At 43.0% G+C, this 144,179-nt stretch overlaps 4 long non-coding RNA genes, 1 other non-coding gene and 1 pseudogene across 7 annotated transcripts; 3 read left to right on the forward strand and 3 right to left on the reverse strand.

The window, feature by feature from the left end:
• The first annotated feature begins 763 nt into the window (after positions 1 to 763).
• LOC128314326 (uncharacterized) lies at positions 764 to 75,085 on the forward strand. Its single transcript, XR_008295839.1, has 5 exons — positions 764 to 1,237; positions 2,222 to 2,391; positions 38,304 to 38,346; positions 39,000 to 42,529; positions 70,418 to 75,085. It is a non-coding gene; the product is annotated as an uncharacterized LOC128314326 (long non-coding RNA).
• Positions 4,742 to 8,269, reverse strand: LOC128314327 (uncharacterized). Its single transcript, XR_008295840.1, has 3 exons — positions 7,793 to 8,269; positions 7,575 to 7,683; positions 4,742 to 6,138 (listed from the first exon to the last, which is right to left on the reverse strand). It is a non-coding gene; the product is annotated as an uncharacterized LOC128314327 (long non-coding RNA).
• Positions 17,228 to 18,400, reverse strand: LOC106979316 (voltage-dependent anion-selective channel protein 3-like; annotated as a pseudogene).
• On the forward strand, positions 48,112 to 70,349 carry LOC128314325 (uncharacterized). 2 transcript variants are annotated; one of them, XR_008295837.1, is made up of 3 exons: positions 48,112 to 49,761; positions 50,218 to 50,484; positions 66,167 to 70,349. It is a non-coding gene; the product is annotated as an uncharacterized LOC128314325 (long non-coding RNA). The 2 variants fall into 2 exon arrangements; XR_008295838.1 differs by lacking the exon at positions 66,167 to 70,349 and having other exon boundaries at positions 48,112 to 49,000; positions 49,589 to 49,761; positions 50,218 to 53,044.
• Positions 75,086 to 76,006: 921 nt separating the features above from the next.
• LOC128314328 (uncharacterized) lies at positions 76,007 to 80,264 on the forward strand. Of its 2 annotated transcripts, XR_008295842.1 has the most exons (3): positions 76,007 to 76,899; positions 77,488 to 77,660; positions 78,117 to 80,264. It is a non-coding gene; the product is annotated as an uncharacterized LOC128314328 (long non-coding RNA). The 2 variants fall into 2 exon arrangements; XR_008295841.1 differs by having other exon boundaries at positions 76,007 to 77,660.
• A 10,427-nt stretch (positions 80,265 to 90,691) lies between these two features.
• LOC113604726 (U6 spliceosomal RNA) lies at positions 90,692 to 90,798 on the reverse strand. Its single transcript, XR_003426748.1, has one exon. It is a non-coding gene; the product is annotated as a U6 spliceosomal RNA (small nuclear RNA).
• Between the last annotated feature and the right edge of the window lie 53,381 nt (positions 90,799 to 144,179).

Below are 144,179 nucleotides of genomic sequence, written 5' to 3' on the forward strand. Positions count from 1 at the left end.
GATCATGACCCGAGCCAAAATCAAAAGTCAGAGGCTCAACTGATTTAGCCACCCAGGCACCCAACTTCAGAGACTGCAGCTCGTAAAGGTAGGAGTGTCAGAGTCTTTGTAAGAAGAGTGCAGGAAGGGAGATATTGATGTAGCCAATATTAGAAAATACCTGTGAAATAACTCTAATAATAGTAATACAAAGTGCTTTTTAAAAACATAGATGATTTCATTATATGTAGCACAACAACCTCCCAAATAGGTAAATAGTATTCTTTTTTTTTTAAATTTTTTTTAACGTTTATTTATTTTTGAGACCGAGAGAGACAGAGCATGAACGGGGGAGGGTCAGAGAGAGGGAGACACAGAATCTGAAACAGGCTCCAGGCTCTGAGCTGTCAGCACAGAGCCCGACGCGGGGCTCGAACTCACGGACCGCGAGATCATGACCTGAGCCGAAGTCGGCCGCTTAACCGACTGAGCCACCCAGGCGCCCCAATAGTATTCTTATTTTGCAGATGAAAAAAGAAACTGAGAGAGGTGGAGTGGAGAGGTGGATGTGCCATGAATTTGATGAAACTTCACTAGCACTCACACCTTCTTCCAAAGCCCTAAGAGGGGCCCAGAATGGTGGTTACATAGCTATAACTTTCATAAATATTCAGAGGTAAGATGTATTAAGTGCAACTGGTTAAATCTACTGTACTTTTTCACCTTAACCTCTCCTCCATCCCATTGCTCCTTGTGTGAGGTGTCATTGGAGGGGAGATAGGCATTTTGGAGATCCAGTTGAGGGGAAATTAAATTACGGATATATTTCTTTTTGGTGGAGTGAGACATATTGATGTGTTTTTCAGTGACTTCAAGGTATCTAGTTAAGGTATTACTGGGAATCCCAAAGTACAACGACTTCCAGGAATACTCCTAGAGCTTATCGGCTGACTCATCTAGTATTGTGATTCTGAAGTCCAGGACCAAAGCTTATAGTGTATATGGCTTTGCTCTATAGCACCTGGAATTAGAATTAAAATATATGGGTAGTGGAGGAGAAATAAAGTTGAAAGGCACATAACCAGAAGCTTGTCCATGGAGAATGCTTTTGATCAGGACGGATTTGCTATATCTTCCCAAAGGCAGAAAAAAGTTCAAGTTCAAGGAGAGAAGAAAAACACTATGATACCAGTATTAAGAAAGAGGGTCTGTCCTGAAAGTCTCTGAAAGGAAGGCTGGATCTCAGAGCCGCTGACAGGTAAGGAGAGATGCCTGTACTGGGTTTACAGGAGGTGGGAGAGAGATGAGGCTCCCTAGTTCTCACCATAAAGAGGAATTTGCAGAGCATAGGAGTATGGTCACCCTCATGATCAACCAGCAACAAAAAGCTGGTTTTTTTGTTTATAATTTATAATTGTATTTTATATAATTTATATAAAATTATAAATGTTTATAATTTATAAATTACCATTCTTTACATGACGCTGGGTGGGGATCCTGGAGTGTGGAAGGTGACACACAGGATTAGACGGTTTCTGACCTTGTGATACAAAGTCATGTCCAATGAAGCTAACTCAGACTGGCTTGGGGAGTGAAACCAATAACAGAAGGAAAAGCAAAAATTACTTATACAATGCAGCAACTGTGTCTACGCTATTTGTTGGCACATACTATTTGTCGCTTGAGATGGAACATAGATATCGTGTTTGGGAAAGGATAGATGGGAAAAAATCACCAAAGTCCCGTGCTTACCCAGGGCAGGAATTAGAGAAATCCAACTGGAGAGGCTTTGTGGAGGAAATTGATTCTAAGAATCACTTACAAAGTGGGCTGGGGAAGGGAGGTTATTCCTGGGGCATGCTCCAAATAACACTTGGGGGGTTCAGCTCCTGATGGAATTACTGTGTAAGAAGTGAAGGAATTTCGAGTGTGTTTGAGAGGAGTGATCTAAAACCCACAATGACTGGGGCACCTGGGTGGTTCAGTATGTTAAGCATCTGACTTCGGCTCAGGCTCAGGTCATGATCTTGTGGTTCGTGGGTTCGAGCCCTGCGCCAGGACCTCTGCTGTCAGTGCAGAGCCTGCTATGTACGGATCCTCTGTCTCCCTTTCTCTCTGCCCCTCCCCCACTCACTCTCGCTCTCTCTCTCTCTCTCTCTCTCTCCCCCCCGTCTCTCAAAAATAAATAAACATTAAAAAAAAATAAAACCCACAATGAAAATAACTGCTATCATTTTTTTAGACACCTGTGTGAAACCAGATAAAAAACCAAAGTCGGTAAAATAATCTTCAATCCCGACGATGCCTTTGAAAGAGACCAGACAATCTTGGATGTGTTTGCTAAAGGTCTTAGGACTCAGGATGTCATCAGAAATGGTGCGGTTGGGGTCAAACGGGCCAGGCTGATGAGTGGTAAGTGAGACCTGAAGAAGACAAGAGTTGTAAGACCATGACCATGGCCCCGGCGATGGGAGAGGGGAGCGTGTCCGTGAAGCGATGAGCCGTGGTAAGGGGTGGACAGGAACTGAAGCTCACTCTGAGGTTTATGGGTGGTGCTGGCCTCCCTGAAAACAAAAAATAACCTCCTGTGTTTCTTTTGCGACTATCTCCAGACACAGCCTGGTCCTCTGTACACATACCCCTCTAATAAATGGATGAACAGGCAGCGCCCGCTGACTTTTATTGCCACCTGGTTCCTGCCAGTCTGGCTTCCAGCTGTCACCACACCAACTGCAGAGTCTTTTCTGGTCCCCCCGGTCTTTCCTCCCCTCAGCAGCCCTGGGCACAGAAGACCTTTGTCTTCTTTGGAAAATCCCTTCCCTGTTATGGCTTCCGTCATCTGCATTAACTGTCACTTTTTTTTTTTTTTTTGGCCTTACTGTCACCTCTCCCTCTGCTCCTTCATTTTGTCTTTCAATGGCTCCTCTCTAATCTCCTGTTCCCCAAATGCAGGCACTCCCAGGTGTCAGTCTGAGTCTTCTGGTCTTCTCTCTATCAGGCTCTAGTTCATTTTTGTTTTGCAAATACAGACAATTGTTACAGTAATCCCCCAATCTACATCTCCAGAGTCAACCTTTTGGTCCAAGATTCTAGTACATAGTCCTCGAGGTATTACCCTCATTTCACGCTCCACATATCCAACCCGTACGTAACTCCTCATCTGATTCCTAAAACTAACTCTGTCCCTTGCTTCCCGATTTCTGGTCATGTTATCACACTTCTCTGATTCTCCTACATTTGTGTCTTTGGGTCTGTCTTTTCCTTTGTCCCCCAAATCAGCCGCCAAAGTCCTATGGACTCATCTTTGCCGTTTTTGTAAACTCGTTCCCACCTGTCTCTCCTTATCCCAGGAACTCCAGAGTGTAGTCTGGTAGCTGTCTTTCTCTGAACTATCATCTGGAAGTGCTGCTTTCACGGCAGTGGTAGTAGCGGGAGTATCACGTGTTAAGCGCTTACTGTATGTGAGGTGCTTTAGCAGAAGCTTGAAATACATTACCTCACTTAAGCCTCTCCCCCTATGAATGGGGCGTATCGTAAAACATATTTACAAACAAGAAGACAACCTCGGCAAGCTCAGCTGTTTCCCAGAGTCATTCAGCTGACGTGGAGTGTGGCCTTGAACTCATACCTTGTCTCATTCCAAACTTTGCCATGCTATGGATGTGCTAAGATATCCACAGCAGTCTCCTGTCACTTACCGGGTCAAGCCCAGCACCCTCGTTCAACATCCAGTGTCTCCAGAATTGAGCTTGACCAACCCGTCTAGTTTACTGCTTTCTGCTCTCCAGAGGGGACCCTTCTTCCTAACTCCCCCCACCTTCCTGTGTGGTGGGTGGAGCACAGACATTGAATCATGATTCTGGCATTTAGTACTTCTCTAAATTCGAGTTCTCTCATTTGTAAAATACCCAACCCCAAATCCCAGATTGTGGCGAGGATTAGATATAATGAAGGTACAAGAGCCTGGCATGGTGCAAGGCACATACTAGGGGCAAAATAAATAGGACCACTCTGATGGTTACTATTATTTCTGCTTCGGTGCCTTTGTTCATGATATTCCCCACATATGGAAATGCTTGTCCTTCCTATTAGTCTTGCCTAACAGTTCTTGTTTTGTTTGTTGGTTTAAATTCTAGTTAACATAGAGTGTGTTATTGGTTTCAGGAGTAGAACCCAGTGATTCATCACTTACATACAACACCCAGTGCTCATCCTGACACATGCCCGCCTTCATGCCCATGACCCATTTAGCCCATCCCCCCCACCAACCTCCGCTCCAGGAACCCTCAGTCTATAATCTGTATTTAAGAGGTTTGCCTCCCTCTCTGTTTTTATCTTATTTTTCCTTCCCTTCCCCTATGTTCATGTGTTTTGTTTCTTAAATTCCACATATGAGTAAAATCATATATTTGTCTTTCTCTGACCGACCTATTTCGCTTAGCATAATACACTCTAGTTCCATCCACATTGTTCCAAGTGGCACAATTTCATTCTTGTTGATCATCGAGTAGTATTCCATTATATATATATATATATATATATATATATATATATATATATGTGTGTGTGTGTGTGTATATATATGTATATGTGTATATATATGTGTGTATATATATATATATATATATATATATACACACATATATGTACACACCACATCCTCTTAATGACTCATCAGTCGATGGACATTGGGCTCTTTCCATAATTTGCTATTGTTGATAGCACTGCTATAAACATTGGGGTGCCCCTTCAAAACAGCATACTTGTATCCCTTGGATAAATAACTAGTAGTACAATTGCTGGGTCTTAGGGTAGTTATATTTTTAATTTTTTGAGGAACCTCCATACTCTTTTCCAGAGTGGCTGCACCAGTTTGCATTTCCACCAACATTGCAAAAGGGTTCCCCTTTCTCTACATCCTCGCCAACATCTATTGTTTCCTGAGTTGTTCATCTTAGCTATTCTGACAGGTGTGAGGTGGTATCTCATTGTGGTTTTGATTTGTATTTCCTTGATAATGAGTGATGTTGAGCATCTTTTCACGTGTCTGTTAGCCATCTGGATGTCTTCTTTGGAAATGTGTCTATTCATGTCTTTTGCCCATATTTTCACTGGATTATTTGCTTTTTTGGTGTTGAGTTTGATAAGTTCTTTATAGATTTTGCATATGAACCCTTTATCCAACAAGTTGTTTGCATATATCTTCTCTCATCCTGTCAGTTGCCTTTTAGTTTGTTGATTGTTTCCTTTGCAGTGCAGAAGCTTGTATCTTGATGAGGTCCCAATAGTTCATTTTTGCTTTTGTTTCCCTTGCCTCTGGAGACATGTCTAGTAAGAAGTGCTGGGCTGAGGTCAAAGAGGTTGCTGCCTGTTTTCTCCTCTAGGATTTTGATGGTTTTCTGTCTTACATTTAGGTCTTTCATCCATTTTGAACTTATTTTTGTGTATGGTGTAAAAAGTGGTACAGTTTCATTCTTCTGCACATCGCTGTTGAGTTTTCCCAACACCATTTGCTGGAGGGACTGTCTTTTTTTTCCATTGGATATTTCCTGATTTGTTAAAGATTAGTTGGCCATATGTTCGTGAGTCCATTTCTGGGTTCTCTATTCTGTTCCACGGATCTATGCGTCTGTTTTTGTGCCAGTAGCATACTGTCTTGATGATTACAGCTTTGTAATCTCGCTTGAAGTCTGGAATTGTGATGCCTCCAGCTTTGGTTTTCTTTTTCGACATTGCTTTCGGCTATTTGGGGTTTTTCTGGTTCCATAAAAATTTTAGAATAATTTTTTCTAGTCCTGTGAAGAATCCTGGTGTTATTTTGATAGGGATTGCATTGAATGTGTAGATTGCTTTGGGTAGTATCAATATTTTAACAGTATTTTTTCTTCCAATCCACGAGCATGGAATGTTTTTTCCATTTCTTCGTGTCCTCTTCCATTTCTTTGGTAAGTGTTCTATAGTTTTCAGCATACAGATCTTTTACCTCTTGGGTTAGGTTTATTTCTAGGTATCTTATGGTTTGGGTGCAATTGTAAATGGGATCAATTCCTTGATTCTTGATTTCTCCTTCTGCTGCTTCATTATGGGTGTATAGAAATGCAACCGATTTCTGTTTGTTGATTTTATATCCTGTGATTTTGCTGAATTCATGGATCAGTTCTAGCAGTTTTTTTTTGGTGGAGTAATCAGACAACAAAAAGAAATAAAGGCATACAAATTGGAAAAGAAGGAGTCAAACTTTCACTCTTCACAGGCAACATGATACTCTACGTGGAAAACCCAAAAGACTGTAGCCAAACAGTTCTTACAGGCCAAATCCCACCTTTATTAAACTCCCCTATACTCCAGAAAACACTGATCTCTCCCCTCTGCAATTGTAGACACACTTTTTATACACATGAGATGATTAGTATTATATACTATCTTATTTTCCAATGGTTTCATGTAAATGAGTCTCACACATTACTTGTGAACTTGGTTGTATTTCTTCTGTTCTCATCCTTTTTTTTTAATGTTTATTTATTTTTGAGAGAGTGAGAGAAACACAGAGTGCAAGTGGGGGAGGGGCAGAGAGAGAGGGAGACACAGGGTCTGAAGCAGGCTCTAGGCTCTGAGCCGTCAGTACAGATCCCGACACAGGACTCAAACCCATGAACGGTGAGATCATGACCTGAGCCGAAGTTGGAAGCTTAACCAACTGAGCCATCTAGACGCTCCTGTTCTCATTTTTCTGTTTTCATCTCAAAAGTCCCGGCAAAGGGTACCAGAGTGATTTGTTAATTGATTGATGGAGAAATTTAAACATTAGGAGAAGGAAATTTAAAAATTATGAGAGAAAAAAGAGCAAATTGGGTATTATCTTGTTTGATTTGATTTAGTAATCAATGGTTTGTGTTTAGGTAGCCCTGTAAGAGGCCCGGACCAGGGGAGGAGATTCAGAAAAACAGGTAATAACAGCTGTATTCTAGGGAGAGAGAAGGAGTAGATCTCGATATTATCGAAGTCTTACTTTGAAGAAATGATTTGAGATACATTTTCAGGGAGTAGTAGTGCAAGAGACACAGCTAAGTGTGAAGATTCAGTGGGCTGGAAATAGTGAAGGGACGGTCCAAGACATTCATTTTTTAAAAATAACATAAAAACCAGAAAGTATATTTCAACAGAAAACCCAGAGGTTACATTAAAGAAGTAAGGTTGTGACTGACCTCAAGAGGAAGAGGAAAAGCCTTGACTGAGCTCAGGGACCCAGCTAATTGGGTCTTGGAAAGCCAGAAGCTTTGCTTAACTAGCTACTAACAAAGGAAATTAGATAACCATATTACTGTGAAAGACACCAGATCACATTTATTGAGTGATCTGAAAGAAGTGAAGGAGCTAGATACGAATGCTTTGTGTTGGTTTCTGAGACTGAGCCACACCAAAGCCATTTGACTGTATTCACTCAGTTGCCCAAATAGGCAGACATCTTGATAAGCTCATGAAGCTTGACGTGTGAGACTGGCCACCATGGATGAGAAGCAAGGATAAGTTGAAAGGAGAGGATGTGTTCACAGCTTTAAACCCCCTTCTAATTCTGCTGAGAAGATGTAACTTACATGACTTAAAGTGGAGGCAGAGTAAATAGTAGGAGTGTCATAAGTCAGTTGTGACATGCCATCTTTGTGCCATGTAGCGAGGCTGTTTACTCCAAAGACTCCTTTGCTTCTGCAACATAAAGGAGAAGAGGAATGTTTCAGCCAAGTCTGTGTCAAACAGTCCCAGAAGTCCCGCGATTCACCTCATATCCAGTCAGGTAATAAGCATGTGGCCTTACCCATAATCGTTCAGGGACATGGCTTCTTTCATGTAGTTCCACTGTCTTCAACACAGGATTTCAAGCTCATCCTGGTGTCCTCCAGTCAGCAGATGGGGGAAGAAGGACAGAACCTCCTTAGTCCCTCAGGGCCAGTTCACTTTCACTACATGCCATTGATGAGTGCTGGTTGTCGGGCCTCATGCCCATGCAATGATGATTGGGAAATTAATTTCACTATGTTCTTAAAAGGATGAGATAAGCTTGGTGAGTCAATCTCTTTAGAGAAAAACAGTATTGTGCCGGGTAAAAAAAAAAAAATTCAGGTAATGATTCATATTTCTCTACCAATCAACATACCTATACACATGGAATGATTTAACCTTCCGTTTCAAACAGATGTTTTGGGTTGTGTAAACCCAAAAAGCATATGGGTCTTATGTGCTTTCTGGTAAAAACATTTGTGTAAATGCATATTGCAAGAGTTTGTTTGTTGAATGAATGTGTTATTAAATCAATGAATTGTTTACAGTGATAAGGTGGAAGCTAACTTTGTCCCACCAATAATCAAGGAAATTTTAAAACTCTAAGAAGCAGAAATGGGAAAGGAACTATGAAAAACTAATCAGTCAGCCAACAATTAGAGCATACATCAAGAGACTAAAAGTATAGAACATTGAAATAGTTGAAATCCAGAGACTATTTTTTTTAATGTTTATTTTTTTAAGAGAGGGAGCATGAGCTGAGAGGGGCAGAGAGCAAGGGGGACAGAGGATCTAAAGTAGACTCTGTGCTGACAGCTGTGACCTTGATGTGGGGCTTGAACTCAGGAGCCGTGAGATCATGACCTGAGGTGAAGTCAGATGCTCAACCAACGGAACCACCCAGGTACCCTGCAATCCAGTGACGTTAATGTTCCATAATATCAGGGTGACATTTCGTTTCAAAGGTTAATTGCTTGTTTTAGGTCTCCAAAACACTTTCGGGTTGAAGGAAGTTGTTATGGTTTTCACACAAGTAACTTAATGTACAGAGTGGAGGGTATTTTACGGAAAGTGGCAAAGGTAGATTTGAAGGTAAAATCACCTGACCAGTATGATATAGCTGATATAGATAGAAAAGGTCATTCTGAGGCCATAGCAGGAGGGATAGGAGTCAAAAATAGACTAGAGCTCTTTGTCTATGATGGAGAAAATTTTCAGACTCTCCTCCTGGATGACAGATAGATCTAAAAGAGTTAGCCCAGGAACCATGCTTTCTTCCCCAGAGTCCTCAGATAACAGAAAAGATGCCTCAGCTCTAAATTCAGAGTTTTCTAGCAGGAAGATGTCATCGAATTTAATGCCCATTTTAACTAGGAGGAAATAAAGCCTCAGAGCAGGAAAATGATTTGCCTGATGTCACAGATGGAGTGGACCATCCAATTCTACTCCATAAAGGCATAGTAGCAAGACCATCATTGTGTTGAAATTGAGGCTATTTGGGTGTAGTATATCATAGGTCCTTTGAAAAAAATGGGTGGTGGGGAGTAAAGAAAGGAGGTCTGCCCTAGTTTCTGAAGCAGTGGGTGAAGGAAGAGTCCACAATCAGGTGGGCAAGGCCTGGAGCTAGGGGTGCGAGCAGCCTTCAGGTGCTCAGGAGCCAAGAGGACCAAGCACTGCTCCCTGAAATCTGTCTGTTTATGGCAGGAAATGACAATATGGGTCAGTTCATGCCCCAGAGACAAGGCCAGGATGGATGCCAAGGCCACCAACAACTGAACTGGAATTCAGAATAAAGCTGGCCTCCCCTAACCTAGAGACTAGGCAGGGCAATGGACCCGACTCCAGCTGGAGTGCCCAGCTAGAGAGGAGTGCAGCAAGAGAGAGAGAGCTGGGACTATTGGAAGCACTTCTGGAAGCTGCCGGGTCTGACGCACAGCAAGGTCCCTCAGGAGTCACCTGAGCCCAGATATTATTATAACCAGGCCATGGAACTGGGGCTGGGCTGTTGGCTTATTCTCAAGCCCCACCAGGCATGAGAGGAAGGTGGAACCCCTCATGTTTTTGTATCTGTGGCATTCAGGGCTGGCTCTGGGGCTGGGACTATGAGAGGGAGTAGCTGGAAGTGGATGAGGAAGCAGGGCCCCAGACGCAGGCTAGATTAAGTAGAAATGAAGAACAGACTCAGAACCTCTGTGCCCACCCAAGGTCCAAGATAGGTCTTCTAAAGACCTAGAATCTCAACTCAGCATTGTCACTTACTGGTTGCTTGAACCTGGGCAAATTTTTTGTACCCTCTAGGTTGCAGCTGCTTCTTTTAAAAGGTGAAAATAATATAGTTGAAAAGTAGGGACACGAGTCTCAGCGAATTGGTGATTGACTGAAGTTCTGTGCAGGTGGTGGGTCGTTGGAGTGTTAAAGGGGCTGAGGCACCGAGAAGTTCTCTCTGAGCTGGAAGGTGCTGGGTGGATGCAGATGCTACCCTTCACAGTCACCTTTTCTCTGGGGCAAAAACCCATTGGGGTGCCTGGGTGGCTCAGTCAGTTAAGCATCCCACTCTTGCTTTCGGTTCAGGTCATGATCTCATGGTTTAGTGAGTTTGATCCCCACATTAGGCTCTGTGCTGATAGCTCAGAACCTGGAGCCTGCTTCGGATTCTGTCTCCCTCTGTCTCTGCCCCTCCCCCACTCATGCTCGCTCACTCTCTCTCTCTGCAAAAATAAATAAACATTAAAATAAAATAAATAAATAATAGCTTTTCTAGGGGGCGCCTGGTGGCTCAGTCAGTTAAGCTTCCAACTCTTGGTTTTGGCTCAGGTTGATCTCACGGTTCTTGGGTTCCAGTCCCGCATCGGGTTCTGCATTGACAGTGCAGAGCTTGCTTGGGATTCTCTCTCTCCCTTTCTCTCTGCCATTCCCCCACTCATGCTATCTCTGTCTCTTTCAGAATATATAAATAAACTTAAAAAAAAAAACAAAAAAACCAGAACCATTTTCCGAAATATTCCCTCACAGGTCAATTACCCATTTTCTCCTCACGTGACCACGACCAGGGTTGGACAAAGGCCATGAAGAAAGAACTGCCTACCTAAATAATGTTGCAGCCTAGACCCACTGGGGTGTAGCTTCACTAACAGTGGACATGTATTAAATCCTTCAATCGCCAGGTTCTACCTGAGATACTTTACATTTATTACCACCCCTGACAACCCTGTCACGTAGTTTCTATTATGAGCCCCTATTTGCAGATGAAGTCACCAAGGTACACACAGAAGTTACCAAAAGTGGTGGAATCAGAATCCGAACTCAGGCAGCCTGAGTTCACTCACCCAACCACACAGTCTTTCTTTCCTAGATTAAGCTACTAGGTCATGAACAGGTAGCGATAGAGAGTAAAGAAGGAATTTTCCATGGGAGCAACTGATAGCTGGAGATTTGGGGGAAAAGGGAGATGAAAAGAATTGAATGGAGAAGAAAAATGTCAAGTTTTTGTGGGGGAAACAGAGAGTAAAATTTTTCTTGGGAATAAGATCAAAACAAAGCCATCGAGGCTGGTTGTATTCATGTGTCATATACTGATAAATTGAACCTTCATCGGATAGCTGGAATTAAACATTGCATCAGCCTTCAGGGGACTCACAGTCTAAAACCAGACGTTCGCACACCTCTAAAGTCTAGTTTGATGACGAGAGGTTTCTGACAGAGGATGGAAATCACTGCCTAAAATAGATCCTTAGGCCAGAGGTCACAGAAGAATTACAGGAGGACTTCAGCAAAGACATGGGTGGGGGTCCCCTCTGACGGTCTCCCATCTCTCACAGAGGGAAGCATATGATTTCTCCTGTGTCTCCTCAGAGCAGAGATGGTTGGGGGGGGGTGTCTCTGCATCATGAGCAGTATACTCAAAATCTACTCATCCAGGTCAGGCCCTTCCCTAATTCTGGCTAAGATCAGACAAGGATGAAAAAAACTTGGGGTCAATTATTTGAGGGTGGAGAGGGCATGTGGAAATGAGGCCACTGGGGACTTTCTACATTGCAAAACCCTGAAATCATTCTTGGTTTTGCGCTGTTGTAAGACGAGCCAAAAATTAGCAACCATTTCTTGGTGGAGAGGTGAGGAGCCAGTAAATCTACTAACCTCTGCCCGATATTTTCATACTAGCTTTGTGAGTCCCTACAAGACGTACAATGGTCTAACAGAAGTAGACAGAGCGGTGAAAATAATTATTTAAAAGTTATTGCAGGTAAAATTTTATTTATTTATTTTTGAGAGAGAGATCGTGAGCAGGGGAGGGGCAGAGAAAGAGGGAGAGAGAGAATCCCAAGCAGGCTCCATACTGTCAGCGTAGAACCCCACGCGGGGCTCAAACCCACGAGCTGTGAGATCATGACCTGTGCCAAAATCAAGAGTCAGACACTTAATCGACCAAGCTGTCCAAGTGCCCCAGGACTGTTTTTAAGGGGATAAAAATCTTGGTACCAGAAAAGAGCTCTTAATCTTTTGAACACTGACCTAAACTATTTTTGTGGTGGAATAGAGTGAGTAGGATTAACGGAGCAAGTGGATTCCGGGTGCTTCTGGAAGCCAGGAAGCCCAACACATAACGAGGAGAAGAGCAGGATGGTTGAGTGAGCAGGAGCTACAGGTCTCATTCCTGATATTTTGCACCCCACTCCACCTCCTCACCCACCATCACCAGACCCTTTCCTCTCTACGATGAGAGCATATGAGTTGACACCAAGGGAGAACGCCCATCTCAAGCCAGTATCGCTTTTCATAATTACTTCCCTTCTTCCACTTACACTTTTTCCCCAAGTATAAAAATAGCACACTCGTTGACAAGGATTCAGGACATACAGAAAGGGTCAAAGAAGAAAATTTCTTAGAGTCTCAGTATCTGTTATCCTTTGCACTAAGAGTAGGGGTCATTTGTCTTGTTTACCAAGCTCTATCCCCCACATCCTGGAGGACTAAGTGGCACACAGTAGGTGTTCAATACAACACCTTCTTTGTAGGCATCAACCATATTTTTCAAATGAATCAATCAGCATACAGAGATGACATCTTTGTATCTAATTACACATTATCTAATATTTCAAAGCATACATTTTTGGGTAAACTTGGGCATATAATTTTTTTCTGTGCATTTTTATTGTGGTAAAATACACATAACATAAAATTTATCATTGTAACTATTTTTTTTATTTATTTTTTTTAACGTTTATTTATTTTTGAGACAGAGAGAGACAGAGCATGAACGGGGGAGGGTCAGAGAGAGGGAGACACAGAATCTGAAACAGGCTCCAGGCTCTGAGCTGTCAGCACAGAGCCCGACGCGGGGCTCGAACTCACGGACCGCGAGATCATGACCTGAGCCGAAGTCGGCCGCTTAACCGACTGAGCCACCCAGGTGCCCCCATTGTAACCATTTTTAAGGACACAATTCAGTGGCATTAAGTACTTTTACAATTTGTACAACCATCACCACTATCCATTTTCAGAACGTTTTCATTTTCCCAAACTGAAACTCTAGCCCCATTAAATACTAACTCCCCTTTCCTTCTTCACCCCAGTCCCTGATAGCTTCTTTCTGCTTTATGTCTCTCTGCATTTACACATTCTAGGTACCTCATATAAATGGAATCATATAGTAATTGTCCTTTTGCATCTGGTTTATTTATTATTTTTTAAATGTTTATTTATTTTCGAGAGAGAGAGACAGAGTGCGAGTGGGGGAGGGGCAGAGAGAGAGAGGGAGACACAGAATCCGAAGCAGGCTCCAGGCTCTGAGCTGTCAGCCCAGAGCCCGACATGGGACTCGAACCCACGAGTCGTGAGATCATGACCTGAGCCAAACTCAGATGCTTAATCGACTGAGCCACCCGGGCACCCCATAGCATAATATTTTCAATGTTTACCCACTCTGGAGCATATTAAGGCTGAATACTCTTCCATTGCATGTATATTATAACTGCATAATAAATATAGTTATGATAATCATTATATATTCATCCATTTTATTATTTTATTTGGGGGACACATTCTATCCGATTGAGTGACAATTTCCCTATGAGTTCATAAGAGATGACCTAATCATTCTCCTATGCTTGAACATTTAGGTTATCTCAGACTTAAGCCATGGTACGTAAGCCTGGAACCCCCTTGGACATAAACCTCGGTCCAGGTGTGTGACTGATATCACCGTTTCCCAGTAATAGCTTCCTGGAAGGTGAATTACTGTGACAGTTATGTTATCTAAACTTCTCTTGAGGGTTTCTTTCCAATTTGCTTGTCAAATGGTTTTCCAGAAAGGTGCATGGTTCTTCCAGTGGTGCGTGAGAAAGTCTACCATACCCTTTCAACACTGAGTGTATTTATATGAAATGTCTTGCTAATTTGGTTGATGAAAATGGTATCTTGTTGACCGGAGTTGCATTTGATGGGTTATTTTTTAAAAAAATTTTTAATGTTTCTTTATTTTGAGAGAGAGAAAGACAGAGACAGAGCGTGAGCAGGGGAAGGGCAGAGAGAGAGGGAGACACAGAATCCGAAGCAGGCTCCAGGCTCTGAGCAGTCAGCACAGAGCCCGATGCGGAGCTCGAACTCATGAACTGTGAGATCATGACCTGAGCGGAAGTCGGACACTTAACCAACCGAGCCACCCAGGCGCCCTTTTGATGGGTTATTTGACCTCACTTGGACAGTCTCTAATATGTCCATGTCCTTCCCAGCAGCTCTCAATGCACCAAGAGTGGAGGAGTCTGTAGTTGTGGGGGTGAGGGCAGGGAGGGTGAAAGGTGAGGAACAGGGGAGTGCGGACCAGCTGGCTCTGTGTATGATTATGTGGGGCTCCGATAAGTTAGCCTCTACCTGCATTTATAATGTCCTGAGTACTTAGCTAAGCTCAGCCCTCTGCTACAATTTCAGTCATTACAACCTGAATTCTCTCAGTTTCTCAGGCTTGCAGGCTGACTTCTGTTCATCCGCAGTCCTAAATAATTCCTACACAATTCCTTTGGCTTACCACCAACAGGTGTTATTATTTGCTTTTTGCAGATGAGAAAAATCAAGCATCGAGGAACTTTTCAAGGAAACACAAGTGATAAGTAGCCAATCTGGGATTTGAGTTACCTGACTAGAAACCTATGCTTTTCCCACTACATCCACTCTTAAAAAGCTTCACAAACTTGAAAGTGCTCTTCGTTTATACAAGGTATATAGAAAAGAATATTTATTCCTTGCATTTTACTTAGGTGTACCTTTTTAATAGCATTTTTATATAGATTGATGATATTCCCAGGTGAATTGGTAAGTGTTAGGATTTTCTATGTTTAATCTTTTGATTTTAAAAGCCCAGGGGAATGCAACAAACACACCAGAACCTAATCCTGGCTCTGCTGCTTGCTGTCTGCTAGCTGTTTGACTTCCACAGATCACTTGATCTCTCCAAGCCTCAGCTAAAATGACATCCAACTCACAGAGTCATTGGGAAGATTAAATGTGACGATATATGCCACTGAATCTAGCAGCGTATATGGCATGCATCAGGTGGCCAACACAAAATTTTAAAGGTGATGGTGAGAGGGCAATTGGCAAAAGGAAACAAATTGGGGACAGTTCAGGAGAAAAGGAACCGATGCATTTACTGCTAGTCTATATCTGTAAGGGAAAGGAAGATACATTTTCTTTAACTTTTTGTGGACGTGTAACACAAATACAGAAAAGTGAGCAAATCGTCATAAAGCCCAATGAATTACCCCCAAGTAATTGCTCTCGTGGAACCACCTCCCAGGACAAGAAACGGAACATCAGTAACAGAGCCCTCTTGGCTTCCTCTCTTGATCCTTTTCCCCTCGGTTCTCTCCAAAGGTAACCACGTGCTTGACCTTTAAACCAATGGACAGAGTTTTCCCCATTTTACCTAAATGAAACTTGGCCCCTATCTCATACCATATATAAAACATAAAGCATCTAAAAAAATATGGATGACTCTCAAAAGCATAATTTTCAATGGGGGAAAAAAAAAGAGCCATTCAGGGAAGAATAGCGTTTACATAAAGTTGAGTCTTTTGAGTAACAAATTCTTAATGTAGCCATATTTGTCCATCTTTTCCCTTACAGCAATATTTTTGTCTTGCTTAAGACTTCCTGTCCATTAATCTATGATAAAGAAGAAAAGAATATATAATAGGAAAAAGAGTCTCTTCAATAAATGGTGTTGGGAAAACTGGACAGCTACATGCAAAAGAATGAAATTGGACCCATATCTTACACTATCTACAAAAACAAATTCAAAATGGATTAAAGACTTGAATGTAAGACCCCAAACCATAATACTCCTTAAAGAAAACATAGGCACTAAGCTCTTTCAAATCTTTATGTTGTACACTTGAAACTAGCATGTTGATTATATCTCAATAAAACAATCAAAAATAGATAAATAATTTAAAATATTATTTTTTGCTTGTTGTTGGGATAGAAGGATAGATTTGATTTTTGTCTTTTGGTATCCAACAACCTTGCTAACTAAAGTCACTAATTAAATTTAAATAATTCATTGGAAGGGGAACACCTGGGTGGCTCAGTCGGTTGAGCATCTGACTTCACCTCAGGTCATGACCTCACACTTTGTGAGTTTGAGCCCCGCATCGGGCTCTATGCTGATAGCTCGGAGCCTGGAGCCTGCTTCAAATTCTGTGTCTCCCCCTCTCTCTGCCCCTCCCCTGCTCATGCTCTGTCTCTCTCTCTCAAAAATAAATAAACATTAAAAAAAATAATTAAAAAAATAAATAATTTAGGGGCGCCTGGGTGGCTTAGTCGGTTAAGCATCCAACTTCGACTCAGGTCATGATCTCACGGTTTGTGAGTTTGAGCCCCGCGTCGGGCTCTGTGTTGACAGCTCAGAGCCTGGAGCCTGCTTCGCATTCTGTGGCTCCCTTGCTCTCTGCCCCTCCCCCACTTGTGCTCTGTCTCTCTATCAAAAATGAATGAATGAATAAATAAATAAATAAATAAATAATAATTGATTGGTAGATTCTTTTGGGTAGTCCATGTACATCACCAAATTGCGAGTAGGAGCAGTTTTTATTCTTGTGTTCATATTCTTATACTTGTTTGCTTTTATCTTGCTTATCAGATTGGTAGGACATTCTTATCTCATTCTCATATCCAGAGGTAAAGCTTTTAACATTCAATCGTGTTGTGTAAGATTATTTATAGGTACATTTTATTAGATTCAAGCAATTTTATTTATATTTGGTAAAAGTTCTGTTCATGAATATATATTGGCTTTGGACAAGTTCTTGTTCAGAAATTATCTGGAAGGTAACATGTTGTTTTCCCCTTTATTCCGTTAGAGTGACAAATTTCATTTTTTTTTTCAAACGTTAAACGATTCTGTTGTTGTTGTTGTTGTTCCAAACGTGATGGATTTATTTCATTTTACTCTGCTACAAAACAAAAGTTCCAGTACAGCACAGAGACCATTATCTTTTAAAAGGTCTTGAAACATGTGGGACATACAAGACATGATGTATAAAGTGGAAGCTTGGATCACACTTCCTTTATAACCCAACACTACATTGTCGCTGAGGCACGCATGTGAAAATAACACTGGGGCACTGAACTGAAATGTGGCACAGATGTGACAATTCTTGGCCTGCCTTCAAGCACCAACCTTAGGATGGACTTAGGATCTCTAGACTTCAGTGTGGGGAAGATTATTACCATTCTTGGGAAGAATAAAAAGTTCACGCTTCTGAAATTTCACAGAAGAGTTTTAAGGCCCGAACACAGTGTGTCCATTTCTCTTCGTGTCCAGAGACAAAACGGATGCTTCACTCAAAACCACGTGAAGCTTCATAGCTCAGACCCCACCCCAAACTTGTGACCTCCTGCATTCATGTTCTTTCCATCAGTGAAAGCCGATAGGGTAGGTTTGACTACTGGCTGAAAGGTTTGAGTATAACCCAGTCCAATCAGACTGGGATTACTCACTTTGGCCTATAGAGAAGTTCTACAAGCCAGTGTGTATTTAGCAGCAACGTCAAAACAGGTGCTGGTGACAGCTACGCAAGCCAGGTTCACTGGCAATTCAGTCTTCTCATTTTAAGCCCCTGGTAGATAGAACCTCCAAATTCAGTGCCATCGTTTACATGCGTGTGCAGCTGGAGGTGTGCATCCCTGTAGCCCAGGGCAAAATGATCCTGTGACAGTTTGGATTTGGCTGTGTCAAAACTCATCTGAGAGCCAGCAAGCAACCTCCAGTGGCTAACACAGCCCAGTCATAGATGGTTGGTCCAGAAAAATCTGTATCCGCATCACCGTCAAGACAGAAACAATCTTATTTATAGGGGATTTCAATTTTCTGCTCTCCCTCAGTATAAATATGGTACCGAGAGTCAGTTTCAACCCTTCAGCCAACTTACTCTACAAAGAAGTTTCCGTCCCAAGAGTGTTGTCCATGTTCCATTTGTTGATTGAAAGTAAGTCCCCAGTTACAGATCTTCTATTTGGTCTCTAGGTGGTCTGATGTTTTCCCTGTATCCGTGGAAGCATGACCAGAAGTAGAAAATTCCACTCCGCTACAAGATTTGGTTCTCAGATGTGCTGACTATACCAAAACCAAATCCTCTGTTGAAGACATCCTTGGCAGCCATTCCCAGGTCATGCTAAGTCAGTGTGTTACATGTATCTCCAGCCAGAGGGCTTGTCCCCATTCTGCCAGGGCAACCAGAATATTAAACCATTCTCACATTCTTGGAATAGCCCCGTTTGGTCACAGTGTATTCACCAGACATTGCTGGATTTATTTTGCTAGTAGTTAATTTATTTTTTACATTTATGTAAAACATCATGTTATTAGCCTGTAATTTTCCTTTTTTAATAATGTGCTTGTCAGGTTTTGGTATTGAAGTAACACTGGCCTCAGAAGACAAAATGGAAAGTGTCTCACTTTTCTATTCTCTGGAGAAGTTTATACACAATTGGCATAATTTTTTCTCAAATATTTGGTAAAATTCACCAGTGAAGTAATCTGGATTTATTTTTTTTATGGAAAATTTAAAATTATGCATTCCATTTCTTTTATCGTTATAGGGCTATAGAGATTTTCTTGTGTCAGTTTAGGTAAACATTGCTTTTCTAGAAAATTGTCCACTGGTAAAAAAAAATTTAGTTATTTACATAACATTGTTATAATATCCTCTAATAATATTTTAAATATTTGTAGGATCTATAACAGAGTCCCCTCTTTCATTCTTGACGTGGGTTATTTTTACCTTTTTTTCTTTGATCTCACCAGGGAATTAGGACTTTATTAGTCTTTTCAAAGAGTCAACTTCTTGTTGGGTTGGCCCTCTCTCTGTTGTATTTACTTTATATTCCATTTAGTTCTCTTCTTATTATGTTTTCCTCTCTTCCACTTTGAGTTAGGTAACTTTCCAACTTTTTGAGATAGATACTTAGATCAGTGATTTTTCAGCTTTTCTTCTTTTCTATTATATGTGTTGTAAGGGTATAAATTTTCCTCTAAGTATGGCATTAACTGCAACCAATATGCTTGCAATATTTTCATTATCATTCCAGTAAAATATTTTCTAATTCCCCTTGTTCTTTCTTTCTTTTTTTCATGTTTATTTACTTTTGAGAGAGAGAGAGAGACAGAGCACAAATGGGGAAAGGGCAGAGAGTGGGGAAAGGGGAAAGGGAACAGAATCTGAAGCAGACTCCACGCTCTGAGATATTAGCACAGAGCCTGACGCAGGGCTCAAACTCACAAACCTTGAGATCATGACCTCAGCCGAGGTCAGATGCTTAACCAACTGAGCCACCCAGGCACCCCTCCATTGTTATTTCTTCATTGACTTATGGGTTATTCAGAGGATAATTCTTAATTTTCATACCTGGAGGGATCTTCAAATGGTCTATTTATAATTTATTTCTAATGTAATTCCACTACTGCCAGACAATAAGCTATATCATTTCAATCCTTTGGTGTTTGTTAAGGTTTGATTTAAACCTAGCATGTGGTAATTTTTTATAAATAATCCAAAAGTAATTTTAAAAATGAAATCTACAGTGTTGAGTGAAATATTGTTTATCTATCAATTAGGCCAGATTTGTTAATTGTGAAGTCCAAATCTATATTTTTTATCTCCTTAATGAGAAAGGCATGTGAAAATTTCACACTATGCTTGGAGATTTATCCATTTCTTCCTGTAGTTACGCTGAGTTTTGCCTTACACGTTTTAAGGCTATTTTATGAAGCGCATACAGTTTAGAATCACTATATATTTCTGGTAAATTAAACTACTTATTTTTATAAAATAGTCTATCTCTACCAATTATTTCTTCCTTAAAGTCCACTTTGTCTGATAATAATATAATAACCCTGGCTTTTTTGGTTAGTATTTGCATGATACATCTTTTTTTTTATTACCTTACTTTCAATATTTCTGTGTCCTGATCTTTGTGATGTGTTTCTTATAAGCAGCATATAGTTGTTTTCTCACTCCATCTTACCATTTGCTTTCTAGTTGTCCCACATATTCTATGTTTCTTTTATTACTTTCAAGTTGATTGTTTCTGTTATCCCATTTTCCCACTTATTTTGGCATTTATACATTACTTTACTATTCTTTTAGTGGTGACCCTAGATATTATTACACACATCCTTAAAAAAAATCAACATCAAATAGAAATACTTTTATCTCTTCCTGGACAGTACTAGAACTTTATAGCACTTTAACTATATTTACCTTATTATCCAACTTAGATGCTATTTTGCCATATGTTTGTAAATTTAATTAACTTTATTAAGGAGGAGTTGGCACGGCATAAAATGTTCCTGTTTTAAGTGTACAGTTTGAGGAGTTCTGACAAATGCATACACCCATGTGACCATCGTGATATAGAACATTTACTTCACCCTGAAAAGTCATCTCATGCTTAGGTAGCTATTGATCTCTTTAAGATTGGTTGGTTGTGATTGATTTTTAAAAATTTTTTAATGTTTATTTATTTTTGAGAGAGAGAGAGACAGGGCATGAGTGGGGGAGGGGCAGAGAGAGAGGGAGACACAGAATCCAAAGCAGGCTCCAGGCTCCAAGCTGTCAGCACAGAGCCCGATGCCAGGCTCACCAATGAAGATATCATGACCTGAGCCAAAGTTGGACACTTAACTAAGTCACCCAGGCGCCCCTGATTGATTTCTTTAAGATCGTCATGATCCTAAAGACTATCTCATGTTTTGAGATTCATTCATGTTCTTACAGATATCACTGGTTCACTACTATGTATAGCTGAATGATATTCTATTGTGTTAATAGTTCACAATTTATTTATACATTCACCACTTGATGGATATTGGAATTGCTAGGTCTCATATGTTTGTTTAATTTTTTTAAAGAAACTACCAAATTGTTTTCAAAGTGGTTTTGCCATGCATTTTGATTTTTATATATTTAAACCCCATAAAATTTTATTACTATGATCTCAGTCATCAATAATTATTTTTATTTCCCCTTTCTGTGTATCTTATATTTTTCTCTTCATTCTTTTTGTATCTCTGAGCTGCTGTCTGGAATAATTTTCTTTCTGCCTGAAAAACATCTTTATTTTCATTAGTGTAGGTCTGCTGATGATGAATTCTATTTTTATCTGTCCCAAAATGTATTTATTTCGCTTACATTTTTGAAGGATATTTTGGATGGTATTGAAATATAGATTGTGATTATTTTCTCTTAATATTTTGAAGACACCATTCCATTGTCTCCTGGCTTTTATTGTGTCTATTGGAAAGTAAACTGTCAGTCTTATTGCTATTACTTTGAAGGTAATGTTTCTTCTTTTATTAGCTACTTTTAAGACCTTTTTTACCCTTCATTTTCAGCAGTTGTATCATACTATGCTTAGATGTGTTTTTATAGTTATCTGCTTGGTTCTATAGTGCTTCTTAAATCTGTAGTTTGATATCATCAATCCATTTTGGAAAATTCTCAGGTGTTATCTTGGCAGATAACAATACTGTCCAATTCTCTTCTTTCGTCTCCTTCTGGACACCAATTATGCATATCACAAAACTTTTCACTGTATCTTTTATGTTTCTTAGTCCCTTTTCTTCATTTATTGTACTTTTGTTTCTCTGTGCTTTTATTTTGGATATTTATTACTGATCGTTCAATTTCCTATTTCTCTCTCTAGCTGTTAAACTCATTGCCAAATTTTTCTGTTCCCGAAGTTTCATTTTAAAAATAATTTCCAGTTTTCTGTAAAAATTCTCAATTATGTCTTTTATTTCTGTAAACATATTAGTACAGTTATTTTAACATCTGTGTCTGATTATCCGGATACCTATAAGTCATTTTTTGTGTGTGTTTTCCCCTTTGGTTATCTATTACATTAACTTGTCTCGTCATAGTCTTGATTATTTAAAAGTGAATATTAGATATAGTACATGAAAAATTGTAGAGAAACACTGAAGTTTAAGATGATAGTCTCTTTCAGTAGAGAGGATTTATGTTTTTCTTCTTGGTAATAGCTAAAGGTTCTAGCAATCCTAAATAACCTGAGTCTAACAAGGGATTGGGATTATTTGAAGCTGCTTTAGTCCCTTTGAGATTAGATTATTTATAGTTCACTTATTGAGATTAGATTATTTATAGTTCACACTTAGTCCTAGGGTGCAGCCATGTAGTTTATCCAAAGTTTAGAGGGGTACTTGGATCCTTGTCACCCTCTATTGAACTCCTCAGCCTCTCATCTGCCTCTTCTAGAAGCTCCAGAGTCCTGAATGCAATGCCCATCTTCCTGTTTTCCTTCTTTTCTAAGATCTTGGCTCCATGATTCTTCACTGGCTTCTTAATTCCCTGATGCCTTCAAACATTTTTAAAAAATAATTGTTCAGCTCTTCTAGCTGTTAGCAATAGGATTAATCTGAATTACTTAGATTACCACAATCAGAAGGGGGCCTCCCAGAACACAAATGTTTAGGTATAAATGAATCAAAGTGAAGAAAAAGTCTACAAAATAAAGTATTAGAAATCAGATGCACATGAACATGAGTACAAAGAACATAAACAGTACAAGTGAAATACAGCTATAGCCTCTTAGGTAGTCTTCAATATCTCTGTTATCGTCTATATGCTATCTTTTATATGTTTTATCTCCTGTATATATTCTACCTTATGACTAATCACCTCCCTACTTTGGTACATTTGCCTGGGAAATGTAATGGAATTTGTTGTATAAACCTCAATTGTCAAGTTATTAGTGAGAACATACAAGAAATTGAGAGAGGGAAAGTAAATGATATATACTACAGTTACTTGGGTAATAAAATAAGAATATAAGATGCAATTGGTTGATCAATTCTCAGGGACAAAACAATTGCCACTCAAAAAATTAACTGATAAAGAGATGTGAGGAATAGTAAAGATATAAAATATAAAAATTAGGATAACTCCATGGTGTTTGTGAGGGTGGAGGGAAAAAAAGCCAAACTAAGAGCAAAGTAGTATTACTAAAGCAAAAGGGCAGTAGCATTTGAAAATAAATAAACAAACCTTCAAAGAAGCTTTATCATCAAGAAAAATAATAGAAAATGAAGTGGTGGTAAAATAGAAATCAAGGAAATAAAAGTTCTCAAACCCCAAACTCCTTTAAATATAAATTCCTATTGAAAAATAACTTTTCCATAAGTTAATCTATTATTTTCTGCTTCAGTAATTACAAGGCATATCATGTATTTCAATAATTTTTGTTACGTTAGGACTTTATCATCAGTTTTTTAGGATTACCACTTTGATCATAGCCTTTATTGAAGAGATGGAAGATGTCAAATGTGTATGGGACTAGGATGAGTCTACACAGACCCAACTTATCCTGAACAATATTTTTTGGAATCAATTCCTGGCATAATTTTTTTCCTTGCCTTGGCTTCTTTTTCTTAAAAATCTGCTCACAAAGGGGTCCAGTGAACTCTTTCCAGTTCAGTAAACTGTCGTCCAGTCCAGCTCCAGTGAACTGGTTGATCCATGACTTGAAAGAAAAGTACAATTTCCAGAGTTGTAGCAATTTAGTGTCACTGTACCAAGTCAAAAGATGCATTTATAAACGAGGGAGAGGAAAGGAGACAGAATTATTGAGAATGAAGTATGAGAAGCAGTTAAATATTTTAGCTTGAGGTCTTTCTTCGTTGTCATGACAAGAGAGTGTACTGAATGATGTTGAAAGCCAAACAAGCCATCCCAGGCTAGGTAGGACCTCAGAGCTTCAAGATTCGTTTACTTGAGAACAAAAGAGGGCACCAAGCACAGTACTGCAGGTGCTCTAACGTGGTACATTTTGGAAGTCAACATGGGGAGCACATGATGCTAGATAGACCCAAGAACTTTGAGCTCTTTTAGTCTTGCTTTTATAATTGAAGAGCAGGTTGGTAATATGGGGAGTATATTAGACAACATATCTAGTAATGTTGAACACAAATCTGGCATTTGAAAATGGGAAACTACATTTGGAAAGACTGTTCACACAAGCCATCAAAATAGATCAGAATATGAGTAAAAATGCAGAGATTGCACTCTCAAAATAGGATATATGTTTCTTACTCTGAACTTCTGACTCAGGATGTCTCCTCTATGGATTTCTTTGCACTTGCTGTTATGAAATGGTTTGATGAAACCATTTACTGTACTGACCCAGAAATTCTCCTCTTGTTTTGAGTTATCCTACATTATCTTTAGTTGTTTCAAAGAAAGGTATGAAATTTTCAGACAAATGAACTAATAGCTTTAATTAGAAACTAAACATATATGAGAAGGGATTGAAGGAGATTGCCTGGAGTGTTAGAAAACAAAATAATCCAAGGGTACATCCTTTCTAAAAGTTTGATAATCATTGCATTATCTAGATTATATCTAAAAACACTATATAATTTCCATACATGTGTCTCTTTTTTAATGTTTTATTTTTTGAGAGAAAGACAGAGCACAAGCAGGGGAGGGGCAGAGAAAGAGGAAGACACAGAATCCTAAGCAGGCTCCAGGCCCCGAGCTGTCAGCACAGAGCCTGACATGGGGCTCAAACCCACAAACCGGGAGATCATGACCTGAGCTGAAGTCAGATGCTTAGCCAACTGAGCCACCCAGGCGCCCCTCCATACATGTGTCTTAAAGTGAGCTGAAGCTACAACATATAAACAAAACAAAACAAAACAATGAACTGGGAGAAAAAGTCTTGTCTCAAGGATACATAATCAAAGCAATTGGTGGATTTAGCTTTTTGCTTTTTGTCACATTGAGTCATGTACCACTTATAAAACTATTGTCTCTCGAGTTCTGATTTACCTTCTGTGCTCTGCTTCGTAATGGTGGGGCTGGGACTCTACCCACAATTTTCTCGTGCCAGCTGGCTCTCTCTTGGAGTGCCAACAAGGAGTATTAGAGGAAGCCTAGTAGGCAGGAGGAAGGAAAGAAACCTACTCCTTTTTGTAGCTTCCTGTTTGCTTCCTGTTCGGGTCAGCAGCAGAAGCCCTGCTTCCTGCCCCCTGAAGCCTTACTCTGTGCCACAGGCAGCAGTTTCCAGTTCTCTTAACCTTTAGAGAACCTGCCTCAGTGTCCCACCCCCACCCCCTCAGAGACGCCACCACTAGCTGCCGGCCTCTTGTCCTCAGAGGTCTGAGCTTCTGCTCTGTGGGACTTTTCTCTAAGCTTCAAAATTGTCAGCATTCCAACATCTTCCCTTCATTGGAACCCTAGATGGGTTGCTGCTTCCTGCAGTTGCTAAGTCAGTCTATAAAATGCAACATCTTAGTGTTCCATTTTTGCCTTGTCAGTTACTTTGATGGGTAGAATAATGGTCCCCCTAAAGACATTCACATCCTAATCCCCAAAACCTGCGAACCTGTTACCTTACATGGCAAAAAGAATTTATCAGTTAAGGATCTTGAGATGGGAAGATTCTCCTGAATTATCTGCATGGGCCCCGCGTAATCACAAGGGTCCTTATGAGAGGGAGGCAGAGGGTCAGAGTCAGAAAAGGGGGTGTGCCAGTGGAAGCAGAGGATGGAGTGAAGCCAGGGCCAACGAGACGAAAAAATGCAGATGGCCTCTGGTAGTTGGAATAGGCAAGGAAACATAAATGCCCTGGAGCCTCCAAAAGGAACACAATTCTACTGACACTTTGATTTTAGCCCACTAGAAATGATTTTGGACTTTTGACCTTCTAGAAATTTAAAGTAACAAATCTGTTACTGTGTGGTCTCAGGCCAATAAATCTGAGGTAGTTTGTTATAGCAGTAATAGAAGCCAACTCTCATTACCTAGACTAATATTAAACCTACCTACCTAGTTTAGAATATATTAAATTCTGTCTGTTAAACTAACTGTGGGGGTTTGAATCTCCTGACTTGACCTTGACTGATTCAAGTAGAGCTGGATGTCTAGGTTAAGTACTGCTCAGTTATATTTTATTTTATTTTATTTTATTTTATTTTATTTTATTTTACTTTATTTTGTTTGAATAATCAGGTCTCAGTTGTGTTCTCCAAGGTTACCATTAGTTTGTGATGACATACTTAGCATGGAATGTTTTAAAAATAGTCTTTCTATTTAGGCCAACTTTACACTGCAGAATATAACATTAAAACATATGAACTACATTAGAAATTAAGACAAAAGACACTTGCCAATTTGTCAGGTTGTTGTGAAAATTAGGAAAACCCAGCGTAAGGTCTGTGGCACTCATTATGGTCAGTGTGTGGGAAACAGAGAAGAAGACCTGGTCTGGCTGAGACCAGGCGTCTGGTGAGTGAGGAAATGAGTGAATGTTACTTACCTGGACATGAAGGTACAATTCAGTAACTGGGAAGGCCAGGAAGACTGGGAGACAAGGTCAAGTACAAACTCTAGGGATTTAGCAGAGGTATGAAATCATAGCTATACAGAGTGATTCAGGTTGTTGAATTAAATCCAACATTCAAGAAATGCCTAGTGGATTAGAAGCAAGACTGCCATCATGTTTTTAGTAGAAAAATAGAGTTCATCGTCCAGGGGTGTCTACAAAGGTAGTAATGAGCAAGTCGATCCACAAAACTATCTCTTGAGAAGGGATTTGATCTCTATTCTCAAAGCAGTTACATGAATATGTGTAGGGTTTACTCTGATTTCTGTAACTTCTATCCCTCAGTGTGAAAATGTACAAGGACTCCAAGTCCATTTAGGGTTAAATACATCTACAAAATATATGTAATATATGACATGCTTAATATTATATTTATATATTTTGACACATTAATGCTTTATATATTCGTACTTAATATATTTATATTTATATACATAAAGAGACTTGTTTTAAGGAGTCAGATCATATAATTACGGATGCTGGCAAATCCAAAATCTGCAGGATGGGCCAGGAACCTTGAGAGTCCGGTATAGCTGATGCTGCAGTTCGAGTCCAAAGACCATCTGTGGGCAGAATTCCCTCTTGCTCTGGTGAGGTCAGTCTTAATTCTATTAAGACCTTCAACTGATTGGATGCGGCCCATGAACCTTATGGAGGTCAATCTGCTTGACTCAAAATCCACTGATTCAGATGTAAATCTCATCCAAAACACCCTCATAGAAATATTCGGATTAATGTTTGACCAAATATCTGGATATCATGGTCCGGCCAAGGTGACACAAAATTAACCGTTACAACCTCTTACCTAGCTGATGAGATAGAGGAAGATATTATATTTTAAGAGCAAAGGATATTCACATAGCCTTGCTATAAGCTTTTATTTCCTCCAGTATCCTGAAGACAATAGAACAAATTATTTTGTCTCCAGAGAACTCCTATTCCCTTTGATAATAGAACAATTTGAGAACTAAATTATGTAGTTCTCTCTTCAAATGCAGGGTCCAGCTTAAACAAACCAATTTTATTTTGTTTCAAGGTTGTTTTTTAAAAAAAAGTATAATTATAGTAAAATATCACCTATTTAAAAAGAAGTAATCTGAGAAATTTTTCTTATTAAATGTAATTGCAAAAACAGAAATAATCATCTCCCCTTAAGGGAGGGTTAAGAAGCAAAAGCTTCTAGGGGCACCTGGGTGGCTCAGTTGGTTAAGCATTTGACTTCAGCTCAGGTCATGATCTCGTGGTCTGTGAGTTCAAGCCCCCATGCCAGGCTCTGTGCTGGCAGCTCGGAGCCTGAAACCTGCTTCGGATTCTGTGTGTCCCTCTCTCTCTGCCCCTCCCCCACTGGTGCTCTGTCTCTCTCTCTCTCTCAAAAATAAATAAGCATTACATTTTTTTTTTAAAAAGAAGCAAAAGCTTCTATAAAGCACATATATTTTTTTCTAAAGGAAAAGCAACTATATTAAACATTAGACTACCAATTATAATAGCAAGACACATTGAAAGAAGTGAGAAGTGACAATTCATAGCTAAAAGAAACAATAACCCTTAGACCTCTGATTGCTTTCTACTTCTTCAGTAATCGACTGGGGGTCACATAGTGTTTGGGTACAGGAGTGCTATCCATCCCCTGAAGGTAGTATAGTCCCAGAGCACACAATGGTAATTAACAAAATGATTGAGTCATTCAATTGGCTTACATTCAGAACAACACTGAATCTGTAAGAAAGGTTAGATATTAAATCAAGATGAAAAACAGGGTGCATCTTTCTCTACCCAAAATGTCCAAAAAAAAAAATCTTAAAACATTCAAAGAACACATTAAAAAGAGAGAGAGAGAAAAAAATAAGAAGCACAGCCAGAAAGCTTCAAACTTTGAGGAAATTCGTGAATGATTAAAAGCAGATGGGATCCTGTTAATTGAGGAAACCCTAATCCAAAACACATGCAGGAGAAGGCAGCTATGGAGTCCGGGAGAACTTCTGACAGAATTTCCAGCGCAGAGTCAAGGGAAAAGGAGAGAAATAACTGAGTCGATAAGCAATTTGGCAACTGAACAACGGAGGAAGGTGGACCTCTCCTCCTTCCCCTTCTCGTGCCGAGTGACAGCAGCCACAGAGTGTAGCCCCGGTGACGGCAGGGCTGGCCAGGCAGAGTGGAGGACCTGGGCCACCGCCCCTGGTGAGATCTGAGAAGCGCCTCCGATGTCCAAGCTGTCAAATAGGCAGGCGCATACTTGGTTGTGGAACTCAGGGGAAAGGTAGGGACTGGAGAGACCAGCCTGGACTCATGGGACCTGGATGGTATTTGAAGCCACGAGACTACATGAAATTACCTGGAGAAAGAATGCAGAAAAGGAAGAGCTCCAGGACATCTCGACAGATGGAGGACAGGTTTTATCTACGTGACACTGAAACAATCAGTTAGTGGAATCAGTTCATGGTTGTGAAAAAAAGGGCATTGGAGGTTATGTAGAAGGGGGCTTTGCCTACCTAGAGCAGAACTGAGACACATTCTAGTCCCCCTACCGAATCCAGGGCCGTCAGGGTTCCTGGGAGATCTTTGAGGGGAGGCTGCCTTGCTTCTCTTTACATATCTGAGCTGCCACACAACAGGTGCTTGATCAGTGTCTATTTAATGAACACATTTTTACATTTATAAATAAACTTCCATAGCTTGGGGAGAATTTGGACCAAATTTCTCATTGTTGTTGAGCATTTTCTCCACCCACCTCAAATGCTTGCTCTCCATTCTTCTCCCTTTGCAGGTCTACAAATGTCTACAAATATATCTTTTGGATTTAAAGACTTTTAAGTAAAAAGGGACATCCTTCCTTTTTACCTGTCTCAATATTAAATTGGCCTTTTGTCATTTTATTTCTAGTTTTCCAGCTGGGACTAATTTCACTTTTCCATCAAGACCTTTATGCAGAAAATATTGAATGAGGAAATATTCCCTCCGCAGGGAATACCTCCAAGGACAGTAATGGAAGATGATTATCTGACAACAAGAGCAGTGACCACACGGTTCAGCTACTGTTTCCCAAATGGAGATTTGACCTTCATGATGATCTCTGAGTGTGATTTCATTAAAGGAACCAGCGGGTTCCTTGTACTGTTTAACTGGAACGGTAACAATACTCATATCCTCTTGGAATTCTAATGTCTATCTAGATCCCAGTGGAGCAGAGTACCTGTTTACTGATATTCTCTAGAGTTGATAGGAGCACCCATCATTGCAAAGAGGAGGAGGGAAACAGACAAGAGATAGATGCACAAGGAAAAAAATGTGTTGTGCGATATTTCCATGACCATAAATATAGCTCTACCTTATAATTTTTTATGACTTCAGAGATTCCATTTTACAAATGTATAACAACTTCCTTCACCCAATCTACATTCTTGGACGTCGATTTTTTTCCGCTCGTAAACATCTGTTGTGGACAGTTTTGAACCCCTGTCTGATTATTTCTTGAGATAAATTCTTAGAAGAGAGATTAGTAGATTACAGGATATTCACTGTAGAGGATTTTTGACATGTACTGCCAAAGTGCTCTTCCGAAATGTTGTACCAACAGGTCCTCTCGTTATCAGTGACCCCTTTTCCCACTCCATTGCTAACTTAGAGCATTAACGTTCTTTGAAATCTTTGTCAATTATTTGGGTGAAAAAGGTAGCTGATTGTGGTTAAAATTTACTTTTCTTTGCTTACATTTTTTACATTTTTATTCAGGTCCAATTTTTCAAGCTGTTAAAGATGCAACAAGAAAAATGCAACCTAGTGCTGCTTCTTTTCTCCAGGGTATCTTGTACGGTGGTAGATTTTGTTCAACAGGCTCCCACCAAGGGTCTTAGGACCCACGCATCTGGGCAGTCACGCAGCAAGACACAGAAGAGACTGAGAAATCTGAGCCTGTGTGTCCCAACCCTTTGCTTCTTACCCTGAAACCATGATCTTTCACAAGACAGCAGAATAGTGTCTTAAGGCTGAGGAAATATACCTCTTTTAAACAGAGTTCACCTAATGATGACAGACCTTTGCTATTGGAATGTATTGGAGAAAAACCAACTTTTTTCTTTGAGAAAACAACTTTTCTGCAGGGTAGCAGAAAGCAGAGTAACGAGAATGGGATATTGCCAACTTCACCACTTTATGAAAAGCAATGTCGACGGCAAGAAGCCCTCTCCTTTCTGGGCCAAAGATCAATCAAGAGCCTACTCTTCACATATCCCCTCTAACAATTTAGTAGGAAACTTTACAACGCTGACCTAATTAAAAGGTTTCTTTTGTAGTGCCTGCAGTTTGGGTTAGTGGTTTGTTCTCGCTCTCTCTGTTATTGATGCAAAGCCGTGCGAGCTTCGGTTTTCCCACTGTTATGCACCAGGCTTGCCTAGGTCAGTAACACACTGGGTTGCAGGCTTTTAGGGTTTTAGAGGATTACAAATGGTAGCCTATCATGGCCACAAGATCATAAAGTGGCATTTTATCCCACAATGAAGGGCTTGGGTTTTCTCTGTAAAAACAAATTGTTATATTGCAGATGGGCCATCTTTTCTTTAAAAAGGAGAAAAGACCTACTTCCAATTCAAGCAGGATATCGCATGTTGCAGAGGAGCGAATGCTTTTTGGAACAAATTGCTTGTACAGGGCAAAGGAATGCGGGCAAAATGCTGATGAAGTTCAGAAACAAACCTAGTGAAGGGTGGAAAACGTCTGGCGTGGTATTCGAGCCATAACGAAGCACTTAGCTTATGACAAGAATGCACTTCAGCCACCCGTGTTCAATGGAGATGTGGACACCCCAGCCCAGAACTGGCCTCAGTGAATGCCCTCATGTCTGGGCCTCCAACAACCCAGCAGGGGCAGCCCCTCAGGGGAAAGGACAGAACCTGTGTCTTAGAGCCAAAGGGACCTCAAAATGTGCCTAGTACAAACGCCTCGTAGGTTAATAGCCAGCCCAGAGGAGATCCACAGGACACCCAGCTGGACCTGAGATGCTCGCCCTCCACCCATGCCAGGTGCCGCTCAAGTCCCTCTCCTATCAGCTGCCCCTCTGTAGGAGAGGGAAGAATTCTCCATACATGCTAACATATATTTACAGATGGAACAGAGGATGTCTGGGATTCCCAAGGATGCAAAAACCTTGGTGGGGACACAGATGAAACCAAGTTGGCTATGGGTTGGTCATCATTCAAGCTGATAATGGCTACGTGGAGATTATTATACTGTTCTCCTTTCACCTGTGTTTTAAAATTTTCATAAGAGGGGCATCTGGGTGGCTCTGTCTGTTAAGCATCCGACTTCAGCTCAGGTCATGATCTCGTGGTTCGTGAGTTCAAGCCCCGCATCAGGCTCTATGCTGACAGCTCAGAGCCGGGAGCCGGCCTCAGAATCTGTGTCTCCCTCTCTCTCTGCCCCTGTCCTGCTCATGCTCTGTCTCTGTCTCTCAAAAAATAAATGAATGTTAATAAATAAATAAAATTTTCATAAGAAAATGCTTTAAAAAATTTTTTTAATGTTTATTTATTTTTGAGGGGGAGAGAGAGAGAGAGAGACAGAGCATGGGTGGGGGAGGGGCAGAGAGAGGGACACACAGAATCTGAAGCAGGCTCCAGGCTCTGAGCGGTCAGCACAGAGCCTGATGCGGGGCTTGAACCCATGAACTGTGAGATCATGACCTGAGCTGAAGTTGGACGCTTAATCAACCGAGCCACCCAGGCACCCCAAGAAAATACTTTTTAAAAATCATGAGACAAGAAAGAAAGAAAGAAAGAAAGAAAGAAAGAAAGAAAGAAAGAAAGAAAGAAAGAAAAAGAAATCATCTCTAAAACTCAGGGTGTGAGGAGCTAGGAGGTTCCTGCAGAGCATTGGTCCGGTGTCCTGCACATGGCTTTTGTTCAATAACTACGGACAACATTGATAATGATCAGAAAAATGACATGTGGAAAAAAAGTGGTACAGAGAAACTCAGTAGATGTGAAGGCAGTCCAAGACTTTATCCTCTAATAAAGTACTTCAGCTGATTCACACATAGGTGGCCCAAGGACCACAGTTTGAGAAATTCTTCACCCATGACTTATATGACATAGCCTGATTTCTAGCTTCCAATTGGGCTAATTTCCTTTATTCAAGCAAGGCCACTCTAACAGTAGGATGTGGGCAATTAACTCAATTTACCTCAATAGCCCAAAGGATCTGAAAAGTGTGATGAGAGGTAAGTGCTTCCTAAATGCTACACACACAATTATTCTACTCCCCGAAAATTTATTGGCAGAACAGCCTTCTGTAGTTCTTAAAAATCCTTACATATCAGACTAAAGAAGAACCACTGGCTAGCAACCATTTCATTAGGAGATTTAGTGGGAAAACTGTTAATTATTAAGGAAAAAAATAGGAATATATTGAAAGTTCTTAGCATTCATGAAGGTATTTGATTTAAAGAATGTTTTATACCTTATCATTTGGGGTGCCTGGGTGGCTCAGTTGGTGAAGTGTCTGACGCTTGACTCTGGCTCCGGTCATGATGTCACGGTTCGTGGGATCAAGCCCTGCATCAGGCTCCGTGCTGACAGTACAGAGCCTCCTTGGGATTCTCTCTCTCCCTCTCTCTCTGCCCCTCCCCTGCTTTCTCTCTTTCTCTCTCAAAATAAGTAAACATTAAATAATAAAATAAAACTTATCATTTATTAGAACAAAATATTAATATGCTAGCATTTCTTTGGCAGGTCTAGGGAGCCAGGTCAGGTTCTGGGGAAAAGAGAAACCAACCGTATTCCTCTCTTATTTGCTTGATTCTGCATAAAGAAAAGCTTGAAGGAAGTAGTGAAAATAGTTAACTACAGATAGGGTAACCATATTATTTTTTGTCTAAATGGGATATTTTTGAGAGGGAAAGGAATCACCATTAATATTTATATCGACACAGTTCTTACAGTTTGGGACTGTCCTAGACAAACCAGTCTGCATGGTCACCCCACCTAGAATGGGTGGGGACGGGGCATGGGGAACAGAGTAAAAACTTCACAAAGTACTCCTTGTTATATTGCTTTGACTTTAGAATCATGCATATATATTACCTATTGGAAACAATGAGAAATAAAATTTAGAAAATATCTGTGAATACCACAGTCATGGTAAAATGGACTACTGGATTTTAATGGTCTGTATGGTGGAGAAGCATTTAATGATATATCAACTCCCTATTGGCAGTGTTTGAAGACAAGATTGGAGCATGCATGAATACATCCTCACGGGTGAATTCTCCAATGAAGAGTGGAAGATAGTCAGCCTTCATTTATTCAGCCATCCATTCGTCATTCATTCAGCTTTCCACAAATATTAATCAAGCACCTTTTACGTGCTAAGTGCTGAGGTAGGATAGATACTGACCTCCTTCCTCATGGAACTTTGCATCCAGAGGAGGCTACAGATAGTACACAGGCCATAAGAAAAGCATAACAAAGTTTGGTGCCCAGGAAAACAGCAATGCTGTGGGCACATGAGCTTCCCTGAGGACATCCCTGAACAGCTGAATGAGTGAAAGAACGAAGGAATGAAGACAGTAGCATAAAATGACCTCTTTTATCTTCCAAATCTGCAATTTGCTTGTTGTATGACACATGGAGCTACTAATATTTTGGAAGAACAAAAATGAATAAACTCAAATTATTCTGACTAGTTGACAAGAGGGTTTGATGACATAGAATATTCCAGAGTTCTGGGTACCAGTTCTTGCACTGGCTTGCTGTGAGACTCTAGGGAAGGTAATAAGACTGTCTAACCTTTAGGAAGTATGCAGTAATGGTGTTTGGCAAATTGCTATCTGTGAGACTTCTAGATCCATAATTCTCTGTCCAATATTTCTCTATTATTTCACTCTACTTCAATAGAAGGCATTTAATTTTCCCCTCTCAGGATCTTTGCACATGCTATTCCCTCTGCTTGGAATGGGCTTGTTCTTCACACGGCCAGCTCCTCTTCATCGTTAGGTCTCAATTTCCCCTTTTCAAAGAGGCCTTCCCTGCTCTCTCTGGCGCAGTTAAGTGCCCTTGTTATTTCCTGTTTCCTTCACAGTTCATATCATGCTGTGATAAGAAATTGTAAGTCTTATAAATTGTAAGTTTTGTAAAGCAGGAATGGTGTCTGTCTTGCATCCCTAGGGCCTAGCACCTGGGAAGTAGTAGGTTCTCAGGGGATATGTCGAATGAATTGGTAAAAACAAAAACAAAACCAAGAAGAAAGTCCTTTCATTTGGTCATATTCTGAGAGGTGGCTTACACTGCCTCATCAGCTTGCCATTTCCAGCTTCAACGCAGCTGTGTCTTATCCAGACTCACTTGACACAGCAACCCTGTGTCACCGCACACATTTGGGGGTCATGGGTTTGCCTCCATTAGTGTTGCTGCAACACTTAAGTGACTGCAGGCTGTGGTGCAGGTCTTGGAGGCAGTTAATCCTGGTTCCAAATCTGGATATTTCTGAGACGTAGCTCCCACAGGACACTGGCTTTTCTGTCTGCATATAATTTTTGCAAAACCGATAATTATTTATAGCAGTTTACACAATTGACATGTAATTCAGCTGGGACTAAACTAGCAAAGTTGACAAGAAGCCTGCCAATTATGTATTATTTTGGGCCCCTGGGCATAAATCTGTTCTCGAAGAGAGACCGAAAATTATCTTCCCCTGGGCCTCTTCCTTTCCGTGATATTTTTTTTTCCATTTCTGCTTTTACATTGAACTTAAGAAGCTACAGCTAGCTTAATTTAGTAGTTACCACTGAGGGCCTGTCGCCGTCCTCAACCACTGACTCATCTCTCCATTCATTTTATCAATGACATCAGCCCAGGCTAGAAATAAATGCCGAGGAAAAGCCAGCTGAGGAGAACGTACCTACAAAGTTTTTCACTGGGCTCTGAAAATGAATAGTTGTTTTGAAAATGTTTTCATGGTCACCAGTGAATCTAATCCAATTCTCCCCTCTTGCCCTCTGCGGAGGCCTAGCTCCCTGAGAATGCCACAGAACGATGGAACATGAGAGGGAAGATTCTAGAATCTAGACTGATTGTGAGGGCAGAGCCAGTCTTCTTTCCTAACGAATTGGCTATAGTTTGTGAGAGAAAGGGAAGAGTCAGGAATGGCTCGACGAGGCGGGGCCTGAGCAAGTACAGGGGTGGGGTTCCTGTCAACTAAAATGTGAAAAAGTGGGATTTGAGGGGGAAGATCAAGAGCTCAGCTTGAAATAAGTTTGAGATGCTTGTTAGACACCCAAGTGGAGAGGCCAGAGTGCCTACCCGTAGGACAACCCCGCCTTCATCAGCACGTCACTACCACCAGTGGTATCCTTGCTCCTTTCAAAAGAATCATGGTGTTTGCCTCCCTTTCTCCCACTTATTCCTGCCTCCAGGAGTTCTTTGGCATGTTTCCTCGTTCTCAGAGTGTCCTCTCAACTCACTTCTTCCTGTCCGAATTCAAGTCACCCTTCAGTTTCCATTTTTCATTCAACAAACATTTACCCTGAGCCAGCCGGGTGGGGTCCCCACGCCTCCCGGGGGGGAGGAAAGGGAGCCTTTCCTTTCATCCGCACTGCCTCCTCTGATCTCAACCACACGCTGAGCCCCTGCTGCCTGGAGCCCTCCTTCTGACTTCCAGTCATATACAGCCCTGGTTGTCATTTAACAACTTGGGGTGAATATCCTGCCGTCTGCATCGAGTGCTTGGTGCACGATCAATGACTGCTTGTGGGACTGTATTCACAAGTCTGGCTGAGTCGTTTGGTCTGCAGAGCCTCTCTCTCTGGATGCATCTCCAGACCCAACCCAAACTCCCCCTACCTAGGGGTCTCCCTGGAACACGAAGTAGGAGAGGAAAGAGAAGAGGGAAGAGAGGGTCTAAGTTGTCAATATTGGACTCTTGGCTTTCATCTAATGGACTACAAGCCCTTGACTCTTCTCCAGCACGTAGCCCTACCCCCCTGAGCCAAGTTAATTAGCACTTCTGTGAGAAGGAGGCTGCATGGTGTCCCATAAACAGCATGGGCTTTGCTCTCAAGCTGACTTGGGCTTGAATTTTGGCTCAACTACCTGCTAGCTGGCAACATTAAGCAAACCACTTAGCTTCTATCACCCTCATCTTACTCACTTCTGTAATAACATACCTTCAAGGCTTTTGTGAGAATTAGTATATAAATAGATAGATAGATATGTAGATCGATCGATCTATCTATCTATCTATCTATCTATCTATCTATCTATCTATCTATCTATCTAGAGAACTGCCCAGAAAATAAGTGCCATCTTCCCTGAAAGGGCTCACCGGCACCTTCTCTGATTCCTGTGCTGGACCATGCCAATTCTAATAGGATCAGTTCTTTGCCTGCTGGTTTTGGCCAATTCCAGAGGGCAACATATTACCTAATGACTTTCAGAAGTGAGTCCAGCTTGAGGTACATGCCCTTCAAGAGTGGACAGTTGATGTGTCCCCAGGAGAACTAGGGATGAGAGAGAGTGCTTATGGAGAAATTACAAAGAAGTTATGGGGATTCCATGTCAACATTCATTTTCTTCTCTTGGATCTTGACAACTTCCCTCACTCCTAATTTGTTTGGTTTTTAAAATTTTTTCTTAATGTTTGTTTTTGAGAGAGAGAGAGAGAGAGAGAGAGAGAGAGAGAGAGAGACAAAGTGCAAGTGGGAGAGGGGCATAGAGAGAGGGAGACACAGAATCTGAAGTAGGCTCCAGGCTCTGAGCCATCAGCACAGAGGCTGACACAGGGCTCAAACCCATGAGCCATGAGATCATGCCCTGAGTTGATGTTGGACACTTAACCAACTGAGCCACCCAGGAGTCCCTCCTCACTCCTAGTTTGATATGACTTGATCCCAATAATTTTAGGGGCATGGATAGTGGCAGGAATTTTAGCCTTTCCCTACTGCTCTAAGAGCGTGAGTGTGATTGGTCATAGGTGAAGTGTTGCTGGAAGGACTGGCCACCAAGCTTATGCAACAGTAAAGTGAGTCACAAGGCTCAGTCTACAAAGGCCAAATCAGAGGACTCTCTCCACAACTCAGACAAGAATATCTGAATAGCTGAGAAAGAAGGAAGGGATTGTGGACTTAAACTATAGGGGAACCATTCTCTGCAACTTCTTCAATGCACTCACAAAGGCATGATTCCATTTAACATTTATCCCTCTCTGGGGTGTAGAGTCCCCCAGGTCATAGAGGAGGACATTGCTCAGAGCAACTACAAGGATAGAGTCTTGCTCAGAACCCAGGTCTTCTGATCCCAAGACCAGTATTCTTTCCCCTCCTCTATCCTGCTAGATATAGGTCTCAATTCCTCTCTTCCTGCACAATGAGCATACCTGACAATCATCTCACTGATTAATCCCACATTTTATGCCCTGCTTGACTTTTTAAGAGGATGACAGACTACATTTTTTAAGTGCCCACTTTCCTATAATTTGTGCAGCACTTGAAGTTTGGCCATGGAAGAATCTTTGTGAGGGCTATGACTTTCTTTTGCTTGAGTTGGCCAATATGCAGCCACCAAATCCGAATAAATACAACTGCTTTCTTCAAACAAGCAGGAGCAAATCAGAACCTCGTCTCTTTACCCTTTCTTTCATTTGTTGTTGTTTTTTTTTAGGTACAAGGGTGAAAAGTCTCCAGCTCTGCAGAACTGCTAACAGGTACATATTTAATAGGAAAGGGCACTGGGCTGGAAGTCAAGGCAACATTCTGCCTGGTCAGCAGCCCTCACCTTTGTCCCTGCACCATCCCCTATAAACACCCCAGATCTGCAGGCTCAACTCAGTCTGACATCCTGTCCACATCTCAGTGGGTTTAGCCCAACACTGACATCCTTTTCTGGCCCCTGCCTTGAATGCTCTTGCTTTACTCTCTAAAATGAACCTCATCTTTCACCTGGTTATTGAGTTCCTCCACTATTACTTAAACTTGAATATCCATGTTTATCTCTTGCCAACCATATCAGTCCCTGTGGGGCTGAGTTTCTGAGTTTCTAGTGCCAGAGGCTGTCCCAGAGATAGACACCTGTTCCTGAAAATGGTCCAGTTCCTGGGACCTGCTCCCTGCCACCAGGGCACCACTTGCCTGCAGGATCTCTCAACATCATTTCCTCCCAGCTTGTCCTTGGGTTCCAACAGCTGTTGGTTACACCACCTCTTTCTGTAGCCACAACCTTCACAGACCTCATTGTTTCCCAGACTGTACCTGCTTTTAGCAAAGGTCTCTCAATGTGTTCTGTTCAGGTGTCTGTCCCATTTAGGTAGGTATGCTTAGTCCCAGGTTCTGATCCTCATGGTTTGTTCTATCTGACCAGTAACCAGGTCATGCAAGCCACATCCAAGACAGAGGCGTACAGAGAAATTATTTCCAGTCTTGGCTCTTCTACTAATTAGCTGAGTGGCCCCAGGCAAGTCAAGTGACCTCCCTGAGCCTCCTCTCTTAACCTCAGAATGTAAGTACTAAAGGTGCTAAATGTATGGGGGAGGGTGTGGAACTTTGGTAGATCATCTGGAATTTGAGCACTGTGTGAGCTCCACATTTATACAGTTGGTTTATACAATGAATAAGATGGAACACCACTGTTCTCAATATACAAACTGACACACCAGTGATGGTTAACTTTATATGTCAACTTGACTAGGCTTAGCGATGCTCAGATGGCAGGTTTCTGGGTGTGTCTACAAGTGTGACTCCAGATGACATTAGCACTTGAGTAGGCAGATTCGGTAAAGAAGATTGCCCTCAGTAATGGGCATCATCCAATCTGCTGGGAGCTCTAATAGAACAAAAAGGTGGAAGAACGGCAGATAGGCTCTATTCCTCTCTCTCTCTCTCTCTCTCTCTCTCTCTCTCTCTCTCTCTCTCTCTCACGTGTGTACGCTCTCTTGTTGAGCTGGGAACATCCATCTTCTCCTGCCCTCAAACATTGGTGTTCTTGGTTCTTGGGCCTTTGGACTCAGACTGAGATTTACTCAAATGGCCCCCAGTTCTCAGGCCAATTTTTTGGCCTCCATAACCACACAAGCCAATTCCTATAACAAATCTGTCTCTGTCTCTCTGTGTGGCCCTATCTCTGTCTATCTCTGAGAGTGTTCTATATATGCTTGCAATTCTGGTGTGTCTAGAACAAAGCAAAGAAGCTTGGTTGCCATAGGCTGCCAGCCAAGACAATCTCCAGGGAGTCTGAGGCCCAAGAGAAGCGATACAGCTATGTGGAGTGGGTTCTCATTACTCTCTTCCCCTGACCCAGTCTTGCCTCAGACTCATTTTCAACAAGGTGCTCCAGGCAGCCAAAATCAATTGATCACAAGATAAAACTTATTTTTCTCCTTCCCTGGAGCAAATCCCACTGTGTATAACCATTGCCCAAGATATATTAACTCACATTAAGTTCCATGCACACTAGAGATACTGTGGAAGAGGGGGCTGGCACTGAAGGACAAGGAACTGACTGACAGTGGCCTGGGGAGAAAATAAGAGGTACTCTTGCCTTTTGTTCAGCTCTCTCCCCAGGGTTGTGTGCTTCTAGGAGCTTCGAGCCTTTTCAGGCTTGACTGACACGTCCCTCTATTACTTGCACAGCCACATACTGTGTTCTGGATGACAAGGACAAGTCCCCTACCCAACTGTGGTTGAACAAAACTCTACCCTGGACACATTTCAGAGCAAGGAGAGGCGATTCCTCATGAGTGCATCTAAATGACCTATTCTGGACATTCCCAAAATAAAGTCTTTTGAATTGATTTCACTCCTTATACCTGGATAATTTTATAGATTTTATAGACCAGAAGGAGACATAATTTCTTATCTGTAAAAACTAACAAAGTATGTTTGTTAATAAATATGTATATCAGTTTCTTTAACCAGCTATCATATTTGTTATTTGTTCTCTGAATCCGAAAAGCTGAGTTTATTTTTCAAAATAAACAACAGCAACAACAAAATCCTGCCCATGCCACCAGGGAGCTTGTGGAGGGCTGGGCAGATGGAGGTTTTGGCAGAGTGGGGAGGGCTTCCTGCCTGCTTGTTCACATTAAGTCCTTAGGTCTGTCCTGCCTTAGATGACGTGTGCTAGAAAGAAAACATTTCCATCGTTCACAACAATCTTGTAAGTTAGTTTAGATAAGTGTTATTTTGCAAATGAGGAAATTAGGGCCCAGGGAGATTAAAGGGCCTGTCCAAGATCTCATGATTGGTTATGACTGGAAACAGAGTGCTATCCCCTGACTTTTTCTGCAGTTTTCACTGGGACCCGTAGCCATGACAGTTCTGCTCTGATATGGCTTGTGACTCTTTTCCCCTTTCCATCTCCAGAGATACGTTTCCATGCATGGAACATCAATACACACAAGGGAAACTTCTTGATCACCAGCCAGCCTCAAATGAAACTGTTGTCCTCACTAAGTGATTCTCTAAGGAAACAGATACAGGGCCACAGTCACAGATAATGCAGGAGGGACATAGGGAGAGTGTTGGAAGAGGTCACTGAGAGAGCGGGACCACTGGTTGATGGATGAGCTGAACCTAGGTAATCAGAGGCCTGTCACCCCCTCCCCTGGCATGTTCTGCTTGCTTTCCTCATGCCAGAAACTTCCCCAAGAACATAGCCTTGATGTGGTCTTGAAACCATCTGGATGGTAGTGTTGACTGAACCCAGTTAAGGCCTCTCTAGAAACTTTTAAGATCTGGTAGCCGGGTATGGAGATCTACTCTTCCTGTGGCCACCCAAGATAGGCCACGTAAATAAGTTCCCTTGCTTATTAAATCTACCACCTGCCAATCAGGAGTGTTCCACCCCTTTCTCTGGTCTTTCCTTTTCCTGAATGCATGGGGGCTAGTTTGTGAAGAGGCACAATTTGCAACTTTATTTGGATGCCCACAGTGATCACTCTGGAAGTTTTCTTACAGGCTGCTCCATGCCGAGCCACATGGGCAAATCAATGAATGTTTGTACATCTCTGGGTCCAGGTCGGTAAGATGGGCAAAGAATAAGAACACTCACCTCACAGGGTCATCATGAGGGGGAATTGAGACCATTGTTGTGTAAACACTGGATTTCTATAACAATGTCACCATTATTATCATTAGGGAGGTGGAGTGTGGAATATGGAAATAACAGATGGTTTCTGCTTCCTCTTTGAAAGATTGCAATCGAGGAGGGATATTCACTATGTTCACAAGTCAACTGCATTCCTGAAGAACTACATCATTCAAAACGCACGTAATCCAAGGATAATTTTTTTATAATCACAAAATGGGCCAGGAGATAGGTTCTCAGAGTGTACCATCTGTAATAGTAGCATAATTTTGCTTTAATGATGCTCTTTTAAAAAGCCCTAGCAATATCCCTTTTATTTTGTGGTCTTTCCCTAAAATTAACAGCACCAAGGGTCACGGCCACTGCCAGGCCTTCTGCCTCTATCCCATCTGACTTCATTTCATAGTAAGTCACAGCACGTTTTCAGGATTGCTACTTTATAGAAGTTTAGATGGTACTATCATAAGCTAGAAAAGATATCAAACTATGGAAGCAATGCATGTTAAAATAACAGCACTGGTGTCAACAAAATCACTCACAAAAGCCTCTGCCCGAGATTCACACCATGGTTTCCCACGATAATGACCAAGGCCCATGCGGGTTTCTGTTTACCTCTAATGTAAGCGGCCACCAGACAAGGGACTAAATGTGGTTTAAATTTCACTGAGTTGGTGCTCTGGCTCTGTTATGCCATTCCAGACGAATCATACAAATTTGGAGGAACTTTGCACTATTTTGAATGTTGCCTGTTCAGTTGTATTTTATTACTATTTTACATAGCATTATTCAAAATTTACATAATTCAAGTATACATGAAGTGGGAGTGCATGGTTAGAATAAGGGCAAATAACATTTAAGGGGCCTCTAAGCCCTGAGAATAAAGGTGGGAACGACTTGATGTAGAGGGAGGCCATTCCCCTAATTGGGGAATACTTTTTGAAGAATGAACATTTTGAATACACTGAATAAAAATACATTTTGAACATGTCTGAATAGAAAATAATTTGGAATGTGTTGAATAGAAGACATAGCCTAATTACTATCATATGTCAATTCTTTTTGTACCACTGGAAATTGCTCAGTTTCAGAATCAATAGTTGTTCTTCTGATGGCTGCACTTTTGAAGGAAGCTGGGATCCTTCCTTCCTATTTTCAAAGCCTTTGTATCCCTCAGCAGCATGATAAGCACCCAGGGGCAGGGAAGGAAGCCACCCTCAAAGGTTAAGTTCTGCCCAAAATTCCTGGAATGTTGGTGGGGACAGGGGCAGAATTTCCAAACTCTACTTTGCCAAACACAGGGCACGGATCATACAATATTTCTCAATAACCAAAAGTAACCACCAATATCTACTTGAAAGAAGCTTAAGTGGGAGTTCTATCTTTGGTTGCCAAAGGATACATTAAGTCCTTTTGGGTGTTTGTTTGAATAACAGAATAGATAGTTTAGGTTGCTTAGGAGAACACAATGCATATTTTTATCCTGAATGAATTTTTATCCACAATGAATTTTTATCCTGAATTACCCTTGCTTTAAAACAATAACAAACAGTAACCAAAATTCCTTCTTTGCTTGAATTAGCACACTAATCAGTTAGTCAACAAATATTTATTAAGTTGCTGCAATGGAAACTTTGACTTCCCTGTTTAATAACACTTGATGAATTCTCTCATATCCTGTGAAAGAATAACCCTATCGTCTTAAAACCTGCTTATTTTTCCATTTCTTCTTTGGACTAGCCAAAGGTGTTTGTGTTTATTGTGCTTTTTGCTTCCCACCACCCCCCACGAAGAGATGGATTATTCAATCCTATGTCTCTTTCCAGTTCTAAATTCTACAACCTTAGGTCAAGAAAGGAAAACTACGTTTCCATGTTATAGAAGACAAACCCACTCGTTAAGATCACCTACCTACCTAGTGCAGTAGTTCCCAAATCTGGATGTGCATCAAAACCACATGGCGGACATACAGACATGTAATCAAATGGTAGTCAGTGTACCTTAACCCAAAGAATTTCACTTGGGAACTACTGACCTCATTTTACAGGCAAGGGAATTGAAGGCACACGCTTTGCTGCAGAGCTCAGCCAACAGCCCCAAGCCTCCTCCCAGCTCGCAGCCCTGTTTCAGATCCGCTCAAGCCTCTATTACATTCAATAACCTCCAGGATTAAAGAGATAAGTATCTCTCAAAGAAATCTTAAATGGATTTTTAGACATATCAATTTTATTTCTTTCCCTTAGATCTCCACTCTCTAGGAATATATGGGGTCTCAAGTTCCTTGAGGGCAAGAACCTTTCTTAAAAGTGACTGAGAGCACATAATCCTATACGGGGTGCAATTGAAAACAAACCACAAATACTCCATTTCACCCCATTAGTTCAAATTGATCATTGTCAAATCAATCATTCAGCATTCACTGAAGGCTCACTAGGTGCATGGCTCTATGCTAGGCTCTCGGCGGATAGAGGATTCAATTAAAAAATTTTTAAAAAGTGTCCCAAAGAAACTTGCAGTCTAATTGAAGACAGGGCACCAAAACACAGAGAAAGGTAATTAAACCAATTTATGGAATAAGTTCTCTAGGGTGTGTTAGGGCCGGTTGACTGCTGTAACACACAAAACCCCCACTCGTGTAATATAAATTTCTGGTATTTGGGCAGATTTCCTTCAGCAGGTGATGCAAGAACATGGTATGAGCTATCTGTTGATAGAGATTTAAAATAGTTAGAATCTTAAAGCAAGATTGCTTTATGGTCCTCTCACTGAATCACATTATAAGGTGAGTCTTCTGCTTGGCATTCTCTTCAAGCATTTGGGGACTCAGGGCTGAGTGTCCCATCCAACCTTCATAACTCGTAGGACCTCACCACAGGCGTTCTGGGCATGAACTTCCCCTTGGGTCTTCTCATTCTCTACTTTTATTTTCCCTTTACTCTGATGCCTTGCCTTTTTCCTTCCCTTCCCTTCCTCCTCCCTCTTCTTTTCTTTTCTTTTCTTTTCTATTCTTTTCTTTTCTTTCTTTTTTTTAGAGAGAGAGTGCAAGTAGGGGAGAGGGACAAAGGGAGAGAGAGAGAGAACCTTAAGCAGGCCCCATGCTCAATGTGGAGCCCAACATGGGGCTTGATCGTACAACCCTGGGATCATGACCTGAACCAAAATCAAGAGTTGGATGCTCACCTGGCTAAGCCACCCTTCTTTCTTTCTTCTTCTTTTTTAAAAATCTTACTGGGATGCCTAGGTGGCTCAGTTGGTTAAGCATCTGGTTTCAGCTCAGGTCATGATCTCACAGTTTGTCAGGCACTGTGCTGATGGCTCAGAGCATGGAGCCTGCTTCAGTCTCCCTTTCTCTCTGCCCCTCCCCCTCCCTCTCTAAAAAAATAAACACTTTAAAAATTTAAATAAAATAAAATAAATAAAATCTTACTAATGTATACATTTTGGAAAGGTAAATATATAAATTTATTAAGTGAAGCCAAACCCAAAAATATAACTGCTGTTATGTCCCTTCAAAGCCTTTTCTGATGAAGTACAAATGCATAAATAAATACATGGAAATAAAATACACTGCCATTACACTAGAATAAGAAATAAAAGGCATCAAAATTGGCAAGGAAGAAGTAAAACTTTCACTATTTTTAGATGACTTGATACTCTATATAGAATACCCTAAAGACTCCACCAAAAACTTACTAGAATTGATAAGTGAATTCAGTAAGGTCGCAGGATACAAAATCCATAAACAGAAATCTGTTGCATTCCTGTACAATAATGAAGGGGCAGAGAGTGAAATTAAGAAAACAATCCCATTTACAATTGTACCAACAAGAATAAAATGCCTAAGAATAAACTTAACCAAAAAGGTGAAAGACTTATACTCTGAAAGCTACATATAAAATGTTGATCAAAGACATTGAAGATGACACAAAGAAATGGAAAGATATCCCATGCTCATGGATTGGAATAACAAATATTGTTAAAATGTCCATACTACCCAAAGCAACCTACAGATTTAATGCAATCTCTATCAAAATACCAACAGCATTTTTTAGAGAATTATAACAAATAATATTAAAATTTGTATGGAACTCCCAAAGACCCTGAATAGCCAAAGTAACCTTGAAAAAGAAGAACAAAACTGGAGGTATCACATTCCCAGATTTCAGGATATACTGCAAAGCTGTTGTAATCAAAACAGCAATCAAAAGTAGACACATAGGGACGCCTGGCTGGCTCAGTCAGTAGAGCCCGCAACTCCTCATCTCAGGCTTGTGAGTTCAAGCCCCATGTTGGGTATGGAGCCTAGTTAAAAAAAAAAAAAAAAAAAAAAAGATACATAGGTCAGTAGAACAGACTAGAAAATAAACCCATGATTATATGGTCAATTAATCTATGACAAGGGAGGCAAGAATATGCAATAAGAAAAAGACAGTCTCTTCAACAAATGGTGTTGGGGAAATTGGACAGCTACAGGCAAAAGAATGAAACTGGACCGCTTTCTTACACTACACACAAAAGTAAACTCAAAATGGATTAAAGATCTGTGAGACCGGAAACCATCAAAACCCTAGAATAGAGCACAGGGAGTAACTTCTTTGACACTGGCTGTAGCAACTTTATTCTAGATAGGTCTCCTCAGGCAAGAAAAACAAAAGCAAACATAAACTACTGGGACTACATCAAAATTAAAAGCTTCTGCACAGCAAAGGAAACCATCAACAAAACAAAAAGGCAACTTACTGAATGGGAGAAGATATTTGCAAATGAGGTATTTGCTAAGGGGTTAGTATCCAAAACATGTAAGTAACTTCTATAACTTAACACCAAAAAACCTGCAGACAATCCAATTAAAAAAGAGGCAGAAGACATGAACAGACATTTCCCCCAAGAAGACCTCCAGATGGCCACTAGGTACATGAAAAGATGTTCCACGTCACTCATCATCAGGAAGATGCAAATCAAAACCACAATGAGATACCACCTTACACCTGTCAGGATGGCTAAAATAAAAAACACAAGAAACAACTAGGGTTGGCAAAGATGTAGAGAAAAAGGAACCCTCTTGCATTGTTGGTAGGAATGCACACTAGTGCAGCCACTGTGGAAAACAGGATGGAAGTTCCTCAAAAAATTAAAAATAGAATCACCATATAACCCAGTAATTCCACTACTGGTATTTACACAAAGACTACAAAAACACTAACTTGAAAAGATACACACACACACACACACACACACACACACACACACACACACAATGGAATATTACTCAGCCATAAAAAAGAATGAAGTCTTGCCATTCACAATGTGGATGGAGCTAGAGGGTTTAACGCTAAGTGAAATAAGTCTGAGAAAGACAAAAACCATATGATTTCACTCATGTGTGGAATTTAAGAAACAAAACAAACAAAATACAAAGAGACAAACAAAAACACCAGACTCTTAGAGAACAAATTGGTGGTTACCAGAGAGTTGGTGGGGGGGAGAATGGGTGAAATAGGTGAAGGGGGATTAAGAGTACACTTATTGTGATGAGTACAGAGTAATCACCATATTGTACACCTGAACCTAATATAACACTGTAAGTTAACTATACCGGAATTAACATTTTTTTAAAAAGGAGAAAATGCGCTGCCATTGAATTCAAAGAGAAGAATACAGCAACTTCACCAGCCTCTTTGCTGTGTGATGTTTTTTAATCCAAAAGAACCAGTAGGTCAACACAGAATGTTAGGTTCTCTTGCTAGACTGTGTACTGATAGGCTCCTCCCCATGCATGCAGCCCATGGAACCAGAGGGGACAGAGGTCTTGAAAGGGCTCTCCTTTGTGGCCAAGCAATGGGATCCAGTCTTACCAACAGAACAGCTTTTAACCCAAATAAACAACAATGAAAGTCTTTTTGTGTGTGGGATAGGGAGAGAGAGAGCGATAATTGAGGAAAGCTTTTTTTTTTTAAGGAGAGCTCATTTTTAAAGATCATGTAATAATAGAAAATTTTTTCACTGCGAGTTTACGTACAGCCATTCTTACCAATGTCATAACTAGATTCCATCCTCCCTGCTTCCTGGCAGTAGGTTGGGCAGAGAGTTTAGGGAGCAGGTATTTTCTGAGGATTCTTTTTGGTTCTTCCAAACCCCTCCCCCCCCCCCCCCCCCATGATCCTGACATAAGCTACCACTCAAGGCCAAGTGTAAGAATGTGACACTGGATAATTCCTCTGGTCAGATGGGTTAGTGCTGGACAGGCCACATGAGAAAACAGAATATATATGTACTATGTACATGTATATATTATATATGCACACACACAGATGTGTATTCAGCTTTCACACACACATGGGTGCTTTTTCTGATTCTGAAACATATGCTTATTGTAAACTTAAAAGTTAATGAAAAATTTAGAAGAAGAAAAAAAATCATTCCTTACCCCCATTGCCCAGAGTCAAACTACTTTTTTTTTCAAGTTTATTTTGAGAGGCAGAGAGAAAAAGTGAGCGTGAGCAGGGGAGAGGCAGAGAGAGAGAATCCCAAGCAGGCGCACGCTGTCAGCATGCTGAGACTGATGCGGGACTCGAACTCATGAACCTTGAGAACATAAACTGAGCCGAAATCAAGAGTCAGCCACTTAACCAACTGAGCCACCCAGGCATCCCTCAAACTACATTTTTATACATCTCTATCCTTTCTTTTTCAAGTTTATTTATTTATTTTGACAGAGAGAGGAAGAGACAGAGAGCGCATGAGCAGGAGCTGGGCAGAGAGAGAGAGAGAGAAAGACTCCCAAGCAGGCTCAGCATTGCCAGTCTGGAGCCCGATGTGGGGCCTGAACTCATGAACCATGAGATCATGACCTGAGCTGAAACCAAGACCCAGATGCTTAACTGACTGAGCCACCCAGACACCCCTACATCTCTATCCTTCATGTATATGTATATGTGTGTGATTTATACCTCACATAACTGGGTTTATACTATATATCCTGTTTATAGTCTGCTTTTTGGATTCAACATTATATCATGAGACTTTTGTCTATCCCACTGAAAAATCTTTACGGATACTATCAGTAAAAGCTGATATGAATGGACCATGATTTCCCCAATCATTTCCTATTACTGAACATTTCAGTTGTTCCCTGTTCGGGTAGAGCAGAAGGGAGAGTCATGTTTCGAATGTGTCGGTTGCCAAGCTTCTGCAGCGTAACCTAAAAGAAAGCATGTGGCTGGATGCCCTGCTCTGATCCCTTTGCGGAGCTGCGAGGGATGGGTCTGCCTTCAAATACTGTGAGTCAGTGGCTCTGTGTTTGGTTGGAACCTGATTTTCAAGAATGTTGTTTCTTACCGTCTCTAGATAGGGCTATGCTGTTTTGCTGGAGCAGGAGGCTCCCTCATTCCACACACCTTGTGTTTAGGAAGAGTGTACATCCTCATTTACCTGAACGGTCCCAGTTGATGCCAGTTATCCCTGTGCAATTGGTAACAGCATCCCTTCTCACGCTTAAAAATGTTTGCGTTTGGAAAATGCATGATAGGATCCGACACCCCAGCTGCTTTGCTCCTCCAACTTCCTGCCCTGGAGGCGTGTGAGATGGCAATGTGCTCCTGTCCATTGTGGGAACGTGGTTTCCATAGAGACTAGGAAGGGCAGCAGGGCCTCTTGGGTCTCCCTAAAACTGTACCCCAAGGACATTATGCCCATGGGGCACATAGACTTTCCATCTTCCACACATCAGATAGCATGTGATAGAAGCATCTCTACTAAAGTTGGTGTGGAAACTGATCTGGATCTTATATTTTTTGCATATTGCATGGGATTATATTAAGTCCGGAGTATAAATATGTATCTATTTTATTTGTGTTTTCCTAACACAGCATGACGTGCACAATGGCTATTAGATTAATGCTATGGAGTCACCGTCTTTAACATTGACATCGAAAAACCTGAATACAGCTTGTGATGGTTCGATGCAGAAAATGTTCCTGCCGGACAGAGCTAACAGAAGGGACAGTTGAACCAGATTGTTGACAATGGCTGCATTTTGAATGTAAGCACGGAAGTGGAATATTTTGTTATTTTTTTGTCTGAATAATCTCAACCTGGCATTCACTTTTTAAAAAACAGAAATAGTTCTATTTTTAGCTGATACGAAAGTATCACCAATAACTCCGTCCTCCAAAATAAGCACGGGAAACATTTTGGTTTGTATCTTTCCAGACTATACCCTATAAATGCAATTACCAAACAGATGTGAGATGGGAACCCCTCCCCCACCATCTCTTCTGGGGGCTGGGGAGGGGCAGCATTCTCTCTTTCCAACAAGTAGTTGGAAAGCCGGCCACACTGTCTCTCTTGCTGGATGTTCCCTATGCCCGTGTTGCAGTGTGGGACCCTGAGCTACGGTCCCCTCCAGCTGGAGTCTGGGAGGAGGTGCTGGGTGGGGGTAGAGGGCTAGGACAAGCCTCCTTTCCCCCTGCCGCCTGACCTTTTCCATTTCCACTAGAGTGGCAAAAAGGAATTACAATGACTTGCCCACCAATGTTCACAGCGGCATTATTCACAACAGACAAAAGGTGGAAACAGCCCTGGTGTCCATCAACAGGAATGGAGAAACAAAATGTGGTCTGTACCTTCAGTGGAATACTACTGATCCTTAATAAGAATGAAGTGCTGATACATTCTAGACCATGGAGGAACCTTGAAGACATTATGCTAAGCGAAAGAAGCCAGACCCAAGAGGACAAATACCATACGATTCTATTTATATGAGGTACCTGAAATCGGCAAATTCGCTGAGACAGTAGAATAGAGGCCCCCGGGGGTGAGGGAAGGGGGAGTGGGGAGTTATTGTTTAGCAGGTACGGAATTTCTGCTTGGGATGGTGAAATAGTTCTGGAAATGGATAGTGGTGATGATGGCACAATATTGTGAAAGTACCTCAAGCCACTAAATTCTGAGGGGCGCCTGGGTGGCTCAGTCGGTTGAGCGTCCGACTCCGGCTCAGGTCATGATCTCACGGTTTGTGAGTTCGAGCCCCGCGTCGGGCTCTGTGCTAGCAGCTCGGAGCCTGGAGCCTGCTTCAGATTCTGTGTCTCCCTCTCTCTCTGCCCCTTCCCTGCTCATACTCCGTCTCTCTCTGTCTCTCAAAAATGAATAAACATTAAAAAAAATTTTTTTTTAAAAAGCCACTAAATTCTGCACTTAAAGGGAGTAACATGGCATATTTTATGTTATATCTATTTCACTCTAAAAATTTACTTGAGAAAAGAGAATTACAATGTAAGACAGTAAGTGTTAAGATCCTACCTAAAGACAGGCTTCCTTGTGGCCCTCAGGACTTCATCTACTGTGGGGAGGCACCTGCTAGCCCTCCAAACCAGGCCCATCTCTTCCATCACTACACTTTGCCTTATCCTCAGAGAAGCTGCCCAAAGGATATTGCTTCTTTCTGTGGCTAAAGTTTGAATCAGGTGATTTTGATAACAATTAAACACACTTCTGCTCTCTGCCCCATCTGCCCCTTTGTCCATCCAAATAAACAAAAACAGAACATAATATTAGCAGTAAGGCACATGACAGGTCAAATCCAGACTCACCGGCGAGGAGGAAGGCCTCCATCAACCCCTGACCATTTCTATCACCCAAATCACTGCCACCAGAATGCTGCCTTCATAGGCTCAGCCCGACAGAATTTGTCCTTTACATTTACCTCGCTGGGTTATCAGGTCATTTCTTTGGGAAAATGAAGTTGTGTTTCTGTTCCTATGTGGGTTTGAACAAACAGCCCAAGGGGAGAAATAAATTATCCTTAAAGGAGGGAAATTGTACATCCTCTGTCAAGCACCTTGAGGACAGACTGCCTTCTGTGGACAACCTGTAACTCCCAATAAGTAGTAAGACACATAAGGAGCAATCAAGTGGACAGATTCCTTCCAACAGGCCACACATGTTTGCTGCCCTTTGGTCTTATCATAGTGTCACAAAGCATGGCTTGCCTCCACACAGGTAAGGAACAGGTTTAAGATAGTGAAAGAATCTTCTGGGAACCAACAGTGGCCATGATTGGCAAGAGGGAAGAGCACAGAGGGCCTGATTCCTTCCCAGAATTTCTCATCAACCAAGCTGTGGCTTCCTTGGTGTGTGTAGCTGGCATAAGACCCTGCCCACAGCAGGTCTGGCTAAACTACAGACAGTTTCTAGGAAGCCCCGGGAACGGTCATCGTGTTGATTTCTCAGATCCCCAGGCCAATGCCAACGTGGGGCCTCTCCTCTCTGGCTTCTGACACTAGAATGACAGCCAGGGCCCGGAGGCTGGCCAGAGGAATAGGCAGTGAATGCAGGTGATATAAGCCCATTCACACTGAGCCCATTTGGCAAGCACGTCAGGGTCCATTCCATCCCACCTTTGGGGCACCTGGGTGGCTCAGTCGGTTAAGCGTCCGACTTCTGCTCAGGTCATGATCTCACAGTTCGTGAGTTCGAGCCCCGCATCGGGCTCTGTGCTGACAGCTCAGAGCCTAGATGGAGCCTGCTTCAGATTCTGTGTCTCCCTCTCTCTCTGCCCCTCCCCCGCTCATGCTCGCTCACTCTCTCTCTCTCTCTCTCTCTCTCTCTCCTTCAAAAATAAGTAAAAACATTAAAAAAAAAAAAAAGACCCCCACCTTTGATTTGGGCTTGAGAGCATGATTTTCATCTGTGTTTCAGCATTGTATCTTTCATAATGACTGGGTTCCCAGATGCTGGTGTCCCAGTGAAGTCGCCCTAATGTCTTAAAAATGTCTTCCTCACTCTAGAGAAGATGAAGACTGTGGTTATAGGAACAGGAAATGTATCAAATGGAAGAGCTACCAGGCATATCCCTGAGAACTGAACAGTGGCATCTCATGGACTAGGTCAATAGTGGCTATAGAACTTAGTCGGTTTCATTTCTTAGAACTGTGCATATGTGTGTGCACGTGCGTGTATACATGCATGTGCGCATGCGTGAGTGTGTAAGGTGCAGCCTGCAAAGATGACTTCTTTCTGCCCCGAGTACCTCAGCTTATCAGTTTACTCAGGGCCACAAGACTATAAGTAGATGGACAGGTGGCAAATTGGATTAAGGGGATGCCTGAGGGATGTTTGTCATTTGAGCAGGAGGCAGATTTTGTGTTTGCTAAACTCTCTCCCAGGGCAGCCTTAGGTAATGGGGGTGTAGGAGTATACTTAGAAGGGCTGAAGGAGAAGGTCTACAGAGAGAGACTGAGCACTGCTGCCATGGGGAATGGAAAGCTGGGAGGAGAGGGTAGGTTTAAGAAGACTTTTGAGGGGCTTTAGTGATTTATGCCCAGAAACTTCCATGAAAAGCCCACGTGTGTTACACAGTAACAAGGACAGAAACAAGGAGATAGGGGCTATCTCTGACACAGAGAGTCAGGAAAGACTCTACTCAAGAAGCAGCATTCCTACTTTATCTCGAAGGATGGGAGGGAATTTTCTAGAAAGAAAGAGATGGGTGGGGAAGTAGGTCTCAAAAGCAAGCCCATGGACAGATGCTGGTGATTCATTTTTCACTGTGTCTCAGGAGAAACGAGAAAAATAAGGGCAAGGTTGTAAGTCTTTCAGAAAGCTAGATTTATGGAATTTGAAGGAACTTTGGTAGAGACGATGTCCTTTCTACCTTGGGAGTATTGTCAATTTTCTTTCTTTTATGAAATCAAGGTGCTAATAGTTGGTATTATCATAAGATATCGTCTCTCTTGCTTGGCCCAATACAAACAACACACACATTTCCCACGTTAAAAAAAAAATGAACTGAAATCCCAAGGCCTGACTGAGGGCAGTGCATTCTAGGCTAAGGGAGCAGAGGACGAGAAGACCATCCTGCCCGGACAGGCCAGGGTATATGTGGAGAACAGAGAGGAACCGTGTGTGATGAGGATGGGGATAGAGCAGTGTGTAGGGTTAGATGGGGGAGGGTCTTTCATAGGGAGCTCAGAATTTATCCTTGAGGAAACAGGAACCAGCAGGGGTTTATAAGTTGAAGAGGGAGCTGATTAATTTTCTAGAGAGAGGGGCAGGGAGAGAGAGAGAAAGAGAGAGAGAGAGAGAGAGAGAGAGAGAGAGAGAGAGAGAGAGAGAATCCCAAGCAGGCTCCACGCTCAGTGTGGAGACCAATGCAGGGCTCAATCACATGACCCTGGGATCATGACCTGAGCTGAAATCAAGAGTTGGATGCTCAACTGACTGAGCCACCTAGGTGCCCCTAAATTTGATATTTTTTTTAGGAGGGTTAATTTGGGTTCCAGTAAAACAGATAAACTGAGGAAAAGAGAGATGAGACAAGAAGACCAATGAGGTAATATTCCACGGATAAGATGAGGAGATTTTGACCAGTAGCAGTAGGAATGAGGAAACAGAACAAGATCCCAGAGACTATTCTAAGATAGCATTGGCCTCAAAGACCTTTGGTGGAAGGCTGTAAGGAATCCTTTAGGGAACTATCAACTAACAGAAACAACCAGCAAATTCAAGTTTACCTCCACAAGCTCCTTAACAATTGTATCCACCTCATCATGTCATTGGGAGAGGTCAGTGAATGATAAGCTGTTACTTGGAACCCAGAGGGAGAAACTGGATTATAGTTTAGTCTTATCAAAAGCCTTAGCCAACCCTTGAGGAGCTCTGAAGCTGGGAGAACCTTTCAGAGTTGTCCAGAGTTGGGGTAGAGGGACTAGGTCTCTATACCCTGAGATGGGTCAGTTGCTGGATATGGGCTGCCGCTGTGAAGGCAATATGCCTCACTCAAAGTGGCTTACTTCAGCCAAAAGCAACTCCTGGAGAAGGGCTGAAAATGGCAGCTGTCTGCAGGCGAACACCCAGCAGTGGGAGAAGTGAGTCCTCCACTCTGGAATGGAGAACTAGATAGGACCACAGAGCATCCACCATGATCCAGCCACCAAAGCTCATTTTACATATGCATGGAAAACATAGTAGAAGTGATCAGTGAGTGATAATTTCAAGTATTTAGGTCACTTCCTCACTTTCAAAGCAGAAACAAAAATAAATACAGAATCAGAGAATACAGAATCCTAGAAGCTGGGAGGCATTTTAGGGTTTATCTCCTCTGATTGCACTCTTTACCCATGAAGCAAATTAAACAACAGAGAGGTTTAATGACTGACCCAGGACAGCATGAGTCTAGATTTAAATTCAGGTCACTGAACGTCAGTGGCCCTGCCACCATATCACAATAAACCACATTATAACAGGAATGGCGAGTAGATTTCATCTTTTATGCCAACGTTAGTGAATTGGTGGTGTCTGCTGAGATGAATATGTTGGGAAGGATGTTCAAACTAGAGCCTCAGAGACCTATTCTGGGACTCCTATTCTGGGTCCATGACCTAGAGACAAACACAAAAATGACAAGCAAGTTAAAAATGAGATTTATAGAGGAAAATAGACTATTATCCTACAAGAGAAAATGCCAGACTTGGTTTATTTAGAGCTTTAAGGTATCTAGCTGGATTTCTTTATTTCCTCAGATGATGCTTCCTTGAGTTATATTTCCTCTTTCCTCATTTGCATAGTGAGGGTGTTGGGCCATGTAATAATGGAGGCTTCTTTCAGCTATCCCTCAAGGGCATCCAGAAATCTCTGTTGAGGAGGTGAATGCTCTTGGGACAACTGAGAAGGCTGATGGCATTTCCAGCTCATCCTACATGACTGCATGAAGGTGAACCCTACACCACTGCTCTATCCCCATCCTCATCACACACGGTTCCTCTCTGTTCTCCACATATACCCTGGCCTGTCCGGGCAGGATGGTCTTCTCGTCCTCTGCTCCCTTAGCCTAGAATGCACTGCCCTCAGTCAGGCCTTGGGATTTCAGTTCATTTTTTTTTTAACGTGGGAAATGTGTGTGTTGTTTGTATTGGGCCAAGCAAGAGAGACGATATCTTATGATAATACCAACTATTAGCACCTTGATTTCATAAAAGAAAGAAAATTGACAATACTCCCAAGGTAGAAAGGACATCGTCTCTACCAAAGTTCCTTCAAATTCCATAAATCTAGCTTTCTGAAAGATTTACAACCTTGCCCTTATTTTTCTCGTTTCTCCTGAGACACAGTGAAAAATGAATCACCAGCATCTGTCCATGGGCTTGCTTTTGAGACCTACTTCCCCACCCATCTCTTTCTTTCTAGAAAATTCCCTCCCATCCTTCGAGATAAAGTAGGAATGCTTCCTCCCCCTCATCCCCAGTAACCTCTCTTCTACTTTCTGTAGAACATATATCCTCATTCCTCATAGTGACCAGAGGCTAGGGCTCCAGAATCAAAGCTCATAGGAATTAAACTTTAAAAAAATTTATTTTTTAATTGTAGTAAAATAGGCATACCGTGTAAGTTAGCATTTTAACCATTTTTAAGTGTACAATTCAGTGGCCAGAAGAACATTCACAATGTTGCTCAACTATGTCCAGAATGGTTTCATTAGCCCATGCTGGAACTCTGTGCGCATTAAATATTGACCCCCCCCATCCTTCCTCCCCCTCATCCCCAGTAACCTCTGTTCTACTTTCTGTGCCCATGAATTTGCCTATTCTAGGTACCTTATTTAAGTGGAATCACATAATATTTGTACTTTTGTGCCTGGCTTATTTCACTTAGGATAATGTTTTCAAGGTTCACCTACATTGTGGCATGTATAAGTAGTTCATTCCTCTTTCAAGCCGAATACCGTCCTATTGTATATATATGCCACATTTTCTTTATTTTGTTTGGTGTAAATAATGCTGCTGGGGGCATAATACTTTTTGCACCTAGTTCATGCCTAAAACTTTAGAATCCTGACATCACTGGAGATCATGTATTGCTCATGTTAGAGATGAAGAAAAAAAGGCCCAGAAAGACCAACCCTTCACTCATGACAGCCTGAAGAGGAGGCACAAATACCACAAGACAGAAAACTTGAATTCACTACTTGGCAGAATCATGGTAAAATGAGTGTACCACTTTTTACAGTCTTTGTTCAGTGTATTTGTGGGAGATGAGGGAGGTACGATCTTAAAATAATGACTTACTTTACTAGATACCCAGTTCTTAAACCAAGCGGTCCAGTTATCTATTGTTTTATAATAAACCACGCTAAATTTAGCAGCGCACTGTTTTGTTATGCTCACAAATTCTTTGGGTCTGGAATTTAGACAGACTGGGGATTGTCTCTGCTCCACAATAGCTCGTGTCTCAGCTGGAGAGACTCACATAGCCAGGAGCAGCTTGAACAGCTGGCCGCTAGAATCATCTGGAGATATCTGTACTCATATGCCCAAGGTCTGAGCTGGAATGCCTCAAAGGCCGGCTCAGTTAGACTGTTGATGAAGTGCATCTATATCTGACCTCTCCATGTGTACTGAGCCTCCTCACTGCATGATGGGATCAGGGCAATTGTACATCTTACGTGGTAGCTCAAGGCTCTGAAAATGAGTATTCCAGTCAACAAGGCAGAAACAGCATGACTTCTTATGAGCTAGCCTTGGCAGTCACATATCACTTTCACTGTTCCCAGCTGGTCACTCACAAGCCTGCTCATTTTCAAGGAAGGGGCACAAACCCCACCTTTCATGGGGAAAGTGTCAAAGAATGTGTGGTCTTGATTGAAAACCATTGCACCTGGTGAATATTGCCCCCTTCAAAGTGGACACCAACTGAATTCTGTCTCTTTCAAAGTGGTCCCATTGGGATACCTTGTAATATCCCAATGCTGCCATCGTTGCTTATGGCTTTCTAAGGTGCCCTTTTGGAAACCCATCCAGACTCCACTGAGCATCCTTTTGACTTACTGGTGGTGGTGAATCTTCAAAGGTAGATTCGATTTGGGGGAAACACAGGGATGGAGGTGGATGGATAACTGAACATTTATCAAACATTTTAGTGGCCTACAAGTATGTGCTGGGCACACATCAGTACGTAGTTCGATTTTTAGTTAAAAACAAACTAACAGACTTGAAGTCTGACCAAAAAACCCTAAACAGATTGACTGTCTTTTATGTCTAGCAATTGCTTGTGAAGGTCCAAAGGAACACATTTAGCACCATTTATATTTGGGGCAATAGTTTCCTCCTATCCCCCACATCTTCCAAGGAAAAGCCATGGATAGGTAAATTCTGGTGTGTTTACTAAAAATATCATCTCCATGATTTTTTAAATCATATTTTCAAGGAGGTAACAGGTTCATTGGACAAGATCCATGACTCCATATGCTTTCTTCTGAATTCACCCAAGTGGTAGAGCTGTGTAAGGGAAAGAAGGGATACATATTCTACTTACACACATGGCACCAGATCAGTTTTGGTCTTATGCTGATGGCTCTGCGAGCTTATTGAACATGGCCTTGGGCCTTCATGTTTTAGATATGAATGTTGTCAGGGAAGTCTTAAGCATAGAAAGCAGTATTTCTACAGACCTTGGCTCTGGTGTCCTTGCCTCCTGTCTATTTGGAGCCTTGTCCGAGAGGGCTGTTAGGTTGCCAAGGCAACCAGCGGTCCTCTGTGAAGTGTTCCCAGCGTTTCCCATGAATACACAGACAGTTTGTGTTTGTAGTATATCATCTGACTTTTTACATAGCCCAGAGTAGAAACTTAACGGTGCTCAGGTTGGAGAAGGTAATTTCTACCTCACAAACTAAGTGATAGCTTTGAGTCCAGCTTCGTAGGCTGAGCACAGAGGGATAGTAAACCCCACACTTCCTCCCACGAAAGTGACTGAAATGTTTGTGTTTTTCAAGAGAGCCCAAACTGTCTCATATTTTGTATATAACTTGCCCAAAGACCCAGCTCTGTGAGAGGCCTTTTTAATTTGGGAGTCTCTTCAACTACACCCACTAGGACCCCTATTTCTTTCTCTCTTAAAGGTCATAGAGTGGCCCAATTAGCGTTCTGAGTATTAGTCCCAAATAAAATAGGGGTCACCAAAAACAAATAAATGGAAGAGTCAAGATGTATGCTTTTCTAAGATGGTGATCTGACCAGCATGTTAGCCTGGGCCCTTGATCTGTCATGGTGCCTCTAGAAAAAGGTGTATCACTGTGATAAGAGTATTGGGCTAAGAATTAGAGTCCTGGTCTTCCCTTATGGCATGGCATTCTCATCTGAACCTCAAGGCACACCATCAACAGGATGGGATTCATAACACTGACTTCACAAGATGGCTTTCAAAGTCCTTTATAATAATTGATGCATTCTACAGGTATTTTTTAAAACTTTACAGGTGGAGGAGCACCTGGGTGGCTCAGTCAGTTAAGCGTCCAACTTCAGCTCAGGTCATGATCTCACGGTTCATGGGTTCAAGCCCCACATCAGGCTCTGTGCTGACAGCTCAGAGCCTGGAGCCTACTTCAGATTCTGTGTCTCCCTCTCTCTCTGCCCCTCCCTGGCTCACACTCTGTCTCTGTGTCTCTCTCAAAAATAAATAAACATTAAAAAATAATAATAAATAAATAAATAAATATAGGTGAAGGAATAGGTGAAGTAGGTGATGAGGATTAAGGAGTATACCCATCGTGATGAACACTGGGTAATGTATGGAATTGTTGAATCACTACATTGTACGCCTGAAACTAATATAACACTATATGTTAACTATACTGGAATTAAAATAAAATAAAATAAAGTTAAATTAAAATCTTTTAAGATTATTCATTTTAAGGACAGTATTAACCAAATGTTTCAAGTAAAAAAAACCCAAAAATCCTAAAAATTATTTTTACAACTTAAGCCTTTAAAGGAACAAGATGGCTTTGATTCTTGTAGGTCTTGAACAACCTATCATCTGAATATCAGAATCAGAATATCAGAATCAGAAACTTAAATACAGAGACTGATGGGGCACCTGGGTGGCTCAGTCGGTTGAGCGGCCGACTTCGGCTCAGGTCATGATCTCACGGTCCGTGAGTTCGAGCCCCGCATCAGGCTCTGTGCTGACAGCTTGGAGCCTGGAGCCTGTTTTGGATTCTGTGTCTCCCTCTCTCTGACCCTCCCCTGTTCATGCTCTGTCTCTCCCTGTCTCAAAAATAAATAAAACGTTAAAAAAATAAATACAGAGACTGATTCATAGGAATTAATTGTATCTGAGGTTTACTTATTATGTGGGGCAACCCAGGAATTGGTTCAGACTTTATCCTGGAAAAAGTAAACCAGGTTACGTACACCTTTAGACATTGGACACAGAGCACAGACAGAGGCAAGGCACATGTGCAAAGAAGATTGGTTAAATAATCTGATGTCTGTTTATTTTGAGCCAGGTGGATCTATAACATGGTCTGGAATGTCTCAAGCAAATTATTTTCTTTATTTAAAAAAAAAGCCTTGGGGTGCCTGGGTGGCTCAGTTGGTTGAGCGTCCGACTTCGGCTCAGGTCATGATCTCGTGGTCTGTGAGTTCGAGCCCCGTGTCGGGCTCTATGCTGACGGCTCAGAGCCTGGAGCCTGCTTCGGATTCTGTGTCTCCCTCTCTCTCTGACCCTCCCCCGCTCATGCTCTGTCTCTCTCTCTCAGTCAAAAATAAATAAAACATTAAAAAAAAATTTAAAAAATCCTTATGTAAGAAAACAAATAAAACCAGCCTATTTAAGCCCACCTGGGAAATACAAATACCTTCTTAAGTCAAAAGAATCATATCTGTTCCATAAATATAGAATAGAAAGTTAAATTAAAAACATCTTTAAATTAAATTTACTTATTATGCAATGTTATCATGTACATTTTCCCTGGAGAGTGAGGTAAGGTGAGGTGAATAGGTCATTTGACCTGAGTTCAAGTTTTGAACTTTGATCCCGAGCGGGGATCAGTTGTGTGTACTTTGGCCAGTTACTGAACCCTTCAGAGCTTTAGATCCTCTTATTCCTATAAAATAGCTTTAACTGTAGTTATATGAGACTGTAATTACAAGGATTCTAGACACCAATTCACCACTAGCAAATTTCAGGACCTTAGGCCAGCCATTTAACCTTTTGGTACTTTAGTTTCTCAATCTGTGACGTAGGGTAATAACGCCTATACTACCCATATTGTACAAGGATGCTAGTAAATATAATTACGCAGGAGATACGAAGTAGTAGACATGCTCTGATGCTCAAGGGAGCATTAACGCTGCCAGCCTAACATACAACATGAGACCACTTGCTCTCCCACAGTCCCAGAGGCCCAGGTCACAATTGCCCCTCCCCCTTTTCGCAACACCTCTATCCTATCCTCACTCCCAGCTGCTCACATTGCCTCCTATTTCACCGAGAATATCCAGGTGGTCAGAAAATAACTTCTGCCACCAGAGCCACCCCTCTAGCATTTGCACCCACATGCTCTGTTGCTGTGCACACTCTTATCTACAACCAGTTTCTGGCTTCATTGATTTTTTTTTCCCCCCAGAGTGTTCATTTTCTATTTTGATGTCTCCTCTAATTTGAAACATTTCTTCTTTCTACTTAGTTTGGGTTTATTTGCTCTTCTTTAAGGTAGAAGCTTACACCTACATCTTACATTTTTATTTTTATTTATTTTTTTATGAAATTTATTGTCAAATTGGTTTCCACACAACACCCAGTGCTCATCCCAACAGGTGCCCTCCTCAATACCCATCACCCACCCTCCCCTCCCTCCCACCCCCCATCAACCCTCAGTTTGTTCTCAGTTTTTAAGAGTCTCTTATGCTTTGGCTCTCTCCCACTCTAACCTCTTTTTTTTTTAGACCTTTCTTCTTTCCTAATATAAGCATTAAATTATACACTTCCTTCTAAATACTACTTTATCTACATGTCACAAATTTAAATACGAATATGTAGTGCTTTGATTATCATTCAGCTCAAAATATTAAAAAAATTGTCCTTGTAATTCCTTTTCTCTTTTTGGCCCTTAAGTTATTTAAAATGAGTTGTTTGATTTCCAAATATTTAGGGATGTCCTATATATCTTTTCATTGCCAATTTCTAATTTCAATCCAGAGATCTGGTCGTATAATTTCATTTCTTTTAAACTTCTTGAGACTTGTTTTATGGCCCAGATTATGGTCTACCTAGTAAAATTCCATGCACACTTGAATATATTTTCTGCTGTTGCTTGGGAAGAGTAGTTTATAAATGTCAATTAAGACAAGTTGGTTAATAGAGTTTTTCAAATCTCCTATGGCCTTACTGAAAGGAGTGTTGAAGTTTCTGACTAGAACTGAGGATTTGTTTTTTTTATCTTTTCGATTCTATCAGGTTTTGCTTCACGTATTTTGAAACTCTATTATTAGAAGCCTACACATTTAGGATTATGTATTGTCTTCTTGATAAACTAGCTTATCTATAAGTATGAGATATTTGTCCTAAGGTTATCAAGAGAGGGGTGTTGAAGTTTCTGACTATTACTGAGGATTTGTTTCTTTATGTTTCAGTTTCATCAGAGTTTGCTTCATCTATTTTGAAATGCTGTTATTAGATCTCTTCACACTTAAGATTATGTAGTATCTTCTTGAGGCTCATTTATCATGAGGAGATATTTCTCTTTGTCTTTGGCAATATTCTTTATCCTGAAGTCTACTTTCTAGGATATTTATATAGCCATTTTAGTTTTTCTATGATTAGCACTTTCTTACCCTTTTGTACCCTTTTACTTTTAACCTATCTACATCTGTATTTTTAAAAATGCATTTTTTTTGAGAGAGTGCAAGTGGAGGAGGGGCAGAGTGAGAGTGAGAGAGAGAATCTTAAGCAGGCTCAATGCCCAGCATGGAGCCCAATGTGAGGCTTGATCTTGTTACTGTGAACTCATGACCTGAGCCAAAATCGAGAGTCAGGCACTCAACCAACTGAGCCACCCAGACACCCCTAAAATGCATTTCTTATAGATAACAGATAGCTTGATCTTGCTCTTTTTTTTTTTTAATCTCTGCCTTTTTATTGGAGTGCTCAGACCATTTACATTTACTGTAATTATCAGTATGATTGAGTTTGAATCTATCATCTTGATATTTGTTTTCTATTTGTTCCATCTGATTTTTGTTTTCCTTCTTCCAGATTAATTTAATGTACTTTTACTATTTTATCTACTTTATTGGCAATTCATGATACCTACTTGGGTTTTTTTAATTGTTCTAGGGTTTACAATAGTATGATACCACTTTATATATAATGAAGGAAATTTATAATAATGTATTTCCATTTTCCCTTTCCCATCCTTTGTCAGGCATTTTATTTCTACATATGTTATAAATCTAGTAATACATTATTATTCTGTTTTAAGCAATTATACTTTAATAAAAGTTTTAAAACTAGAAGAAAGTCTTTTATAATTTCTTACATGTTTACCATTTCTCGCACTCTTTTTTTAAAAACAGTTTTTTAATGTTTATTTCTCTTTGAGAGAGAGAGACAGCATGAGCAGGGGAGGGGCAGACAGAGAAGAAGACACAGAATCCAAAGTAGGCTCTAAGCTCCAAGCTGACAGTGGAGAGGCTGACATGGGGCTTGAACCCATGAAACATGAAATCCTGATCTGAGCTGAAGTTGGATGGTTGACTGACTGAGACACCCAGGTGCTCCTCTGGTATGCTTTTTTCCTTTCTACAGCACCAGTTTTCATATGTTATCCCTTTCCTTTAGCCTAAAGGATACCTTTTAATATTTATTGCAGTATAAGCCTTCTGTCAAAAAATCTCCTCAGCTTTTCCTTGTCTGTTTCTGTTTTATTTTTTTTTTTAATGTTTATTTATTTTTGAGGCAGAGAGAGACTGAGCATGAGCAGGGAAGGGGCAGAGAGAGAGGGAGACACAGAATGTGAAGCAGGCTCCAGGCTTTGAGCTGTCAGCACAGAGCCCGACGCAGGGCTCGAACTCATGGACTGTGAGATCATGACCTGAGCCAAAGTCGGATGTTTAATCGACTGAGCCACCCAGGCACCCCTGTCTGTTTGTGTTTTAACTTTGCCTTGTCTTTGAATATTTTCTCTGGATATAGAATTCAAAGTTGACAAGCTTTTCTTTCAGCACCTTTAAAAAAAAATTTTTTTTTTTAACATTTATTCATTTTTGAGAGACAGAGCACGAACAGGGGAGGGGCAGAGACAGAGGGAGACACAGAATCCAAAGCAAGCTCCAGGCTCTGAGCTGTCAGCACAGAGCCCAACATGGGGCTCAAACCCATGAACCATGAGATCATGACCTGAGCCAAAATTGTACGCTTAACCAACTGAGCCACCCAGGAACCCCTCTTTCAGCACCTTTAAGATATCATTCCATTGTCCTCTGATTTAGGTTGTTCCCGATGAGAAATTTGTTGAGTTATTATGTCTATTCTTCCGCATGCAACATGTCTTTTTCTCTGGCTATTTTTATACTTTTCTCTTTATCAGGTATTTTCTATATTTAATTATGATGTGCCTTGGCCTGATTTTCTTTTTATTTACCCTGTTAGGGGTTAATTGAGCTCTTCAGGTCTGTGGGCTTATAGTTTGTATTAAATTCAGAAATATTTCAGGAACTATTTCTTCAAATATTTTTGCACCTCTCTTTTTTCTGGGACTCCTGCTTGATATTGACATACAGTCATTGAGATTCTGTTCATTTCTTTTTTTTCCAGAATTAATTCATTAATTAATTTTTCTGTGCTCCTATTTAGATAGCTTCTATTGCTGTCAAGTTAATTAATCTTTCTTTTTATATAGTCTAATCTGTTATAAAGTCCACCCAGTGAATTTTTTAATTCAAAATATTATATATTTTTACCTCTAGAAACTATAGTTATTTTAAAAATGTATCTTTTATTTCTTTCACCATATTCATATTTTTCTTTAATTCTTGAACTGCTATAGTAGCTATTTTAATGTTCTTGTCTGCTAACTCCATCTTTCTGTCATTTCTTCATCCTGATTGTATCAATTTATTTTTCTTAAGGTTATGGGTCACATTTTTCTACTTCTTCACATATCTAGTAATTTTTTATTGGATTTTCTTTGTGTTGAGAGTCTAGATTTTGGGTTTTTTTAAATTATTATTTCTTTATTTTCAAGTTAGTTAACATATGGTGTAGTCCTGGTTTCAGGAGTAGAACCCAGTGATTCATCTCTTACATATGACACCCAGTCCTCCTCCTGAAAAGTAGTCTCCTTAATGCCCATCACCCATTTAACCCATCCCCATCAACTCTCAGTTTGTTCTCTGTATTTAAGAATTTCTTATGGTTTGCCTCCCTCTCTTTTTTTATTTTTCCTTCCCTTCCCCTGTGTTCATCTGTTAAGTTTCTCAAATTCCACATATGAGTGAAAACATATATCTATCTTTCTCTGACTTATTTTGCTTAGCATAATACACTCTAGTTCCATCCACGTTGTTGCAAATGGCAAGATCTCATTCTTTTTCATCTCTGAGTAGTATTTCATTGTGTGTGTGTGTGTGTGTGTGTGTGTGTGTGTGTGTGTGTGTATCACATCTTCTTAACCCATTCATCAGATGGCAAAAAACACATGGAAAGATGCTCAACATCGCTCATGATAAGGGAAATACAAACATACAAAACCACAATGAGATACCACTTCATACAGGTCAGAATGGCTGTAATTAACTCAGGAACAAGAGATGTTGGGAAGGATGTGGATGGAGAAAGGGGAACCCTATTGCACTGTTAATAGGAATGAAAACTGGCCCAGCCAATCTAGAAAACAGTATGGAGTTTCCTCAAAAAATTAAAAATAGAACTACCCTATAACCCAGAAATTGCACTACTAGGAATTTATCCAAAAGATACAAAAATGCTCATTTGAAGAGGTACATGCACCCCAATGTTTATAGCAGCACTATAAACAATGGCCAAATTGTTGTCTTAAAAAAAAACACTGTTGAAGTTTATTTTGACAGGCAGTTAAGTTACTTGTTTGATCCTTTTACATCATGCATTTAAGACATGCTAGAACAAGTCTAGAGTAGCTTTTCCTCTAGACTAATTAGTGACTGATAGTTAACCCTTACTATTAATGTCTGATGCTTCTGGTGACTCTGTTGAGTGCTCTGAGTGTTCAGTGAGGGTTTTCCATTGTAACTGGTCAGAATTCAAACATCTCCCAGCCCTGAATGAAATCTGAGAATTCTATTCATTGTTCCCTCATAGTTATTCTGTGTCCAGTGCTGTGGAGGTTTACACTGTGCATCCACAGGTCAGTATTCAGCCACCAAAGATTCACCAGAATCCCTGCGCAGATTTATAAAGCTCTTTACCTTTACAGTGTCCTTCTCTCTGGTAGTCCATCCTGCAAATTGTTCCAGATGCCTTGGCCTCTTCAAACTCCGATCTCTATTTCCTCAACTCAGCAAAACTGCCTCCCCCTGCTTGAATTCTTCCCCCTTGTCTTGCACACCAGAAAGTGTCACCAGGCAGAAAGTCTACGTAATTTTAGGTTCCCTTACCTACTTCCCTTCTCTCATTCTTCCCTTGTGTTTTAGGCCTTCGTGGAAATTCCAGTACCAATTACTCCTTCATGGCAAGAAACTGAAGTCTTCTATGTAACTACCTAAAGCTAAAACCTCCTTTTGTGGACCCCATCTTTTTCACCTACTGGAGGATGCCTTCCCCGTCTGCCCCGCGTTATCAAATTTTTGTTCTCTACTGAATCCTTCCCACCACACAAACATGTAGTTTTCATTTTTCCCTTTCCCATCCTTTGTCAGACATTTTATTTCTACATATGTTAGAAATATAGTAATACATTCTTATTTTTGTTTTAAGCAACTAAACAACAACAAAAACCAACAAAAAACTTTTTCGCCCTACTTCCCCTGCCAACTATCACCCCATTAAGCTGCTCCCCTGTGTAGCAAAACACCTGTAAAATAGCTTTCTGTAATTGCAGCATTTAATTCCTGTTCTCTCTCTCTTAGGCCAATTCCAATCAGGCTTTCACTCCCTGTACATCTGCTCTCATCAAGGTCAATCATAACCACCATTCGTGTTGTTAAATCCAATGCCCTACATTCAGTCTTCATCTTCCACTGGATCCAAGATCTCTAAGCAATATTTGTCCCAGTAGGTCACTCCATCTTCCTTGATTTATTTTTTCCACCTGGCTTCCAGGGCCTGCACTCTCTTGGTTTCTTTTTCACCCCTCACTCATCACTCCTTTTTTAAATCTCCTTTTTAGGTTTGTCCTTCTCTCCCCAACTTCTAAACACAAGAATGCCCAAGAATCTTGGCTGTCCTTTTTTCCCTATGTGCTCTCATTTCTTTGGTGATCTCGCATAATCCCATGGTTTTAAATACCTCATATTCATCCTATGCGGACACCATACACGTTTCTATCTCCAGTGCAGACCTCTCTCCTAAATGCCAAACATGAATATATCCACTTGGATGGCTAAGAGGAATTTCAAAGCTAGCATATTTAACACTGCCTCCACCTTCAGTATTCCCCATTTCAAGTGGTGGCAAATCCATATTCCAATCGCTAGACTGAAAATATTCTTGATTGCTTTACCTCACACACATCACATATCCATTAAGAAATCATGCTGGTTCTACCTTCAGAACAAGCCCAGAATCCACACACTTCTCACCATCTTCCTTACTACTGCTCTGGTTCAGGCTACCACCACCTCTCTCCTGAATTACTGCTATGTCCTCCTAATAGGTATCCCTGCATCTATCCTTCAGTTTGCTACCGAACCCGTTTACACTTATTTCCAACAGAAGTTAGACCATGTCACTTCTCTGTTCATATTTCTCCAGTGGCTCCCCATTTCATGCAGAGGAAAAACTAAAGTTCTTACATAGTAGCCTATAAGGCCCTATGTGATCAGTTCCCATTACCTCCCTGACTTCATTCCCTGCCATTAATATCCTCACAGCCTTCTCCTTGGTCATACCGGTCTTACTGTTCCTAGAACATGCCCCTCCTTGCTACAATGTAAGTTCTATGAGGCAGGGGTCTTTGTATGCTCTGTTCTCTTTTGTACCCCAAACATACAAGAGAGCCTGGCACAACAATAGATTCTGCAATAAATATTTGTTGAACGAACAATCACATAACCACCAGGCACCCCCTGAAAACAGTGAGAGAAGGTGAACTCTCTCACCTCTTTGGCTCTGGAAGAGGGTAAACTGCTGCCTGCTGGCCAACATCAAACCCACTACTTGTTTTTGTAAATTAAGGCGCATTTAAACCATGGCCCAAAACATCAGTTTGCATGTTATCTGTGGCTGCTTTCCCCACACACCAGACCAGCAGAGTTGAGTAGCTGCCTCAGAAAATGTATGGTCCACAAGGCCAAAACTATTTACTGTCTTGTTCTTGATGGGAAAATTTTGCTGATCCCTGATCTAGAATTCAGAAAGGAAGAACTCAGCTATTCCTCGCCTCCCACAAAAATCTAACCACCAAACCCAAAGAATGAAACACACTCAGATTTGGGGCGGGTGACCCAGTCCCCCAGTACCATGCAAAGATGATGCGAGCACTGCAGTCTGGGGGGAAGAGTGAGCTTAGAAATGCTCCTATCCTATGCACAGGTGGTATTCTGTCTGTGGAGGCAGCAAAAAGTAGCCATGTCTGCCCACACACATCACCAATGGGAAGATTAAGGAAGTTAGCTCTATTTTTTACATCTATATCAATTAATCTCTCATGAGTTGAAAAATTTCCCCTAACTGCCTATTCTTAATCATGTTAGCACAGAAGGGTCATTTATATCATATTCTGTGACCAAATGACGCATTCCATTTCCTTAAAATAGAGTCAGCTCTCATCTGTCTTGAAAACAGGGCTTTTCTGAACACTGACTGACACAGTGGGTGAGCTGGGGGTTCAGCAGGTGCTCCTTCGGGATGCTAAAAACCTGGCTTGAAAGAGGCAAAGAGTGGGCTGTGGGACCCCCTCCAAAATGAGCCTGGGATGGGCAAACCTGGGTGGAGGGCTTTCCTAGGACGTTGTCATGGCGCTCAGGATGACTTAGGGTTGGGATTGCTTTGGACCTGTCTCAAATCCCAGCCTCCCTAGGGATTCCTTGGAATTGGAAGGACTCTGTATAAAGGAGCCAACTGAGAGCCATGTAGTCTAGATTCATACCTCTGGTACTTGCTGGAATGAGACCAACCTCCTGGGCGCCTGGTGACCCTGGACCCACAAATGTGGAACTCGGCTGCCTTTGCCCTGGTCCCAGGGGGAATATATTCCTATTTCTCCAGTTCACAGGCAGAACTCTCCCTCTGGTTACGACTCCCATCGGCTCCTCCCTCAAAGAGAAAGAAATAAAACTCTCTAATGTGAAGAAGAGAAGGCTGCAAAGCATTCATCAGTCAAATGGCCCCCCAAAGATGGTACCCAACCATCACTTCGTAAAACAAAACAAAACCCACTAGACTTCAGTGCAAGGCAAGGACCATAATTTAGAGATAAATTCCACCTGATAGCCACTGAAAATGCCAGAATAAAAACTGATCTGAGGAATATTCAAAAGTGCTTGCATACCAGAGAAGAAAAACAAACCTTGGTTAATAGTCAACCACGGCAACTGATTTCTGAGTTCAGGTCCCTCTGGGTGTCATGGAATCCCTATTCTTTGGAGAATGTTAAGACCAGGATGGCTCTGCTGGAACTTTGGCATATAACTCTGGCATACAGCTGGGTTGTAGAAACCTCTAAACTTTCCTCTGACTCCATGTTTCCAGGAATGACTAAAGTAAAAGGAAATTCAAAGAGGAAAAAGAGGCAGAGGGCTATGGTAGATCTCTCGTTCCGAGTACCCCGTGTGCTGCCCTGGAGCTTCTGTCTCCCCAGGGTACAAATCAAGATGGGGCTTCTAAAGGTGGATATTGCTGTTGTTAATAGCAGTACTTCCCAGGAGACTTCATCTGCTAATAGAATGGTGAGAGCAAGAGAAGATTCAGCAGAACATTTCAAAGCACCTTGGACTAGACCTTTGCTACATAGATGTCTCTTTTCCTTAGTGTGGATGAAAGCAGAGGACAGGGGGAAACAACTCAGTGGATGACCTTTCTTTGCTGCATTACCTGCAAGTCAAGAAGAGAATAATCCTGGAGGCTCTGGTCTAACCACTTCTCAGGCTCCTCCATGAGATAGTAAGAATTCGCAATAATCTACTAACGGATAAACAGGAAAGTTATTTGTTGCAAGCTTGGACTTAATATGTGTTAAGTAATAGAGTTAACAACCTTTACAGAGCAGGTCACCAAGCACTGCCTGGGAGGACGAAGACACCACAAGGGAGTGCTCACAGGGACACACAGATACAATATTTTAAAAATAATTTGTCATGTTATTTATTTTGAGAGAGGGAGGGAGAGAGAGTGTGCATATGAGCAGGGAAAGGGCAGAGAGAGAGAGAGAGAGAGAGAGAGAGAGAGAGAGACAGAAAATCCAAAGCAGGCTCCATCCTGTCAGCGCGAAACCCAACACAGGGCTCGAACTCACGGACCATGAGATCATGACCTGAGCTGAAATCAAGAGTCTGATGTCTAACTGGTGGAGCCACCCAGGCACCGCAGATATTCTATTTTTAAATAAGGTGTTGAGGTGCCAGTTACCTTGACCTCAGGAAAAATACTCATGCATAAAGTCACATTGAATTTGGACAGGAAAACTAGCATCATCGTACGATTACTTGAATACAACCGATCACCACTGTTAAGTGGTATTTTATTACTATTTTACATAGCATTATTCAAAATTTACATAATTCAAGTATACATGAAGTGGGAGTGCATGGTTTGAATAAGGGCAAATAACATTTAAGGGGCCTCTAAGCCCTGAGAATAAAGGTGGGAACGACTTGATGTAGAGGGAGGCCATTCCCCTAATTGGGGAATACTTTTTGAAGAATGAACATTTTGAATACACTGAATAAAAATACATTTTGAACATGTCTGAATAGAAAATAATTTGGAATGTGTTGAATAGAAGACATAGCCTAATTACTATCATATGTCAATTCTTTTTGTACCACTGGAAATTGCTCAGTTTCAGAATCAATAGTTGTTCTTCTGATGGCTGCACTTTTGAAGGAAGCTGGGATCCTTCCTTCCTATTTTCAAAGCCTTTGTATCCCTCAGCAGCATGATAAGCACCCAGGGGCAGGGAAGGAAGCCACCCTCAAAGGTTAAGTTCTGCCCAAAATTCCTGGAATGTTGGTGGGGACAGGGGCAGAATTTCCAAACTCTACTTTGCCAAACACAGGGCACGGATCATACAATATTTCTCAATAACCAAAAGTAACCACCAATATCTACTTGAAAGAAGCTTAAGTGGGAGTTCTATCTTTGGTTGCCAAAGGATACATTAAGTCCTTTTGGGTGTTTGTTTGAATAACAGAATAGATAGTTTAGGTTGCTTAGGAGAACACAATGCATATTTTTATCCTGAATGAATTTTTATCCACAATGAATTTTTATCCTGAATTACCCTTGCTTTAAAACAATAACAAACAGTAACCAAAATTCCTTCTTTGCTTGAATTAGCACACTAATCAGTTAGTCAACAAATATTTATTAAGTTGCTGCAATGGAAACTTTGACTTCCCTGTTTAATAACACTTGATGAATTCTCTCATATCCTGTGAAAGAATAACCCTATCGTCTTAAAACCTGCTTATTTTTCCATTTCTTCTTTGGACTAGCCAAAGGTGTTTGTGTTTATTGTGCTTTTTGCTTCCCACCACCCCCCACGAAGAGATGGATTATTCAATCCTATGTCTCTTTCCAGTTCTAAATTCTACAACCTTAGGTCAAGAAAGGAAAACTACGTTTCCATGTTATAGAAGACAAACCCACTCGTTAAGATCACCTACCTACCTAGTGCAGTAGTTCCCAAATCTGGATGTGCATCAAAACCACATGGCGGACATACAGACATGTAATCAAATGGTAGTCAGTGTACCTTAACCCAAAGAATTTCACTTGGGAACTACTGACCTCATTTTACAGGCAAGGGAATTGAAGGCACACGCTTTGCTGCAGAGCTCAGCCAACAGCCCCAAGCCTCCTCCCAGCTCGCAGCCCTGTTTCAGATCCGCTCAAGCCTCTATTACATTCAATAACCTCCAGGATTAAAGAGATAAGTATCTCTCAAAGAAATCTTAAATGGATTTTTAGACATATCAATTTTATTTCTTTCCCTTAGATCTCCACTCTCTAGGAATATATGGGGTCTCAAGTTCCTTGAGGGCAAGAACCTTTCTTAAAAGTGACTGAGAGCACATAATCCTATACGGGGTGCAATTGAAAACAAACCACAAATACTCCATTTCACCCCATTAGTTCAAATTGATCATTGTCAAATCAATCATTCAGCATTCACTGAAGGCTCACTAGGTGCATGGCTCTATGCTAGGCTCTCGGCGGATAGAGGATTCAATTAAAAAATTTTTAAAAAGTGTCCCAAAGAAACTTGCAGTCTAATTGAAGACAGGGCACCAAAACACAGAGAAAGGTAATTAAACCAATTTATGGAATAAGTTCTCTAGGGTGTGTTAGGGCCGGTTGACTGCTGTAACACACAAAACCCCCACTCGTGTAATATAAATTTCTGGTATTTGGGCAGATTTCCTTCAGCAGGTGATGCAAGAACATGGTATGAGCTATCTGTTGATAGAGATTTAAAATAGTTAGAATCTTAAAGCAAGATTGCTTTATGGTCCTCTCACTGAATCACATTATAAGGTGAGTCTTCTGCTTGGCATTCTCTTCAAGCATTTGGGGACTCAGGGCTGAGTGTCCCATCCAACCTTCATAACTCGTAGGACCTCACCACAGGCGTTCTGGGCATGAACTTCCCCTTGGGTCTTCTCATTCTCTACTTTTATTTTCCCTTTACTCTGATGCCTTGCCTTTTTCCTTCCCTTCCCTTCCTCCTCCCTCTTCTTTTCTTTTCTTTTCTTTTCTTTTCTATTCTTTTCTTTTCTTTTCTTTCTTTTTTTTAGAGAGAGAGTGCAAGTAGGGGAGAGGGACAAAGGGAGAGAGAGAGAGAACCTTAAGCAGGCCCCATGCTCAATGTGGAGCCCAACATGGGGCTTGATCGTACAACCCTGGGATCATGACCTGAACCAAAATCAAGAGTTGGATGCTCACCTGGCTAAGCCACCCTTCTTTCTTTCTTCTTCTTTTTTAAAAATCTTACTGGGATGCCTAGGTGGCTCAGTTGGTTAAGCATCTGGTTTCAGCTCAGGTCATGATCTCACAGTTTGTCAGGCACTGTGCTGATGGCTCAGAGCATGGAGCCTGCTTCAGTCTCCCTTTCTCTCTGCCCCTCCCCCTCCCTCTCTAAAAAAATAAACACTTTAAAAATTTAAATAAAATAAAATAAATAAAATCTTACTAATGTATACATTTTGGAAAGGTAAATATATAAATTTATTAAGTGAAGCCAAACCCAAAAATATAACTGCTGTTATGTCCCTTCAAAGCCTTTTCTGATGAAGTACAAATGCATAAATAAATACATGGAAATAAAATACACTGCCATTACACTAGAATAAGAAATAAAAGGCATCAAAATTGGCAAGGAAGAAGTAAAACTTTCACTATTTTTAGATGACTTGATACTCTATATAGAATACCCTAAAGACTCCACCAAAAACTTACTAGAATTGATAAGTGAATTCAGTAAGGTCGCAGGATACAAAATCCATAAACAGAAATCTGTTGCATTCCTGTACAATAATGAAGGGGCAGAGAGTGAAATTAAGAAAACAATCCCATTTACAATTGTACCAACAAGAATAAAATGCCTAAGAATAAACTTAACCAAAAAGGTGAAAGACTTATACTCTGAAAGCTACATATAAAATGTTGATCAAAGACATTGAAGATGACACAAAGAAATGGAAAGATATCCCATGCTCATGGATTGGAATAACAAATATTGTTAAAATGTCCATACTACCCAAAGCAACCTACAGATTTAATGCAATCTCTATCAAAATACCAACAGCATTTTTTAGAGAATTATAACAAATAATATTAAAATTTGTATGGAACTCCCAAAGACCCTGAATAGCCAAAGTAACCTTGAAAAAGAAGAACAAAACTGGAGGTATCACATTCCCAGATTTCAGGATATACTGCAAAGCTGTTGTAATCAAAACAGCAATCAAAAGTAGACACATAGGGACGCCTGGCTGGCTCAGTCAGTAGAGCCCGCAACTCCTCATCTCAGGCTTGTGAGTTCAAGCCCCATGTTGGGTATGGAGCCTAGTTAAAAAAAAAAAAAAAAAAAAAAGATACATAGGTCAGTAGAACAGACTAGAAAATAAACCCATGATTATATGGTCAATTAATCTATGACAAGGGAGGCAAGAATATGCAATAAGAAAAAGACAGTCTCTTCAACAAATGGTGTTGGGGAAATTGGACAGCTACAGGCAAAAGAATGAAACTGGACCGCTTTCTTACACTACACACAAAAGTAAACTCAAAATGGATTAAAGATCTGTGAGACCTGAAACCATAAAAATCCTAGAATAGAGCACAGGGAGTAACTTCTTTGACACTGGCTGTAGCAACTTTATTCTAGATAGGTCTCCTCAGGCAAGAAAAACAAAAGCAAACATAAACTACTGGGACTACATCAAAATTAAAAGCTTCTGCACAGCAAAGGAAACCATCAACAAAACAAAAAGGCAACTTACTGAATGGGAGAAGATATTTGCAAATGAGGTATTTGCTAAGGGGTTAGTATCCAAAACATGTAAGTAACTTCTATAACTTAACACCAAAAAACCTGCAGACAATCCAATTAAAAAAGAGGCAGAAGACATGAACAGACATTTCCCCCAAGAAGACCTCCAGATGGCCACTAGGTACATGAAAAGATGTTCCACGTCACTCATCATCAGGAAGATGCAAATCAAAACCACAATGAGATACCACCTTACACCTGTCAGGATGGCTAAAATAAAAAACACAAGAAACAACTAGGGTTGGCAAAGATGTAGAGAAAAAGGAACCCTCTTGCATTGTTGGTAGGAATGCACACTAGTGCAGCCACTGTGGAAAACAGGATGGAAGTTCCTCAAAAAATTAAAAATAGAATCACCATATAACCCAGTAATTCCACTACTGGTATTTACACAAAGACTACAAAAACACTAACTTGAAAAGATACACACACACACACACACACACACACACACACACACACACACAATGGAATATTACTCAGCCATAAAAAAGAATGAAGTCTTGCCATTCACAATGTGGATGGAGCTAGAGGGTTTAACGCTAAGTGAAATAAGTCTGAGAAAGACAAAAACCATATGATTTCACTCATGTGTGGAATTTAAGAAACAAAACAAACAAAATACAAAGAGACAAACAAAAACACCAGACTCTTAGAGAACAAATTGGTGGTTACCAGAGAGTTGGTGGGGGGGAGAATGGGTGAAACAGGTGAAGGGGGATTAAGAGTACACTTATTGTGATGAGTACAGAGTAATCACCATATTGTACACCTGAACCTAATATAACACTGTAAGTTAACTATACCGGAATTAACATTTTTTTAAAAAGGAGAAAATGCGCTGCCATTGAATTCAAAGAGAAGAATACAGCAACTTCACCAGCCTCTTTGCTGTGTGATGTTTTTTAATCCAAAAGAACCAGTAGGTCAACACAGAATGTTAGGTTCTCTTGCTAGACTGTGTACTGATAGGCTCCTCCCCATGCATGCAGCCCATGGAACCAGAGGGGACAGAGGTCTTGAAAGGGCTCTCCTTTGTGGCCAAGCAATGGGATCCAGTCTTACCAACAGAACAGCTTTTAACCCAAACAAACAACAATGAAAGTCTTTTTGTGTGTGGGATAGGGAGAGAGAGAGCGATAATTGAGGAAAGCTTTTTTTTTTTAAGGAGAGCTCATTTTTAAAGATCATGTAATAATAGAAAATTTTTTCACTGCGAGTTTACGTACAGCCATTCTTACCAATGTCATAACTAGATTCCATCCTCCCTGCTTCCTGGCAGTAGGTTGGGCAGAGAGTTTAGGGAGCAGGTATTTTCTGAGGATTCTTTTTGGTTCTTCCAAACCCCTCCCCCCCCCCCCCCCCCCATGATCCTGACATAAGCTACCACTCAAGGCCAAGTGTAAGAATGTGACACTGGATAATTCCTCTGGTCAGATGGGTTAGTGCTGGACAGGCCACATGAGAAAACAGAATATATATGTACTATGTACATGTATATATTATATATGCACACACACAGATGTGTATTCAGCTTTCACACACACATATGGGTGCTTTTTCTGATTCTGAAACATATGCTTATTGTAAACTTAAAAGTTAATGAAAAATTTAGAAGAAGAAAAAAAATCATTCCTTACCCCCATTGCCCAGAGTCAAACTACTTTTTTTTTCAAGTTTATTTTGAGAGGCAGAGAGAAAAAGTGAGCGTGAGCAGGGGAGAGGCAGAGAGAGAGAATCCCAAGCAGGCGCACGCTGTCAGCATGCTGAGACTGATGCGGGACTCGAACTCATGAACCTTGAGAACATAAACTGAGCCGAAATCAAGAGTCAGCCACTTAACCAACTGAGCCACCCAGGCACCCCTCAAACTACATTTTTATACATCTCTATCCTTCCTTTTTCAAGTTTATTTATTTATTTTGACAGAGAGAGGAAGAGACAGAGAGCGCATGAGCAGGAGCTGGGCAGAGAGAGAGAGAGAGAAAGACTCCCAAGCAGGCTCAGCATTGCCAGTCTGGAGCCCGATGTGGGGCCTGAACTCATGAACCATGAGATCATGACCTGAGCTGAAACCAAGACCCAGATGCTTAACTGACTGAGCCACCCAGACACCCCTACATCTCTATCCTTCATGTATATGTATATGTGTGTGATTTATACCTCACATAACTGGGTTTATACTATATATCCTGTTTATAGTCTGCTTTTTGGATTCAACATTATATCATGAGACTTTTGTCTATCCCACTGAAAAATCTTTACGGATACTATCAGTAAAAGCTGATATGAATGGACCATGATTTCCCCAATCATTTCCTATTACTGAACATTTCAGTTGTTCCCTGTTCGGGTAGAGCAGAAGGGAGAGTCATGTTTCGAATGTGTCGGTTGCCAAGCTTCTGCAGCGTAACCTAAAAGAAAGCATGTGGCTGGATGCCCTGCTCTGATCCCTTTGCGGAGCTGCGAGGGATGGGTCTGCCTTCAAATACTGTGAGTCAGTGGCTCTGTGTTTGGTTGGAACCTGATTTTCAAGAATGTTGTTTCTTACCGTCTCTAGATAGGGCTATGCTGTTTTGCTGGAGCAGGAGGCTCCCTCATTCCACACACCTTGTGTTTAGGAAGAGTGTACATCCTCATTTACCTGAACGGTCCCAGTTGATGCCAGTTATCCCTGTGCAATTGGTAACAGCATCCCTTCTCACGCTTAAAAATGTTTGCGTTTGGAAAATGCATGATAGGATCCGACACCCCAGCTGCTTTGCTCCTCCAACTTCCTGCCCTGGAGGCGTGTGAGATGGCAATGTGCTCCTGTCCATTGTGGGAACGTGGTTTCCATAGAGACTAGGAAGGGCAGCAGGGCCTCTTGGGTCTCCCTAAAACTGTACCCCAAGGACATTATGCCCATGGGGCACATAGACTTTCCATCTTCCACACATCAGATAGCATGTGATAGAAGCATCTCTACTAAAGTTGGTGTGGAAACTGATCTGGATCTTATATTTTTTGCATATTGCATGGGATTATATTAAGTCCGGAGTATAAATATGTATCTATTTTATTTGTGTTTTCCTAACACAGCATGACGTGCACAATGGCTATTAGATTAATGCTATGGAGTCACCGTCTTTAACATTGACATCGAAAAACCTGAATACAGCTTGTGATGGTTCGATGCAGAAAATGTTCCTGCCGGACAGAGCTAACAGAAGGGACAGTTGAACCAGATTGTTGACAATGGCTGCATTTTGAATGTAAGCACGGAAGTGGAATATTTTGTTATTTTTTTGTCTGAATAATCTCAACCTGGCATTCACTTTTTAAAAAACAGAAATAGTTCTATTTTTAGCTGATACGAAAGTATCACCAATAACTCCGTCCTCCAAAATAAGCACGGGAAACATTTTGGTTTGTATCTTTCCAGACTATACCCTATAAATGCAATTACCAAACAGATGTGAGATGGGAACCCCTCCCCCACCATCTCTTCTGGGGGCTGGGGAGGGGCAGCATTCTCTCTTTCCAACAAGTAGTTGGAAAGCCGGCCACACTGTCTCTCTTGCTGGATGTTCCCTATGCCCGTGTTGCAGTGTGGGACCCTGAGCTACGGTCCCCTCCAGCTGGAGTCTGGGAGGAGGTGCTGGGTGGGGGTAGAGGGCTAGGACAAGCCTCCTTTCCCCCTGCCGCCTGACCTTTTCCATTTCCACTAGAGTGGCAAAAAGGAATTACAATGACTTGCCCACCAATGTTCACAGCGGCATTATTCACAACAGACAAAAGGTGGAAACAGCCCTGGTGTCCATCAACAGGAATGGAGAAACAAAATGTGGTCTGTACCTTCAGTGGAATACTACTGATCCTTAATAAGAATGAAGTGCTGATACATTCTAGACCATGGAGGAACCTTGAAGACATTATGCTAAGCGAAAGAAGCCAGACCCAAGAGGACAAATACCATACGATTCTATTTATATGAGGTACCTGAAATCGGCAAATTCGCTGAGACAGTAGAATAGAGGCCCCCGGGGGTGAGGGAAGGGGGAGTGGGGAGTTATTGTTTAGCAGGTACGGAATTTCTGCTTGGGATGGTGAAATAGTTCTGGAAATGGATAGTGGTGATGATGGCACAATATTGTGAAAGTACCTCAAGCCACTAAATTCTGGGGGGCGCCTGGGTGGCTCAGTCGGTTGAGCGTCCGACTCCGTCTCAGGTCATGATCTCACGGTTTGTGAGTTCGAGCCCCGCGTCGGGCTCTGTGCTAGCAGCTCGGAGCCTGGAGCCTGCTTCAGATTCTGTGTCTCCCTCTCTCTCTGCCCCTTCCCTGCTCATACTCCGTCTCTCTCTGTCTCTCAAAAATGAATAAACATTAAAAAAAATTTTTTTTTTAAAAAGCCACTAAATTCTGCACTTAAAGGGAGTAACATGGCATATTTTATGTTATATCTATTTCACTCTAAAAATTTACTTGAGAAAAGAGAATTACAATGTAAGACAGTAAGTGTTAAGATCCTACCTAAAGACAGGCTTCCTTGTGGCCCTCAGGACTTCATCTACTGTGGGGAGGCACCTGCTAGCCCTCCAAACCAGGCCCATCTCTTCCATCACTACACTTTGCCTTATCCTCAGAGAAGCTGCCCAAAGGATATTGCTTCTTTCTGTGGCTAAAGTTTGAATCAGGTGATTTTGATAACAATTAAACACACTTCTGCTCTCTGCCCCATCTGCCCCTTTGTCCATCCAAATAAACAAAAACAGAACATAATATTAGCAGTAAGGCACATGACAGGTCAAATCCAGACTCACCGGCGAGGAGGAAGGCCTCCATCAACCCCTGACCATTTCTATCACCCAAATCACTGCCACCAGAATGCTGCCTTCATAGGCTCGGCCCGACAGAATTTGTCCTTTACATTTACCTCGCTGGGTTATCAGGTCATTTCTTTGGGAAAATGAAGTTGTGTTTCTGTTCCTATGTGGGTTTGAACAAACAGCCCAAGGGGAGAAATAAATTATCCTTAAAGGAGGGAAATTGTACATCCTCTGTCAAGCACCTTGAGGACAGACTGCCTTCTGTGGACAACCTGTAACTCCCAATAAGTAGTAAGACACATAAGGAGCAATCAAGTGGACAGATTCCTTCCAACAGGCCACACATGTTTGCTGCCCTTTGGTCTTATCATAGTGTCACAAAGCATGGCTTGCCTCCACACAGGTAAGGAACAGGTTTAAGATAGTGAAAGAATCTTCTGGGAACCAACAGTGGCCATGATTGGCAAGAGGGAAGAGCACAGAGGGCCTGATTCCTTCCCAGAATTTCTCATCAACCAAGCTGTGGCTTCCTTGGTGTGTGTAGCTGGCATAAGACCCTGCCCACAGCAGGTCTGGCTAAACTACAGACAGTTTCTAGGAAGCCCCGGGAACGGTCATCGTGTTGATTTCTCAGATCCCCAGGCCAATGCCAACGTGGGGCCTCTCCTCTCTGGCTTCTGACACTAGAATGACAGCCAGGGCCCGGAGGCTGGCCAGAGGAATAGGCAGTGAATGCAGGTGATATAAGCCCATTCACACTGAGCCCATTTGGCAAGCACGTCAGGGTCCATTCCATCCCACCTTTGGGGCACCTGGGTGGCTCAGTCGGTTAAGCGTCCGACTTCTGCTCAGGTCATGATCTCACAGTTCGTGAGTTCGAGCCCCGCATCGGGCTCTGTGCTGACAGCTCAGAGCCTAGATGGAGCCTGCTTCAGATTCTGTGTCTCCCTCTCTCTCTGCCCCTCCCCCGCTCATGCTCGCTCGCTCTCTCTCTCTCTCTCTCTCTCTCTCCTTCAAAAATAAGTAAAAACATTAAAAAAAAAAAAAAGACCCCCACCTTTGATTTGGGCTTGAGAGCATGATTTTCATCTGTGTTTCAGCATTGTATCTTTCATAATGACTGGGTTCCCAGATGCTGGTGTCCCAGTGAAGTCGCCCTAATGTCTTAAAAATGTCTTCCTCACTCTAGAGAAGATGAAGACTGTGGTTATAGGAACAGGAAATGTATCAAATGGAAGAGCTACCAGGCATATCCCTGAGAACTGAACAGTGGCATCTCATGGACTAGGTCAATAGTGGCTATAGAACTTAGTCGGTTTCATTTCTTAGAACTGTGCATATGTGTGTGCACGTGCGTGTATACATGCATGTGCGCATGCGTGAGTGTGTAAGGTGCAGCCTGCAAAGATGACTTCTTTCTGCCCCGAGTACCTCAGCTTATCAGTTTACTCAGGGCCACAAGACTATAAGTAGATGGACAGGTGGCAAATTGGATTAAGGGGATGCCTGAGGGATGTTTGTCATTTGAGCAGGAGGCAGATTTTGTGTTTGCTAAACTCTCTCCCAGGGCAGCCTTAGGTAATGGGGGTGTAGGAGTATACTTAGAAGGGCTGAAGGAGAAGGTCTACAGAGAGAGACTGAGCACTGCTGCCATGGGGAATGGAAAGCTGGGAGGAGAGGGTAGGTTTAAGAAGACTTTTGAGGGGCTTTAGTGATTTATGCCCAGAAACTTCCATGAAAAGCCCACGTGTGTTACACAGTAACAAGGACAGAAACAAGGAGATAGGGGCTATCTCTGACACAGAGAGTCAGGAAAGACTCTACTCAAGAAGCAGCATTCCTACTTTATCTCGAAGGATGGGAGGGAATTTTCTAGAAAGAAAGAGATGGGTGGGGAAGTAGGTCTCAAAAGCAAGCCCATGGACAGATGCTGGTGATTCATTTTTCACTGTGTCTCAGGGGAAACGAGAAAAATAAGGGCAAGGTTGTAAGTCTTTCAGAAAGCTAGATTTATGGAATTTGAAGGAACTTTGGTAGGAGACGATGTCCTTTCTACCTTGGGAGTATTGTCAATTTTCTTTCTTTTATGAAATCAAGGTGCTAATAGTTGGTATTATCATAAGATATCGTCTCTCTTGCTTGGCCCAATACAAACAACACACACATTTCCCACGTTAAAAAAAAAAATGAACTGAAATCCCAAGGCCTGACTGAGGGCAGTGCATTCTAGGCTAAGGGAGCAGAGGACGAGAAGACCATCCTGCCCGGACAGGCCAGGGTATATGTGGAGAACAGAGAGGAACCGTGTGTGATACATCAGGCAGACTGATGCAGCCTGTGCTGTCTATGGGGAGGCCTCCCGCCTCCTGGGAAGGTCACTTCCCCCCAGAGACCACTATGGTAATATTCAATATGAGTATGTTTTAAGGAATTCTGTCCTCCCCTAAAAACATCTCTACCTGCAGCCACACCCTGCTTCCGTGCCCCCACAGATGCATCTCTCCCAGGCCAGGTGCCAGAACCTTCTCTGGAAAAATGCAGCCCCTTCCCTATGGGGCTGAACCGTCTCCTGGTGAGTACTGCTATTAATAACAATGGAAATAGCCAGCCTCTTCCCTACTTTCCACAGGAGTCCCAGTCTCCTGTGCCTCGGGAGTCTGGCAAATCTACGGTCTGGGGCTGTGGCCACCTGTCGGTCTGGCTTCTGCTGGCCGTGAGAGAGCTGGGAATACCACTCACGTTCTGGGAGAGGAGGAGGAAGAGGTGGAGCCTGCAGAGTGCTTATTTCCAGATCAGTCTCTCCACCAACAACCAGCAAGCAAACAGCCGGTATGCTCTGAAATTCACCTCATTACCCTAAGTGCCACCTTTCTCTGAAAGCCGACCATGAGCAATGAGGAAGGTATATTCCTCTAATTAATATGATTTGTACCTACCGTGCCCCTCTCAACTTCAAAACACACTCCCTTCCGATTATCAGAGAATTCCTCTGTCCCCTGTGAGGTGACAGTGAGAGCATGGTGCTTACCCCACCACACAGGACTTTCTGTCTGGGTCTGGCGTCTCCCGACAGCTCCTGGGCTGTCCTGTGTCTCAGGCTGATCTACGGAACACACAGCTGCCTGACTTTTGAGAAGGTCACACTGTCCTCCTGGGTCCGGCCTCTCTCAGGCCCATCCTGAGGTCCCTCTCATGGAAGGCTGTCCAGCACTGCCAGTCTTCTCCAGAGCAAGTCTACATACAGCAACACGCGTGCTGCCCCAGATGCGGGCGAAGGGCAAGGAAGGGCTGGCAGCCACCTTGAACTCCAGAACAGAGGAGGCCACTCTCACCTCCTCATCCAGGATGGAATGTGCTTTTCCCTTCTCACACTCAGGAGAAGTGACGAGAATCTTGTACCTTTGAGCTACAAGAAACTTCTGACTTTGGGCACCTGGGTGGCTCAGTTGGTTGAGCGTCCAACTCTTGAATTCAGCTCAGCTCACTATCCCAGTGTCATGGAATCGAGCCCTGCGTGGGGCTCTACATGGAGCTTGGAGTCTGCTTAAGATTCTCTCCCCAGCTCTCTGTCTCTAAAAAGAATAAGAATAAGAACAAGAAGAAGAAGAAGAAGAAGAAGAAGAAGAAGAAGAAGAAGAAGAAGAAGAAGAAGAAGAAGAAGAAGAAGGAGAAGAAGAAGAAGAAAAAATGTAAGGGGGCCTGGGTGGCTTCAAGTGTCCAACTTCGGCTCAGGTCATGATCTTGCAGTTCATGGATTTGAGCCCTGCATTGGGATCTGTGCTGACAGCTCAGAGCCTGGAGCCTGCTTTGGATTCTGTGTCTCCCTCTCTCTCTGCCCCTTCCCCATTCGCACTCTCTGTATCAAAAATAAATAAACATTAAAAAAATTTTTTTTGAATTTAAGGGGTGACTGCATGACTCAGTCGGTTGTGCATCCAACATCGGCTCAGGTCATGACCTCATGGTCTGAGTTCGAGCCCCACATCAGGCTCTCTGCCGTCAGCACAGAGCCAGCTTCGGATCCTCTGTCTCCCTCTCTCTGCCTCTCCCGGCTCACACTCTCTTTCTCTCTCTCTCAAAATTAAATAAACGTGAAAGAAAAAAAAAAAGAAAGAGAGAAAAGAAACCTCCAACTTTTATGAATGAGGAGACCAAAGCCCACGGCTGAGGTCAGAAGGCTGAACTTGGCCTCTTGACTCTTAATCCATACTCTTCCCACTGCATTAAACTGCCTCAAGCTTTATAATTATAGCCAGTTAATCTCTTCATTCTATACTCTTCAGGCTCCCAGAGTACCCCAAACTGCAAGAGGGAGCAAAGCTTCCAAGTGGTGCTTCGGAAGGGGAGGGGGAGAGAGGCAAGGTGGATTTCTTCTGGGCCAGGGCCGACTGTCTACAGCTTTTCTTCCAGAGTCACCATCGCTGAGCCTGGCCTCAGCTCCCGGAGCACCTCACACCCACCACCCTGACCCGCAGGCCTGGGAGCCTCTCCAGGGCATTGGCTGCTGTCCCAGCAGGAACTGGGGCTTCACAGCTGGGCAAGAAAATTCCTCAGTATTAAGAACTCTTCTTAGTGATGTCTCATGCCTGCTTCCTGGGGAATGACCTGCATGCCCTTGGGTTTCTACAAAGCTTTCAGTTCCTTGTTCCTTGTTTGACATGTGACCTATGACCTTTCATTGACCTGGCCATGTGTTTCCTGGACTCCCCATGGCCCAGCAGACAGCACCTTTGACCTGCTGACTCCTCTGATCTTCTGTAGGGCTCTGTCCTCACTCTGGAAACTCATGCTGTGACTGCGGCTTCTGGGTCCTTCTCCAGGCGTGCTCCTCACCTGTGCCTCCATCCATCACAGCTTCCCCTGTGCCGCCAAGTCCGTGACACCTAGCTGATCTCTACCCGGGTTTAAACCAGCTTGACCTCAGACACATAGGAACAAGGTTGCTATTTTGGCTTCAATTATGTCACTTTACAGTCCTGTGGAGATCGCTTCCACAAAACATGACATGTGCGGTGTGAACTTTCCAGACAAATATGCTAGGAAGCATTTGAGGTTTTTACAAAAAGGACTGGAAAACATTAAACAGCTGTATTTGGCAGGGACATTCAAAGTACTTCAGCCCGCCATCTCCCAAAGTGAGTTCTAAGGGAAAATCGAGGGGAAACGTATATTCCATGTATTATTCAAGGAAACAGAGTTCAGTGGTCAAACGAACTTGGAAAACATGGCACACGGACAGCTCTTCCACGGGGATTAAAAACACATGTTAGCACATCGACGGCTCCGGCGAGTCCTCTTTCAAAGAAACCTCTTGAATTTGGCTTAACTCAAATTAATTATAACAAAAAACACTTTGCTTCCTCAGTGCGTATTAATCCTGCACCTCACTGTTGGGCAGAATCCATGCCAGGAAATGTGACTGAAGGAAGAGATGCAGACGTGATGAGGTTCCAGAACTTGCCCAAGGTCACACAGTCAGGACCAGCCAGAGCTGTGTCCAGAACAAGAGTTCCAGATCCCCATTCGGGTACTCTTTCCACTAAACCCTGTTGATTCCCTTTTTTTTTTTTTTTTTCAAATGGATTCCTCTGGAAAATCCTTAAAACATCAAGCATTCTCAGTGCCCTTGAAATGAAATGCAAGGAACCCAGTTGTATTCACGCAGTGCTTCTGGAATATACATTTTGCACGAAGGGAGAAGAAAACTTGCTGTCTTAATTTAATTGATGGGGACTAGATGAACTTTTAAATTCAGTGTAGAAACTAGTTGACAACAGTGGGTATCCATCACTGAAAACAGCAGATAACTGTCTCCATAATTTCCACCCACAGCAACTTCTTAAAGGCGTTACGCTGGGTAAAAAAATTAATCTCCAAAGGTCACATGCTTTATGATTCAATTTGTATAACACTCTCAAAATGACAAAATTATAGAGATAGGGAATAGATGAGTGGTTGCCATGGGTAAGGAATGGGGGGAGGGAGCAGGAATAGGGATGACCAGAGAGGAGAAGCACTAAGGAGATCCGTGTGGGGGCGGGATACTTCTGTATATTGGCTGAGGTGGTGGTTACAGGCATCTGAGCATGTGACAAAATGGCCGACATGGTATCAGTGTCAATTTCCTGCTCCTGACCTTGTACTATGATTACGCAAGATGTAACCATTGGAGAGAACTGGTTGGTGGGGACCGGAGTTGGGGGCACTACTTGGTCCACTATCGTTGCCGCTTCCTGTGACTCTAATGATTTCAAAGTGAAAAGTTTACTCACACCTGTATTTACACACACACGTGTATAAACACATATACGGTCCACACGGTAACGTGAATCTCAAATACATTGTTATGCTAAGTGAAAGAAGGTAGGCGCAAAGGGCTGCGTTCTGGATGACTTCATATATATGGCATTCTGGAAAAGACAAAATTTAGGGACGGAGAACAGATTGGTGGTTCCCAGGGATTACACATGAGGCAAGGGAGTTTGGGGAGTTTGGGGCAACAGAACTGCTCTCCATCCTGGTTGGTGTAAGGTCACATGAAGCTGTACCTGTGTTAAAACTCAGGGAAATGTATATCAACAAAGAGGGAGTTTGCCATATGTAAATTTAAAAAGAAACATTAAAAAACAGGTTGTCAGTAGAACAGAAGAATCTCACCTCCATTCTAAAAACTGTGGTGATTACTTTTGCATAAATTACACATTTGGTCTTCACAATATAAATACCAATTGTGGCTCTAGTCAAAGGGGAAGACATTCGCTGAGATCATGTGATTAAGGACAGGATTATTTTTACATTGAATCTCTTCGATGTTTTGGATTATGGCAATACAAATAAGAAGCTTTGCTGGCACTTGGTTTCTTGACCAGCCAGCTCGAATTACAGCCAGGCGGTTACCAAAGTTTGAATGAATTATACCATGAAATTAAAGTCTGAACAGAGTATGGGAAAGCTAACTTGAAACCGAAATAGGGTTTTGGCAAAAAAACAGAAAGAGAGAAAAAGACAAAGCTCGGGAATCAATTGCATTACTTGAATTCATTTCCTGTTCCCTTAGAAACGTTCTCAAGCAGCGCTGAGAGCAGCTCAGGTGTGCACTCTTAACAAGTTGTTGGTTCTTGGCCTCAGTTGGACTTTTGAAATGTAATGTTTGTTTTCCATCCCAACCCACCCCACTCTGAGAGCCTCTGTAAGCAGGTTTATTTATTCACTCATTAACTTCTGTTGAATGCTTTCTCCCCTGGGTATATCAACAATGGGAGAAGACCAGAATTTATGCAACCACAAGCAGAAATCAGTGGGGGCAGGTGCCTAAAAGGTCACACCCACTTTGAATTTCAAGCCACCACTCTTCTTGCTCAATATTTTCTTTATTTATTTTTGGCTCCGTTCCACATCATAAGGTTTAAACTCTCAAGTTGTAAACAAACTGCTTTCCAGAAAAAACAGCTCGGGGCACCTGGGTGCCTCAGTCAGTTGAGAGAGGGACTTCGGCGCAGGTTATAATCACGGTTCTTGAGTTGGAGCCCCGCATCCAGCTCTGTGCTGATGACTCAGAACCTGGAGCCTGCTTTGGATTCTGTGTCTCCCTCTCTCTCTGTCCCTCCCCTGCTCACACTCTGCCTCTCTCTCTCATTCTCACTCTCTCAAAACTAAACAATTTGTCAATACATTGTATTAAAAAATAAAAAAATAAACATTAAAAAATTTAAAAAAAGAAGGAGAAAAACAAGCTCATCTTTTCACATCCATTTAACTGTTCAATCATCTTTTCCTAGCTTTCAAAATTTCTTTCTCAGAATCATTACTTAGAAACATTACAAATTGACATCGCAGGGGCACCTCAGTGGCTCAGTCGGTTAGGCGTCTGACTTCAGCTCAGGTCATGATCTCATAGTTTGGGAGTTCAAGCCCCAGGTTGGGCTCTGTGCTGACGGCTCAGAGCCTGGAGCCTGCTTCGGATTCTGTGTCTCCCTCTCTCTGCCCCTCCCTTGCTTGCTCTTTGGCTCTCTCTCTCTCAAAAATGAATATACATTTTAAAAATTAAAAAAAAAAAAACAACTGACATTGCAAGTGACAGCTGGTGTTTAATCATCAATAAAGATGGAATCTCAGATCTGGTCTGTGCCTTCTCCCACCACTGGGGAAATGCTGCTTCCCCTCTGTGTGGGTCCATCACCGCACTGGTGCTGAGATTCCCTTCCCACTTAAAAATGGAACTTTCTGGGGCTCCTGAGTGGCCCAGTCGCTTATGCGTCTGACTCTTGATCTCGTCCCAGGTCATGATCTCACAGTTCATGGGTTCAAGCCCCGTGTCAGGTTCTGCGTTGGCCATGCAGAGACTGCCTTGTATTCTCTGTCCCCTTCTTTCTCTGCCCCTACCCCACTCATGCGTTTGCGCTCACTCTCTCTCTCTCTCTCTCAAAATAAATAAATAAACATTTAAAAAAATGGAACTTTCTGGCTCTGAGCTCAAAGTGCCTCAGATGATATCGGTTGGAATCATGCTATGAAATATTTATCACTTGGTTTTATTTGCCAGTTCAGAGAGGCACATTGTGTGGGCCTTTTGGTGTTTGTTTACATTTTTCACTTTAATTTTTATTAAGTAATACAGAATTTTAAAGTGTTTTAAACTGTTTAAAGAGCCAAACAGTTCCATAATGTTTGTTGTGACAGGTTCCCACACTACCTCTTCTCCAGAAGATCTACTTTTAGTTTTGTTTTTTTTTAAACGTTTATTTATTTTTGGGGGGACAGAGAGAGACAGAGCATGAACGGGGGAGGGGCAGAGAGAGAGGGAGACACAGAATCGGAAACAGGCTCCAGGCTCCGAGCCATCAGCCCAGAGCCTAACGCGGGGCTCGAACTCCCGGACCGCGAGATCGTGACCTGGCTGAAGTCGGACGCTTAACCGACTGCGCCACCCAGGCGCCCCAAGAAGATCTACTTTTAAGTGTCTGAGCTGATGCCTTATTTATTTTTTAATGTTTACTTATTTATTTTGAGAGAGAGAGAGAGAGAGAGACAGACAGGGAGAGAGAGAATCCCAAGCAGGCTCTGTGCTGTCAGTGCAGAACCCCACACAGGGCTCAATCTCACAAACTGTGAGATCATGACCTGGGCCAAGATCAAGAGTGGGTCACTCAATCACCTGAGCCACTCAGGCACCCGTGAGCTGATGCTTTAGGTACCGACCTCTCCACCTCTAAATAAAATGCTTGTGTTGCTTTTGAAGGGTCAGGAAATGCCACTGTAAGATAGGACTGGAGGAGCCCAGTCCCAAATTTGTTACTTTCATATACTGGTTATTTCGAGCTGTAGGCAAATACGGGGAGAGGCTTTCTCTGAACTCCCCTCATCTGCCTAAAGATAGATCCTCTGAATGAAACTCCGTTGTCATAAATCCCCTCCTGTGAGTGTCATTAATGAGGGAGAACTGACTCTTGTCATAGGAAAGGAGCCTAGATGTCAACCCCGCACCCAGACTAACTTTGTCACAAACTACCACACCACCCATCTATTCTTCCAGGGGCCCATTCATCTATCCTACAAAGCATTTCCTCCCCCACTAAGAGGCCTACATTCCCCTCCCCTATCCCTATAAAGATGGCATTTAAGTTGGAATTTTTTTTTATTAAAAAAATTTTTTTAATGTTTATTATTTCTGAGACAGAGAAAGAGTGCGAGCAGGAGAGGGACAGAGAGAGAGGGAATCCGAAGCAGGATCCAGGCTCTGAGCTGTCAGCACAGAGCCAGATGCAGGGCTTGAGCCCATGAACGGTGAGATCATGACCTGAGCTGAAGTTGGACATTTTTTTTTTCAAGTTCTGAATTAGATTTATTTTTTTTTAATATATGAAATTTATTGTCACATTGGTTTCCATACAACACCCAGTACTCATCCCAAAAGATGCCCTCTTCAATACCCATCACCCACGCCCCCCTCCCTCCCACCCCTCATCAACCCTCAGTTTGTTCTCAGTTTTTAAGAGTCTCTTATGTTTTGGCTCTCTTCCACTCTAACCTCTTTTTTTTTTTTCCTTCCCCTCCCTCCTGGTCTTCTGTTAAGTTTCTCAGGATCCACATAAGAGTGAAAACATATGGTATCTGTCTTTCCCTGTATGACTTATTTCACTTAGCATCACACTCTCCAGTTCCATCCATGTTGCTACAAAGGGCCAGATTTCATTCTTTCTCATTGCCACGTAGTACTCCATTGTGTATATAAACCACAATTTCTTTATTCATTCATCAGTTGATGGACATTTAGGCTTTTTCCACAATTTGGCTATTGTTGAGAGTGCTGCTATAAACATTGGGGTACAAGCGCCCCTAGGCATCAGTACTCCTGTATCCCTTGGGTAAATTCCTAGCAGTGCTACTGCTGGGTCATAGGGTAGGTCTATTTTTGACTTTTTGAGGAACCTCCACACTGTTTTCCAGAGCGGCTGCACCAGTTTGCATTCCCACCAACAGTGCAAGAGGGTTCCCGTTTCTCCACATCCTCGCCAGCATCTATAGTCTCCTGATTTGTTCATTTTGGCCACTCTGACTGGCGTGAGGTGATATCTGAGTGTGGTTTTGATTTGTATTTCCCTGATGAGGAGCGACGTTGAGCATCTTTTCATGTGCCTGTTGGCCATCCGGATGTCTTCTTTAGAGAAGTGTCTATTCATGTTTTCTGCCCATTTCTTCACTGGATTATTTGTTTTTCGGGTGTGGAGTTTGGTGCGCTCTTTATGGATTTTGGATACTAGCCCTTTGTCTGATAGGTCATTTGCAAATATCTTTTCCCATTCCGTTGGTTGCCTTTTAGTTTTGTTGATTGTTTCCTTTGCTGTGCAGAAGCTTTTTATCTTCATGAGGTCCCAATAGTTCATTTTTGCTTTTAATTCCCTTGCCTTTGGGGATGTGTCAAGTAAGAAATTGCTGCGGCTGAGGTCAGAGAGGTCTTTTCCTGCTTTCTCCTCTAGGGTTTTGATGGTTTCCCATCTCACATTCAGGTCCTTTATCCATTTTGAGTTTGTTTTTGTGAATGGTGTGAGAAAGTGGTCTAGTTTCAACCTTCTGCATGTTGCTGTCCAGTTCTCCCAGCACCATTTGTTAAAGAGACTGTCTTTTTTCCATTGGATGTTCTTTCCTGCTTTGTCAAAGATGAGTTGGCCATACGTTTGTGGGTCTAGTTCTGGGGTTTCTATTCTATTCCATTGGTCTATGTGTCTGTTTTTATGCCAATACCATGCTGTCTTGTTGATGACAGCTTTGTAGTAGAGGCGAAAGTCTGGGATTGTGATGCCTCCTGCTTTGGTCTTCTTCTTCAAAATTACTTTGGCTATTCGGGGCCTTTTGTGGTTCCATATGAATTTTAGGATTGCTTGTTCTAGCTTCGAGAAGAATGCTGGTGCAATTTTGATTGGGATTGCATTGAATGTGTAGATAGCTTTGGGTAGTATTGACATTTTGACAATATTTAAAAATATGGAACGCTTCACAAATTTGTGTGTCATCCTTGTGCAGGGGCCATGCTAATCTTCTCTGTATCGTTCCAATTTTAGTATATGTGCTGCTGAAGTGAGCACTGAAGTCAGACATTTAACCAGCTGAGCCACCCAGGCGCCCCTAAGTTGGAATTCTTAAGTGGTTGTAGGAGTTACTTATTTGTCTTTGGGTGTTTCCCATGTATACATGAGGTATGCATGCGAATCAACTCCTGTTTTTCTCTTGTTAATCTTTTATTCCAGTGGCCTCAGCTGAGAAATCAGAAGAGAAGGAAACTTACTTTTCCTCCTGTACACTTTCCTTGATTTTTCACTTATAGGCTTTAGCTACTGGCTTACCACTTCGCAAGTTAGGGATCTGGCTCTCTTCCCCTTTCCCCATGAAACACACGCACACCCTTCCCATCCCTTTATCCTTCCAATACAGTTACATCATTAATTTTCCTTAGATCTTTATTCAGTAAATGTAACTCATAGCATTACGACCATGTAAATGCTACCCTGAACTAAGCCACGTAGTAAACTATAACGACTTTTACTACCCTGAACAACTTTTTTTAATTCCCTGGATAGTAAGTGTATTAGTAGTAGATGCACTTACCACAAATTCAAACAAAGTCTCCTGCAATGATATAAACATCTTCTCAAGACATTTAGAGCATCCCATATTTTATCAATCTGATCTTCTTGAAGAAACACTTTCCAGATTCTCTGCCATGTTCCAGTCCGGACTGTTTTGTTCTCAACAACTGGGGTGGAGCTGTCATCCTGAGGATTCCCTTCATTTCTCTTGAGTCGGATCTCCCGTTTCCTCTGTCTTGAGTCTTCGTTCGTGGTTTGTTCCCTTGTTTTGGTGAAACATACTCTTTAGTCGCTCCCTGATAAAGGCACATGGGAAATACACTTTTTGAAACATTGCCTTTCTAAAATGTCTTTCTTCAGCCCTCATATGCAATTGCTCTTTTGTCATTCTAAGATAGAAGTGGTTTTGGGGCACCTGGGTGGCTCGGTCAGTTAAGCGTCTGACTTCAGCTCAGGTTATGATCTCACGGTTCAGTTCGTGAGTTCCAGCCCCACGTCGGGCTCAGTGCTGACGGACAGCTCAGAGCCTGGTGCCTGCTTTGGATTCTGTCTCTGTCTCTCTGCCCCTATCCTACTTGCTCTCTGTCTGTCTCCCTCTCAAATATAAAAAATCAAACACACAAAAAAATTTTAAGGTAGAAGTGGTTATTCCTCCAAGGGTTGAAGGCATCACTTTCTCATCTTCTAGCCTCTGGCATTACTGTTGAGAAAACTGATGACATTTTATTTTGATCCCCTTATCTTTTTGGCAGTTCACTTTTTCTGTTCTCTTTTCCTGAAACTCCTGTTACTTAGATATTAAGTCTTGTGGATCCTTAAGTCTTGTGGATCCATCCCCCGACTTTTTTACTTTTTCTCTTTTACATCATTTGCTCTACTGTTGAGGAGAGTTCTTCAATTTTATCCTCCAATTCGTTACATTTTTCAAAATTTCCATTATGTTTCCGAATGTCTAGAGCTCCCTTTTCTTCAAAAGTTCTGTTTCTACATCATTCTTTTGCTGTCTCAAGGTTGAAATATTTCTTCTTGCCTCACTGAAGATACTACTGATGGGTTTTTGTTTTAAGTTTCTTTTCTTTGAATGTGTCTGCTATTTCTCATGTTGCTTTTTAAATGTTGGTTTGCCTTGGTCTGAATCTTTCACATTAGGGTTTCCGCACCTGTAAATCTTGATCATTTGCTCATGAGAGTGAATTTGTGGCCGGGGCTTTTCAACAGTGAACTTCACCCGAGGGTCATCATTTTCCCAATGAAAACTCATCATCAGTATGTGTAAGACTTTCTTCTTGGGCTGCTCAGATTCTCCAGGGGAACTTTCCAGTCTCCTGAAAGACAATGGCCTGGTTTCCAGTATTCTGGGAGCCCAGGAGATGGGGAGGACTGGAATCCCAGAAGCCAGTAAGACTGTAGTTACTCCAGCTCCCAGTTCCTAGCACAGCACCCACCTCCATCTCTGCCTACTGTCTTCCAACCCAGGGACCTTCTGTTTTCCTGTGCAGAAAAAAAAATCTTCTAATTCTGTGAGTGTGGAGGAGGCCAAGTGTCTGACTGCACAAATTGGAGAAGGTGGTCTGGGGATTAAAATGTTCTTTAAAAAGCTTCCACCAAGGGGTTCCTGGGTGGCTCATTTGGTTCAGTGTCAGACTCTTGATCTCAGCATTTTGAGTTCAAATCCCACGCTGGGTTCCATGCTGGATGTGAAGCCTACTTCAAAAAAAAAAAAAAAAAAAAAAACCAAACTTCCAACAAATCCTCTTTCTTTAAACCCCTCCCTTGACCCCCATTTCCAGAGGTACTCAGTGTTACCAATTCATAGCCTTTGTAGATTTGTGGGTCAATCCACTTTCCTCACCGCTGATCTAGGATTCAGCTGTCTCAGTTCTGCTAAATCAGCACTTGTTTATTTGCTTTCCAGATTCCAAAAGTTTGCTGTGATTTTCTCCTCTCCCATTTTCCCTTTGCCAGTAAAAATCTCTTCTATTGTAGTTTCAGAGAGACTTCCGGAGAAAAGGATATTAGAGGCATGTTTAACTTGCGGTCCTTACCTGGAAGCCACCATGTAACTCATGTTAGTTGCTTACGAAAACAAAACGATGGGGCCCGTGGGTGGCTCAGTCGGTTGAGCGTCAGACTCAGCTCAGGTCATGATCTCACAGTTCGTGGGTTTGAGCCTCGCATCGGGTTCTGTGCTGACAGCTCAGAGCCTGGAGCCCGCTTCGGATTCTGTGTCTCCCTCTCTCTCTGCCCCTCCCCTGCTTACACTCTATCTCTCTCTCTCTTTCTCCAAAGTAAATAAATATAAAAGGAAACAAAACAAAACACAAAAATAACAAGAATGATACAGAGCCCTGGTGTAGGAAAAAAATGTGCTGTTGATGTTGGGATATAAACTGAATCCTATTAAAAACTTTAAAAGCAGTCAAGATAAACCTTCTGACCTTGAACCAGTGAAACCTTCTTTGAACCTAGGGAGCAAGTCCACTAATTAAAATAAATGTATAAGGCATCTTGGTATGTAGTCTCCTACCCCTATGGTGTTTGTTAGGCAGTTCCCCAATGCTGAGTCTCTTCCTTATAATTCTCCCTGATGTTAAGTTATCCCTCTCCTTTGCTTCCTGGCTCTCAGTAACTGTGTGTCAGTCTCAATAACTCGGCTCGACTATGTAGCAGGTTCAAGGATACCTTCCCTTAAACTTAGCCCAGAGCCAGTCCTTAATTGCCACTCCTTAGTTCTCTTTTCTCTGGGCCCAGTTACATTCTAGAGCCAAGGATATTTCAAACATAAGGAACACCAAGTCTTACAAGTATGATGGAATGAGCGGAGGCCTCCCTTGCCACCCACCCACCCTCATGGCTCAGGCATTTGCAGCGAAATTAATCCCAGGAAGGAGGCAAGTGCTCCTTTGGCACCATTATGTCAGAGCTTTTCTTTTTGCAAGAAGCAGAATCAAATTATGTTCATAGGGAGGAACGTGAATGCTTCGCTGAAGACTAGAGTGTTGAGGGGTGCCAGGGTGGCTCAGTCGGTTGAGCGTCCGACTCTTGATTTTGGCTCAGGTCATGATTCCGGGGCTGTGGGATCGAGTCCCATGTCAGCCTCTGCACTGAACATGGTGCCTGACTGAGATTCTCTCTCTTTCTCTCTCTCTCCCCCTTCTCCCCTCTTATGTTCTTTCTCTGTCTCACACATACACACAAAAGACTAGAGTGTTGATATTTGGAGGAAGTTTTTGCATATGTTGGTAAAGTGTGTTTTCCAGTTGATAAATTAAGGAGGAAACCAGGCTCAGCCATTGTAAGTGGAAAGAAGACAATGGGAGCCCAATTTTCTGCTACTTCCACCACTTATGGGACTGGGGCACCCATATGTTTCTACTGCCAGCAGACGCCTGCACAGAGGAGAATTCTAATATCTAGCCAAATCCTGTGATGGCGGAGTATACAAGTCACGAGGTGACAGTGGGTAGCATGCCGCTTTACTTTGTGCAGAGGAGTGGAACTTTCCAGGGAGGAAGGTCTAAGGATGCTGTTTGAGGAAGGCTGACAGAAGAGAACATGGAGGAGAAAGAGGATGTTCAAGTGAGAGAGAGTTTAGGAAAGAAGGAATATTCACAAGGACACCCCCTTCCAACATGGAATCCTGAGAATAGAATGAGGGGATGAATTAGCTCGCACCTCCAGTCTCCCTCAAGTGAAATAATGACTTAGATCTTCATCAAGATGCAGTATGGGTTCGATCACAGCATGTGAGTTCCCTTGAGGAGGACAGGATCCCCTCCTGCTCACCTTTCAAGGCACCAGCCACTACCAGGTAGAGAAAGCAACAGACAGCTTCTCAAGCCTGACAGACACAAGATCAATTCACGTTAATCCCCTCTACCCACATACACCCACCCAGGAGACAGGGCTGGACTGGGGGATAGAAGGAAAAGTACTTGGAATTGGAGGATAACTTTGTTCGCTTTCTTCCTTCCTCACTAAAGATTCCATCCATTCCATAATACAAAGTCCTTTGGATATCCTGGTGACTCTGTTTAGTCCTGAATCCACAACAGAAGCCCTGCCTTCTGATGTTCGGGGTAAGGCTGGAGGCATCCTGGCTACCAAGACAGAGTCTTGCATTTGCATTTATACTCTTACCTAAAATATCTAGAGTCTTTTTCCATATGTTCTTTCATCTGATTTTCATCACAACACGAAGTTGTTAAGCATTCTAGCAGGAAATCCACAGCTCATTGCAGAGGAGCAAAGTCTCCTGTGTCATCCACTCTGGGGGTCAGGTTATTAGTCACTAGTCAAATTAATCGGAAATGCATCCTGCTGCCATTGGCTGCAGTCCAGGAGATACTCAAAGGGGACAGGCAGGAAGTGACCCAAGAGCTCTTGCTCTGTCAGGTAGAAGAAATGTAAATCAACACCCTCTCTAGAGCAACCCAGTAGACAGAAAAGAACACAGATGCTGGAGAGAGCCTTTACATTAGAGACAGAAGACACTCCTGGGATATGTTACATACTCCATCGAATGAGGCAACCCTCCATAGAAATAACATAGGGCAGTTAACTTTTCTTGAAACGCATCCTGAGGACTTTCCATATTCCTCAAGCTGCAAACACTAACACAGAACACAATTGCCCCTGTGAAATGTACAGGAGGAGTCCACACAATGGACACAAATAAATCAGACTTACTCCCGTACATTGGTCTCGTAATACCCCCCCCAAAAATTCAGCAGCTAAGTTACTACATTCATAAAACTTTGGTGTTGTTCTTAAACGGTGAGAAACACAAACATTAAATCCTCAGAGGTCAAGCGTTGGCTGGAGTAAAGGTCTGTACTCATGGCAATAATGAACCTCCTGCTGAACAAAGAGAAGCATAATGTGACAATATTCTCATGTGCTGATGAAGAACCACAGTGTAGAATGACATGGGGTAAAGGGTATCACAAAGACCTATGACCAGCCCCTGGGGAAAACCTGAAAGCAGGAATCAAGCCATGATTTCACATACGTCAGGAAGGCTGGGAGGAATGGGGTTGAAGGAAAAGCTTTGGGTCACTGGTATTCTATAAACTGACTGAGTGAGAGGCTAAAGATCTGTGAAGATTGGAATGAGAGAATATTCTGTTGAGAAATTACAGGTAAGGAAGAATATGAAATGAAGAGGTTTGGGGCTGGGGTTAGCAGGATTGAAAGACAGCTTTGGGGGAGGCAGGGAGTGGAGAAGGACAGAAGGAGGGGAGCTGGGTAACAGAGCCACCCTCTACCACAGCCCAGCGCACAGTAAGACAAACTATACCAACTATTGTGGGAGGAGCCAAGATGGCGGACCAGCATGGAAGTTTTTTGTGTGTCTCACATCCATGAAATACAGCCAGACCCACACTAAACCATCCTACACACCTAGAAAACTGATTGGAGGATTAACACAACAACCTGCACAACCTGAACCACAGAATTCAGCAGAAAGAGAAAAAATTCATTTTTATTTTCAATTTTTATTAAAAATATTTTTCTTTAATATTTATTACTATATTTTTTACTTTTGTGTAAACTTTTTCAAATTCTATTCTGCTTCCATCATTTTAGTTTAGTCTGCTTTAGTGTATTCACCTTTTCAAATTTTCAAACAATTTCCTTTTTTTCTTTCTTTTTCTTTTTTTCTCTTTTTCATTTCTTTTCTTTTTTTGAATGCAGAAAGAGAAAAACTTTATTTTTACTTTCAATTTCTATTAAAAATATTTTTATTTAATTTTTTAAATATATTTTTTACTTTTATGTAAATTTTTTCAAATTCTATTTTACTTGCATCATTTTATTTAATCTACTACAGTGTATTCACGTTTTCAAATTTTCAAATTATTTCTTTTTTCTTTTTTAATCTTTTTTCTTTTTCATTTTTTTTCTTGAATACAGAAAAAGAAAAAAATTCATATTTATTTTTAATTTTCATTAAAAATACTTTTCTTTAATTTTTTCTACTATATTCTTTACTTTTGAGTATATTTTTTCAAATTCTATTTTACCCCCATCATCTCATTTTAGTCTACTTCAGTGTATTCATTTTTTCAAATTCTCAAACGATTTCCTTCGTGTGTGTGTGTGTGTATGTTTAATTTTTACTTTTAATATTTTTTTAATTTCAATTTTTCTACCTCATTAATTCCTTTTCTCCCTTCAAAATGACAAAATGAAGGAATTCACCCCAAAAGAAAGAGCATGAAGAAGCAACAGCCAAGGATTTAACCAACACAGAGACAAGCAGGATGTCTGAACCAGAATTTAGGATCATGATAATAAGAATACTAGCTGGAGTCGAAAATAAATTAGAATCCCTTTCTGCAGAGATAAAAGAAGTAAAAAATAGCCAGAATTAAATTTAAAATGCTGTAACTGAGCTACAATCACGAACGGATGCAGCAGTGGCAAGAATGGATGAGAGAATGGGTCCAAGGATGGAACAGAGAATTGCAATATAGAGGGCAAACTTTTAGAGAATAATGACGCAGAAAAAAAAGAGGGAGATTAAGACAAAAGAGCACGATTTAAGAATTAGAGAAATCAGTGACTCATTAAGAAGGAACAACATCAGAATCATAGGGGTCCCTGAAGAGGAAGAGAGAGAAATAGGGGTAGAAGGGTTATGTGAGCAAATCATAGCAGAAAACTTTCCTAACCTGGGGAAAGACACGGACAGCAAAATCCAGGAAGCACAGAGGACCCCCATTAGATTCAACAAAAACTGACCATCAACAAGGCATATCATAGTCAAATTCACAAAATACTCAGGCAAGGAGAGAATCATGAAATCAGCAAAGGAAAAAAAGTCCCTAACCTACAAGAGAAGACAGATCAGGTTTGCAGCAGACCTAGCCACAGAATCTTTGCAGGCCAGAAAGCAGTGGCAGGATATATTCAGTGCGCTGAATCAGAAAAATATGCAGCCAAGAGTTCTTTATCCAGCAAGGCTGTCATTCAAAATAGGAGAGATAAAAAGTTTCCCAGACAAACAAAAATTAAAAGAGTTTGTGACCACTAAGCCAGCCCTGCAAGAAATTTTAAGGGGGTAAAAGATGAAGAAAAAAAAAAATATATATATATATATATATACACACACACACCAAAGCAACAAAGATTAGAAAGGACCAGAGAACACCACCAGAAACTCCAACTCTACAAGCATAATGGCAATGAATTCATATCTTTCAGTACTCACTCTAAACGTCAATAGACTCAATGCTCCAATCAAAAGACATAGGGTAACAGAATGGATAAGAAAACAAGATCCATCTATATGCTGTTTACAAGAGACCCACTTTAGACCTAATGACACCTTCAGATTGAAAGTAAGGGGATGGAGAACGATCTATCATACTAATGGTCAACAAAAGAAAGCCAGAGTAGCCATACTTATATCAGACAATCTAGACTTTAAAATAAAGACTGTAGAGGTGCCTGGGTGTCTCAGTTGGTTGAGTGTCCGACTTCGGCTCAGGTCGTGATCTCACGGTCCGTGAGTTCGAGCCCCACGTCGGGCTCTGTGCTGATGGCTCAGAGCCTGGAGCCTGGTTCAGATTCTGTGTCTCCCTCTCTCTGCCCCTCCCCCTTCATGCTCTCTCTCTCTCTCTCTCTCTCTCTCTCTGTCAAAAATAAATAAACATTAAAAAAATTTTTTTAAATAAAATACTGTATCAAGAGATACAGAAGGGCATTATATCATAATCAAGGGGTCTATAGACCAAGAAGACCTAACAATTGTAAACATTTATGTGCCAAATGTGGAAGCACCCAAATATATAAATCAATTAATCACAAACATAAAGAAACTCATAGATAGTAATACCATAATAGTAGGAGACTTCAACACCCCACTCACAGCAATGGACAGATCACCTAATCAAAAAATCAACAAGGAAACAATGGCTTTGAATGACACACTGGACCAGATGGACTTAACAGATATATTCAGAACATTTCATCCTAAAGCAGCAGAATATACATTCTTCTCCAGTGCACATGGAACGTTCTCCACAATAGACCATATACTGGGACACAAATCAGCCCAACTATTGTGACCACACAGGCTATTTTCGTGTGGGTCAGGACAATCATTTTTAAAAACAACCCTGAGATACAATTGTCATACCATAAACGATATGTATTTAAACTGTATAAATTTATTAGTTTTGGTCATATGCACATATCTGTGAAACTATCACCAAAATCAAGATAATAAGTATATCCATCACCCTCAAAATTTCCTCCCCCACTTTTGTGGTCCAGTCACTCTCATCCCCAGACAACGGGTCATCTGCTTTCTATCACTATACATTAGTTTCACCTGCTGGAATTTTATATAAGTGAATCACACAATACATATACTTTCCTGTCTGGTTTCTTTCACTCAGAATAATTACTCCGAGATTCATCCATGTTGCTGCAAGTATCAATAGTTCGTTCCTTTTTAGTGCTGAGTACTATTTCACTGTATGGATATACCACAGTTTGTTTAGCCATTCACATGTTGATGGGTATTTGGATTTCCAGTTTTGGGCTATTCCAGAGAAAGCTAGTGGGAACGTTGAGCACAAATCCATATAAGACTTTGGGTGGGCATAGGCTTTTATTTCTCTTGGCTAAATACCTAGAGGTAGAATGACTTGATCAGATAATACGTATAAGTCCAACTTTTTAAGAAACTGCTAGACTATTTAATGAAGTGTCTATAACATTTTACATTCCCACCAGTAGCATATAAGAGTCTTCACTGCTCCATATCCTTGCCAACATCTAGTATGCTTTTAGTTTCAGCCATTATAACATGCTCAGTGGTATCTCATTGTGATCTTTAAAATTTTTTTTATTTTATTTTTTAGTTATTTTTGAGAGAGAGAGAAACAGAATGTGAGCGGGGGAGGGGCAGAGAGGAGGGAGACACAGAATCTGAAGCAGGCTCCAGGCTCTGATCTGTCAGCACAGAGCCTGACACGGGGCCCGCACTCACGGACCTGACCGTGAGTACGTGAACTGAACCACCCAGTCGCCCCTCTCCATGTGATCTTAATTTGCATTTCTATTGGTGACTGTTGATGGTGAGCATTTTCTCCTCATGGGCCTATTTGCCACCCATATATCTTCTTTAAGTATCTTTCCAGATCTTTTGCTCATTTCTTTTTTTCCTGGATTGTTTATTTTCTTATTATTGAGTTTTGAGGGTTTAAAATATATATATTCTGGATATAACTGCTCTGCTAGATAAATGATTCACAAATATTTTCTCCCAGTAGGTAGCTAATCTATTCATTCTTTTAACAGTGTCTTTTGAAGACCAGAAGTTTTAAATTTTGATGAATTTCAATTTATCAATTTTTTCCTTTATGGCTTGTGCTTTTAGTATAATATCTAAAAAGTCTTTACATAGCCCAAAACCATAAAGGTTCTATTTTCTATTTACTTCTAGAAGTTTTATGGCTTTAGGTTTTACATTTATACCTATCATCCATTTTGAGTAAATTTTTGTATATAGTATGAGGTATGGGTCAAAATGTATTATTTTGCATGAAGATATCCAATTGAGCACCATTTGTTGAAAAAATTGTCATTTTTCCACTGAACCATCTTTGAACCTTTGTCAAAAAATCAGTTTTTGTGTGGGTCTGTTTCTGGTCTTTCTGTTCTGTTCCACCGACCTTTTTTCTCTCTTTACACCAATATGACACTTAATTAATGTAGCTTTAAAATAAGCCTTGAAATCAAGTAGTGTTAGTGCGTCAACTTTTGTTCTTTTTCAAAGTTATTCTTTCTATACTAGCCCTTTGCATTTCCTTATGAATTTTAGAACCCATTTTTTTCAATTTGTACCAAAGAGTCTACTATGATTTTCCTAGAATTATGTTGAATCTACAGATCAGTTTGGAGAACTGACATCTTTAAGTGGATCTTTGGGCCCATAAACATAGTATATCATTTTATTTATTTAGGTCTTCTCTAATTTTACTCAGCATTGTTTTGTGGTTTTCAGTATACAGGTCTTTCATATCTTTTTTCAGATTTATTCCTAAATATTTCACATTTTTGATGCTATTGCTAATTTTTTTCTTTTTAAGTTTCCAATTGTTCATTACTGGCATATAGGAATATAAATGACTTTCGTATATTGATCATATATCCTGCAAAACTCATTTATTAGTTCTAATAGCCTTTTTGCGGATTCCATCAGATTTTCTACATGGATGATCATGTTGTCTGAGAATAAAGACCCCTTTACTTCTTCCATTCCAATCTGGCAGCCTTTTCTTTCTTTTTCTTGTCTTACTGCACCAATTAGGAACTTGAAGTGCAATGATAACAGAATAGAAAAAGAATAGACTTACTTGACTTGTTCATGATCTCAGGAGGAAAGTATTCAGTCTTCTGACATGATGTTAGCTATAGGTTTTTCATAGATTCCTTTTATCAAGCTAAGGAAATTCCTTTTTATTTCTTGTTTGCTGAGAGTTTTTATCAGGAAAGGATGATGGATTTTGTCAAATCCTTTTACTGTATCTATTGAGATGATCATATGATTTTTCTTTTATAGTTTACTAACATGATGAATTATATTCATTAATTTTCAAACATTAAACTAACCTTTAATTCCAGAATAAACTCCATGTGGTCATAATGTATTGTTTTTTATCTATATTGTTGGATTTGATTGGCTTGTGGTTTTCATGTATCATCTTTGGCTGAGTTTAGTATCAGGGCATTCCTCGACTCAGGGAAAGAGTTGAGAAATATTTCCACCTTTCCAAATTTCTGGAAGAGTTTAGACAGAATTGAAATAATTTCTTCCTTAAATGTGTCATAAGTTAATCAATGAAGCTCTTTAGGCTTGGAGTTGTCTTTGTGGGAAGGTTTTTAACTACAAATGCAATTGTTTAGTAAATATCAGGCTACCCAGGTTATCTATTTCTTATTGGGTGAGCTTTTGTAGTTTGTGTCTTTCAAAAAAATTGTTCATTTTGAGGGAGGGGAAAGCGGGTGATGGGCTGTTGGGATGAGCACTGGGTGTTGTATGGAAACCAATTTGACAATAAATTTCATATTTAAAAAAAATTGTTCAACTAAGTTGTTGAATTTATTAACATTAAGTCATATACAATATTCCCTTATTATCCTTTTGATGTAGGGTTTCTCAACAGCACAGTATTGATATTTTGCAGTGGATAAGCCTTTGTTGAGGGGGCATGTTCTGTGCATTGTGGGATGTTTAGCAGCGTCTCTGGTCTCTGCCCACTGGATGCCAGTAACATTCCCAAAGCTCCCCAGCTGTAACAATCAAAACTGTCTCCAGGCATTCACAAATACCCTTGGGGGAAAGAGGGGTTGAATAACCTCCAGTAGAGAATCATTTTTTTTCTTAAAAAAAAATTTTTTTTAAGTTTATTGATTTTCAAAGAGAGAGAGAGAGAGAGAGGTAGAATGAGCAGGGGGAGGGCCAGAAAGAGGGGAAGGGCTAGAGAGAGGGAGACAGAGGATCTGAAGCAGGCTCTGTGCTGACAGCAGAGAGCCTGACGCAGGGCTTGAACTCACAAACCATGAGATCATGACCTGAGCCCAAATCAAGAGTCGGATGCTTAACCGACTGAGCCACCCAGGTGACCCAAGAACCATTGTTTTAATATCTGTAGAATCTGTAGTGATAGATTCTTGATCCTAGTATTGGGAATTTGGGTTGTCTCTCTTTTTCCCCCCAATCTATCTAAAGATTCTTAAATTTTACTGATCTTCTCAAAGAGGGAAGGAAGGAGGGAGGGAGCGAGGGAAGGAGACTGTTTTCAGTTGCTGACTTGGCTTCAATTCAATTTCATCCCAACTGGCATCAGGTTTTTAACATTAGGCACAGCCTCCACTAGGATCACCCCAAGTATCGCTCAGAGTGTACATAGCAGATAGATGAGCCCCAGATGGACATGAACATGGTTTGCATGTGGTCTGTCAGCAGCTCCACGATGATTTACACTCGCCTAGAAGTACTCCTCGGGCCATTTAGAGGCAATTTGTAAGTTAGAGCTTGTTTTGCCACTGTGGGCATTGCTGGTCTTGATTATTTCCTTCATGTCCTCCTACCCTTCTGTCCTTCCTTTCACAGAAATGAAGACGAGCCCATGGGTGGAGAGAAGAGAGGTCACAGATCTCCAGAAAAGCTCTACGGAACAGCCCACTTTGCACTTGGCCCTGGTTCTGGCACCGAGTAAATTCCCCCTTCATCTCCTCCCATGATCCAGAGCCCTCGAACTCTCCCTCCAGTCTCCTGCCACACTTCTTTTTCTCCACCATGGCTTTCCATAGTCCCCACAGGGTGGGATCCAGACTCAGCGACCACATCGCAACCATACTGAATGGTGTATGATTTTATGTTGTCCCCAAACACTAACTTGCCTACTGTGTCTCTTACCCCCAGTTAACTATGAACTCATACTCTGGGGTAGGCGTCTTCTGGAAAAGGACTGGTGAAAACATTTGTACTTGAGTGACAGCATTTCAACGTGTCACCCCTCCTAGGGGTATTTGCAGTTAATGGAGATCACAGAAATTAGTGCCCTTTTTTTTTTTTTTTTTTAAATCTTTCGTCATGCGAGAGCAGAAGTTGAAGATCTCTGCTATTGGAAACACTCTTCACACACTCGGTGGACTTCTGGATTAGATTGTGATTCCCAGATGAAATTCTACTACACGGGAGAATATTATTTTCTCTATTCGAAGAAGCAAGAATCAGAAAATGGGCCGTGGAATGAGGAGGAGAGAGAATTTGAGGGGCAATCCTTGCCTTGAAGAGGAGGTGGAAGAGGAAAGTGAAGTTATAATGAAGCCAACACTGTAAGATGCCCTCAAAGTGCTATGTTTTGTGGTCCTACATCCTTAACTCCAAGAAACAAAAACCGGAGCGCCTGGATGGCTCACTTGGTTAAGTATCTGACTTCAGCTCGGGCCATGATCTCATGGTTCATGGGTTCGAGCCCCACGCCGGGCTCTGAGCTGACATCTTGGAGCCTGGAGTGTGCATCGGATTCTGTGTGTGTGTCTTTCTGTCTCTGTCCCTTCCCTGCTTGTGCTCTCTCTCTCTCAAAAATAAATAAATAAACATTAAAAAGAAATCTTAATAGCAAAAGCAGGCATTTGTGACAGGCCGGTGGAGAAGTATTTCGTAGCAGCCCTGCAACCCCAAGGGCCCTCCTATTAAGACCTGGTGAGTAACTGCTTGGTGCACCCACGTGTTAGTCTGTTCCCGGGCAGAGCATGAGATTGGCCAGGTTCATGGACCACGGGTCCCATTTAGGGGATAAAGGCTCATTGTCAGGATGTTCAGGACTGTGAGGCAAGCTGCCTATCTAAGCATGGGGCATGTACCAACATTCCCAGAGCTCCAGTATGGCAAAGAATTTGGGACTCTGTGGGCTGGATTTTCAACCTCCCTAATCATCTGTCCCTTAAATGAGAAGTGTGAGATATATCACCAAGAATATGAAGCGCTTAGTAAAATAACACACAGTAAGTATTGATTGCTAACATTTTGTACTAATGCAGCATCATCTGGGATTGAAATTTCAGGCTAAAGTGGTTTGCTTGATCTTTGTTCAACTGCCTTGTGTATGCTTCAAGAGCAAGCATTTTATTGGGTTAATGTGTCACCTTTCCATTTGAAATATAGAATTGTTCCAAATTGTCTGGGACATAGCCAGGCTTTCCTGGGCCCATCTTATCACGTGGTTGCCTCTGGCTTAGGGACCAATCAACAGTGGCTGGAGGGGCATGTCTGTGTCACACCACATATGTGACATTGGCCATGACAGCTGATGGAGCAAGTTCAGGCCCCATCCCCGGGCAGGGTGACAGAGGAAGAAGCCAGGGATGTGGCAGGCATTGTGAGGCACTAGATGGAATTGAAAAAGATCCACAAGACAAAAAAAGACGCCATTCCTTAACCCAGAAGGTCCCATAGTCTAGCTGGAAAAAGCCAACTGGAAAATTCTTTCCTTCCTTTCCTCCTTCAAAAAATATTTATTCAGTATTAATTTCTACCGAGTGTCAATTTCTGTGCTGTATTCTAGGGTACAAAAATGATCATGACATAATTCCAATTCCTATTCTTTCTTTTTTTTTAAAAGTTTGTTTGTTTGTTTGTTTGTTTGTTTATTTATTTATTTATTTTTTCAATATATGAAGTTTATTGTCAAATTGGCTTCCATACAACACCCTTATTTATTTTGAGAGCAAAGAGTCCCAAGCAGATTCCTCTCTGTCAGCACAGGGCCCAATGCAGAGCTCAAACCCATGAACTGGGAGATCATGACCCGAGCTGAAGTCCAGAGTCAGACACTTCATGGACTGAGCCCCCCAGGTGCCACCAATTCCTGCTCTTGACGAATTTACATTCCAGCAGAGGACACAGAAAGCACTGAGATCCATACAAAGTGCCAAGGGCTATTGTGGAGCAGAGTGGGGGACCACACATGCCTGGGGGGGGTGGGGAGAGGATTCGAGTTTCAGAGGCACAGGAGAAGCTGGGGATGGATGAGAGAAGCAGTATTTGGCCACTGAAGTGGCGAGCACGGGATGGGGAAATTATTCCAGAAAGCGAGAACAGCAACACAATCCAGTCCTTAACACAAACATGTGGTGTATCTTTTCAAATTCTCTAGGAAGGGGTGAAGAAGAACAAGATCCAGGAGGGCTGGAGTGACTAAGGAGAACCTTCTGGAAGAGAGGAAATTTAAGCTGGCCTCAAAACACTGCGTGGAGGGGTTTTTGGAGGAGGGGATCAAGGTAAGATGAAAATGCTACTGTCCATCACAGCGTGCCAAGGAGCAAAAACCAAGGGCAGCCACGAGGATGGCTGTAATAAAAAAGATGTACAATGACAAGTGTGGGAGAGGAGTTGGAGAAATTGGAACACTCACACGCTGACGGAAGGAGTGTAAAATGACACAAAGGCCTTGGAAAACAGTATGGTGATTTGTCAAGTTAAGCATAGAGTTACTATAGGAGCCGGCACCTCTACGCCTACATATTTGCCCAAGAATACTGAAGACATAGGCCCACACGAAAACACGTACATAAATGCTCACAGAAGCATCATTCATAATAAACCAAAAAGTAAAAACTGCCCAAATGTCCGTGGATAAACAAAATGTCGTGTATCCAAACAACGGAATATTATTCAGCCATAAAAAGGAATGAAGTGCTGATTCACGCTACCACATGGATGGACCTTGAAAACATTATGCTGAGTGAAAGAAACCAGACACAAAAGGCCAAGTATTGTACGAACCCCTTATATGAATTGTCCAGAACAGGCAAGTGCTTAGAGACAGAGAGTAGATTAGTGGTTGCCAGGGGCTGGTGGAGGAGGGATTGGGGACTGTTCAGTGGGTGTACAGTTTCATTCGGGGGTAAAGAAAACGTTTTGGGGGGTGCCAGGGTGGCTCAGTCAGTTGAGCATCCAACTCTAGGTTTCGGCTCAGATCATAATCTCACAGTTTGTGAGTTCGAGCCCCGTGTCAGAATCTCTGCTGTCAGCACAGAGCCTGCTTGGGATTCTCTGTCTCTCCTTCTCTCTCTGCCCTTCTGCCCCTCAAAATGCGTTGATAAACTTTAAAAAAAAAAATGTTTTGGAACCGGTCACTGGTGATGATCGCACAGCTTTGTGCGCAGGCCTGGTCCTCCACAGCACAGTTTGAGACATACTGAGCTAGACCATGGGGTTTCCATCTGGTTCACTACTGTATCCCCAGTGCCTGCTTCTGGGGGTTGGGGAGCTCCATAGATGACACCTGCTTCCACCTGAGTTTAGAAGCAATTAAGAGTCAGGGCGCCTGGGTGGCTCAGTCAGTTAGGCATCTGACTTCGGCTCAGGTCCTGATCTCAGGTTCATGGGTTCAAGCTCCACAATGGGCTTCATGTTGACAGTGCTGACCCTGCTTGGGATGCTCTCCCTCTGCCCCTCTGCCATTTGTGCTTTCTCTCTCTCTCTCTCAAAGTAAATAAGTAATTAAAAAAAAGAAGAAGCAACTAAGAGAGACAAACATACTGTCGCAGGCAGCTAGAGATCGAAATAATGTTTCTCTTCTTGCAAGTTGATTCTGCAGCACATGGTTCATATGATGAGTAAGTTGCCTTCATAACAAGGGAATTCAAGGGTTTGACGGACTCATCCACTTTGTCAAGAGCACCACTGGACAGAGGCAGACCTCCCCTGAGCGGCTGCACCTGCCCCTGTCAGTGTGTGTTTCCCTGGGGAGGAGAGGCCGGTGTGCTGGAGAGAGCAGGAACGGTTTGTGCAGAGCAGGGAACATGCGTCCCCCCACACCCCGCACACAATAGGTACTCTACAAATACCTGCTCAGGTACATTAAACAAGTGAGCAAGCGTTTGTTAGTTGTAAGCAGCCCCAGAGTTCTTTATTTTTTAATTTTTTTGGAAATTGCCCCTTCCATACTTCGTGGGACCGGTAGGCACACTCTCTCCTCCTACCACAGTCAGAGTCCTTCTGGGGATGACTGTGATCTCCAGGACAGAGGATGTCTCCTTCCCTCTGAGGTCACCAACACCAGAGGGCAGGTGAAGCTGGAGCTCTGTTGATTTCCATCCTGGAGAGAGTCGCTGTGGACCGAAGCAGAGACCTCACACATCACCTCCCTGGGGAACAGGCACTTCCTTGCTGTGGCCTGGGCTCGATTTTTAAGTTTCAGTCACCTTCCACTCGAAAAAGTCCCGGCTAACGTAGGGAGAAACCATCATTATGTTCATCTTACACCTGCAGAAACTGAGGCTCCCAGGCCTTGGACAGACCACCTAAATGTTTGCGCCAAATACTAAGACCTATGGTTCCCTAGAGAATCGGGCCATTTGGGCAAGTAAGTGAAATCGTCCACCGGGGCCTGATACAGACAAAGTGCCCCATTAGGGCTAGTGATTGATTACTATTATCCAGGGCTTAAGACACTTCCCCCTGTCACATGGCAACTAAGTGGTAATGTCAGGATTTGAACCCAGGCTCTTTGGCTTCAAGCCCGGATGCTTAAGGTCAGCTAGAGGAAGGGGAAGGGGAAGGAGGAAGAACAGAAATCAGATTGGGAAGTTCAGGCAGGATCAACACTTGAGGGCCTTGGATGCTATACCAGGGGATTTAGGTTTTCCTTTGCGCATAATCAGAAACTTGGAAGTAAATCTGGAAGGTTCTTCTGGCAGAGGCACGGAGAGTCTAGAGGTGAGACTGGCGGGAACTGCCCTGTTAGAAGAGCTTGTGACAGCCTGGTGACATGGAAAGGAAGGGTGACCTAAGGGAGAGGCAGTGGGCGTGAAGGTGGGGATGAAGATTCAGGGCATGACAGCGCAGAGGATGTAGGACTTTATGGCTGCCAACTGGGGACATAATCCTCTGAACTGGAGACAAAGCCGACCTCTAAGTCCCATGCTGTCGAAATCGCGGCACTGCAAACAATCCTTCAACTCACAGTTGGGACACCATTCTGTAACTTCCAGAAAGGCAGGGGCTCTAGGGCAGGTGATCTGTCTCTGATGAGACACCTTCCCACCTCTGGTGAAAGAATGTAGAGTCGACCAACGAGGCCCCTCCTGATCCCGGATTGCCCCTGAGCTTGCCGACTCTCTAGAATGAACGCAAGACTCCAAATCCCAGTATCTGGGCGAGCTTTGGCCACAGAAGCCTGTAGCCACAAGAGAGAGCTGCTCGTCTAGGAAACATCAGCTTCTAGGTTTGCTGAAGATTGCATTTGTGATATAAAACATGGGACACTCTGGCCTTGGCTGCTGCCAGCCGGAAGTGGGGCAAAGGTGTCAGTATTTCAGATACTTCCTTAGCTTCATGACTGAACCCCCAGCAGTCTGCCTTCGGCTTCTAAAGGACCAAGAATCATTTTCGGGAAAGACAGCCTGCACAACCGTGCAGGGAAGGTGTTCAGTTGGAGTTGAGGAGGGGAAAAGGGAGAAGAAGAAAGCACCCAAAGATGCTGCCTGTCCACACCTACAGGAGAGAACGTGATGCCTTTCCCAGGAAGGGGGAGTGGGTTCAGAAGCTCAGGGAAGGGATTGCTATTTGGTCTTACTGAGAGATGATAGGCCACTTGAGGGGGAAACTGATATAGAGGCCTGGGTGGTCAGAGGCGGGGAGCTGGCCACTGTCGGCATGGAGGGATCACTGAAGTTGGGACTCTCTCAAGAGAGGAGACCAGGGATAGATCTGCAAAGGAGTGTGTGCAGCGTGACACTGTCCACAAGCAGCTCAGTCCAGAGGAACACCTAGAAGACCTCACACACATGGCAAGATAAAACAAGACAGGTTTCCAACCATCAGGGCTCCTTGGTAGATACCTGTATTAGCTTATTAGGGGCGCCATAACAAATACGACAGGCTGGGTGGCTTAAACAACAGAAATGTATTCTCTCACAGTTCTGGTGGTGGGAAGTCCCAGACCAAGGTGTTGGCAAGGTTGGCTTCTCCCGAGGCCTCTCTCCTTGGCTTGTAGATAGCCACCTTCTTTTTTATTTTTAAGTTTATTTATGTATTTTGAGGGGGGGGGCGAAGAGAGAGAGGGAGGGAGCTGGGGAGGGGCACAGAGAGGGGGAGAGAGAGAGAGAGGGGGAGGGAGAGAGAGAGAAAGAGAGAGAGAGAGAGAGAGAGAGAGAATCCCAAGCACAGAGCCTGATGCTGGGCTTGATCTCATGAACCTTGAGATCATGACCTGAGCTGAAACCAAGAATCAGATACTTAACTGACTGAGCCACCCAGGCTCAGTCTGTGTATTCCTGTTGCCTCTTCGTGTGTCCAAATTTCCTCTTATAAGGACACCAGTCAGATTGGATTAGGGCCCACCTGTTGACTTCCTTTTAACTTAATTGCCTCTTTAAAGACCCTATCACCAAATATACTCAGATTCTCAGGTGATGGTGGTTAGAGCTTCAACATATGAATTTGGGGAGGGAACAGTTCAGCCCATAACAATATCCATGATTGGTGAGATCCTTCTGGAAAAGGGGCTACTAGCTGGAAGCCCAGGTAGGCACTTAGGGAAAGTATTTCACCCCTCAGGGTGCTCCACATCCTCCCAGGGGAGGCTGGGAGTCACCTGCGTGCCCAGGAATTGAGTCAATGACACAATTCCTTTCTCCTGATTCTTGTTTCCAGAGGCACAGAGGAGGCTTGTATACACAGAGTAGTGGGAAACACAGAAAACTCCTTCCCTCCATGACCTTCAGAACGTGAGTACCAGGAAGCTGTCCTGTTAGTACAAAAGCCCCAGGAGGTTAAGACCGACCCAGCGCACAGGTTTCTGCCATGCTCTCTGGCTCCCTCTTTCAAGTGTTCTTAGAAAAGCCTTTACAAAGATGCTCAGACACACAAATGACAACATGTACGTGTGTGGAGAGAGGTGGGCAGAAGAGCAGTTGGGTGAATTCACCAATAACAGGTCCCAGGCCATTCCCATGGATTTCCAGAGGGCTGACCCCCGCCCCTTGGCATAACCTAGCTCTCCTCCCCTCTAGCTTGAGTAACACATTGTTTGGTACCAAGAAGAGGCCCTATTCTTTGCACCCTCATCCTTTTTCCCAGATGAAGGGGATTCCCTTGGAATAACCGGTAGAAGAATATCCTAGAACCTAAATCTTTTTAATTATAGATTTTTTCTTACACAGTTGCGTACATACAAGATGCACTCAACTGAAAACGTCTATTTCTTTGCTTACATGAAATCTAAACATCATGCAGCTTACTTATTATTTTTTAATTATCTTTCATCTTTGGAAAATAGGTATGACATCCCTGAAAGGCAGGGCGGCTGCTGTGGTAAGAGCAGGCATTCTGATTTACAAGAGCTGAGCTAAAGGCCCACTCCATCGAGCATCCAGTGATGCAGACGCCGCCATACGAATGCTGTGCGAGAGCGAGTGTGTTTGCACTAGAGGGCTCCGTTGCATGTTCCAGACCATCTCTGTTCCGTGCTGCCCCTTGTCGTCTGCATGGAAGCTGTTGCCACTACTATTCTGTGCTATTTCTCTGTTTGCTTACAGGTCTATAGCTGTCTCCCCCTCCACGGTGTAAACCCTAGGAAAGCAGTGCCCTTCTTGCTTCTCCAGCTCCTCAAATGTATAGTAGGTTCTCAATAAATGTTTGATGAATTGATGAAGGAAGGTCTAAACCAATACTCTCTTTGGTGTGGGCACCAGCCCACTTGCACCAGAATTACCTAAGATGCTTGTTAAAAGTGCAGGCTCTTGGCCTCATTAGAACCACCAAGTCAGAATCTCTGGAGGCAGGACCCAGGACATAGCATCAGTCATTCCAGACTGACTTGTTTCCAGAAAACTCCAAAAAAAAAAAAAAAAAAAAAAAAAAGCATGGTGTCTACTCCTCAGCAAACTCACCCTATAATTGGCAAGCAAGTAGCAAACGATTCCAGAAAATGTACGATCATGTGCTCCGCGGCGTGGTGCCCCTTCCAGGGGCAGAGGAAGTTTACCAAGGGTGGGGTCAGCCTGGGGCTCAAGTGGATTAAAGAAGCTTCTCAGAAGACATGATTCTGAGACAGTGATCAAAAGCTATGTTGATTTGAGAGATGGAAAGAGGTCCATTTGCAGCCCAGCAGGCTTTACAAAGATCTTGAGGTTGTTTATGAGGTTGGCAAAAATACACAAACCTAGAGAGGTCTGATACCGACAGCTATCAAACGACAAGTACGACCTTGGAGGAGAAGTAAGGGTGTCAGCTCCTATCTCGCCTCAGTCACGGACTAATTTTAGAGCCTTGGCATATCATTTAATTCCTCCACGCTTTCATTTCTTTGCTCATAAAAGAGAGAGAATACTTTATGTCAACCTCTCCCGTGGGCATAGGGTAAGAGGAGAAAGGAGCGAATAGCTAGAATAACAGCTCAGATAATGAAGAATAATAGGAAAAGTCTAGTACTGATATTACCTTTATGCCCTTGTGGTACGCAACTGGAAATCTCTCTGGACCCCTGCACCATGAAGGGTCTTGAAGCTACGAATTCTCTGTGAGCATTTTCTCTTCAGACCCATCCGGGTTTGCAGACACTAAAACCCAGTTGCCACGGTTTTCTTTTCCACTCTACGGCTCACCTAGTCACTACATGCTGAAATCCCAGTGTCTCCTTCCAAGTGGCTCCTAACACAGCAGGGTTCGCTCAGGCATGCAGGAGAGCAGGGCCCCTGGAACGCGTGCTCTGGCTGAAGCTACGTAAAAATGGAAAATATGACACGCTTTCAAATCGAACTTTCTCGTATTTTGAGCACAAGATCACACCTGAATTGCATTTTGTAAGGATCCCAGGGCTCTGCACCCTCAAGCGCGGGGGCTGGGGTGATGGGGCACCCACGTGATGTGTCATCCAGAGGACCAGCTTCAGTTCATGGGAAGAAGTGTTAGGTCTTGTCATCATATGAAGTCACACATGCTGCACTAGGTGTCTCTGATCTCACGAGCCTGTGTCCAAAAATATATATATAATTCTCTCTCTCTCTTTTTTTAAATTTATTTGGGGGGGGGGGGAGATGGGGAGCAGAAGGGCAGAGAGAGAGAGCGAGAGCGAGAGCGAGAGAGAGAGAGAGAGAGAGAGAATCTCAAGCAGGCTCCATACATACTGTCAGCACAGAGCCTGATGCGGACGGAGCTTGATCCCAGGAACCGAGAGATCTTGACTTGGGCTGAAACCAAGTCAGATGCTTAACCCACTCAGCCACCCAGGCGGTTAAGCATTCGACCCTCGATTTCAGTTCAGGTCGTGATCTCAGGGTCCTGAGATCGAGCCCCGCGACTAGCTCTGCACTGAGCACGGAGCCTGCTCAACACTGTCTCTCTCCCTCTCTCTCTGCCCGTCTCGCACTTTCCCTCTCTAAAAAATAAACAAATAAATAAATAAAATTAGTTTTTTTAAAGAAAGAGAGTAAAGAATCAATCCAGGAGGACAAATACTGTGTCATTGCACTCATATGAGGTACCCAGGGTGGTTAGAGTCATAGAGATGGGGGTACAACGGGGTTGCCCCCGGCGGGTGTAGTGGGGTGGGGGGTGGGGGTGGGGGCGGATGAAGAGGTCAGATTTAACGGGGACAAAGTTTCAGTTGGAGAGGCTGAACAAGTTCCGGAGACGGATGGTGGTGGTGGTGGCCCAACAGTGCGAATGCATTTCATGCCACGCTTAAAAAAGGTGAAAGTGATCACGTTTACGTTAGGTGTATTTTACCATACTAAAAAGCAACGAAACAAAACAAAGGATCAGCCCAGGTCACACGGTGCCTGTCTGGGCAGCTCTCGACACAGCTGGCACCCGTGTGAGGTGCCTCAGGCCCTCCAGCAGAGTCCAGCCCTCAGGTGAGCCTGCCTGCACTAACGCAAACTTTTCCCACACAAACATTTCCCAAGAGCAACGCATTTTTCTGCTCAGGCTAAATCCACATTTGAGGAGAAAAGAAATATTTCTTCTAACCCTGCGAGGCTGTGGTTTGCAGGCACAAGCAACTGCCCTCCGGGGATCAGGCCCCAGCACTTGCCAGCCTCTGTGGCCTCGAGCCCCTTCCTGGCCCTAGTTGCTCAGAGCAGGAAGTCTCTCCAGGGCCTTCGCAGCCTCTACTTCTCTCCTGCGGGGAGCCGCTGGCAAATTCTCGATGGCGTGAAACATCCGGGCTCTTCAAGCCCCCGGGTACGCATGGGGAGCCTGTGTGGGCACCTCTCGGTCTGTGTGGACGGGAAAGAGCAAACTTGAGTTCAGAGAGGATGTTGAGTCCTCCCTCTGGCTGCGCCCCTCCCCTTTCCAGTTATCCTCGGTCTCTGGCTTGAGGAGCATTTCGGTGGAAAGGTTTGGGAAGCCTGATCGCTGTCAACTGTTGGCAAAGGCCGGTTGCGTTCCTCCCGGCTGGAGGCCCCACCCGGAACCGGGGAAACACTGCCGGTCGAACAGATCACTCTCCTGCACTCGTGCACGCTTTGCATACAGTGGATGGAAAGGGAGTTTGAGTAGGTGAGGAAAACGGCACCGCGTTATGCGCTGCCGCGAACCCCCAGAAGGAGAAATCCCCAGTACGGTTTACAAGCCCAGGGCAGACCCTCCACGGCCAGCGTCTCCTCCGCACACCCCTGCTGGGCCTGGGAATGCCAGACACCCCTGCCGGCTCTCGGCAGGCCTCACTGGGGCTCTGGGCTTCGAGACACTCCCCTAAGAAAGAGAATGCCAGGAAGTCAACATGAATTGACCTAAGGTGGTCATCGACAGCATCTGAGCATCCGTTACGATGGGATTTTCGAAAGCAGGAAAAAATATCAAACCTGGACCCGAGTCCGTAGATTTTGTTTACTACTATTCAACGTATGTTCTGCTGTCCCAAATTTCTGAGAAGTCAATTTGAACAGAAATTATTCTTTTTGTTATTCTCTTTGGCTGCCCCGCATCTACAGGCTTACATTTCAGGAGCCCCCCCCCCCCCAGCCTCACCCCACCCTCACCCCACCCTCACCCCACCATCTTATTGAGGCAAAGCTTGTCTTGCGCCATAGAGGAAAATAGGCCAGAGGCTCACCTTCCCAAACTCTCCTGCCGCCCAAGCAGCGAGGCAGACTCTGTCTGCCCATCGGGGTCCCCAGCCCAGGCTTTCCACAGGAAGCTACTGATGATGTAAGGAAGCAGGGACAAGGCAGCACCCAGTTAGATGGTGGGTGGCGGGGTCCACACAAGCTCTAGAAAACACCGCGAGCCAGCACTGTTGGTGGCCTCTAGTCCCTGCAGGGACATCAGACGTTCTGGGCAATGATTCTGGCCCTTGTTTCTGGCCGTACACCTTCCAAGTTTAGTTGCCCAGCCCTCCCGGTCATTCTGTCAACAATCCGATATACCTTTTCCACATACCCTCTTTCTTCTTAAATAAACCACAGTCGGTTTCTGTTGTCCAAAACGAAAATTCCCCAATGAAGTATTCTCCTTGCATTATAACTAGCACCATGTACAGGAGAATTTTTATTTATGTTAGGTTAACCCCTGCCTGACTTTGCAAAAAATAAATACATATATAAATATATAAATATATATATATCGAACATACTAGAGTGCTGTTTTTTTAAAGTTTAATTATTTTGAGAGCGTGAGTGGGGGTGGGCAGAGAGAGAAGGAGAGAGAATCCCAAGCAGGCTCCTCACTGTCAGTGCAGAGCCCGACCCAGGGTTTGAACTCGTGAACCATGAGATCATGACCTGAGCCAAAACCAAGAGTCGGTTGCTTAACCAACTGAGCCACCCAGGCACCCCTAGAGTGCTTTCAAAGTAATATTCAATTCTCTAAAAACATCAGCAGTAAATTCACACTTCCTGTGTGCTTCAATACAGTCTTCATGGAGGGGACACAGGAATGGACATTGTAAAGAATTTGCAGTACACCAGGGGCACCTGGGTGGCTCAGTCAGTTAAGCATCAACTTTGGCTCAGGTCATGATCTCACGGTCCGTGAGTTCGAGCCCCGCATCGGGCTCTGTGCTGTCAGCTGGGAGCCTGGAGCCTGCTTCGGATTCTGTGTCTCCCTCTCTCTCTGCCCCTCCCCTGCTCATACTCTGTCTCTCTCTCTCTCTCTCTCAAAAATTAAAAAAAAAAACCAACACATTAATTAAGAATTTGCAGTACACCAAATATTCCCCGAATGGGCTGAAGAATTAATGTACCCAACTAAAGGATACCTAAAATGCAGGGAGTGCTGGACGAGGAAGAGTCCAGTCCAGATACAGGACCCAGAGGACAGACTCCAGAAGGAAAAGGCCCCTGTTGCTCCCCCCTCTCCTTCATCCATCTGTCCCTCACTGTTCCTCACACAGGTAGGTCAGGTCCGGGGACCCAGAGGGCCCCACGGGACTAGCCAAGAGGGTCCTTGGCTTCGAGAAGGATGGAAATCAGACATGAGCCAGGAGGGGATGGAAGCAGAGTTGAAGACGGGGGGAGAGAGAGAGAGAGAGACAGACAGACAGACCGACAGACAGGACAGAGCGTCCAGGAGCCTCAGAAAGGAAAGAAGCATGACCCTCATCTTTGCTTGGAGTCTGGGGTTTTTACTGGTGACTGTGTGTGGTGCACGTGTCCTCTTAGGCATCCAGAAAGTGGTCAGAACAGGACAGGGGCCAGGTGTCCTTCAGAAGTCATCATTCCCTGAAGTCAGTGGTCTTGGAGAATGTCAGGATAACCCCGCCCAGCCACTCCTTAGATGTTACCCATTGTGCTGGAAAACTCCAAAGATGTCATTATCTCTTGGTCGCTTACAAGCAGGATGTATGCTTTTGCCATTACAAGGCCTGTGTAGAGTGGGGTGGGGGTCCAGGCCCTAGCAAGACTAGAAGCTGGAAAAGGAGCAAAGGAAAAAAAAAAATGGCTTTTTTTCTTTTTTTTAATGTGGTCCCTTCCATTTCCCTGTCTCGTTCCTAGGACTATACTAGCCATCAGTGGAAGGAGAGAGCTGGGGCAGAGAGCAGGCATACTGCAGTTTGGCCCAAAAAGCTCTCCCTACACACGGCTATTCCCCAGCTGTGAGGTGGTGCCTGAGATGGCACAATGCTTATCCTCACGTGGAGCCTCAGTTTCCCCACTTGCAAAACAGGGCAAGAGGTGTGCATTAAACCAGTGGTTTTGAAATCCTAGAGCAAAAACTAGTACTGGACTGGGAGGAAGCTTTTGCTTTTCATGGGTCTATGCAGACATGAGAAAACACCCTCCAAAAATGTAATGAGTTTTTCACAAAGTGATTTCCCTTAAAACACTAAGTGATATTTTGTCATAATTCACTTTAGATGTAACATCATGGGGGTGATAGTGAACAACAGGTGCTTTCATTATTTTATTTGAGCAAATAAAAAGTTGGCAACTCTACATTGGTCTTCTAAATCCTTGTTTTTGGAATTTTATCAGTCTGCAAAATCCCCAAATCTGGAAACTGTTAGATTAACTCAATCCTAAATTCCCCGGGTCTACTCTAAACCTCTCTACAGATTTGACCCGTGAGAAGTACCCGGAAAGTATATGTGAGAAATAAGCCCACCGACCCAATCAAAGGAGGTTACGCGGCGATTCGGGCGACAGGGAAGCAAGGCTTTAATCAAGGTTGTTGCAGGAGCGGGTGTCTGATGGACAGGCACACTGGGGGCAGTTACAGCAGACAATTTATCCCCTAGGGTACAAGTCCCTCCCCTGGATCCTCATTGGCTGAGGACTAGAGAGGTTACAGCCTTACTCAGACATCGCCTATGCCCACCTAAGGCAAAGAGTAGTCTGATTGGAACAAATGTACATTGTTTGAGCTGCCTTGGAGACTTCAGTTCTTTGGCACATGCTCATTGTAAAACCTGCGAATTAGAAGCACACCAGATGGAGAGGGCAAGAAGAACCAGGAAGTGAAGGGTCTAAGGGTTTGGGACTCCATTGTGTGTGGGGGTGGGAGGTGTGTGGGGGGGGGGGTGTCATAGATCTTTCCAATAGGTTGTAAACCTATTGTTAACTAGACAGAACAGCTTTTATTTAGTATTTGTGAAAACGAGTCATCTTACTTCTCATAGTATTTAAATAGTGGAAAGTCAGATTTTAATATTTAAAAAAAAATTTTTTTTAACGTTTATTCATTTTTTGATAGAGAGAGACAGAGCGTGAGTGGGGGAGGGGCAGAGAGAGAGGGAGACACAGAATCCGAAGCAGGCTCCGGGCCTTGAGCTGCCAGCACAGAGCCCGACGCGGGGCTCGAACTCACGGACCGTGAGAGCATGACCTAAGCTAAGTCAGACGCCTAACCAACTGAGCCATCCAGGGGTCCCCAGTCAGATTTTAATATTAAAAACGGAGCATAATACTGAGGCAGTGATACATTCTCATAGCATCAGTTGAATTTAATTGATATCCCTGTTTTACTCCTTACTGTCTCTTATAGATGGATTACAGCAAAGGCAGTGCCTCCCTTTAGCCACTGGTGAATAGTTAACTTGGACTTCAGCTAGCTACCTATGTTCTTTCAGAAAACCTTGAGCGAAGGACATTATTCTAACCTTTTACCTAGATGGCAGTCAGCACTTGCCCTATTCCTAAGTCTTCCCGAGTCCCCACGCTTGCCTCACTGCCAGGGCTGGGTGCATACTCAGGGTGTGTCACCTGACTTCATTTCAGAAATAGTTGGGAGGTGACTTCAACTGGCAGGGCTCTAAGTGGATGAGTTTGTGCTTTGAGAATAGTAGGTCATTTCAAAGTCTCCATTTGTGAGTTGCTTATCGTGTTTATTTCCATTCGCTTTGTAAGGGCGTGCTGGGGATGGAGAAATGAAGGCATGTTAATTTATGCTAATATTTAATTATCCCTATACTTACAATATGAAGCTTTACTTTAAAAAAAAAAAAAGCTCTATTATTTAGTTTCTGGTTTTTGCCTGAGTAGCCTGGTTGCCACTCAACATATAAGAAGATCCAAACGCTTCCTGAGTTCTACTAGAAAGTAGGTTCTGTGTTTTCGTAACACTATCCCTTTCATTTGGATTACTTATCTCAATCTGTGCTGGGATGTAATTGCATGTATTTATTTGTGTGATTATTTGAATAATAGCTGTCATTCCCCCTGGGTGCAAAATACTAAGAGATCCAGGATCAGGTCTGATTGTGTTTACCACTGTATACCCATATGCCCAACACAGAGCAGGGTCTCAATCCGTGTTCACTGGTTGAATACATAAGATGAAGCACCAGGACACTTGTCTCTGCTTAAGGACAGGGTGTCAAAAAATACTTGTTCTTTCCTAACAACCAGCTTTCTGCTACTCTGTGCCTTCAAATCAAATGGCTTGAGATTCCTACTAAAACCAAATCAGGGTGCTGATATGAACCATTTGGAGTCTGGATATTGGGTAAAATCAACTGACAGGCCTTTTTAGCTTTTTCTGAAATCCCTTTCCCAGGTCGTTACGCTGTTAAAATAGCTCTACAAGTGGCCTAAATAGGTTACAGCAAAAGGTGATGAAATTTATGGGTTGGGATTACTTTCTCTTCTTTAACGACAGAATTTGCCAGAAGCAGAGACCATATGGATTCACCCAAGCTGGCCCCTTTTAGAACCATGCGCTGGATGAGGTGCCTCCCTTTTTCAGCAAACAAGGAACAGGCTTGCCCCAGGGACAGGACAGGTCTTGGAAACAGGACAAAAGTTATTCCAGGGCGGTGAGGACACTGGTGCTAAAACAGGTGCTGGCAGCAGCTTGGCCCTAGCAGGTGCGGGGTCTGTGCGAGCTGAAGGAGACGATTTCTAGAGCCCAGAAATCATTTCTAGAGGTCATGAGGACCTCATGGCTGGCCATGACTCAGGCCGGGACTTAGCTTCCTTTCCAAGCGCTGACGCAAGAGGCCCATTCTAGAATCCTTGCACACCTTGCAAGGACCCTCTCCTTAGCTATGCGTCTTATTCCTCTGTGTCAGCGCCTCAGGACGGTATGGAGCCAGACCCACTCTCCTGGGCTTGAAATCCCTGAAGGCACCAGGGGTCACCTTGGTGACGTGACATCACTTATGGGACTTGGGAAAATTGTCCTTGTCCCTGTGAGCATGTTCCAAGTCCAGCGTTCCCACCCTGTCTTTCCGGGGCCCTTCCCGATGCTCTGTCCTTTCCCCCGTTTGTCACACAGAAAACTCGTACACTCGGGACTCCTTCAGTCCCCCCCTCCTCAGTCTGTGGCAGAACTTCCAGGGCTCCATCCCACATTCCACTTCACCATCTCTCCTGCAACCAGCTTCCCCGGGGGAGCCCTGTATTTCTGTCACTGGTGCTAATATTCCCTCCGTCATCCAGGGCAAATGCCGCCTGCCTCTCACCTGTGTCCACATCCATCAGGGACCAAGACGAAGTCTTCCCCTGTGGGGCCCCTGTCGGTCATCCTCTTCTTGTACTGCAGACACCGGCGAGGCCTCTGGGACCTAATGACTTCCCCCCACCCACCCCGCCCCATCACTAGCACATCCTGGAGGGTCTCAGCCCCCAACTTCTCTATTCTTTAACCCAGCGGATTAAAAATGGCTAGGTTTTTAAGTTGGAAACCATGCGTTGTGCCTACTGGATCTCCTAGGGGATATGTCTACTACAATGCAGTATTCGGAGGTGGCACCGGGGAATCTGCCTTCCAACTGAAATCATGACGTCTGACCACATTCCGAATTCACACTGCTAATCCCCCCAGGATGGCTCAGTGATAACACCAACTTTGGAGCCACACACGCCTCAGGTTCAGATCCCAGGTTGAGCACTTACTGGTTTTGTGACCATTAACAGATTATTTACCTTCTAGGTGCCTCGGTTTGCTCCCCTGTAAAATGGTGCCAATGTGAGGATTAAAAGTCACGATATGTGATCTAAACCAGCTCAAGCACTATGTAAGGTCAAGATGTCCCCTCCCAGTACATCAGCCACAGATGGAATATCATTCCAAAATACTCCTTTCATCGGGTCATTTTCTTTACTCAAAAATATCTAATGCTTACGTCCAAAGAGCAGAGTTTGGAAAGCGAGGAGGGGGCGGGGGGGGGGGGGGTTGGTGGTTGGGAATAACTTTACAGTGTAGAAAGCCGACAAACAGTACCTTGGCCAGGTGGTCAAAGATAGTGTCAACAGTGATAAGTCCTGTTGACTGCCTGGAGCCCCTGATAGGGCGAGACACTTTAACCCTGTGGTCTTCCTCCCCCAACCCACAACCCCAGTACAACCATGACAAAAATACTAGACCAACCCAAGTTAGGCGATGATCTACAAAACACCTGACCACCATTCCTCAATACTGTCTGGGTCATCGAACTTAAGGAAAGTCTGAGAAACTGTCCCAACTGAGGAGACATGACGTACCCCATGGAATGTTGTATTCTGGTGGGAACCTGGAATAGAAACGGGATATAAAACAACAATTAAGGAGATCTAAATAGGGTGTGGGCTTCACTTAACAGTTTCCCATACTAATGAAAGGTATTAATAATAAGGGAAACTGGATGTCCAGTATATGGAAGCTCTCTATACTATCTTTGCAGTTCAGATGGGTACAGATTTCTAGGGGTATTCTAGATGAAACACTGCAGGCAGAAAAAGGACATTTGGGGAAATTTGAATAAAGAATTCTGTTAATAATAATGTATCAATATTGGCTCACTAGTTATGACAAACGTGCCCTCCTCTGAATCCTTCCACTCGTTCCCTCTTTCTCTCCTTTGGGATTTGCACTCTGTCAATGTCATTGAATCCGTCTCTCCTCTACCAAAAGGTCAACCACTCAAGGGCATTTCTCTGGGTCCCCATAGCATTTACCATGTTGCTCCAACCCTACATGTCACTTTCCTCCACCTAAGAGAGGCTTCGCAAAATGGTTTCTAAATTGTGGTAAAATAGACACCACCTGAAAGTTACCATTTTAGCCATTTTATTTTATTTTTTTTTATTATTTAAGTTTATCTATTTACTTTGAAAGGGGCAGGGGCAGAGAGAGAGGAGAAAGAGAACCCCAAGCAGGTTCCTTGACGTCAGTGCAAAGCCCCATGTGGGGCTTGATCCCACGAAACCTGAGCCAAAGTTAAGAGTCGGCTGCTTAACCCACCGAGCCACCCGGTGCCCCACATTTAAGTGCATAGTTCTGTGGCATTAAGCACATTCACATGTTGTGCAGCCCTCACCACCATCCATCTCCAGAACTTGTTCGTCTTCTCAAACTGAAACTCTGTTCCATTAAACACGAACTGCCTGCAACCCCCACCCCCTCCCAGCCCACAGTGACCACCATCCTGCTTTCTGTCTATGAAACTAACTGCTCCAGGGATCTCATGTAAGTGCAATCATACAATACTTGTCTTTTGTGAGCTGACCTCACTTAACATGTCTCTGAGATCCATTCGTGGTGTAGTATGTGCCAGAATTTCTTTTCTTTTTAAGGCTGAATAGTATTCTGTTGTACGTACAGACCACCAAAAAGATCTGTTTTTTAAGTCCTAAAAGGATCACAATTATCATGGGAAGGCTCCAAGGAGACCATGGGTGGAAAGATATCAGACCTAGTTTTGGGTTCATCAACTGCTCCCTGCCCCATGACCACTTGGTTCAGAGTTACTATTATGGGCTGAATGTTTGCGGTCTTCTAAAATTCCTATGTTGAAATCCTAACCCCCAAGGTGGTGGTATTAGAGGGTGGGGCCCTTGGGAGGTGATCAGGTCATGAGGTGGTGTCCTTACAAATAGGATTGGTGCTTTTTTTAAAAATATTTTTTAATGTTTATTTATTTTTAAGAGAGAGGAAGAGAGAGACAGAGAGAGACAGAGCATGAGCTGGGGCAGGGCAGAGAGAGAGGGAGACACAGAATCCGAAGCAGGCTCCAGACTCCGACCTGTCAGCACAGAGCCCGATGCAGGGCTTGAACCCACAAACTGTGAGACCATGACCTGAGCCAAAGTTGGAGGCTTAACCAACTGAGCCACCCAGATGCCCCAGCATGTGACAATATGAATAATAACAGTTATTATTGATGGTCTGTTCTTCCCACCGGCCGCAAACCATATCAATTTCCAGCTGACTGGAACCTAACCATGGGTGTGCCCCATTCCCTCGCTCTGAATTCCTCATTAACTAGTATAGCATTGCTACTGTCACGCGTTAGTAGAAGATAACATTGGATCATATTGGTCAGAGTCAGCAAAGGTAACCGCCTTCAGGATAAATCCTGCAATCTCAGTGGCTTAATACGGTTAAGGTGTGTGTCTTGCCCTTGTAGGTCAGGTAGCTCTCCTGCATGGTGCGCCTCCAAAAAGTGACTCAGAGTCACCTTCCTTCTTATGATTTCACCTTCTGAGTGGGAGAGATAGAGAAAGCAGAAAAGCCACCTCTCTCTAAACAGTCTCAGCCTGGAAATGATGTTCTGTTCAGAGTCACATGACATCATCTAGGCGCCAGGGGGAAAGACACCCTTCCTGAGGGTCCAGGAGGAGGAAAAAGATGACACAGCACTGTCTCTACCACAGCCGGCCTACAGATACCTTGAGCTCAGTGATCCTCTTGGAGACCAGAAAGGTCTTTGGCTAATTCTCTGCAGAGTCTATGGGAGTGATTTTTGTCCAGAGAATTCTGTTGTTGGGCTTCATGGGAATACTAGCCATCACTGACTGCGTGCATACGGAACATCAGACATCAAAATAAATGTTTTGCACACATCATTTCAGCCTCCTAACCGCATTATAAACAAATACAGATATTATTTTACAGATGGGAAAAATATTTTTGCTTCCCTGTACTGCTTTGCTAGAGTCGCCATAACAAAGTACCATGGGCTGGGCGGGGCGGAGCTTAAACCACTGAAATTTATTTCTCGTAGTTCTAGTGGCCACAAGCCCAAGAACAAGGTATCGGCAGCATTTGTTTCTTCTGAGGTCTGTCTCCTTAGCTTGGAGATGGTTGCCTTCTCCTGTTCACATGTTCTTTCCTCTGTGTGCGTACATATCTGTGTCCCAATTTCTTATTATAAGGACACCAGTCATACTGGCGTAGCGCTCACCCCAAAGACCTTGTTTGTAACTTAGTTTCCTCTGAAAAGAAGTTATCTCCAAAGACATTTACATGTGAGGTACGAGAGGTTAGCACTTCAACGTATAAATTTGGGGGGAGGTGGGAAACACAGTTCAGTCCATAACATTTCCCAATTTTTTCTTATGTGAATATGTCCTATAAAAACAGTTAAGAATGTGTGCAAAGATTTCACCATAAGTTGTTTATTGTATAGAACCTTGCTTCTAATAACAAAAATATCTTCTAGGAATGAGTTCAGCAGCACTGAACAGAAAATTCAACTTAAGGCTTAAACCTAATGGGTAGTTTGGCTGTAAGTGGTTATTGATATTGGGTCAGTGGCTCTCTGAAAATTTCTTGCGGTTGCATCATGCCCCCACCTCATGGTCACATGCTGGCTACTGCAGCTCAGATATCATGTCTTTGTTTAGGTAGGAAGAAGGAGACATCAAGAAGGATTGCATTTTCTGCCTCTTGTTATTAGGAAAGAAAAACTTTTCTAGAAATCTCCACAGAAAACTTTCTCTAATGTCTCATGGAATGGAACGGGGTGCCTTATCCAGCTCCAGTTGAACATCTAGGAAGAAGGGAGCATTTAGAGTGAGTTTTAGGGTGTATAAAGCTCTGGGATACCAGGTGGGAGAGAAGAAAAATCAGTATAGGGGTCAGTGAGACTCTATTTTCAAGATTAATGTTACTAGAACATTCTGGATGGATCAGGACTTCTCCAATTCACCTGGGAAGAAGTCAGGACTGGTGATGTGGGCTCAGCCAGTGGACCCGATAATTCTATGGGGAACGGCTGACACTCACCCAGGGTTTGGCTTAGGCAGAGCTCCCTTCCAGACTTAGCACACTTCTTTAGAAGCCTCGCGAGTGTAAGCTCTAAAAAAGGCAGGAAAGGGGGTGGGGGGTGGGGGAGAGGCAACTGGATGGCTCAGTCGGTTAAGCATCTGACTCTCAGTTTTAGCCCAGGTCATGATCTCACAGTTTCATGAGTTCCAGCCCCATGTGGGGCTCTGCACTGACAATGTGGAGCCTGATTGGGATTCTCTCTTTCTCTCTCTCCCTCTCTCTCTCTCCCTCCCTCCCTCCCTCTCCTTCTCTCTCCCTCTCTCCCTCTCCCCTTTCCCTGCTCACGCTGTCTCAGTCTCTTTCAAAATAAATAAACCTTAAAAAAATTTTTTTAAAAAGGTAGTAGCCTCAGAGGTTTGTTACTTGTTTGGGAATCTGGTGCTCTAATATTCAAACCATTTTCCACACTGACAGTAAGAGAACAAGGATAGTAGATCACCCGGGCCTAGGTAAGCAGCTGACACTCTCCAACATCCTCTCCCATCTTGCATTTGGAATAAGAATCGAGCCTTCTGGGCCCCCCAGGATTATTAGGTAGTTGAGGAGAAAGGCCGCCCAACTGCCATGTGCAAGGACTCAGACAATTAACTGGAAAAATAAAAAGCAAGTCTACAATAGTGCCCCAGGTAGGTTGTAAACATGCCAAGTAGGTTATACTTTCCAAAACTTCCACAGTGAACATGCTTTGGTTTTGTAATAGAAAACAAAACATACTATTTTTTTAAGAATAAAGATAGTTACTATTGACAAAAAGAGAAGAGGCCCGATTTTTTAACAATTTCAAGTGATACCTTGCATAGTAGCAAAAGTAAATAAAACTTGTAAACCATCCACATGCCCAACCTCTAGGGTATTGTACATTCACTTGGTAGAATTTAGAGTTGTTAAAATAATAAATATGGGGACCGTGTCAACACATGGAAAGTGTAAATGAATAAAAAGAACAAAGACACACACGTTCATTGTTTGGCACCATGGAAAATCATGTTTAGACAATGATAAGAAGGAAACATAACGGCGTTAGGTAAATAGTTGGCATTTTCAAATAAAGGATTCTTTGTGCTTTGGAGAGGTGTGAGGTATAAGTCTCCATAGAAAACGTTTTTTAAAAATAGCAAACCCACTTGGTGCGGCCTCTGTTAGGGACAGCGTGGCCCCATTTGCCCCTCGGGTTCAGATCGTCAGGGCTGTCGTGTGCCAAAGTAGAACATAAGAAGTAAGTTCATCCTCCCATCTTCTCCCCAGCTCTGCCCTTCCGAGAAGCTCAGCGCTCCAGGTCAGTCGGTCAGCCAGTCTCTCCCTCAGCTTTCCACAGACCAAGTTCGTTGGACCCATCCTCTATCAACTTGCCCTCTGCTCCCTGGTAGGTCGCCAACATGCAGGAGTTAACCTCTGTTTATATAGCCGGTTGGGACATACTGGAGTTTGCCATCCTTCTTGGGAAATATTGTTCTTTCTTGCACAATATTACTTTCTACTCCCCCCACCCCGGCCTCCAACTTTAAAAGTACCCAAGTGCCCATTATAAGGAATTTCTAAATCTTACAAATTACATTGCGAAGCAGTCTATTATGGTCCGGGGGCCGGCCACGTCCGCCGTCATTCCTAGGCGAGCCTTACCCATGGGGCGCGTGCTGTGCTGCCCTGTGGTTCTGCCGCTTGGCCAAGACTGGCTGGACCAGGCTGGACACCTGCCTAGAGGCTAGCATTCTGGACAGCACAGCTCTGGAAGAAATCTGGTCCCCAGGTACAGGAGAAATAGAAGAGTCAAGAGCTTGGCATCCAGCGTCCAGTCAGCCCAACTGTGGGGCCCAGTCTGACCGTGTGGCCCAGGCCTGAGTCCTGGGCTCTCTGCCTTGTATTCCAGGATCAGGACATGGCTCCTACTTCTCTCCTCCTGCTGCAGTCCCTGCCCAAGTTCCCTTCTTGCTTCTTGTCCTTGCTCCCACACACCGGCCTTGCCCCCTACAGCCCTCTGGGGGCTGATCCTGCCCTTGGCCCCCTTCACAGACCAGTACTCCAGACATCACATTCCACTCACCTGGCATCAGCCTGCACCTCCCTCCCTCCCACCCCCACCCCTCTGAATCTTCTATTCCAAGCCTCACCCCTTATCTTTGAGATCTGACCTTGCCCCTTGGGACTCCTCCTAAATACCACATCTGCCAAGTGTGTTAGAAGGTTGAGTGAACGGAGGAAGCATGTGGAGAAACAGAAGTTACAGATACAACCCTCTCCATCCCAACCGAAGCCAGGCTTTGCCGGGTGCTAGGGCTACGCAGAGGGAAGCACGACAGAAGTTCACGTATGGTCTGGTTTGAAAGGTATACTAGACTCATGTCCAGCTTGAATTCCCCTCAAGCCCCCCGCCACCCAATTCCCCACCTGCCTCCACAGGACAGGGCCATCCTTCCCCAACCCCTGGGGACGCAGTAACAATCCTAAGGAGAGCTTGGCAGAGATTCCCCTTCTGGTCCATCCAAAGTCAACACCTGTCCCCGCTTCCAAGCTTCAGTTTCCCAGTAGAGGATATGGGTCTTCTAGGAAAACTAGGACACACGCGGCATTCATCGGGGTGGATATGAATGGACAGATGGCTTGCTCATGTTATCTCACGTCTCCCACCCTGTCCCTCTCAACTATGGCATTCCTGCTCTGGCTTTTTTATCATCATCTGAGCCGAAGCAACAATTCGGACAGCAGGCCTCTTATTCCTCCGTGTCAATGACATTTAAGTTCTCTGACGGGCAGGAAAAGGGATGAGGTGTTTGTTTGACATGAGCACAGTCCCGAAAAGTGACAAGATCTTGTCCACGAGCATAGAGTCAACATACTTCATCGCCAATGTGGCTAAGAAGTTGTTAGAGGAAGCAATGTACCTGAAGTGCGTATTTGGAACGCAAGTGGGCAGGAGGTCACAGCACAGTCATCTGGAGGGACACTTCCATACATATTCACGGTCCCGCCAGCCTGCACGCAGCCCCTGTCCTCAGGACATGCCATTGGACCCCAGCCGTGCCTCTTCTGCTGTGTGGTGAAGAGTGAATTAATAATAAGGGAGAGGGGAGGCAACAGTCCGGAAAATCCAGTGCTCCGTTAAAACGGGTTTTAAATCACGACCGCGGAAGTATTTTGTGAGTCCCTTTGCTGCGCAGCATTTAGGGTCAGACCTCTGAAGGTGACGTGATTAGCTGAAATGTGGTTAAATATATCTGTGCCACTCTAATACATCCTTTCCTGACTTCCGCTGCCATCTAAACTTTGTTTAATAATCAAACTGTGTTTCTTTTACCGGTAAAATGTGGCATCTTCTATTTAGCTACGTAATTTGTCATAAAACCTGACTGGAGGACAGAAGACTCTGGCTGACTTCCATTCCAGTTACAGGACCCACGGTGGTCATCAGACACAGGTTGTGATCAGAAAAATTGAGGGCTGGAAGGGCTCTTACAAAAGGTTGCCAATCTTCTATAAGCTTGAAGGCAGGAGACGGTTGTTAACGTCAAACTTTCTCAGCTGGTTGTTCCGTCTTCCTCTGATGATTCAGGCCTGTGACTCCCCCACAGTGCCTCGGAGACACCCTAAGGCCACCAGCCACGGGCTGCAGAAGACACGGGGGACCGTGCTGACTCCAGAAAACATTCGCATTTGTCTGTGTCCCACAGAGGTGGAGCATATTTTGTGTACAATATTCGGTTCCAGAGGCGGAAAAGTTTGGATTTGAGTTGGAGTTTTAGAGATGAGTAAGTCATCAGCCCTATGAAGCACACGGTTTAGACCACACTTGTGATCATTCATTGTAGTTTTTCACACCTTGCACAGAGCTGTTAAGATCTTGTGAGCGGTTCGCACTTGGAATAACTCACATATGGTTTAAAAGGTCTGAGAGATTTGACTGAGGGCTTCAGCTACGCTCCAGTCTCCCCTGCATCTCTCGCTGAGCCTGGCTGAGCACCACCCCCTCTGCCTCCACAGTTCCCTGGACACCCCACTTGGGTTGCCCACGTGCACCTCCAGCTGAAGAGCCTCCCCGTGGGTCTCCGAAGCATCTGTGCCATCCTGCAAGCTGGGAAGCTTGGAGTCATCCCCCTTTGCTCCCCTTCATCCCCAGCCAACAGGTCCCCAAGCCCCTTGGGCGCTGGATCAGAAACACGACGCGGGTGCTACCCCTGACTATTTCAGGCTTCCTCCTGCGGCAACGTGCCCACTGGCCCCCTGCTTCCAGGCTTCACCTCTTCCTCCCGCTGCTCTTCCTGAGAGTCCTTCTTCTTGAGACCAATCTGCTGAAAGGCTTTCAAAAGATCGAATTCAAGCTCTCCAGGGGAGCACACAATGCCCTCGAGCACCTGAACATCATGCTAACCTGGCGTCCCTTCTCCCACAGCCCTCACGTGCTCAATGCGCGAGCCCCACTGAGTTGCACTTCAGGCCTTGGCCATGAGCATGCTTTGCACCTAGCATGTACCCCTTATCCACATGGTAAACTCACTCATCCCTTGAGGCCTTCCTATAAAGTTTTCTCAACTCCCCCAACAGCCACACATCTCAGAGCCCTTATATAATGTTTTGCCTTCACGCATCTATGTGTCCCCTACTAGTCTCTGAGCTCCTGGGGGGATTGGAGGTGGGGGGGTGGGGGGGGCACGAAACTCATGCCCAGGGCATGCCATCTAGCATACATCTAGCCATACACATGGCCTGGCCTGATAAATCAGGTCTGTCCATGCAGATTTAACCAGTTCCATTATGGCTGAGACAGGGGAAGAGAAGAGAGCCCCTGAAAACAAGATATCACTTACTAAGCTTTTGTACCAGGGGTCAGATTCTGTGTCGGACCCTTCCTACATCAACTTCCTGGATCCTCACGACAGCTCCGTGAAGATAACAGTATTTTCATACGTTACGGGAAACCACATCCATAGCATACTGAGCCTCAGAGAAGCCAAGTCTCTTGCCCACGGCCCAAAGTCTGGACTCTTAGCTACTGCACTGGCAAAGCAATGGTTCCAGAATGCATCCTTTCATATCCAACAGTGGTGGTGTGGACTCGGCTCAGGGCTAAGTGCTCTTGGGGAACTTTTTACAGTTTAGGGGTAGCTGGGGGTGCAAGAGCATGTTGGCTGGGCAGGAACACTCAAAGAGCCATTTTCGTTTGGACTGGCATTCTGATTGGTTGAACAGTTTCTTTCCATCTTGGGCCCCATCTGTTGATTACCAGCTGCCTTGTAAGTGCCCACAAAGTCCACCTACAAAGCAGAGACATCCAGGGCCCTGGTGATCCAGCCAGACGACCAATTATTAAGTTCAGGTTGGCGTTGGAGGTGTCCTGGGCCGTGGCGACCAGAAACTTCCCTAGAAACTTGACATTCAGTGACAAAAATGGCTTTGGAGGGGCGCCTGGCTGGCTCAGTCAGTTAAGCATCCGACTTCGGCTCAGGTCATGATCTCACGGTTCATGAGTTTGAGCCTCACACTGGGCTCTTTGCTGTCAGCACAGAGACTGCTTTGGATCTTCTGTCCCCCTCTCACTCTGCCTCAGAAACACTCTCTCACACACTCTAAATATATATGTTTATTTATTTATTTTTTAAATGGCTCTGGATTGTTTGGGCAGGACCCATCCAAAAATACATACCAAAGGACCACGCCCCCCCCCCCCCCCCCCCAAAATCTGGCTCCTCGACGGACCCAAGTACGGGGCTTAGGCAGCTCCTGGCTGGATACGTGCCAACCCACCTGTCTCCAGAGCCCCTCTCCACTCCTCCACAACTTAATAACGCTCCGGATCTATTCTGGGCCACGCTCATTTCCCGTGGTGGAAATTAGGTTTTGACCGCGTTCCTCTCACATTTAATCTGTTCATTCTAATTACAGCCAGTGGCTTCAGCTCAAGGAGGACTCTTCCTGAGGTATGCGGACGATTCTGTGGGAACAGGAGGCCCCTCAGAAGCCCCTCCCTCGCTCTCTTTTTTGCACCTCCTGCTGAGGCAGGACTGCATGGAATTTGTTGCTGACCCTGGCCTTTCACTGTCACTCCATACAGGCTGGGCACGGAAGCCGCACTCTGGCCACGATTTGCTAGCCAAGGGGACACCTAGTGTTGGAAGGGACAAAATACAACAAGAGGTGTTCAGAATATTCTTTCTTTTTCTTTTTTTTTTTTTAGCAGTTTTATCAAAGTATGATGGACATATAAACATTGCATAGGTTTAAGGTATACAGCTTGATGTTTTAAAATGCATACATTGTGAAATGATCACCCAAATCAAGCCAATTAACATATCCATTGTCTCCATATAGTTCCAGTTTCTTTTTGGGTTTGTATTTGGGGGTAGGGGCACGGGGATGGGAATCAAGATCTGCTCTCTTAGCAAATTTCGAGTATACAAAACAGTATTGTTAACTACAGTCACCTTGCTGTGCATAGGATCCCCAGAACTCATTCATTGCCAATGGTAAAACTTTGTAGGCTTTCAGGTTAAGCATATTCTTTTGAGTCTCATTTTTCTCCATTTATCTTTCAGGGTTTATAAACTGTATCACTGAAGGTCAAATGCTGCAGATCGGAGCCTCACTACATTTTTTAATCTGGCATTTCTAGGGAAACTGGCCTTCTTCTCCCTCTTAGCTGCATTGGGTCTATGGGTGCATATTTAAAAACAAAATTCTTATTTTCAAAGTTCTTTGTCATCATCCCCCAAAAGTATTTTCAAGCATCTCTAATTTGAGGGGCGGGGTTAGCATTTGGCAAAATGGAGGCCGCCAGAGGTGGGGGAAAGAGGCTCAGCCAGCAGGTGGGGGACTAGATTCTGGTCCCTGCTCTGCCCTCTTGAACATGCCCATCAAAGCAAGTCATTGACCTCTGTGAGCCTCGGTCTCCTGAGCTGACCAATAAAGAACTTGAACTACAGAATCTTGAAGGTTCCTTCCAGCTGTAAGACTGTATAAATGTATGAGAGGCAATGGATTGTTATTGAGACCTCATGGGAGCTAGAGGCTAAAGGAGGAAGAAAATTAGAATGTGTCCTGATCACCTTTCTGGTATGTGAGCACTAGTTATTTAGGGCACAGGAGAATTAGCTGAAGGGTCCTCCAGTCCCATTTTGCAAGCCCGTCTATGAATTATTCATGCCTTACATGCAGCATAAAACTGGAGTGAGTAATTGCAGGTTTGACTTCCGAGAGGAGATAAACACAGGGAGGGAATGTTGTTTGCTAGAGAGCGTAGAACAGGCTTTTCAGACGGAAAGGGACTTTATAGATTATCTAGTCCACAGCCATCCACTTCCAGACAAAGAAAGCAACACTCAGACTGACTTCAGAGATGGGATCAAGATCACACAGCTAGTTCCTTGCAGAGTCGGGACGCTGCACTGATGGAAAAGAAGCTCGTGGCATTCACAAGCCAACCCATCCAATGGTAGCGAGACTGCTTTCCATGTCAATGTTTGCAAGAGGCACATGACACCAGGTAAAACGGTGACAAATGTTCAAAGTCATTGCTCTGTGCACACGTAAGTCACAAGCAGACCCCAGATGTCCTTGAGAGAGAAGAGAGAACTGGTCCCAGGAAAGGGGAAAGATAATTCTGAGGAAGCTATTTATCTCTCAGATATGGAGCCTGTCCGAGGATGATCGGCCCTGCCTTCCTGAATCTTGGGCCAAGTAACAAAATGTTCCATTTGCAATTTTTCTAATGGTGATGTTGAACATGAAGAATTACAATATCACTAAATTTTCTCCCCAAGTTTTTGCATACTGAAAAGAGGTCAACTTTACCAGCCTCATGTCTTTTCATCGTCCTCCTTCCCCACCGCCCTCCAACCTCAACGCTGGCCTCCCTGTGGGTCCCAGAACCTGGCGGCCCTGGTCCTGGGTCCTGTGCCTCAGCCCTCCTGCACGGATGCTTCCCCGCCTGGCATGCTTGTCTGCTGGGATCCACCGGACTCATTACTCCGCCTCCTTCAAGTCTGCTCAAATGTCGGCTTTGCAGGAGATCTTCCTTGATCACCCTGTAATTTAGGGGGCCACCCCACTCCTAGCCTCCTCACTTTGCTCTATTTTCCCTAGCACTCACCACCACCAACCCTCATACTGTCACCGTCACCCTCTAGTTTGCAAGGTGCTTGAGGGAAAGGGCTCTGATTTGTTGTGTTCTCTGTGGATCCCAGGGCCCTAGTACAGCGTCTGGCACACGGTAAGAGTTTCATAAATGCTCTCTGAGTGCATGCAAGCTTTTACCTGCTTCCTGTTTTCTGTCCCTCCTTTCCTCTGCCTCCAAACCGTAGCCTCTCTCCTAGACCTGGAAGTGTTTGACCTGCCTACTTGTCCTCTGAGGAAGCCAGAAAGGTTAGGTGAATTGTCCAAAGTCATGGAACCAGGACTTGACCTTGAATCTTTTGTTGACCCCCAGCCCAGGGCTCTTCCCATAGCCCTGAGTTTCCCGGGGGGATGCCTCCCTTCCCCACCTGGCCCTGGATTTCTCTGCTGGACATGCGTCCTCACAGCTCGTTTGAGCAATGCTCCATCCTGCCTCTGCCACTAGCTGGACATGTGGCTTTGGCCAAGCTATTTATCTCCCCTCTGCCTTGGGCTTCTCGTTGTTCAAGGGGAGTATGTGCCTTATAGGATTTTCCAAAGGATTGACTAAGCACAGATCCCCCCCATAATGTGAAGTGACCCTCTGCTGCTTTCTTTCCCTTTTGTTGGCTTCTGAGGACCAAGGAATTAAAAAAAAAAACAAAAACAAAAACATTATGTTTCTCGAAGTCTCCTCTGTTGCAAGGCTAAACTCCTCACAGAGACTGTAGAAATACTTAGGGAGTAAAGCAAATGGGAAAGGACAGATGGCAGGGGGAAAAGCCTCTACCTCATGGGGCCATGTCCTGGACAGGGCTGGCCCACGGCTTCAGGCTCCTGAGCCTGATGTCCCCATTAAAACTGATGATGAGACCATCAGGGAACTACAAATCAAAACCACACTGAGAAACCACCTCACGCCCATCAGAGTGGCTACAACGAACAAATCAGGAGACTATAGATGCTGGCGAGGATGTGGAGAAACGGGAACCCTCTTGCCCTGTTGGTGGGAATGCAAACTGGTGCAACCGCTCTGGGAAACAGTGTGGATGTTCCTCAAAAAATTAAAAATAGACCTACCCTAAGACCCAGCAATAGCACTGCTAGGAATTGACCCAAGGGATACAGGAGTGCTGATGCATAGGGGCGCTTGTACCCCAATGTTTATAGCAGCGCTTTCAACAATAGCCAAATTATGGAAAGAGCCTAAATGTCCATCAACTGACGAATGGATAAAGAAGATGTGGTTTATATATCCAATGGAATATTACTTGGCAATGAGAAAGAATGAAATCTGGCCATTTGCAGCAACCTGGATGGAACTGGAGGGTATTATGCTAAGTGAAATAAGCCAGGCAGAGAAAGACAGATACATATGTTTTCACTCATATGTGGATCTTTAGAAACTTAACACAAGACCATGCGGGAAGGGAAGGGGGAGAAAAAGTTACAGAGAGGGAGGGAGGCAAACCATAAGAGACTCTTAAAAACTGAGAACAAACTGAGGGTTGATGGGGGATGGAAGGGTGGGGAGGGTGGGTGATGGGCATTGAGGATGCCCACCTGTTGGGATGTGCACTGGGTGTTGTATGGAAACCAATTTGACAATAAATTATATTTTAAAAACAAAACAAAACAAAACAAAACAAAACAAAAATTGATGCTGAAAATGAGCAAAGCCTCCAGGAAGCTAGATAAGGCAATATGGGACATAGTCTGTTCTTCTCAGGGATCAGTTTGTTGGCAAAATACCTGTTTCAAAAGTCATCTTAAAGGGGCAGGAATCATTATTTCATTAGAGACGAATGTAATGAGTATTTCCCCAACTCTGCTCTTTGGTATTTAAGAGAAAAAAAAAAAGGCAGGGGTGCTCTGTGATCTCAGTATAATTCATAAAACACCGGGTTTAAGAGCTATCCAATTGCATTTATGCAGGACTTTTCAGAGCCTTGATTATGTTTAAGTATGCTGTGGTTCTCCAAGAGGAACGGAGCTATACACACGCTAAAATATTTTCCCCATTTACTTGTACCCTTTTTTCCCCACATAGCAGTTCTTGCAATTAGTGTTCTATGGATCCCATTTGGGGGGAAATTCAGCTATAGACAAACTTCCTTATATGAAACCTAACTGCTAGGGCCACACAGATTCAATGGCTTGACCAAGATCAGTAGCTAATTAGCGGCACAACCAGGGCAAGAGGCTGCATCCTGGTGTGTTTTCTATGCTGTTTCGTCTACACAGCATTGAGGGTGGGAAGGCCTTGAAGTCAGAGCAGCTCTAGCGAGAGATCGGGCTATTTCCACTCAAGGAAATAAACTGGCATGGAGCATAACCACTGAGACAGACGTTTTAGAGACAAAGAATAAAAAATGCACAAGAGTGTGTGCGTTGTAGGAGCAAGATCACCAGCACTGAAAGATGTCTTCTTCCCCCAAAGCGGTTGAATAGTCCCGGAAAACCCCAGCCCTAGCCCTCTCCTGCGCTCACACATTCCCGGGAATAGTTAACCACAAACTGGGTCTGCATCAGTGGCGGCAGCATAGTATGTCTCAATGTAAAGAGGCAGAAAAATGGAGCCCAAAGATAGCCATGTGGCAATTCCCAGGACCTGTCGATGTCACTTCATGTGGCAAAGGGGACTTTGTGGGTGTTTAGGTTAATCCTGGGTTATCCGGGTGGGTCCTACACGCAGTCACAAGGGTCCTTACAAGAGGAAGGCAGAGGGAGATTTGACTACAGAGGGGAGAAGGCTCTGTGATAATGAAGAAGATCAAGAAGGAGGCATCGAGTCACAGAGTTGCAAAAGGCGAGGAAACAGATTCTCCCCTGGAGCATTCAGAGGGAAGCAGACCTGTCCACATCTCACTTAGGACTTCTGATCTCCAAAACTAGAACAGAACAAATTTGTGTTGTTTTAAGCCACTGTATTCGGGATGATTTAGGACAGCAGCGATAGAAATTTAATACATCAAAGAACTAGAATGTGTTATGCCAAGTAAAATAAGTCAGTCAGCGAAAGACAAATATCACGTGATTTCACTCATATGCATAATGTAAGAAACACAACAGATGAACATAGCAGAAGGGAAGGAAAAATAAGATCAAAACAGAGAGGCAGGCAAGCCACAAGAGACTCTTAAATACAGAGAACAGACTGAGGGGTGCTGGAACGGAAGTGGGTGGGGGGATGGGCTAAATGGGTGACGGGCATCAGGGAGGGCACTTGAGGGCACTGGGTGTTGTATGGAAGAGATGAGTCTCTGGGTTCTACTCCTGAAACCAATATGACACTGTATGTTAATGAACTTTAATTTAAATAAATAATTTTTTTTAAAAGGATAGAAAGAAAACTAATACATCAAGCTTAATGAGAACATCCCAGCTCACTCTGGGAAGGTTGTGCCACCCAGATAAGGTGACTGCAGGTAATGGCACACTGGGTGGTGTGACAGGTCAGGTGTGTGGCTCAGTCACCCCACAGTGCTGGCAGCCGCCCAGAGTTCTCCTCCGAGCATGGCCCCTGACATAGCTTCAGGTGGAAGGAGTTAAGCTTCCCTGTTCAGAGATAAGGACATCTTATCCTTCTATGGAGTCATTTATTTGTCCCTCTTGCAAAAAAGTAGGAGGTGACAGCTCGGTGACACCACACCACTGATGGTTTTCCTTGGCACAATCATGTTAACGCCATTGGGCAAAATGCAAGTCTAGCAAGTCAGGTCTGCCTGGAACAGGATACACTTGCTTCCAAAGCATTTCAACATTTCCAGGGTGTATTTGTTCCCACACGTTCTGTGACACTTTTTGACGTCATTATCACTCCCGCATGGCCCGCACCGGCGCTTCATAATGTAACAGCTCAACATCGAATCTGAAGCCTAAGAAGCTATTTCGACGGAAGCCCTCAAAACCCAGCACGAGTTAGAAGGAATTTCTTACGGGCCAAGGCATCTGAAGAAGCATCTCCGTGATATCGGTCATTTTGTGCATTGAAAATAGGGTCTTGGGCAACACTTATTAAGTGGGTTAAACCCCAGCTGTGTGATACCATTGCTACAGGCTGCTCTGTTTTCTTGCGACTTCCCAGAGTGGGTAGGGAGGGGAGGGCAGGTGTCTAAGGCGACCATCTGTGATGCCAGCAGCAAACCAAAAAACCTGAGCCACAGGTTGAGTTATCCAAGCACCATACAAGTCACCAGGGCTAGACACGGGTTTGAACAAAATGGGAAAAGTTACACTGACCCCCCCTAGATTTAATCCCCTTGCCAGACAGAGGGTAAAGACAGGGGGATGGGACGTCACAGCCGCAGCCTTCATGACACTATTTCAGCCTTTTTCTTACTTCTCTTTCAGGATGGACAAATCCACGAAACCCTACAGGCTGCGCAGAAATAAGATTGCTACAGGCCCCCAGGTCTGGGAACTGCCGTCGGAATTGAGGGTGTTGAGTTGTACAGCTTAAACCTCTTAACTCAGGAGCCCGAGACTGGGTTTTGGAAGCACTGGAATTCTCTTCCTGCCAAGCAGATCTGTGGGAGTCTCATGTGAAATTCTCCTTGTCACTCAAGGGCAATGAATGGAGAATGTTACAGAGCCAGGCTGCCAGGGTTTGAATTCCAGCTCTACCATTTACCAGCTGTGTGACTGTGGCCAGCTATTTAAACATCTCTGCCTCAGTTTCTGCTTCTGTGAAAAGATTAAAAAAAATAAATAAATAAAGCGACCTACCTCAAAGTGCTGTGGTGATCTTGAGATGGGGTTAGTATGTATCAATGTCCCAATTGCTCCTGGAAAAGAAAATTCAGTAAAGGTTTGCTCATCTTCCATAATAAAATAATAGCCAAGGAATAACATAAAAGGTCGTTCACTGAATGACCCATTTTTTTAAGCTTATTTATCTGTTTTGAGAAAGAGAGAGAGAGAGAGAGAGAGAGAGAATTCCAAGCAGGCACCACACTGTCAGCACAGAGTCCAACATGGGGCTTGAACCCACGAACCATAAGGTCATGACCTGAGCCGAGATCAAGAGTCAAGTGCTTAACCAACTGAGCCACCCAGGTGCCCTGAATGACCAAATTAAAAAAATTTTTTTTAGGGGCTCCTGGGTGGCGCAGTCGGTTAAGTGTCCGACTTCAGCCAGGTCACGATCTCGCGGTCCGTGGGTTCAAGCCCCGCGTCGGGCTCTGGGCTGATGGCTCAGAGCCTGGAGCCTGTTTCCGATTCTGTGTCTCCCTCTCTCTCTGCCCCTTCCCCGTTCATGCTCTGTCTCCCTCTGTCCCAAAAATAAAAAAAAAATTAAAAAAAAAAAAACGTTGAGAAAAAAAAATTTTTTTTAGCATTTATTTATTTTTGAGAAAGAGAGAGACAGAGAATGAGCAGGAGAGGGGCAGAGAGATAGGGAGACACAGAATCCGAAGCAGGTTCCAGGCTCTGAGCTGTCAGCACAGAGCCCGATGTGAGGCTCGAACTCACAAGCTGTGAGATCATGACCTGAGCTGAAGTCGGATGCCTAACTGACTGAGCCACCCAGGCACCCCAGCTGAATGACCAAATTTTAAAATCGATAGTTTCTATAATCTTTATATTATGATCAGAAGGGCTGGCTGTTGTAACGGATCACTGCCCAGTTTTGTTGATTTAACACGATAGAACCTCCTTTCTCAGGGCAAATCTAAAGCACGTGTCCTTGATCAGCAGGCAGCTCTCCAGGGACCAGGCTTCCTTCCATCATGTGACTCCACATAATCCACATATGGCTCCAAGGTTGCCCTAGCTCTGCCCTACATCAGAACCAGTCAAAGCAGGACATGGGAGGAAGGACAAGGGAAGTTTTGTGGGCCTGGCCTACAAGCGGAACCTCTCAAGTGCCCACAATCCTTTGGCCAGAACCCAGCCTATATACCCACCTGCAAGGGAGGTGGGCAGCTTAACAGCTGGCATTCCCTACCATGCTTCATCAGAAGACATATATGAGAGGATTCCATTGCCTTCAAACAATCATCCCCCCATATCTGAATTTAGTTTTGGTTTCTAGTTGGGTTTTAGTTTCTCCCTAGCCACTCAAAGTTCAATATATATCAGGGATTTCTGGGCTTCAGATATGCTCTGGGGAATGAGAATCCCCTATATATTTCAAAGTACAAGTGCTGACGCTTTCTCAAGTGTCAGGATTTTATAAATGATGAGCTGGATTTTCTCTCTTGCAATAACATATTTTCAGCTTCATCCATTGCCTTTTGGTATCCCCTGATTCACAGGTTTGTTAAAATATTTCATCAAAGGAGTAGCTGGCTTCTAGTTTATGCAAAAGAAAAGACTCACAGAATCTAAAATGCGAAACACACAAGAAACTGACATTCAGTAGCATTGGCTACAAAGTGGCTGCTGTAAAACAACTACTTTTTAAATCACAAGGCAAGTCCTAAATTGTAACCAAAACTATAAAGCAGACTTAAAAGCTGTGGAAACTACCAAAAGCACCACGACTTATTCTTGACTTTACAAACTGCTCATTTATATTGTATTTTTATAAATGCCTTTTTTTTTTTAATGCCAACACTTTGGTTTCAAACAGGGAGCAATAGACATATATAGATTTGGTAGGGGGTTGCAGAAAGATTCAACATGAAGTGGTAAAACCTTTCAAAGTAGTGATGCTTAAAGGTATTAGTACAAAATACTGGGGGGCCTCCATCAGTCAAATATCAGATTCCATTTCAGCTCAGGTCATGACCTCATAGTTCATGGGTTTGAGCCTTGCATCAGGCCAAGTACTGACAGCATGGAGCCTGCTTGGGATTCTGTCTCTCCCTCTCTCTGCTCCTCCCCTGCTCATGCACTCTCTTTCAAAATAAATAAATAAACTTAAAAAAAAAAAAAGACTGTCTGTTTGATGAGTGCCTAAAATTCAATATATCCACACCATAAGTACAAAAGTGTAAATGAAGAAGCAAAATGGTAAAATAGGTTTTTTTAAAAGTTGAAATAGAGGTAAGGAAAAAAAAACAAGCTAGGAAGGAACAGGGAAAACTATATAACATACTAAAGTTTGTCTATTACTGGCTAGAAATTACCAATGAAGGGTTATAGAGTATTTAAGAAATTTGAAGAACATTCCTAAAACTGCTATTTGAAAAAAGTCAAACCAAAATGGGCACTCTAGCTGAAAAGTTTCCATATAAAGCTCTGAAATAGTTCCCAGTGATAAAATATGCTTTACTAGATCCTAAATATATTTATTCATAAGAGAGCTAAAGTGATCTATGATTGTTAGCCTTCAAGAAATTGAATCTTACTTCAATACTGCTAGACAGAACGCACAAAACTGAAAAACAGTTAAATCATTCCAGAAAAATGTTTTCTATCTTTTTAATTTTTTTAAGTTTATTTATTTTTGAGAGAGAGACAGAGCATGAGCAGGGGAGGGGCAGAGAGAGAGAGGGGGAGACACAGCATCTAAAGCAGGCTCCAAGCTCTGAGCTCAGTACAGAGCCTGATGTGGAGTTCAAACTCAACAGCCATGAGATCATGATGTGAGCTGAAGTTAGACATTTAACCGACTGAGCCATCCAGGCACCCCGAAAACCTTTTGCTATTAGTCATTTCTATTCAATACGAAAGACAAATTTAGTAAATCAGCAAATCTAAGTTCAGTGAATTCATCCAAATATGGTCAATTCAATGGGCTCACCATTAGGCAAGTTTTATTTCCACAAAAAAAATTTGGAAAATCATCTTTCAATGCATTTACCTAACATCAACCAGACATCCACTCCATAACTTCACAAATGAAAGATACCTGATTACAGTGGGGCAAATCACTTTTTGTATGAACTGACCATAATTTAGGAGCAATTAGTTTGCTCCCATCTCAGCCCCGAGCTCTCATGCATTAGGTATTTAGAATGCCTCCTTCAGGGCCGCTAGGTGGCTCAGTTGGTTAAGCGTCCGACTTTGGCTCAGGTCATGAACTCACAATTCATGAGTTCAAGCCCCGCGTTGGGCTCTGTGCTGATGGCTCAGAGCCTGGAGCCTGCTTCAGATTCTGTGTCTCCCGCTCTCTCTCTGCCTCTCCCCTGCTTGTGCGCTTGCTTGCCTCTCTCTCTCTCTCAAAAATAAAGAAACATTAAGAAAAAAAAAAAAAAGAATGCCTCCCTTAAAACGAGGGGGTGGTGGCTGAACTACCAAAATGTGAACAGGATACTGCCGCCACCAAGGCAAAAAATGGGTCCATGTGTCACCCTTATTAGAATCATATAGCCTCAGACATTCATTTCCTGCTTTTATTAGTTTCCTAGGACTGTGGTAATGAATTATGGTAAACTGGGTAAGACAACTGAAATGTATTCTTTCACAGTTCTGGAGGTTAGAAGTCTAAGGTCAAGGTGTCGGCAGGGCTGTGCTCTAATCTGTCTTATGCCTTTCTCTTGGCTTCTAGTCCTGCCAACGGTCCTTGGCATGGCTTGCTTTGAGGTTGCATAATTCCAGTCTCTGCCTGTGTCACACGGTGTCCTCCCTGTGTCTTCATATGACCTTAGAGGACAACAGTCATATTGGATTAAGGGCCCTCAACTTAACTAATTACATCTACAATGATCCTATTTCCAAATAACCTTAGGACTGAGGGGGCAGGACTCCAGCAAATCTTTCTGGAGGATACGTTTCAACCTGTAACACTGCCTTTGCCCTCACTTCCCAGACATGGATGGTCAATGACTATCATTTTAGGCAATCTCTCTCATGTCCTTTGTGATTTCTCCTCTTCTAATTTATTTAAACAATAACTTTAGGGCTGGGTGGCTCTGTCGGTTAAGTGTCTGACTTTAGCTCAGGTCATGATCTCACGGCTCATGGGTTGGAGCCCCATGTTAGGCTCTGCACTGACAGCTCAGAGCCTGGAACCCGCTTCAGATTCTGTTTCCCTCTCTCTCTCTCTGTCCCTCCCCTGCTCATGCTCTCTCTCAACACTTGGCTAATACAAAAGCAGTTTGGGCTAAATTAAACTTTGTAAAATCTCTCACTAAAATCCTGGCTAAAATAGAACATATAATTTTCTCCCTTTCTCATCTTCTTATTTTTTCTAAACAGCTTCACTGGTCTCAGCAACTTATAGTTCATATCTTCTAGAATAATTCCAAGTTAGTGTAATTTTATTCTTTTTCAGTAAAACTGGTATAGAAATCCCTTAAATGCAATATAATTGTGTTTCTTAAGGTTTATTGAGCAAATAAGTTCACAAATTTAAAAAAAAAAAAAGCCTATGTCAGGAGTCCTAATTTGGAGATCAGAAAATTTGTCACTGATAGAGATTAAAAAGCAAGAGTGTGGTGAAAACTTAGACAGGAGGCTGTGTAGGAGGGTACTGACCTCTATAGGAAAGTCTAGGATGTGAGGGAGAAAGCAGGGATGGGGCTAGTGGAACATCCAACCTCTCTCTCTGTGGGTACCACACCACTGACAGGAAGGACACCATGATTTCAGAATAATTTAGTTCTTAGTGGAAACTGTCCCTCCTCCTATTCTTCCTGGTAACTAAGTTTCTGAAGAAGGAACTTGAGAGGTGCTTGGGTGGCTCAGTCGGTTGAGTGTCTGACTTCGGCTCAGGTCATAATCTCACAGTTCGTGGGTTTGAGCCTTGCATCCGGCTCTGTGCTGACAGCTCGGAGCCTGGAGCCTGCTTCAGATTCTGTGTCTCCCTCTCTCTCTGCCCAACCCCCCCACCCCGCCCCACTCACCCTTGTGTGCGCTTTCTCTCACTCTCTCTCAAAAATAAACAAACATTAAAAAGAAGGAGGAGGAGGAGGAGGAGAAGGAGGAACAGGAACTTGGAATCAAGACTAGAATAGCACTGGCAGACAAAAGGCCCATCAGCTGAGAAGACGACAGCAAGAAGGGTGAAGCCGGGTCAGAACATGTACACAATCCTGGTTCCAGGTTTGCCTTCTGATGCACCACGAGAGCTGGGGCCTGGCCAAAAGATCTCAGTGTCTAGTTTCCCAGGACAAGCTAGGTTTCAAGAGGATACAGAATGAAGAACAATTCAAGATATGCTACAAGAGAAGAGAGTTTTCTCTCAACAGAGAGACTGCAGGAAAGAAACCTAAGTGATAAAGAAAGGAAAAGGGAGAAAAACAGATCCATGATGTGAGACAGCCATTCTGGGTCCCTGAATTTGCAACAGAAAAGGAAGAAACAGCTACCAGGGAGTCTGAGGGTCAAATCTCTACTGAGCATTAGCTAGGTACCAGGAACTGCATTAGAAAACTCTGGATATAAATAGAAACAGATAAGGTATGTGGAGTTTACTGTCAGACTTACAAACAAGTAATGATATGACAAGATAATTACTATACTGGAGGTATGATGAAAGGGCAGTGACAGAGGTATGTTAAGCATCTGTTTGGAGCCTCTCAGAAGGCATGTCTGAGCAGTTGTTACAGAAGAAAAAGCACTTGCTTGAGTGACAGAAAAAGGAGGAGTATTCTCAGTAAAGAGTCAGTGTTGGTGTTGCAGGTCAGTGTTGGTGAAGCACTGTGAAGCACAGACTGTGAGATTGAGAGAAGCTCAGCGGGGCCTCTTTGAAGGCTGTGGACACCATGGAAGTGATTTTATACTTTGTCCTAGAGCCAGTTGGGAGCCATTGGTGAATTCTGGTGAGGGAGGCAGCATTTCCTGATTTGTGGGACAGAAAGATCTTTCTGGAAAACTGCCAAATTCATTCTACCAGGGCAGCATTATCCTCATGCCAAAACCAGACAAAGACACTACAGAAAAAGAAAACTACAGGCCAATAACTCTGAATAACATGGATGCAAAAATCCTCAACAATTTATTAACAACCCAAATTCAACAATACATTAAAAGGATCATTCACCATGATCAAGTGGGATTTACTCCAGGGATGCTAGGATGGTTCAATATTTGTAAATCAATCAATATGATGCATCACATTAGCAAGTAAAAACCATATGATCATCTCAATAGATGCAGACAAAGCATCTGACAAAATACAACATCAATTCGTGATAAAGTCTCAACAAAGAGGGTTTAGAGGGAACATACCTCAACATAACAAAGGCCATATATGAAAAACCCACAGCTAATATCATACTCAAAGCTGAAAAACTGAAAGCTTTTCCTCTAAGATTAGGAATGTCACTCTCAGGGATCAAGAATGTCCACGCTCACCACTTTTATTTAGCATAGTACTAGAGGTCCTAGCCACAGCAATCAGACAAAATAAATAAATAAATAAATAAATAAATAAATAAATAAATAAATGGTATCCAAATTTGTAAGGAAAAAGGAAAAATGTCACTATTTGCAGATGACATGATACTATATAGAGAAAATC

Source organism: Acinonyx jubatus, chromosome B1, assembly GCF_027475565.1.
Source record: "Acinonyx jubatus isolate Ajub_Pintada_27869175 chromosome B1, VMU_Ajub_asm_v1.0, whole genome shotgun sequence".
NCBI lineage: Eukaryota > Metazoa > Chordata > Mammalia > Carnivora > Felidae > Acinonyx > Acinonyx jubatus.